Here is a 144179-nt window from a genome sequence, read left to right as displayed (position 1 = left end):
CACTGTCACACCTGGAGCAGCAGGGGAGCTATGTGCAGATGATCTTCGTGGATTACAGTTCTGCGTTCAACACCATCCTGCCACACAAACTGGTGGTAAAACTGGGCGACCTGGGGCTTCCACATTCCACCTGCATGTGGATACATAGCTTCCTCTCGGGCCGCAGACAGAGGGTCAGAGTGGGCCGTCATACATCCACAGCCCTGAGCCTCAGTACTGGCTCCCCCCAGGGCTGTGTACCGAGCCCCCTGCTCTACTCCCTCTACACACATGACTGTGGCCCCGTCCACCATAGCAACACCATTGTGAAGTTTGCTGATGACACCACAGTGGTGGGGCTCATTTCTGGGGGGGGATGAGTCTTCCTACAGGGACGAGGTGGAGCGGCTGACAGCATGGTGCAGGGGCAACAACCTGCTCCTTAACACCGTAAAGACCAAGGAGCTCATAATAGACTACAGGAGAAAGAAAACGGCTTGTCCATGGACTTGTTCTCTAGCGAATCGATTATTGTAATGCCTTGCTGGTAGATGTTTCAAATAAGGTTCTTGGTAGATTACATTTTTCAGAATGTGGGAGTTGGTCTACTCGCCCAAACCCCATTGTGACCATATGTCTCTGGTTCTCATCATTACACTGGTTTGCTGTCCTAAAGAGAGCTTTATTTCAAGAGCCGTGTACTAGTTTTTAAGGCATTGCAATGGCTGGTACCACATTCATGAGGTTGATCCATCCCTACACCCCTTGCCAAGGTGGTTAAGATCTGCAATCCCCCACCCTTCTGAGTACATCGATTGCAGCTGCCTTCCTGGGGTGAGGGCATTTGCTGTGCCACGGCTGGAATGCCCTACCTTTGTAAATTCGTTTATCCTATAATTTGGATACTTTTAAGTCTCGTCTTTTAAAATATTATTTCTGAAGTCTGTTTATTCTCTCTAGCTTGGCCTTTCCTTAGCCTTTATTTAACAGATGTAAATTATGAATTACAGGCGACCCCCCCCCCCCCCCCCCCCCCCCCGCAACTACGACCTAATTTGTTCCCGGTCCACGTCGAAAGGTCGAGCTGTTATAAGTCGAACTCTTAATTTCCCATTGGCAAAACGTTAGACATTGGGGTTCCGTTCCTAGAAAATCCACTACATTTGTTTTAAATACCAAAATTTAGTGAAAATAACCCTTACAAACATTTGTTTTAACTTGACAACCTTTACCAAAATGTGAGAAACCAAACTTACATTTGGAAATCATTAAATTTTCCGAATGTGCATCACGTTCCCCTCGGACGTAGCAAAAGGAAAGTGCTGCAGTGTTCACTTTGCGTAGCTGCACTGTTGGGCTACATGTACATACGTCAGAAGAGCAAAACGCGAGATGGACGAGCTTCATCTTGGTATATAATGTACACGTGTATTGGGTGAAGGAGTCTCGTGATGCCTTCGTCTGCCACTGTTATGGAGGATCTGAGCGCTGTGATGGACATCTTTGTGCGCGAGTTCTGCGCCAACTGTGAAAGAGGCGCTGGGAGCATCTCCATGAGGAAACACGTGCTGCAGAATCTGCTCTTGAAGCACATGCGGCCCTACCTGGCGGTGGGTTTCCTGTGGGCTCTGCGCGGCAGCAGCACCGCAAACATTTCTCGAGCAATGTGGTGCCATGGCGTGAATCCTTGTGCACTGGGAGCCGCTGTGGCTCGAGGCAGTGCCATGTGCCGTGGCACTGGGTTTTGCAAGAACGACTGAGCTCGCATCGTCACTGTTAGAGGTTGATTGAGACTGGGCTCGTAATGGCCACTATAGCATGTTGATTCCTATTTATGTTGATGCAACACTGAGCAGAGTAATTGGTGCATTGACTGTAGCAGAAAGTGTTCCTGTATCACGAATGCAGTGTGCGTGTGACCCGGATGAAGTGCGCAAGATCATGGGGGATCTTCACAAGAACCAAGGTGCCAGTGTGGACTTCCAAGCGTTCATGGTCACGTGGACGCGGATCCTCGTGGCCGGCCATGCCCCGTTCCAGGAGCGCGTGTTTCTCACCAAGGGGCCCTGTGGCCCAACCATTTCTGCTGAAAAGCCAAAATAAATCTCTTTACAATATAGAAAATGCGATGACTAATACAATTGCTGGTCCTGGGCTTGGTGATTCGTGTGGTTTTCTAGTTAAAATTAGCAAGCAGTGGATGATGCTGTTCCCTTCTAGTGATGCAGATTTGTTTTTGGGCAATGGCGGTGGTTTTGCTGGAAGAGCCCCTCCTTAGGTTGGCTTTGCCCAAAAGGAGCCACGAGCGCACCACTGACCTCACAGATGTAAGGAGGATCGGGCTTTGTACTGTTTAAAAACAGGTCTGATGGGTGGCACTTCACCCAGTTATAAGCCCCCTAAAAATGGGTAACATCCCTGGAATATAATTCGGGAGAAACGGGGGTAACGATCCCTTAAACCTCCAATGTATCGGCAGATCTTGGAAAGAAAATCGTTATGTTCCAGCGGCAACCCTCGCACTTGATCAGTAGGATTGAATATTTCTACCAGCGTGGCCGTTGAGACTAGAAATTGAGTTCCTGGAGTGATGCATAACTAGAAACTAACCCTGTCTCAAGCCCTTACGAACTATGAGAAGGCATTTGACTCTGGAAAATTGAGCTTAAACTTCTGAGATGCTAAGGGACTACACCGAGAATATGCAGATGAAGACTCAATTGATATTTGGGGGGGCGGGAATTGCACCTAAATCAACGTTTCTCAAAGTTCTTATTGGTGAAGTGTAAAGATGTGGACAAACTTGGAACCTTGTCTTTATTACACAGCTAGGCCCCGCTTGCTTGACTCTTGAAGTGCCTCTTTCACACAACATGTTTTGTGCTCTCGTCTTGGCTCTTTGGAGCCCCTTCTCTCACGTCGATTGTCTCAACGGTACGCAACTTTCACCTCAAAGCTCAACCTTTGCTTTCTGCCTTTGCAGTTTTAATCCCTTCAAACCTTGCCTCCTGGTCGATCACCTAATGGAGGCCTCTGCACCAATAGGAGGCCTTGCGGTACTTCTTGATTGTGTATTAGGCTGCACGTTTGCTTGTGATGTGGTCTAGAATTAAGGTAATTACAGCGAAGTTGTAGGCAGATTGTGGTGACCATCTAATTTGCTGGGGACCTGGTCCAACGTCCGATGCGAATTAATGTGATAATTCAAGAAATTTATCAGCATTGAGAAACATGCCCCTTCGAGTATTTGGCTGATGTAAATTTCCGCATGCCACGAAGCTATCATTTGTGGCCAGGTCCCTTCTGAAGAATATCCGTATAGCTCTGGTTTTAACCTGGTAAAAGAAACAATAGTTTAGAGGCGGTTAACTCAACGTGGAGTGACTTTTGGAAAACCGAACTTGGTAACAAAGCCATGTGGCAGTGTAAATGAGTCCTGCAGGCAAATTGTGCGAAGTGTCTAATGTACACAGGCTTGTCTAATGTTGGTGATGAGGCCTAAGATGTGGGTTGGTCAATGCACATCTGGTGCGTGAATTGGCATGGGGTTCCCAGTCTGACCTCGGGAAGGCTTAAAAAATGTTCCTGAATGTGGAACATGGAGAGGCGGTGATGTTCCCCACAGTTTTGCCAGCACCCCTGCTCAAAGTGCAGCTACACAGCGTCAATCCCAGTGTGGTGTCTGAGGGGCAAGAGTGCAAGATCTGTATTCCTATTGCAGGAACATGACGCGACAACTGAAACGGCCTGGCTTTTTTTTCCTCATCCCAATATTTAATGAGTTGTGTTGGCAAAGTTGACTCGTGTATTATGAATTTAAAGTGAAAGAATTCAAAATTAAGTTACCTAGATGCAAGAATGAGGCAGCTATTGCACTAATCTGTAAAACAAGTAAGGATATTAGTCAATTGCAGAGAATGTACAGCGATATAGACAGGACAGGAACCGTGGATATTTGTGAAGCAATGTAATGCCAGGCGTTTGGGGTATTCATAGATGAGTGAGAACCAAGCAAGCCATGCGAAACTGGCCAAACATCCTGCCGCAGGAACGAAGAACCACCGACTCTTGCAATAATTTTTCCCAAAATATTTTATTAACAAAACGATTCTGATACAAGCAGATATGTGAAAGGGGGTTAGCACCAGCCCAAAAACATTACAGATTACAGTACAATGGAAACCTGTCTAAACTGCATTTTTTTTAAACATCTGATTGGGAACATGTAGATTACATGACTACCTCGTCAGCCGCCTCAATGTCAGCTAAATGCAAAGATAACCTGATTGCCAAGTTCAACCGTCTGTCCAAGAAGAAGCCAGATCCACACGTTAAAAAGTTAGATGGTGACAAGATTGTTATCGATCAGAGTGACAGCCCAATTTCTGACAGCCGAAAAATCGGTTCAAGCTAAAGGGTTGAATTTCGCAGTCACCCCTAAACACATCCCAGTTGATGATATCATTGCCCAGGTCGACGTAGCTCTAAATGGTTTGGGACACATTCCTGCAAACGTGGCAAGATCGGAAATGCTGCAATCCTCAAAAACGCTAGGATACCTATTAGCAACATCTGTAAGGATGAGCGATTTGAGCTGTCTCAACTAAAAAAGGGAGATGACAGAGTCATCCTCTTAACCAACAAGGGCAATGCTGCTGTCATCATGGACAAACCACATACAACAACAAAATTAACGACCTACTTAATGATGGTAGCTATACCAAAATCAATAGAGATCCCACCAACTGCCTGGTTACGAAAACCAACAATATCATCACTGATTCGACATCTTTAATCGAACCAACCAAGCAGCTATCCTTAAAATCGTTTGCTGCGAGACCACCCAGATTTTATGGTTTACCAAAAATCCACAAAGAAGGGACACCACTTCGGCCTATCGTCTCCACCATTGACTGACCCATCTACAAAGTGGCCCGATTTATGTCTGAGACCTTACAACCATTCACTGGTAAGACAACATCAGCTGTACTTAACTCAGCTCACTTGGTATCGTTAATTAAGGAAATCTCACTATCTCAAGGTGATTTTCTCGTCAGTTTCAAGGTAAAATTTTGACTTAACTTTCGTGACTGCAGGAATTCATATTCTATAGTTCTTTCGGTAAAGTCACGTAGATAGAAAAAATAATAACATTAAATAATAAAAATAAAAATGAAAATAAGGTGTATAAAAAAGTAATAAAAATATCACAACGTTTCGATCACAACACAAGCAATCGTCATCAGGAGAAAAAAGAGGGGGAAAGCTGCCGAGGCAGGCTGTTTATAAAGGTTTAGAGATGGGCGGGGCAGCTAATGTTAATGTAGGAGAGGTCTCCGACACCGGGAGTAGGTCTACACCAATCAATGCATTGCACCTAGTTCCACACACCCACACTGCTGACGGTTGAGGTGGACAAGAAAACACAAATCAAGTCATGACCCAAAGTGGTTGATGACATTTTTCAAATGACTGCTGAGTTTAAAACCCTCGTCTCGGTTGAAATTGTGTCTGTGTTTGTAGAAATCGATGGCTTCGTGAACGAATCTTTGTTGATAGCAAGTCGGCTTGCAAAGTACCATCGTCTAAGAAAAATACATTTAATGTGAGCCAGCCGCATTAATGATCAACCACGGCAGAAGTATTGGTCCTGCCGTGTTTCAGATATGCCTTATGTTCATGAACACGGTGCGAGACATGTCGTTTGGTTTCCCAAATGTAACTGCTGCCGCAGATACAGCTTCGTTTGTAGACGCTGGGATATTGCATGTCAGGAATCTTGTCCTTCACAGATGGGATCAGGTCACGAATTGTATGCACTGCATTAAATCTGACCTGGATCTTGTGTTTGTTCAAGATTTTGGAAATCTTTTTGGTTATCCCTGCTATGTAAGGTAAGGTGATGGTTTTGGTTGAATCTTTAGATGGCTCCTTCCTCGCAGTTGGGGTGATGGCTTTGCGGATTGTGTAGTCAGAATATCTATTCGCCTTGAGAGCCTGGTGTATGTGTTAGAGTTCACTGGTCAGGTGTTCATGGTCGGAGATACATTGAGCTCTGTGGTGTAGCGTTTTGATGAGGGAATTCTTCTGGTGGTGGAAATCAGGTTTTAGGTAGGCATCCATATGGGTGGCTTTCCTGTAGACAGAGCGTCCCATTGAGCCATCTGGTCTCTTTTCGATTAACACATCCAAGAATGGTAATTTGCCATCCTTTCCCACCTCCATGGTGAATTTGATGGCTGGATGTATGGAATTGATGTGGTTGAAGAATTGGTCCAGAGCTGGTAGGCTATGTGGCCAGATGACGAACGTTGTCATCTACGTACCTCTTCCATAAGGTTGGGCGCAGAGTGGCAGTCTGGATGGCGTCAGTCTCAAATTTCTCCATGAAAAGGTTGGCGATAACTGGAGATAAGGGAGAACCCATTGGGGTACCTTCAACTTGTTTGTAGAATGTTCCATTCCAGGTGAAGTGAGTGTTGGTGAGGCAGTGTCTAACCAGGGCCGGTACATCAGCATTCAGTCCTTGTTGGACCAAATCTTCAATGATTGCAATGGTGTCGGGAAAGGAACCTTGGTAAACAAAGACACTACATTGAAGCTCATATTCTATGGTTCTTTCGGTAACGTCACGTAGATAGAAACAATAATGACAATAAAATAATTTAAATTTAAATTAAAATAAAGTGAATACAAAATTTAACGAAAATATCACGACACAGCAATCATTGGAAGGACGTTATTAACCAGGTTAAGTCATAACTGGCTGTGATGTTTAGTAGTTATTTTCGACTCTCTGGTGTTACATTAACACGTTAAATATCTAACTAACACAGTCACTGTTGCTCGTTTACCTTGATGTGGCGGTGGCTCTGCAATCGTATATTGACATGCTAATCTCTCCCAATGCAATGGCCATATCCGCAACTTCGTCGTCGTGGAGGTAGCTCGGCTCTCCAATCTTAAATTTACATGCAAATTTCTTCACTAGCCCCGCCCACTTCGCTTGTGACCCTTGGGCTACACCCATCTCAAACCTTTATAACATCCTACCTCAGGAGCTCTCTCGCAATTTTTTCACCTGATGACGATTGCTGGTGTTGCGATCGAAACGTGATATTTTTTATTATTTTTCTATCTGCATGGCTTTAGCGAAAGACCCAAAGAAGATCTAATTTGTCTTGGCCAGTAGTAACTATTTTTGCACAGAACTTCAACATTATCAAAATCAATTGAGTGTCCTTGTTGACACGTGTGTTCTGGCACTGCCGACAGTTTTATTTGGGAGTATTTAATATTCCTTTGGTGTTATTTTAGTCTTGTGCTGATCATTCGTACTGTGTGCCCATCATAGCATTTTCCACAAGTGCAATTCATCCAGTACACGCCTTCTGTTGATAGCTTCGGTAATACATCTTTGTACCAGATATAAATTTCTGTATTTTATGTAGATACCAAATCTGACTCGGATGTTTTGTTCATCCAAACATCTGGCTAGTTTATCAGTTATTCCCGCAATATAATCTTGGTTCTTTCGGTAAAGTAACGTAGAAGGGAAACAATAAAATAATAAAAAAAATTAAACAATACAATTCTCACGACGTTTTGACTGCAACACAAGCAATCATCATCAGGTGTGAAAACCACAGCAAATTTTCTTTCTGTCAACATAAGTCATGTTGATAACCGTTTTGTTTTTAAATGTTCATTTTTAGTTGAGAGTTGTTTGTTAGTCAGTCGAGCATATTTGTCACATGTGAGTAGTGTTAGTTTTGATTTAAAGCTTTCGTGACTGCAGTGATTCATATTCTTGGTTCTATCGGTAAAGTCACGTTGAAGGGAAACAATAAAATAATAAAATATATTAAACAATAAAATTCTCACGACGTTTCGACTGCAACACAAGCAGTCATCATCAGGTGTGAAAACCAACGGCAAGAACATTTGAATGAAGTGGCAGTTTGTATCTATTTATTTATTTTTAAACGTTAGCGCCACGGATAGCGATTTGACAGTTTGTTAAGATGGACGAGTCCATATATGTTCAGAAAAGAGGAGGGGGGAGACCAAAAATTAATCTATGCTGTCTGAAAGCCACCGTAAGCGAGAACAATCAATTAAGACCCGAAATGTTTATCAAATCCTTCCAATGATTGCCAAGCCAGAATCCATCTTCTCGGTTGAATTGTCTCTGTGTTTGTATATGTGGATAGCCTCATGAACGAATCTCTCATGGTAGCCAGATGGCTTGCAAAAAACCTCTGTCTTGGAGAAGTCAATGTCATGTGAGCCTACTGAATTATAACAGTGATTTGCCACGGCCGAGGTGTTGGTCCTACCGTGTTTAAGGTCTGCTTTGTGTTCACGAATGCGGTCCGAGACGTCGTTTGGTTTCTCCAATGTAACTACTACCACAGAGGCAACTTAGTTTGTAGTCACCAGGGTACTGTATGTCCGGAATCACATCTTTTACAGACGGAACCAGATCACGGATTTTATGTAATGTGTTGAAACGGACCTGGATCTTGTGTTTATTCAAGATTTTGGAGATCTTTTTTGTGATCCCCCCAATGTAGGGTAAAGTGATGGTTTTGAAAAGCTCCTCAAGAGGGTCCTTGTTCATGGTTTGAGTGATAGCTTTGCGGATTGTATAGTCGGAGTAACCGTTAGCCTTAAGAGCTTGGTGTACGTGCTGGAGTTCACTGCCTATGTGTTCCTGGTAGGATATGCATTGGGCTCTATGGTGCAGAGTCTTGATGAGAGAATTCTGTGATGGATGGTGGTGGGAATCCGGTTTCAGATAAGCATCCGTATGGGTAGCTTTCCTGTAGACAGAGTGGCTCATTCAACCATCAGATCACTTTTTTATTAGGACATCCAAAAAAGGCAGCTTGCCATCTTTTTCGACTTTCATGGTAAATCTGATGGCTGGGTGTATGGAATTGATGTGGTCGAAGAATTGGTCTAGAGCAGCCCGGCCATGTGGCCAGATGACAAAAGTGTCATCCACGTACCTCTTCCATAAGGTTGGGCGCAGAGTGGCAGTCTGGATGGCGTCAGTCTCAAATTTCTCCATGAAAAGGTTGGCTATAACCGGAGATAGGGGGGAGCCCATTGGGGTGCCCTCAGTTTGTTTGTCGAAAGTTCCATTCCAAGTGAAGTATGTATTGGTTAAGCAGTGTCTCACCAGAGGGGGTACCTCAGTGTTTAGTCCTTGATGAACCAAGTCTTCAATGATTGCGATGGTGTCAGGTACAGGAACTTTGGTGAATAAGGAAACTACATAAAAACTGATTCTGGCTTAGCAATCATTGGAAGGATTTGATAAACCATTTCGGGTCTTAATTGATTTTTCACGCTTACGGTGGCTTTTAGACAGCATACATTAATTTTTCGTCTCCCCCCTCCTCTTTTCCGAACATATATGGACTCGTCCATCTAGACAAATTGTCAAATCGCTATCCGTGGCGGTAACGTTTAAAAATAAATAAATATATACAAACCGCCACTTCTTTCAAATGTTCTTGCCGTTGGTTTTCACACCTGATGATGACTGCTTGTGTTGCAGTCGAAACGTCGTGAGAATTTTATTGTATTATATATTTTATTATTTTATTGTTTCCCTTCTACGTGACTTTACCGAAAGAACCAAGAATATAGTGTTAATTTTGTTAAATACATTACACTACGTAACACAATTTTTGTTCCTGGGTAGTAAGTGTTATTTTCTCATTGCTAGTGCCTATAAATAATAGAAAATGGCTATCATTCCCAAAAAACTTTGCTTTTGTGACCAGAAATATGATATTTTGAAATTTACCTATTTTCAATCAGAAAATGGCTAAATATATCTTACCGTTCACATAAAGTCAGAAAAACACAGCATATGAATCAAAATGTGCATGCATTTATTCTAAAGTAATGCAAAAATGGCTACAAAAGACATTAGTGAGTAGTTTTTGGATATTTACGATTATAATGTAAATCACTTTCACGAATCATTATGCTGGAGTTCTTCAACAGTCTCAACCAGCTCCACATAGTTTTCAACCTTGTGATAGCCCAGGAAGCCACATACCACTGCGACAAAGCTGTTCAAAGCGGCCTTCTCCTTAATAGTGAGCTTCTTGGGGAATTCTTTGCACTCCAGGATCTTCTTAATCTGTGGTCCGACAAAGAAACCGACTTTGACCTTTGCCTCAGACAGCTTAGGTAAGACGTCTTGAAGGTACTTGAAGGCTGCCCACTCCTTATCTACAGCTCTGTGAAATTGTTTCATAAGGCCCAATTTGATGTGCAGTGGTGGCATCAACAACTTCCGGGGGTCCACCAGTGGCTCCCACTTGACGTTGTTCCTCCCCACACTTGGTGAAACCGCCTTGGAGACCCATCAGGAATGCCACCATTTTGAAGTCTCCGACGACCTCCCAGCCGTACTCATCATACTTCAAGGCGTCCAGCAAGGTCTTGATGCTGTTGTAATCCTCTTTGAGGTGCACCGAGTGAGCCAGGCGAACAGACGGGTACGTGTTACCATTATGGAGCAGCACGGCTTTGAAGCTCCTGGATGTGCTGTCAATGAAGAGGCCCTACTAATTCTGGTTACAGGCGATTCCGATTGCCTCGAACAGACTGGTCACATTGTGGCAGAAGCAGAGCTAATCTTGACGGGTGAAAAAGCTGCAAAAAGATTGGTGACGCTTCCTCTGATCTGCGATTTGCAGACTTTCATCCAACAAGTTCCATTGCTTGAGCCTAGATGTCAAAAGCTCGGCATTGGACTTGGTGAGACCAAGATCTCTGATCAAGTCGTTGAGGTCTTTTTGGTTGGGGTAGTATGAGTTTCTCTCCTCAGCTCCACCTCTGAAATTGTCATCTGGATCGACAACGTCTTCCTCGCTCTATGACTTGCTGCTCTCTTCTAAAGACGGCTGATCTCTCTCCGGAGGAGTGGGTACGGGGAGCTCATGGCAGAGCTGAACCAGAGCGATGGATGAAGGAAGGTCCGGATACGTGATAGCAGGTGCATTCTTGCCAGTCCGACGTTTGGAAGGGCCCACCAGTTGCTTGAGTGGTCAGTGGGTTCCCGCCAAATTCTTTGGAGAGCGAACTTCATGCTCTTTTTACCCCTCTGTACCATAATTACAAAAATACATTTATTTCACCCATTACTAATGTGTAAGAGATTCTCCCAAAAATGTTCATACTTGATATCTTTTTTTAAAAATATTGAAAATTTGAAACATAATTTTTTTTTTAACTTTTACAATTCATAAAATTGGAACAAATTTTATAACGTATAATTCCGATCAACAATTGTCCATCTTACTTTGTAGAGGTTTCTTGCATTGCTCGTAGGTGAAATGAGGTGCCCAGGGTTTGTCTTGATCCCCTGCACGCATGCAAAATATGCCTTGTAGGCCTCACACATCTTAGCAGATCATCACCCAGGAATGTCCATAACGCTCGTGACGTCACTCCACATCGAACAGCCCCCCTCATTAATGATCATGAGCAGGTGACGTCCTCCAAATGGACACCCCCCCCCCCCCCCCCCCCATAATTATTAGCTACTATGAGCTAATAATGCCTGTGCGCATCACTCGTGACGTCACTCCACGTCGACCCCCTTATTAACAATCATGAACAGGTTACGTTCTCCACATTGACCCCCCCCCCCTCATTAATAATCATGAGCAGGTTACGTCCTCCACATTGACCCTCCCCTCATTATTAATCATGAGCAGGTGATGTCACTCAACATCGAACAGCCCCCCCCCCTCCATTAATAATAATTAGCGGGTGACGTCACTCCACATGGGGGCCCGAGGCGCCTCCTTCCCCCTCCTCGGCGTCAACTTACAACCCTCACTACAAAGGCAGAACCCTCACGTCACGCAATCTCCATAACGCTATTGCGACATCGAAATAAAAAGGACGTCATGATGAACAAGGGATTATAACCTTAAAATGAAATAGGTCTGTGTCAACTCACCCTTACAAATTGCACGCGAATGGATGCAATGAATATTACGTCGCTGTCTGATTTTCACTTGCAAGTTTCAGGTTTACTGCAATACACCCATCCTTGGATGGGCAAATGCTAGTCTTCGCAGATGCATCCACAGAGTAATTTTTCGCTCTTTCTTGATAAATTGGCCGCAGACATACAGTATCAAAATGCTTCTGCCGAGTGCTTGCAGCCTCTTGATGCCATCTTAGAAAAATGCAGATATGTATCCACTTTGGCAGCTGACTGGTCATCTTAAGGCCCCTGTATTTATACTACTATTTATATTACTGGAAAGTTCTCGAATGTTCTAGAAGTTACTCCAAGTTTACTCATTACTGAATCTATCTGGAATGTTCTGGAAAATAGGTAAATTTCAAAAATCACTGTTCTGGTCACAAAAACAAAGTTTGTGGGTAATAATAGCCATTTTCTGTACTTTTCAAGCATAAGCAATTAGGAAATAACACGTACTACCCAGGAACAGCAACTAAAACATTTTTGTTACGCAGTGTTATCAGCCGATTGCTGTGTAATTGTGTCGAGTATGTTCCAGTAATTGGTAGAGATACTGATACTCATTTTTACGTGTAAAAACATTAGTGATTTTAAAATATGACTTAGTTAACTTCTATTATTCTCTCTTTTAGCATTAATTAATTAGCTTTATGTAGTATTTGGTTAGCTTTAAGTGACTTAATGTGATTAGTTAGTTTCACTGCGTGTGGTCTTACCTTTAAATCTCTGCATCTTTTGAGAAACAGCAGTGAAGATAACAGTTTCATAATCTTAATTCGGAGTTTCTCCAATTTTTTTTATTTGAAGAAAAGTATCCTCCCAATAGAGGTTAGTCAGTAACGAATTGGCATATTCTGTTCGTGACAAACCTTACTAATTGGCTGGGTTAGGTGGTCGCGGGTTTAACGACAGATTTATATATTTACGCGATCTAACAAAAAAAAACCTGTATTATTGGTCGTGAAAGCCTACATGTTCAGCTTTCGTATTCATTTTATCATCAGCATTTAGCAGTGATATGGGCCTGTAGCTCTTGCTCTCGGCCGGATCTGCACCCGCCTTGTGGAGTAAAGTAATCCTAGCTTCCCTCCTCGAAGGAGGAAGGACACCATCCTTGCTTGTGTCCACGAGTGGTTGGGGGAGATGTTGCGATATTTCTGCTCCGAGGGCTTTGTAAAATTTCACATTGGGGGCCGTCCAGTCCCGGGGCTTTCCCCAAGGGCGAGCTGGATACTGCTGCTCTGAGTTCCCCCTCTGAGACCAGTTCCCATAGTTTCTGCCAATGATGTTCATTAACTTTATACAGGTTGATCGTTCTAAACAAGTAATCTTTCAGGGCCGAGAAGTAGTTTAGAAATTGTGTGTTGATTTCCTGTGCATTCATAAATTATTTACCATTTGAGGATTTAATGGTGGGGGGGGGGGGGTATGTGATTTCTTTGGGCTCATCCTTTGCGGAGTCACGCCACCTCAGAAAACTTGAGGGTCGATTTATGGAGGAGATTAGTTATTTAATCATTGAGTAATTTATCTACTGTTAGCCCGAGTTCATTGATTTATCCTATTACTTCAAAGTAGGAGGTCAATAGTTTCTTATATGCCTGTGCTATTCAAGCATCGATCACCAGTATAGAGGCATTCTTACTCTTTGCTTTATAAGCACCTATTGTAATACATCTGCATCTGATGACTGACTTCAAGGCGTCCCATAAAATACTTGGGGTCAGCTCTGTTTTGGTTGGGGAGTTCTGATCCCAATCGTCCCTAATGTCGTCTGAAATCGGTCACTACCACAGGTGGGACTGGCCACAGCGGACCGAGTTCTCTGTGGGGAGGAACAACGTCAAGTGGGAGCCACTGGTGGACCCCCGGAAGTTGTTGATGCCACCACTGCACATCAAATTGGGCCTTATGAAACAATTTCTCAGAGCTATAGATAAGGATTCGGCAGCCTTCAAGTACCTTCAAGACTTCTTACCTAAGCTGTCTGAGGCAAAGGTCAAAGTCGGTGTCTTTGTCGGACCACAGATAAAGAAGATCCTGGAGTGCAATGAATTCCCCAAGAAGCTCACTAGTAAGGAGAAAGCGGCTTGGAACAGCTTTGTCACAGTGGTTTGTGGCTTCCTGGGCTGTAGCATTTCCCTCAAAGTCCATATCCATGATGCTCATCTTGATAAATTCAAGGAGAACATGGAAGCGTCCTCGGAAGAGCAAGGCGAGCGCTGCCAAGGACAGTATAATGAGAACATGATGGGAGACTACATTTGGGGGCTGATTCGTGAAAGTGATTTACACTATAATCGTACATTTCCTAAAACGACTCACTAATGTGTCTTTTGTCGTCATTTTTTTATTACTTTAGTATAAATACATGTAAATTTAGATTAATATGTTTTGTTTTTCTGACTTTATGTGAACGAAAAGACATATTTGCCCGTTTGCTCATTGAAAATGGGTAAATTTAAAAATATAAGTGTCCTGGTCACAAAAGCAAAGTTTGCGGTGAATAATAGCCATTTGCTATAATTTTTAGGCATAAGCAATGAGGAAATAACACTACCCAGGAAGAAAAATTGTATTACATAGTGTAATGTATTTTAACAATACTAACACTACCCACATGTGACAAATATGCTCGACTGACTAACAAGCAACTCATAACTAAAAATGAACATTTTAAAAACCAAACGGTTATCAACATGACTTATGTTGAATTATTCCAGCGAAATTGTTTCAGTCCTGTATAAAGGTCTTAACTTTGCTGTTGCCCACATACAATCCCTGTCGATGAGATAATGGCTGAAGTGGAATCAGCAGTTAGACATTTCCTACATAATCAAGCTGAGATTATACTCTTTGGTTCTATTGGGTAAAGTCACGTAGGTGAAAATAAAATAACAAAAAATCACGACGTTTTGGCCACAACACAAGCGGCCTTCATCAGGTGAAGGGACGAGACTGTCTGGAGGACAGCGCTGGAGTGGAAGCAGCCACGCTTAGATCACGACCTTTAAGCTGTGTGAGAAGAAAAACACCAAGCGTCTTGACAAAGGAATTAGCATATAATTTAGCATTGAAATGGCTCATTGAAATAGCTAAGTTAAAGTATACACATCCGCAGAGGTACCCCTTGAGAAAGGAATTAGCATAGAATTTAGCATTGAAATAGCTGAGTGATTAGCTTGTAACTGGTCACAGAAATAGCTATGTTAAAGTTAGAGCATATGCATTCACCGAGGCACCTAGTACTTATCAATCAGGAGAATTTAGCGAAACACAACCACGCTCAGACAGCGGACCTTTAAAAAAAGGGGTACCTCTGCGGATGTGTATACTTTAACTTAGCTATTTCAATGAGCCATTTCAATGCTAAATTATATGCTAATTCCTTTGTCAAGGCGCTTGGTGTTTTTCTTCTCACACAGCTTAAAGGTCGTGATCTAAGCGTGGCTTCTTCCACTCCAGCGCTGTCCTCCAGACAGTCTCGTCCCTTCACCTGATGAAGGCCGCTTGTGTTGTGGCCGAAACGTCGTGATTTTTTTGTTATTTTATTTTCACCTATGTGACTTTACCCAATAGAACCAAAGAGTATGGATCCTAGCAGTCACGAAAGCTTTAAATCTAGAAGGTGAGATTACTAGGCATGAGGTTGCCAAATTTATTGAGAACAGTAAATTTTCCAAAAATAAATGTTAGTTTCAGTGAGGCAAAGGCCTTAAGAGATTTGAGAGCAAATAAAGATACCCAAATCCTTGCTGCTTATAAGGGCCGATAAACTGTTGTGATGCCCTGTGAGCATTACGATAATAAAATGAAAGATTTACTCGATGGAGTTACCTACCTTAAAATTAAACGAGACCCAACCAACACCTTGGAATGTGAAACAACGGCAATCATTGCCAAGTCATCAATTCCCAAGAAAAAACAATACCTGACCAAACCAAGGGCATCAAAACCACCAAGACTATGGTCTACCAAAGATTCACAAACCTGATGTCCCATTAAAACCCATAGTTAGTACAATAGGCTGCGCTACATACAAGTTAGCACAATACGTAATGAAAAAAAAAACCCGCCATACATCGGTAGGACCACTTTGCTCATTAAAACCTCTGAACATCTTCTAAATATAATTAACGATATTAAGCTTAACCCTAATGGTGTTCTCGAAAGATTTGATGTGAATTCTATGTTCACGAGGGTTCCGGTCAATGAACCAATACAATTGCTCAATACTCTGATAACGAACACAGGTTTAGCCAAATATATCCCACGACTAGCTAAACACTGTCTAAAGAACACATTTCCTGTGGAATGGTGACTTATATAAACAAAAGGAAGGAACAGCAAAGGGCTCTCCTTTGTCTCCTGTGAAAGCGAATATGTACATGAAAGATTTTGAAACATAAGTAATAGCTTCAAGCACATTAAAACCTTCTGCTTGGTTCAGATATGTGGATGACACATTGGTGGTTTGGCCACACGGTAAATACACACTTAACGAATTTCTAAATCATCTCAACTCGGAAAACTCGTCCATCTAGTTCACTATGTAAATGGCAGCTGACAGAACTCTCCTATTTATGGATATTCTGGTCGGGCACGGTCTAAATGTTAAAATAACAAACAGCGTTTACCGAAAGAAAACGCACACCGACACCTATCCGAATGAAAAGTCACACGACCACATGCAGAAATCCTCTCTAATCAAGACGCGCATACATCAGGCTAAGAAAGTGTCAGATGGTGATAGTCTGAGGAGTGAAATTGTACATATTGAAGAAGCACTTCAATTGAGTGGTTACAATGATGCACAAATCAACAGGGCAATGAATGCCAAAACCAAATCAAATAACACGAGCGTTGAAACTGACCTAGTATATACAAAAAACTATTAAATTACCGTAACATTGCGGGAGTAACTGATAAACTAGCCAGATGTTTGGTAAAATAAAACATCCGAGTCAGATTTGGTACCTACATAAAATACAGAAATTAATATCTGGTACAAAGATCTATTACCGAAGCTATCAACAGAAGGTGTGTACTGGATGAATTACACTTGTGGCAAATGCAATGAGGGGTCGACAGTACGAATGATCAGCACAAGACTAAATAACACCAAACGAATATTAAAAACTCACAAATATAACTATCGGCAGTGGCAGAACACGCGTGCCAACAAGGACAATAAATTGATTCTGATAATGTTGAAGTTCTGTGCAAAAATAGTTACTACTGACAAAGACTATTTAGATCTTCTTTGGGTCCTTCGGTAAAGCAACGTAGATCGAAAAAAAACAGATAAATATCACGACGTTTCACTTGCAACACCAGCAATCTTCATCAGGTGAAAAAATAGCAAGAGATGCTGAGGCAGGATGTTATAAAGGTTTGAGATGGGTGTAGCCCAAGGGTCACAAGTGAAGTGGTCGGGGCTAGTGATGAAATTTGCACGTAAATGTCAGATCGCAGATCTGAGCTACCTCCACGATTACGAAGCTATGGAGGTGGCCATTGCGTTGTGAGAGATAGCATGTCAATGTAAGATTGCAGAGCCACCGCCACATCAAGATAAACGAGCAACTGTGGCTGTGTTAATGTAAAGACATTTAACCTGTTAATGTAACACCAGAGAGTCGAAAATAACTACTAAACATCACAGCCAGTTATGACTTAACGTGGTTAATAACGTCCTTCCAATGATTGCTCAGTCGTGATATTTTAATTATTTTTATTCACTTTATTTGTATTATTTAATTGTCATATTTTTTTCTATCTACGTGACTTTACCGAAAGACCCATAGAATATTAATTCCTGCAGTCACGAAAGTTAAGTAAAAATTTTACATTGAAACTGACAAGCAAATCACCTGGAGATAGTGAGATGTCCTTAAGTAACGATACCAAGTGAGCTGAGTTAAGTACAGCTGAGGTGGTCTTACCAGTGAATGGTTGTAAGGTCTCGGACATAAATCGGGCCACTTTGTAGGTGGGTAAGTCAATGGTGGAGACGATAGGCCGGAGTGGTGTATCTTATTTTTGAATTTTTAGTAAACCATACAATCTGGGTGGTCTAGCAGCAGATGGTTTTAAGGAAAGCCACTTGGTTGGTTCGATTGAAGATGTCGAATCAGTGATGATATTGTTGGTTTTCTTGACCAGGCGGTTGGTGGGATCTCTTGATTTTGGTATAGCCAAGTAGGTCCTGAATTTTGTTGTATGTGGTTTTGTCCATTATGACAGTAGCATTGCCCTTGTTGGCTGAGAGGATGACTGTCATCTCTCTTTTTTAGTTGAAACAGCTCAAAGCGCTCATCCTTACTGATGTTGCTAATAGGTGTCTTAGCGTTTTTGAGGATTGAGCGATTTCCGATCTTGCCACGTCTGCAGGAATGTGTCCCAAACCATTAAGGGCTATGTCGACCTTGGCAATGATATCATCAACTGGGATGTTTAGACGACTGCGAAATTCAACTCTTGAGCTTGAACCGATTTTTCGGCTGTCAGAAATTGGGCTGTCACTCTGATCGATAACAATCTTGTCACCGTCTAACTTTTAAACATGTAGATCTGGCTTCTTCTTGGACAGGAGGTTGAACTTTGCAATCAGATTATCTTTGCATTTAGCTGACATTGAGGCGGCTGACGAAGCAGTCAAGTTATCTACATGTTCCCAATCAGATGTTAAAAAACATTACGTGCAGTTTAGACAGGTTTCCATTGTACTATAATCTGTAGTGTTTTTGGGCTGGTGCCAACCTCCTTTCACATCTCTGCTTGTACCCGAATCGTTTTGTTAATAAAATATTTTTGGAAAATGTCTTGCAAGAGTCGGTGGTTCTTCATTTTTGGCTGACTGTGCCGAGTAACTGCGTGCCGAGAGGTCGGGTGGGCTCCACTGCTTCGAGTGGTTTTGGAGAGAAGTGCTGATTGACCCCCATCCAAACCTGCAACAACTACGACGAGAAGGGTAGCTGAGATTGTTTTTCTCTGATGTGGACTATTGTCTTTAAGGTGCAACTCTCCGATATTTTGTCAGGGAACTGGATCACAATTCCAATGCCAGTTTCTTTACTCAACGTAAATTCGCATCAACTCTCGCCTCTCACTACATGCATCTCTCACGTTAACGACTCCGATCACCACAGTGCCAATCACCCTGCAGTGTCACCCAGTTTCACGGCTCTTCCAGGAGGGTGCTGCGGCAGGATGTTTGGCAAGTTTCGTACGGCTTGCGTGGTTCCCACTCATCTATGAATACCCCAAACGCCTGGCATTACATCGCTTCACAAATATCCACGGTTCCTCTCCCATCTATATCGCTGTACATTCTCTACAATCACTTCAACTGCAATTAACTAATATCCTCACTTGCTTTACAGAATGCAATAGCCACCTAATTTTTGCATCTATGTAACTTAATTTAAAAATCTTTAACGTAAAATTCATTATATACGAGTCAACTTCGTCAACACAGCTCATGATAAAATATTTATCGTGCAAATATTTTGGATTTCGTAAGTTGCTTTTGGGTCAGATTGCTAGTTGATTAAATTCTGCACTGTCATTTTGGTGACCCAAGTCACTTCCACATTAGACCATCCTGGCCTGACTTTGCATCTCACCTGGTCAAAACAAAACAAGCTTTGCTTTTTGAATGTTTTTGTGCAGTGTTGATTGACCATACTTAACTACTGGTAAGTCAGTGGTGGTGAAAGGGATGATAAACTAAAAAAAGCAAAACCGTTTCAGTTCCTGCAGTAGGAATACAGCTCTTGCATTCTCTCGCCACTCAGACACCACACTGGGACGCTGTGTAGCTGAACTTTGAGCAGGGGTGCTGGCAGAACTTTGGGGAACATCACCGCCTCTCCATGTTCCACCTTCAGGAACATTTTTGAAGCCTTCGAGATCAGACTGGGAACCCCATGCTAATTCACGCACCAGATGTGCATTGACCAACCCACATGTTAGACCTCATCACCAACATTAGTGCAATGAGAAGCCCGTGTACATTAGACACTTGGCACAATTTTCCTGTAGGACTCATTTACACTGCCACAAGGTTTTGTTACCAAGTTTCGTTTTCCAAAAGTCACTCCACGTTGAGCTCACCGCTTCTAAACTATTGTTTATTTTACCAGGTATAAACCAGAGCTCTACAGATATTTTTCAGAAGGGACCTGGCCACAAATGATAGTTCCGTGGCATGCAGAAATTTACATCGGCCAAATGCTTGAATTTTCACATTAATTCGCATCAGACGTTGGACTAGGTCCCCAGCAAATTAGATGGTCGCCACTTTTTGCCCACAACTTTGCTGTAATGACCTTAATTCTAGACCACAAAAGCAAACGCGAGTCAAATAGACAACCAGGCAGTACTGCAAGGCCTCCTATTGGTGCAGAGGCCTCCATAGGTGATTGATCAGGAGGCAAAGTTTGAAGGGATTCAAATTGAAAAGACAGGAAGCAAAGGTTGAGCTTTGAGGTAAAAGTTGCACACCGTTGAAACGATCGCCGTGAGAGAAGGGGCTCCAAAGAGCTAAGACGAGCAAAAAAAAAACACGGCGGAGGAAGAGGCACTTCAAGAGTCAGGCAAGTGGGGCCTGTGTAATAAAGACAAGGCTCCAAGTTTGTTCACATCTTTACACTTCCACGAATACCAACTTTGAGAAACGTGGATTTAGGTGCAATTCCCCCCCTCCCACCCCCCAAATATCAATGGAGTTATCTGCATATTCTCGGTGTAGTCCCTTAGCATCTCAGAAGTTTAAGCTCAAATTTCCATCGTCAAATGCCTTCTCATAGTTCGCAAGGACTTGGGACAAGCTTAGTTTGTAGTTATGCGTCACTCCAGGAACTCAATTTCTAGTCAACGGCCACGCTGGTGGAAATATTCAATCCCACTGATGAAGTGGGAGGGTGGCCGCTGGAACATAACGATTTTCTTTCCAAGATCTGCCGATACACGAGGGTGAAGGGAGCGTCACCCCTGTTTCTACAGAAAACATTTAGGGATGTTACCCATTCTTTAGGAGGCCAATAACTGGGTGTCAAGTGCCACCATCAGATCTGTTTTCAAACAGTACAAAGCCCGATCCTCCTGACATCCGAGGTCAGCGGGGCGCTCGTGGCTCCTTTTGGGCAAAGCCAACCTAAGGAGGGGCTCCTCCATCAAGACTAAAGCTATTGCACGAAACCAAGTGTGCATCACGAGAAGGGAACAGCATCAACCACTGCTTGCCGGTTGAACTAGAAAAAACACGATTCACTAAGCCCAGGACCAGTTTGCCAGTAACTTTATTAGTCATCTCATTTTATATATATTTTAAAGAGATTTATTTTGGCTTATCAGCAGAAATGGGCGGGCCAAAGGGCCCCCTGGTGAGGAACACGCGCTCCTGGAACGGGGCATGGCCAGCCACGAGGATCCTCGTCCACGTGACCATGAACGCTTGGAAGTCCACGCTGGCGCCTTGGTTCTTGTGAAGATCCGCCATGATCTTGCGCACTTCATCCGGGTCACACGCACCCTGCATTCGTGATATAGGAACACTTCCTGCTAAAAGCCAATGCACCAATCACTCTGCTCAGTGTTGCATCAACAAAAATAGGAATCAACATGCTATGGTGGCCATTATGAGCGCAATCTCAATCAACCTCTAACAGTGACGATACGCGCTCAGTCGTTCTTGCAAAACCCAGTGCCACGGCACATGGCATTACCTCGAGCCACAACGGCTCCCAGTGGACAAGGATTCACGCCATGGCACCACATTGCTCAATGTTTGCGGTGCTGCTGCCGCGCAGAGCCCACGGGAAACCCACCGTCAGGTAGGGCCGCATGTGCTTCACGAGCAGATTCTGCAGCGCATGCTTCCTCATGCAGACGCTCCCCACGCCTCCTTCACAGTTGGCGCAGAACTCGCGCACGAAGATGTCCATCACAGCGCTCAGATCCTCAACGGCAGCGGCAGACGAAGGCATCACGAAATTCCTTCACACAACACGTGTACATTACATAAAGATAAAGCTCGCCCATATAGCCTTTTTGGGTGCCCAGACTTAAGGTTATGTCATGTTAAGATAAATGTTTGTAAGGGTTATTTTCACTAAATTTTGGTATTTAAAACAAATGTAATGGATTTTCTAGGAACGGAACCCCAATGTCTAACATTTTGCCAATGGGAAATTAAGAATTCGACTTACAACAGCTTGACCTTTTACGTGGACCGGGAACAAATTAGGTCGTAATTGGGGGGGGGGCGGTCGCATCTAATACATAATTTACATCTGTAAGGCGCCCTAGACCCGTATCAAGGCACCTTTTAAGAAATAAAGGCCTAGTTAAAGAGAATAAGCGGAATTCAGAAATAATATCTGAAAAGACGAGACTTAAAAGTATCCAACATAGGATAAACGAATTTACGAAGGTAGGGCATTCCAGCCATGGCACAGCAAATGCCCTCTCACCCCAGGCAGGCAGCTGGAATCGAAGTACTCACAGGAGGGTGGGGGATTGCAGATATTAACAACCTTGGCAAGGTGTGTAGGGATGAATGAACCTCATGAATGTGGTCCTAGCCATTGCAAGGCCTGAAAAACTAGTATACGGCTCTTGAAAAGAGGCCGATTCAGGACAGCAAAGCAGTGTAATGAGAACCAGAGAAATATGGTCACAATGGGGTTAGGGTGAGCAGACCAACTGCCACATTATGAACAATGTAATCTGCCAAGAACCTTATTTGAAAGATAAACCAGCAAGGCATAGCAATGGACGAGCCTCACAATCAGCAAGTATAATTATGTCGTACAGTCTTGCACTAATGGGAGGTGAAAGGTTCTCACAACCTTAACATGAGCATTGAATGGAAAGGGACGGATCAAATATCACCAAGATGACAAATTATGCTTCGGGCAGATGTTCTGGTCATCAACAACTAGGCTTAAGAACGTCCCAGTTTAGTTGTTGGGGAGAGCCGACCAAGATAATTAAAACTTATTTTAATTTAGCTCTGAAAACATTTTTCCTGCAACCATGATTTTATAGTTGAAAAAAAAAAGATTTCCCATGTAGAATATGGTGTTAGCTGGAGGCAAACATGGGCGTCATCTCTGTAGCAATGGTAGCGCAGCCCTAAGACACATTGCACTAAAGTGTCATGTTAAATGCTTAACAGAGCGGGACCAAGCACCGATCCTTGGAAGTACCCCAGACTGCACCAAAACTGACAGGACTTAAAGCCACCCAGTGAAATACGGATTGGGGTTTTTTAGACAAGAGCAGAACCACCCTATTAAGGCCACCAAGCCCAGATGGCTTTTAATCCTAAGCAGTGATGTTTATTCACCACGTCCTCATTTTCGAAGTCGATGTAGGGAAGGCCCAGGACTGGTTACGATTATCCTCAGAAGGCGTTGACCGATCGGGAATCCAACTCTGGTCGCCGAGATCAAATCGCAGCACGCAAACCGCTACAATACCCTCCAGATCTCAAACACATAGGCGTGTAAAAGCCACGCGGCCGAACTGCACTCACCCTACACAACACTAGTATTGCGGTCAGAGGAAGACAAACCAGGAGACAATTTAAAGTAGATGCCTCAATGTCGCCCCAATGCTCGAGAACAAGCAGCGCAGAGAAGATTCACAGCGAGGAAACCACGGACGTCGCCACCGCACTCGAGACGCCGAGAGGAGACGAAACTCACCGGGATGTAGTTCGGAAAAAAGATCGACGCGCAGCAACCACTGAATCCCCCTCCCGCAGGGTTTAAATCCTCACCTATGTTGGTGACATCACCAATTCCCGCCTTTACGTGCTGATGACGTCACGCATAATTGTTTGCACCTGTACTCTTGATAATCATTATATCGACACGTTTTATTGACGTCACATGACCCATCGAGTCTCCGCGTGTGAATCGGACCAATTCCGTGCGTCAGCTCATTCAGACGAATTCCCTGCCCGTGCGGGGTAATGGAAGCAGTGACGATGATAATTGATGACGATGACGGGAAGGTGGCTGAGTTTGTCTGTCTCTGTGATATTCACTATTGTCGTAAACGCGTCACTCGCTGTTCTGTTGCCCGGAAACTTGACCACAAATCCAATGCGATTTTTGTTTTTCAGCGTCGAATCGCCTGAACTCTCACCTCGCCACGTGATATCTGTCCTGGTCACAAAAGCAACTTTTGTGTGGAATAATAGCCATTTTCTCAACTTTTGAGACATAAGCAATTAGGAAATGACACTACCCAGAAACATTTTTTTTTGTTACAGTGTTACCTTCGAATGCCTGAAACGCCTAAAATTCCATCGCTTTGCAAATGTCCTTGGTTCCCCTCCCATCTACATCGCAACTTGATGCTGAGTTGTCGATTCTCAACGGTAACTTCACATGCAATTGCACTTGGCTCGAATATCTTCACCTGTTTTCAGATTAATGTAATAGCCATCTTTTATATGTTTAATGTGATCAGTCTAAAAATTATCTACCCGAGCCGACTTCTGCTACATGGAATTTTTAATAAAACAAAATTATAATTGTGAAATAGTTTAGATGTTTCGTGATGCAGTTGTTCTTGCTCTGATTGCCCTTTGCTTAATAGCTGTTCCTTTAGTGGCTGAATCTTTCGTTACCTAAATTATGTTTTCTAATCAGGCCCTCCATGGTCTCTTGAGTTGTCACCTGGTTACACAAATTACACTCGACTCGAATTGCTATTTCAACGAATCTCTGGATGTGCCGTGTTGATTGACCATCCTTCATCAATGTGGTAAGTCGGTGGTGAATGGCATGTGCGAGGGATGGAGGCAGGACATTTTCAATTGTTGCTTCATACCCCTTCAATACCAGCACACTTTCTAGCACCTCTCATGGACACCACACGGGGTTTATCGTTGCCTGCAGCTGCACGTTGAGTGAAAACGGAGTGGCACCGAGTAGTGGTGTAACCGGCGCTGCAGGGAACATCACAACCCGAGTGAGGCCTCTCTACACTCCACCTTCAGCAGCAAAACTTCTGAAGGCGTCCCTGAGGTCAAACACCGGGGAACCCCACGGTAATTCACGTGCCAGATCCACATCACTACTCCACGTTTATCCCACTGCCTCTATTTAAACCATAAAACTGTTTATTTTAACAGGTAAGGCCCACTGAGCTATAGTGTTCTTTTTCAGAAGCGATCTGGCCACAAATGGTAGCTCAATGAAGTGACTTATCAAGCAAAAATATCGCCACCAAATACTTAAGCGCATGTATCAACTTGTGCAGAAGAGAAACGAAAACCCGGAAAAAAATCGACGCAACCATGGGGAAGACAGAAACGCAAACTCCCCATATACAGCAGGCGTCAGGGTTACACCTTAAACCTCGTTTGGGACTTCAAAACAGTCTGCAATATTTCCCAGCAGGTTGCTCGCGACCTTTGTTCGGCTCATTTAAGAGCCCAACTTTTCGGCTTGTTGATCATCTCTTGCAGTTTCACATCAATTTGTATCCCACGTTGGAGTTTCATCAGAAAATCAGAGGCAATACCCTCTCCATTTGCCCGTGCCTTTGTTTCCACCAATAACATCGTTGGTAAACAAATGCTAATGCCCAGTGAATAACGTTTGTTAAAGTGAGATACCCCCTCGAATAGCAATTCTTCATCTGCACATCCTCGGCATCACCCCGTTCCCACCGAAGTTGAAGCTCCTCCATTTAGACCAGGGGTCTCAAACTCAACTTACCTGGGGGCCGCTGGAGGTAGAGTCTGGGTGAGGCTGGGCCGCATCAAGTATTCAAAAAAAAAGTACAACTGATCCAATCTTCTCAATCTTTATTAATAACAGTTCAGAACATGAACGGTTCTTCAGAACATAGGCTTCTCTTACCCACTCCTTGCTGCCAGAGACCTGGCAGCACTTCCTCTTTTTACACAGCTGATCCACATTTGGCTTGAGGGAGGAAGCAATTTAGACCCTCAGTATGGCTTGAAGATGCTCATCAGTAAGTTTAGACCTGTACTTTGACTTATTAAAGTTCATGGTGCAGAAGAGCTTTTCACACAGATATGTGCTCCCAAAAAGGCACATGGTCCGCTTGAACATCCTGGAAAGCTCAGGGAAGGTGGGGGGCAATTCTCTCAAAAATTGTCCAAGCTAGTCTGCTTTTGCACTCACCTCCCTGAACTTGGCTTTGAGTTCAGAATTGCACTGCAGGTCAATTAGCTCCATTTGAAGCACAGGAGGGGCATCTTGCACATCGAAGGAGAAGGGGTCAGCAAAAATTTGAAAAGTGGCTCTGTGTGTCTTGAAGTCTGCAAACCTGTGAGCAAATTCCTCCTGTAGCTTTACAATGGCATCAGCATACTTCTCAACACTGAATGGTGTGCCCGCGTCCATGAGTGCCTTGAATGCTGTGAAATGGCAGAGGTTTGTCTGAGAGAGCTGGGCTTTCCATGACACAAGTTTTGTGGAGAATGCTCTGACTGTGCCATAGGCAGCACTGACAAGCTGCCCCTGGTCTTGTAACTTCTTGTTCAGTACATTCAGCTCCTGTGTGATGTCAACAAGAAAAGCTAAGTCCATGAGCCATTTGGGATCACTTAGCACAGGAACAGCCATCCCATCCTTCTCCATGAAGGCTTTCACTTCTGCTCTTAACTCAAAAAACCTATTCAAGACGTTTCCCCTGCTGAGCCAACGTACCTCGGTAGAGCACATCCTCATATGCTGACTATTTCTTCTAAAAAGGCGCGGAACTGCCGGTGCTTTAAGCCCCTGGATCTTATATGGTTGATGCATTTTACAACGACAGACATCACATTGTCAAACTTCAGGCATTTGCTGCAAAGGGCCTGCTGATGGATGATGCAGTGCAGAGCAATGGCCTCCTCCACACCCTCCTCTTCCAGTTTTCTTTGAACAAGTGCCACCAGCCCATTTCTCCTCCCTGTCATTGATGGCGCTCCGTCGGTTGTTATTCCAGCAAACCTCTTCCATGGTAAACCGACATCCACAATGGCATCACACAGCTGGCGGAATATCTCCTGAGCGGTGGTCTGGCTATGCATTCGATTCACTGTGAGCAACTCTTCCGTCACTTCAAAATTGTCAACACCACGGACATACATTGCGAGCTGCGCAGTGTCAGTGATGTCTGTGCTCTCATCAAGAGCGACCGAGTATGCACGGAAATGTTTGGCTTTCTCACGCAGTTGATCGTATATGTTACCTGACAGGTCAGAAATGCGCTCTGCCACTGTGTTGGCTGAAAGGCTGATGTTGCTAAACTGACCCTTCTTTTCCGGACAGACTATACTTGCAGCCTGTAACATGCACTTTTTGATGAACTCGCTGTCTTTGAATGGCTTTGCCGCCTAAGCAATCATCTCATTCACCACGTAGCTAGCTTCGACTGCTGCATCACTCTTTGCTTGCATTCTTGAAAAAATCTTGTTGCCTCAGTAGACACGTTTTAAGATTGGCGACCCGGTCCTCTCTCTCATCTCCCTGGTATTTTGCATACTCCTCAGTACGTCTAGTTAAGTAATGCCGTCTGATGTTGTATTCCTTGTGCACCGCAACTTTCTCTGTGCATATAAGAAACGTCGGAGTGCCCCTGTACTCAACAAAAAAATATTCCGTCTCCCACTTTTCCTGAAATTGTTTGTGCTCGTCGCCAACCTTTCTCTTCAAGGCAGGTTTTGAGAAAGACATGACTGGGGCTGGGTGACAAAAAAAACACATTTAATAATAGAAAACAGTTAATGAAAAAAACTACGTAATTTCCGGACTATTAGCCACTATTTTTTTACACGCTTTGAACACCGCGGCTTAAACAATGCGGCTAATTTATGTTTTTTTACACAAACTTCATGCCGCCAAAACATTTACCGTCAACAAACACCAGAAGCTGTCTCGAGCCTGAGTTATGGTAAAAAAAAAAAAATTGATGTCAAGTAGGGGGCCACAAAATATCGTTCCGCGGTCCGCAATTGGCCCGCAAGTTTGAAACCCCCGATTTAGACATTCAATGGCCTTCTCGTAGTATATAGCTTTGGACAAGATTAGTTTATAGTTATGCATCGCTCGAGAAACCTTGTATAGTGTGAACGGGCACGCTGGTAGCACACTTTCCAAATCCGAAAGCTCAGGCGTGAGCTTGGCCGATTTAAAAATCAGATTCTTTCCGTGATATGCCTATACATCGTTAATGAAAAAAAGGGGGGCACTAATCATTGGGTGTCGTGTCACCTATGACGGAGCTGTTCTTAAACAATATTAATCCCGTACATCGCAACACCAATGAGGTCACACGCATGAATCACGAAGACCAGGACCAGTTTGCCAGCGATTTTATTATTCACCTCGTTTCATTTTAAGAGATTTAAGGTTTATCTACAGAAATTGGCGGGCCACATGGCCCCTTGGTGAGGAACACGCGCTCCTGGAACGGGGCATGGCCGGCCACGAGGATCCTCGTCCGCGTGACCATGAACGCTTGGAAGTCCACGCTGGCGCCTTGGTTCTCGTGAAGATCCCCCATGATCTTGCGCACTTCATCCGGGTCACACGCACCCTACAGGCGTGACAACGGGAACAATTTCTACAAAAGGCAGTGTACCAATCACTCTGCTCAGTGCTGCATCGAGAGTAAACATGTTATGGTGGCCATAAGACCAGTCGTAATCAACCCTTTAGCAATGGCTACTCCCGCTCAGTCGTTCCTGCAAAACCCAGCGCCACGGATCCTGGCGCCACCTCGAGGTGTCGCAGCTCCAGGCCACGAGGATGCCACAATGTGCATTCTTAGAGCCGAGTGGGGAGGCTGCGCGAGGAGGTGCGGTCACAGCGACACGCACGGCTCGAGAAATGCTTGCGGTGCTGTCGCCGTGGAGGGTACAGGAAACCCACCGCCAGGTAGGTCCTCATGTGCTTCACGAGCAGATTCTGCAGCACGTGCTTCGTCATGGAGACGCTCCCCACGCCTCCTTCACAGTTGGCGCAGAACTCGTGCACGAAGATGTCCATCACAGTGCTCAGATCCTCCATGGCGGCAGCAGATGAAGGCATCTCGAGATTATCACTGAACATAGTGTACATTAATTGTACTCCAGATAAAGCTCGATTACCGATATAACCTTGCGACTGTTAGCAACCAGTACAGCACACGAGGGGGTAGATCGCCAGCACCACGCCCCGCGACTGTTGCTTCCCACGTGGAGAGGTGTACACACCAAGTGCTCATTTGCGGCCACATCGACCTAGAGAAGGTCCAGGACTCGTTAAGAAAAAGCCTCATCTGGTGTGGGCCCCGATTGGGAATCAAACTCGGGTCGCAGAGTTCAAAATCGCAGCATGCAAACCGCTCAGGATCCACACCACAAGCGTGTACAATCCACACGGGTTGGCGCAGTGACCATACCCAAAAACACGTATTGCGTTCATGAGAGAGGACTCGAGAACCGCGAGATGACCTGGCTTAACAAACCAGTAGCCAGCCATGAGAGCAGATGCCTCAACATCGCCCCAAAGCTCAAGTACAAGCAGCGCAGAGTCGATTCACAGCGAGGAATCGACGGATGTCGTCTCCACGAGGCCCCTCCGCACTCGCCAAGAGGAACGCTAACTCACCGCGATGCAAACAAACAACAGAGATAAGGAATAACCACGGTGGTCTCTTTGCGCGGGGTTTGAATTCTCACCTGTGCTGGTGACGTCGCCAAATCACCGTTTTCACCTGTGATGGTGACGTCAGTCATCATTGTATCAACCTCTTTTATTGATGTCACATGACTCATCGAGTCTTCGCGTGCGATTCTGACCAATCCCGTGCGTCCGCTCATTCAGACGAATCTTTGTGTGTACGGGGAAATGGTGATGACAGGAGCAGTGTTTCAGTTTTAGTTTTTCAGTTTCATTTATTTGGTATAGCCCTGTGAGCCATTCAACAAACACAAAACACATGAACAAGAAAACATCTTAAAGTGACTATGCTTGCTTAACACTGAGTTAACCAAGGGAAGGCAAAGGACCGGTTCTGCTAACACATGCCACTGATGCTAGCCATGGCAGGGAACTCAGGTCGCTGAGTTCGTAGCACAGTGAACTGACCACTGTGTCACCACGACCTATCGCACACCCACACACCTATCTTGGCCAGAAAGGCACCCAAAATGGCCAACACTTGATTTAGCAGAAGTTGTCTACCTGCTGCAAATGTTTATGAATCAAGTGAGGCCAATATGTGTCTTGAGGAGGACAAGTTCAGATGCCACATTTCACTGACGCTGTTAAACGGCCAGAAATCAAATGCACGTCACTGCAATCGTAGTAGTGACCGAACCTATTGCACCAACGCTCAAACCACATTTGTTCACGAGCGCATGCTCAGTTTGCAGACCAGATTCAGAGTTATCGAGACAGTATTACGGTCAGAGACAGGCCTCCAGTCGGAGTCAGCATTAGTCAGGATTTAGTGCTAGTTTCATTGCTCAGGATTGCATTCATTGAGGTGTTTGGGATAGGGTTACGAGTCATCGTTTGCACACTGCGAGGTCACAGCATCACCACGTCATCAGTGACGATGATGATTGATGGATGATGATTCTTGTGACCCTTGCGAGCCCCCCTCCCCCCTCATTCTGCCCCTCCCTCGGTTTGGCGTTGTATGTTGGAGGAGCTGTTTCGTGGGCAGAACGGGAAGATGCACAGGAGGGGAGGAGCCCGGATGGAGAGTGACAGGGGCGAGTAGGAGCCTGGAGGAGAGGCGGGAAGGAAATATCGGGCGCATCGAGGAGGATGGGGTTGTGGTCCGTTAAAAGCCGACTGCGATAGAATCACTGATCTTGCTGATATAGCCAATCAAATGAAGGGGGTGTGTCACATCATTACTCCATGCATGGATAAAATGGCAATTTATTGGTACAGCGATTAACCCGGTATTTTTGACATTTGTTTATTATATTTTTACGTCCGATCTTTCATATTCATGATGAACATTGGATTATGATTTCCGATGTATCTTAAACTTGATTCAATGAGTGCATACTAAACAGTGATGTCATTATGTCCGATTGTATATTAATATTATGTGAGTATACAAAGCTATTTGCAGGGTAAGGGATTTACTCCCTCGATCTCCAGAATTTATAAATAGTTGTTTAAATGCATTTTTAACACAGGCTTCTTGTCAATCTACTCCCAGATGAAGGCCGCACCTAGTCAACCCCCCCTCCTCTAATTCGTCATCACTATCATCACCCAGGGTCTCTCTACGGCTGGATGAATTCCTCATTCCCAAGCATACCCCCCCACCCCCTCTAATTCAACATCATCAAGTCTATCCACAACTGGATGAAGGCCTCCCCAAGCCTTCACTGATATACACAGGCCCTCAAAAACATTCATGATCATTGCTTAAAGTCACACAAGCCCTTTTGGATCAATGCGCTTAACCTTAATGCGAATTCAACCCCGATGGATTCTGGAGAGCTCAATGGAGTTCAAACTCACGAACACCTCGTTGTGAAGGACCAAACGCAGAAGATTCCTGGGTTTGATCTTCCACGAAGCTCACGATCCACCCTAAATCGCATCCACAGCACAAACCATGGTAGATGTGGACACAAAATATGAAAAATTAGAAACTCTCCAGTGTGCGAAGGTGGTCATCCAAAATAGGACTGTGCAACATATGACAAAGCAATGCCCTATCCAGAAATGAGACATCACTTTCGTTATGTTTATTGAAATGTCTTTGTTGGATGAGTTGGCAGCCGGGACGGCTGGGTGCTACGAGTCGGTGGGGTGATGTAGTGGCATTGTTGGGCGCGATGCGCGATCACCACAACTCTTAGCCGGTAGTAGTACAGGCCCTGTGTCAACAGGGGGCGGAAGAGAGGCTGAGCCGGATAGATTAGATGAAGTCAGGCCATTGGTCCAAGGTAACGCCCAGGGAGCATTGTGACCGGAGGTGCAGACCCCAGACCCCCAAGATGGGGCTTGCGGATGACGCCACACTCCAGGTCCCTCTGGAAGGTTCCAGAAGGAAGGCATGGCTAGGGGCAGAGTGAGCTGGGACCGTGTATAAAAGCCGGACCCCTGAACGGGTCCAGCAGTTGTCGTCCACTCGAAGACTCGAAGAAGCCACCCTGAAGACCTGGAGCCGGGACTGGACCCGAGGACCTTGGCTGGGTCTGGACCGAGCAGCCCCGTGGGTAGGACCTGAGGTCCTTTGCTGGATCGGGTCAGAATATTCTCCCTAGGTCCCGCTAGCGAGAGGACCCATAGTGAGCTACTCCCCCAGTGTGTAGGGCACGCCAGTCTGGAGGACATACCTCCTTAGGGTATCGGGTGGAAGGTGCCGTAACCCCTTCGTGTTAGGGCTATTACTGTTATTGTATAATAAACGTGTTGCCTCCAGAGAAGTATCTCTCTCTCCATTCATACCCACTACACTAGCAATGAATTGACATGTTCTATTTACGTGACAAACCTGATTAATTGACTATGTCGGGTGGTGGTGGGTTTACCGACACATTTATTTATTTGTAGTGTCTTAGGTCTCTTCTTCTTCTCCCTTCTCGAGGTGTGTGTGTGCGGGTGCCGTGCGGTGCACACACTCAGTCAGAGACGAGGTCATCGCAGGACGCACTATCTCTCTTTTATTAAGTTCACACCATCATCTCCGGCCTCCTCTCTCACGACCACGCTGCCGTACGGCCTGGCCCAGCCCACATTGCAGCAATGGCATCGACCGAGACGGCCAACTACTGCCCGGCCGCCCAATGATTGCGCGAAGGCGGCAGCGACGAAGGCGGCAACGACGACACCGACAACGTGACACGTCCACTCCCAGAACCAGCAGCCTGGAGTTCTCTCTCTCTCCTCCTTATATTCGCCTAGGCACGGCTTGGTTCCACCCTAGCCACGCCTCCCTTCTCGAACTCACCAAAGGTTTCAAGGGTCTCCATATAAGGTCTACTGTGACCCTTGCCCCAGTTCCTCCGCCCTGCCGGCACACCCGTGTATATGCTCAACGGCGCGTGCGCGAAGTGTCCACCGCAATCTGTAAAGCAGTCCGTGCTCTGTCAATACATATGTGTAGTGGGTTCCATGGAGACACACACTTTAATCTGGAGGCACCACGTTTATGATACGGCCCCAAAAGGGCTATTAATATAACATTACAAAGGGTTAACTAGACCCCAACCAGGTCACTACGTAACTGGGTCTGGATGGTTACTTCTTCCTGACCCATGGAGCCTGAAAGTACAATCTAAGACCAACGACCGAAGACCAAAGAGACATAGCACAGTGAGTTCACTCCTAGAGACAGCCGTGATCGCTCCTCCCCATCCCTCTTATCCTGTTGAGCATGGCCTCGCTCCGCCTCCAGCCAAGCCCCCTTCTCGATCTACCCCGAAGGAACTGGGGCCAGCGTCATGTGTCCCTCAAGCCCCCTTTTCGGGCCCCCTTACTACCCTGTGCCATTCACGTGCCCTTTCTCTCCCTTCAACGGGACCATGCCCTCTAGGGCCCGCTTCCCTGCCATACCTCCGCCGGTGGCAGAGAGAAGTACAAGACATATGCAGTTACCTGTTCGTGAATCTAGATGGCGTAGACGCCATAGAGACTTTAATTACACCTCTACATATGTATGCAATCTAACCCAAAAAAACCTGTATTATATACGAAAGCGTTGGCCACTCGTCTCGAAGCTGTTCTTCCAGAAATAATTCACCCCTCCCAGACTAGCTTCATAAAAGGGAGGGACATTACCCACAGTACCAGAACAATAATTAATATATAAAATTGCATGGTTACAAAACAACAAGCCTACGCAATTACGTTGGATCGAGAAAAGGCATTTGACAGAGTCAAGTGGGATATCCTCTTCCAAACAATTCAACATATGAACTTCCTGGAAAAAACCCCTAGCATTCTGCAGACTACCATACCCTCTCCTTATGTCCTCTATCAGAAAGAATGGGTGGATCTCAAGGGGATTCCTTCTAAGTAGAGGCACAAGAATAGAGATACCCTCTATCTCCACTCATTTTTTGCAATAGCCATAAAACCACTGGCAATAGCCCTTAGGACATCAAATAAAATAAAGGGCATACAAGGCCCTGGAGAGAAAGTATGGAAAATACTTTTTTTATGCTGACAACATTCTTCTAACAATAACCAACCCCTCTGAATCTATTCCAAACATGCTTGATACTATTGTAATGAGCGACTTCTGCGACACGTCGTGGAGAGCAGCGGTCCCCAACCTTTTTGGCACAAGAGGCTCGTTTCATGGAAGACAATTTTTTCACGGCCCGGAGGAGGTGGGAGGGGAGGGTTCGTCATTGGGTCTTTCCCTCTTTTCAAAGAAGCTCTCCAGCGACGTTTGTTTTTTACTCATTTGGGCTAGGGTTAGCTTGTGGGCTTACCCAAACTGTGACTGAGACAAGTGCGCAGTGCGGGAAAGAGGCGCGGAGAGAAGTAATAAAATAATGGGCGGGCCATGCGCGGACTCACCGTTCACCTCCTGCTGTGCAGCCTGGTTCCTAACAGGCCATGGACCAGTACCGGTCTGTGGCCCGGGGGTTGGGGACCCCTGGTGTAGAGGGTACTCTTCTTTATTTCACATCCGGTCACAACACAGGCCAACTCTATCTTCTTCCTTTTCCGAGTACAACACTTAGATGTTAGTGTCCCTACAGGCTACACACACGGTCGATCATCCAGCGTGGTTCCACCCATCCACTCCCGGCCTCGCCACTGGCTGACGGCGTGCCGGTAAGGGTGGTGGAACTCGGCAGGAGATCTGCCACGTGGCCGGACGACGGAGAGAGATGACGGCGAAAAAGTCCCCAAGGCGAGATGCTCGCCTTGGAGACTTTTTCTGGCCGATCGTTTCCAGCTCCACCCTGCATGCGTCGCACGGATGCTCAGGACGGCTGGTCTCTTCCGAAGAACTCTGATTCAATCCACCCTTCCGGCCCCCTTATGTCCCCAAAACCCTTTCACCCCTGGGTCATGTTACGTCATCTTGCACATCCAATCGAATCCTCTTTGCAGCCGTTTTGAGCGCTCTGGCCATTGGGGGGGGAAGGGGGAGGGGTCGCGTCATCCCCCCCCTTCCCATATCTCTGTACCTGCGTTCCTCGCCGTTGACTCATCCATAATCCCCTCGCTCCTTCCAACTTAAATCAACTCTTTTCTGCCTAGGTGCTTTTCCCTCCCACCCCATTGTTTACCCTGCCGCTGGGTGCTGGCTGAAAATCCCATCCCCCCGTGTTGTGTATGCTTCATCGCGGCCGGCCTGTAAAGCTCTATGCCCCCTTTTTGGGGGGGGCGCCATGTAATCCGGTCTGGGGGGCTCAGCCAATTTCCTGGTCCGGGGAAACCGTGGAACGTCCCTGCTAGTGGCGTCCTCGGGTGAAAACCCATCGTACCAGGTGATCCCTCCTCGAGACCCTACGGGGGTGCATGCGAGTGTTTAGTGGGGCGTGCGTGCGTTCGTGGGTGGTGGGGGGTGCGAGGAGAGGGTAGCGCCGGCCGAGTTGCTCCGCTGCGGTGGCACCACACACTCACTTGAATGTTTGGAATATACGCTGCTTCTCTCAATCAGAATACTCAACTCGGCCACTTCCAAAATCTTTACTCAGCACCCATCAGAGAACCCCAATTTTTTTCCCATGGCTATTAACTAACCAAAGAAAATCCGAATTTGACGAATCAAACTCCCCCATGCTCTCTCGATGCCCCCCGGACACCACTCAAACATAGGCATGCCTTTTGGGAATGTCCAGACATTAACAATTTTTTTCAAATTATCACTTGCTACTTTAACCACGTTCACAAAACAAGCATCTCACCCTCACCGGAAAAGTCTCTATTGGGGTTAAAACCTCACGGCCTTTCCATAGAGGCAAATACATTATTCCAAATGTTCAGTGTCATGGCAAAACGCACCATTATAGCCAACTGGAGAGAGCATGCTCCCCCCACACTGCAAGAATGGGCCAATACATTATAAAAAAAATGCCGCTTTAGAGCATCGAAGTGTACAACTAAGTGGCAGGGAGGAACCCCTTCACTACTCCCCTCTAGTGGGAACATTCATGAGAGCATTTTGCCACTCCTCCCCACCACCCCCCCCCTCCCTTTTACTCCTACAGGGGTATCAGAGCTTAGGAAGACACCAGGGTTGCAGATTTTATTGAAACAGTTTATTAAAACGTGCAGTTTAGAGCGGTTGCCAGGTTTTCTGCTTGTACCTGAATCGTTTTGCTAATATACTTTTGGGAAAAAGTCTTGCAAGAGTCGGTGGTTCTTCGTTTCTGGCTGACTATGCCGAGTAACTGCGTGCTGAGAGGTCGGGTGGGCTCAACTGCTTCGAGTGTTTTTGGCGAGAAGTGCTGACAGACCCCGATCCAAACCTGCCACAACTATGACGAGAAGGGTAGCTAAGATTGTTTTTCTGTGGACTATTGTCTTTAAGTTGCCACTCTCCGCTATTTTGCCAGGGAACTGGATCACCAATCCAATGCCAGCTTCATTACTCAACGTAAATTCGCATCAACTCTCGCCTCACTACCACGCACAGATGCAGCTCTCACGTTAACGACTCCGATCACCACAGTGCCAATCACCCTGCAGTGTCACCCAGTTTCACGGCTCTCCCAGGAGGATTCTGCGGCAGGATGTTTGGCCAGTTTCGCATGGCTTGCGTGGTTCCCACTCATCTATGAATACCCCAGCATTACATCACTTCACAAATATCCACGGTTCCTCTCTCATCTATATCGCTGTACATTCTCTAAAATCACTTCACCTGCAATTAATATCCTCACTTGCTTTACAGATTAGTGCAATAGCCATCTCATTTTTGCATTCATGTTACTTAGTTTAAAAATCTTTCACGTTAAATTCATATTACAAGAGTCAACGCAACTAATTAAATATTTATTTTCGCGCAATATTTTGGATTACGTAGGTTGCTTTTGGGTCAGATTGCTAGTCGACTCAATTCTGTACTTTGTCATTTTGGCGACCCAAGTCACTTGCACATTAGACCATCCTGGCCTCTTTAGCTTTCATTGCATTAGGTTAAACAAACTACTTTTTGAATGGTTTCTTTGTGCGTTGTTGATTGACCATTCTTCACTACTGGCAAGTCAGTGGTAGGGAATGGGATGAGGCACAGAAAACGGCAAGAGTTTCAGTTGTCGCGTCATGTTCCTGCAATAGGAATACAGATTTGCATTCTCTCGTCACTCAGACAACACGGGGATTGGCGCAGTGTAGCTGCACTTTGAGCAGGGGAGCTGGCAGAGCTGTGGGGAACATCACCGCCTCTACCACGTTTCAGCAACATTTTTGAAGCCTTCCTGAGGTCAGACTGGCAACCGCATGCTAATTCACGCACAAGATGTCCATTGACCAACTCATATGTTAGACCTCATCACCAACATTAGTGCAATGAGAAGCCCGTGTACAATAGACACTTGGCACAATTTTCCTGCACGACTCATTTACACTGCCACAATGCTTTGTTACCAAGTTTGGTTTTCCAAAAGTCACTCCACGTTGAGCTCACCACCTAACTATCGTTTCTTTTACCAAGTAAAACCCAGAGCTAAAACGATATTTTTCTAGAAGGGACCTAGAATTTCGCAACGGCCAAATACTCGGAGGGGCATGTTTATAAATGATATTTTTTGGCATATTCAGATCAATTCGCATCGCACGTTGGACGAGACCAGCAAATTAGATGGTCACCACTATCGGTCCACACCGTTGCTGTAATGACCTTAATTCTAGACCACATCCAACGCAAACGTGCAGTCAAATAGACAACCAGGAAGTACTGCAAGGCCTCCTATTGGCGCAGAGGCCTCCATAGGTGATCGATCAGGAGGCAAGGTCTGAAAGGATTCAAACTGAAAAGGCAGGACACAAAGGTTGACCTTTGAGGCGACGGTTGCACACCGTTGAAACGATCGCCGTGAGAGAAGGGGCTACAAAGAGCTAAGACGAGCAAAAAAACATGTCGGGGGAAGAGGCACTTAAAGGTCAAGTGGGGCCGAGTGTTGCTGTATAATACAGACAAGGCTCCAAATGTCCACATCTTTCCACTTACACCAATAGAGAAACGTTGATTTTGGTGCAATTTGAGGGTGAAGGGATCGTCACCCCCGTTTCTACCAAACTATAATCCAGGGATATTACCATTTTTTTAGGGGGCTAATAACTGGGCGAAACGTCACCCAAACCTGTTCTGAAGAGTACAAAGCCCGATCCTCCTTACATCTGTGAGGTCAGTGGGGCACTCCTGGCTCATTGTGGGCAAAGCCAACCAGAGCGGCTCTTCAGGCAAAACCACCGCCCGAAACCAAATCTGCATCACGAGCAGGGAACAGCATCATCAACTGCTGGCCGGTTCAACTTGAAAACACACGATTCACCAAGCCCAGGACCAGTTTGCCAGCAATTTTATTAGTCACCTCATTTTATATATATTTTAAAGAGATTCATTTTGGCTTATCAGCAGAAATGGGCGGGCCACAGGGCCCCCTGGTCAGGAACACGCACTCCTGGAACGGGGCATGACCGGCCACGAGGATCCTCGTCCACGTGACCATGAAAGCTTGGAAGTCCACGCTGGCGCCTTGGTTCTTGTGAAGATCCCCCATGATCTTGCGCACTTCATCCGGGTCACACGCACCCTGCATTCGTGATATAGGAACACTTCCTGCTAAAAGCCAATGCACCAATCATGCTGCTCAGTGTTGCATCAACAAAAATAGGAATCAACATGCTATGGTGGCCATTGCGAGCCAAGTCTTAAAGAACCTCTAAAAGTGCAAAACCCAGTGCCACAGCACATGGTACTGCCTCGAACTGCAGCGGCTCCCAGTGCACAAGGATTCACGTCATGGCACCACATGGCTCGAGAAATGTTTGCGGTGCTGCTGCCGTGCAGGGCCCACGGGAAACCCACCGCCAGATAGGGCCGCATGTGCTTCACGAGCAGATTCTGCAGCGCGTGCTTCTTCATGGAGACGCTCCCCACGCCTCCTTCACAGTTGGCGCAGAACTCGCGCACAAAGATGTCCATCACAGCGCTCAGATCATCCATGGCAGCAGCAGACGAAGGCATCACGAGATTCCTTCACCCAACACATGTGTACATTACATACCAAGATAAAGCTCGCCCATAGAGCCTTTTTGGGTGCCCAGACTTATAGGACAGCTCGACTTGCAACACCGCCCCCCCCCCCTCCCGCATAAGACTTCTTATAATAACCCTCGATAACAACCAAACTACCGACGGAGACATCGAGTCCGAGCAAGTCGGGTGCAGACGCAGCACCATTAGGCGACGCGTGCATGCTATGCAGACGTCACCAGATGACGGCGTCTTGCCCTTATGACGTATCTACAATTCAGCCCAAATGTGCAGCTGTGCAGAGAGCACTGCAGCACTTTCTCAACGCTCTTCACCTTGGTAAATTTGCCTTTTACTACGCCCAAGAGGAAACGTGATGCAAATGCAGAAAATTGAATGATTTCCAAATGGAAGTTTGGTTTCACATTTTGGTAAAGGTTATGTCATGTTAAGATAAATGTTTGTAAGGGTCATTTTCACTAAATTTTGGTATTTTTAAAAAATGCAATGGGTTTTCTAGGAACGGAACCCCAATGTCTAACATTTTGCCAATGGGAAATTAAGAATTCGACTTACAACAGCTTGACCTTTTACGTGGACCGGGAACAAATTAGGTCGTAATTGGGGGGGGGGCGGTCGCATCTAATACATAATTTACATCTGTAAGGCGCCCTAGACCCGTATCAAGGCACCTTTTAAGAAATAAAGGCCTAGTTAAAGAGAATAAGCGGAATTCAGAAATAATATCTGAAAAGACGAGACTTAAAAGTATCCAACATAGGATAAACGAATTTACGAAGGTAGGGCATTCCAGCCATGGCACAGCAAATGCCCTCTCACCCCAGGCAGGCAGCTGGAATCGAAGTACTCACAGGAGGGTGGGGGATTGCAGATATTAACAACCTTGGCAAGGTGTGTAGGGATGAATGAACCTCATGAATGTGGTCCTAGCCATTGCAAGGCCTGAAAAACTAGTATACGGCTCTTGAAAAGAGGCCGATTCAGGACAGCAAAGCAGTGTAATGATGAGAACCAGAGAAATATGGTCACAATGGGGTTAGGGTGAGCAGACCAACTGCCACATTCTGAACAATGTAATCTACCAATAACCTTATTTGAAACACCTACCAGCAAGGCATAGCAATGGACGAGCATCACAATCAGCAAGTATAATTATATTGTGCAGTCAAGTACTGTTGGGAGGTGAAAGGATTTCACAACCTTAACATGAGCATTGAATGGAAAGGGACGGATAAACTAGAAACTATGATGACAAGTGATGGTTCGGGCAGACGTTCTGAACATCAATAACTAGGCTTAAAAGTCCCAGTTTAATTGGGGAGAGCCGACCAAGATAATTAAATCTTATTTTAATTTAGCTTTGAAAACATTTTTCCTGCAACCATGATTTTACAATTGAAAAAGATTTCTCATGTAGAATATGGTGTTAGCTGTAGGCAAACGTGGGCGTCATCTGTGTAGCAATGGTAGCGCAGCCCTAGAAATCAGTGCTGTAAAGTGTCATGTTAAACGCTAAACAGAACGGGACCAAGAACAGATCCTTGTATCTCACACTGCACCAAAACTGACAGGACTTAAAGCCACCCAGTGAAATACGGATTGGGGTTTTGCAGACAAGAGCAGAAACACCACACGCCCCCATATTTTCTAGCCGTTAAATTAAAACATCATTGTTAGCAAGGACCTACTACGCCCAGATGCCTTTTTATCCCAAGCAGTGATGTTTATTCACCACGTCCTCGTTTTCGAAGTCGATGTAGGGAAGGCCCAGGACTGGTTAGGACTATCCTCAGCAGGGGTTGACCGATCGGGAATTCAACTCTTGTCGCCAGGTTCACAAATCGCAGCACGCAAACCGCGACAATACCCATCAGATCTCAAAAAGGCATTAGGCGTGTACAATCCACGCGGCCGAACTGCACTCACCCTACACAACACTAGTATTGCGTTCAGAGGAAGATAAACCAGGAGACAATGTAAAGTTGATGCCTCAATTTTGCCCCAATGCTCGAGAACAAGCAGCGCAGAGAAGATTGACAGCGAGGAAGCCACGGACGTCGCCACCGCACTCGAGACGCCGAGAGGAGACGGAACTCACCGGGATCGTAGACGAAACAAACGACGAGCAGCACCCACTGAATCCGCCTTCCGCAGCGTTTAAATCGTCACCTATGTTGGTGACGTCATCAATTACCGCCTTTTACGTGTGCTTATGACGTCACGCATAATTGTTTGCACCTGTGCTGTTGACAATCATTACTTCGACATGTTCTATTGACGTCACATGACCCATCGAGTCTCCGCGTGTAAATCTGACCAATTCCTTGCGTCAGCTCATTCAGACGAATTCCCTGCCCGTGCGGGGTAATAGAAGCAGTGACGATGATAATTGATGATGATGATGTCGAGAAGGAGGGTGTGCTGAGTTTTTCTGTCTCTGTGATGTTCACTATTTTCGTGAAGGCGTCACTCGCCGTTCTGTTGCCAGGAAACTTGATCACAAATCCAATGCGAATTTTGTTATTCAGCGTCGAATCGCCTGAACTCTCACCTCGCCACGTGATATGCCAGCAGCTCGCTTCTCTCACTGCCGCGCACAGACGCAGTTCTCGCGTTAACGACTCCAATCACCACAGCGACACTCATCCTGCAGTATCACCGAGTCTCACGAATCTCTCCTAGTATCCAGTTTCACATGGCACACATGGTTCCCACTCATCTGCGAATGCCCCAAACGCCTGGAATTCGAACGCTTCACAAATGTCCGTGATTTCCCCTCCCGTCTGTATCGTAATTCGATGCTGAGCTGTCAATTCTCTACGATAACTTCACCTGTAATTGCTCTTGACTCGAACATCCTCGCGTGTTTACAGATGAGTGTAATAGCCACCTTATATCTGTTTAATGTTCATGTTACTTATAATTATTCCACGTTCAGTCTAAAATAATCTAATCGACTCAGGCTACGGGGAATTTATGAACGATTATGATTGTGCAATATTTGCGATTTTTTTCATGGGACGTAGTTGTTTTTCCTTCAATCACTTTTTTGCTTCATTGCTGTTTATTATTTATGTTGCTTAAATCACTTTAAAAACCCATAGCTCAACTGCGTCATCGTGTCATCACCAACGTCATCATCATAATTACAGCGCGATTAGAAGGACGTGCATTAGACGCTGCTTGCACGATTTTGCGTTTCCATTTACAATGCCGCGTTGCTTTATATCACAAAGGTTTTCCAAAAGCCACTCCACGTTGATCTCCATTGTAAGCTCGCTCGGTCTTTTAAAACGACAAATTTTGCAGTTCACACCAGTGTTCCTCCAGCAGAGATGTCCAGGTTTATAGCGACCTTGTGCATGACCTTTGCTCAGCTCGTGTGCATTAATAGCCCAAATTGAGCTTTTACTGTAAAGTTTATCTCGCATTGTCGGATGGCCACTTTTCATTGCACGTTGTAATGGATCATTATCCAATCAGATTTAGTTCTTTATCCATGTGTCTGTGGCTTTGTTTCTGAACAAAAGTTGCGGTGGACAAAGAGTAAAAACGCAATTCCCTTTTAATGTCTGCGATGATTTTCTCGACAGTGTAGCCTCTCGCCTTCTCAGGATGAAATAACTCAAGTTTCACGGAGTTGAAGCTCTTTCCATCGGCTGCAACGGCTAGAGAAAATGCTACCTGGTACTCGTTTGCCTCTCAGACCGTCTCAAAGTCGGCACTTCTCGACGGCAGAGGAAGCTACTTAACCGTACATGGCTCAGGCGTGTGGTTGACCTCTAAATGTTCTACACATCTCTGAAAGGATCTCCATGAACATTGTAAATAATGGAGTCAGCAAATGGGTCTAAATTAGGTCAGTTGCATGAACTCTAGTTGACAAGGAGCGATGAGTGCCAGGGTTGAACCCGTTCTCGGGGCTATTAAATCGGGCATCACGAGAAGCCGCTCATAACGGCCCTGGTGCTAAAAAGCAGAGCCCGATGTCGTAACGCCGTGGGATCAGTGCCGCTCTCGTCAGCTCCTTTAACCTACGAGAATGGGAATGAGTGAAGGCCACAACGATTGTCCAATAACCAACCCGGTATTGCAGGGATGGAACCAACAACATCTGTATTCACTGCTCGCCTGTTCCAACCACTTCATCACCAAGATTAGGAAGAGTGCGCGAGTTACTTTATTCATATTTTTTTATCACAGGATTTATTTCAGTTTATCAGCAAAAATGGGCGGGCCACAAGGCCCCTTGGTAAGGAACACATGCTCCTGGAACAGGGCATGGCCGGCAAAGAAGATTTGCATTAACGTGGCCATGAACCCCTGGAAGTCCTCGCTGCCGCCTGGATTCATGTGAAGATCCCTCATGATCTCGCGCACTTCATCCAGGTCGTTTGCGCCCTGCAGTCGGAATGGGGAGGGGGCTGGGGTGTTACAAAGAGATTTCCGTCCTCAGCCCACGGACACAGAACTGCAGCTGTCGGCCGTGCGGATTGGTGCCCGAATACAAAGAGTGGCGCTACACGGGCGTCAGTAACATCGGTTGCACTGTAGTGTTATGTTCACACTTCTGCCTTCAATCTCTCATTAACAAGCTAAAGGGGGGGGGGGGGGTAAAAGAATTGCGACTTGCATTCCTAATAAAAAATCTCGCTAATCCATGGATTGACCAAGGTCTTTACAGACATACAAATACTGCCATATCCTCCATAAGAGGTTTTTTTGGGTTAATTCGCGTAAATATATAAATGTGTCGTTAAAACCCACCACCACCCGACACAGCCAACTAGTAAGGGTTGTCACGGAAACAGAACATGCCAATTCGTCACTAGTACAGCACACCGGTGTGTTGGAGAGCCAAGCCACAACATTTATAAACTATAATTACTGGTGACGTTTCACCAGTAATTACAACTAGCTTCATCAGGTGAGAGCCAGATTTGTGGAGAAGTATTACTGTTTCGTTCCTGATGTAGTGGAGTAGGAAGGTGCGTGGCACAAACAGCGTAGGAGCTGGTTTTGCATAAAACTTCAACATTATCCAAATCAATTGAGTGTCCTTGTTGGCACGCATGTTCTGCTACTGCTGACAGTTGCATTTTGGAGAATTTTATATTTCTCTGATGTTCCTTTCGTCTCGTCCTGATCATTCCGCCTGTTTGCCCAACATAACATTTACCACGTGCAATTAATCCTCTACACACCTTCTGTTGACAGCTTTGGTCATACATCTTTTGTACCAGAGATTACATTCTGTATTTTATGTACCGTGCCAAATCTGACTCAGATGTTTTGTTTTTCCAAAAATCTGGCTAGTTTATCAGTTACTCCTGCAATGTACGGTATTTTTTATCGTTTTAATTACTTGGCCAGTTTTAATGCTCTTATTTGATTTGGTTTTGGTATTCAATGCCCTGTTGATTTGTGCATCAATTTAACGTTCATTTGCAGTGCTTCTTTAACATGTTGAATTTCACTTCTCAGACTATCACCATCTGACACTTTCTTAGCTCGATGAATGAGCGTCTTGATAAGAGCAGATTTCTGTGCGGGGTGATGGTGTGACTGCATTCAGATAGGCGTCAGTATGCGTTTTCTTTCAGTAAACAGTGTTATTTTACCATTTATACCCCGTCAGAATAGAATATCTTTAATAGTTGGCTGTCGGGTGGTGGCGGGTTTTAACGACACATTTATATATTTATGTGATCTAACCCAAAAAACCTCTATTATGGATTATATTGGTCACAAAAGCCTACGTGTTAAACTGCCATATCCGTTTCTATTCTAGGCCATGCACCCAATCACCTCTGCTCATTGCTGCTTCAACAAGGAGCAACACGCTATGAATCGACATATTACGATGTCCATGAACATAGTAGTGATCAACCCCAAGCAATGGCTATGTTGCTCCTGCAAAACCCAGCGCCACGGTCCCTGGCGCCATCTTGGCTCCATACCGCGGGGCTCCCGCATTGCACGGTCTCCCGGAGCCATCTGCAAGCAGAAGCCGCTTGTGAAGCATCTGCTTCACAAGCAGCTTCTGCAGTGCGCGCTTCTTCATAGAGACGCTGCCAATGCCGTCATCGCAGTTGGCGCAGAACTCGCGCACGAAGATGTGCATCACAGTGCTCAGATCCTCAATTTTGGTGGGACACAAAGTCATCAATACTTTTTCACCCGGGGCAGAACAAAAGGGTGACAACCCGTTTAGCCTTAGACTATTGGGACAAGTGCTATTAATGAGTGACTATGCAGGCCAGCATAGTATACAAGTACCAACACCATGCCCGACTGCCTTAGTCTCCCGAGTGGTGATGTTTACACCATGCACCGGGTACTCATGAGGCCGAGCTGACCTAGCGGATGCCCAAGACCGGTTCAAATAATCATCACTTGTGTTCAGGGCCGGATTAAGGCACGGGGCTTTAGAGGCTGCAGCCCAGCGGCCTCCGCCAGCTGGAGGGCCTCCACAGATTAAATGAAGTTATTTCATTTGTGAATGCTGAATTTTATTTGTTGTTAGCCTTGTAAAAAATAAATATATTTTTCTTTAACTTTGTTTTCCTTTTGAAATCATTGGGGGCGTCACAGTACCTGTAGCCCAGGGACCTACAAAATCTTAATCCAGCCCTGCTTGTGTTGGCCAAGAGGCACCCTCCGCAATCGAGAGGAGCCGGAACCACGATGTAGAGCAGCAAAGACGCACAGCAACCACAGAGTGGGGTTTAAATCGCCCCCCGTGCCCCAAACCTGTGCTGGTGACGTAACCAACCACCGGTTCCCCTTGCGCTGTTGACGTCACTCATGATTGTGTAATGGGCTCAGATAGGCGCACACAACTTCTTGAGAGGCAACATTATTTATTAACACCAACACGTTACACTTGACATAGGGTGGTAACCACCGACCTATTCTAACTGACACACACCATCACTCACTAACACAGACTCTCGGATACACTAGCGCAGTGGTTCTTAACCTTGTTGGAGGTACCGAACCCCACCAGTTTCATATGCGCATTCACCGAACCCCTCTTTAGTGAAAAATAAAATGTGATTTTTTTCAAATTCAAGACATAGATATGTGTTTTACTGGTACACAAAATGAGCCGTGCATGAACATTACCTTGTTCAAAGAATAAAACCAACACAATGCATAAACTCACAACAAATTACATACCTGGAAATCAATGTGACTTCTGCTGTTGCCTTTGAGAGATCAGTTCAGATATGCGTGGCTTCACCTTGGCAAGTGCCACTCTCATGTCATTTTCACAGCAAAGTCTGTTCCTTTTCTTCGTTTTTATGTCCAGCATCCTCGAAAAGGATTGCTCACAAAGATATGTTGTAACAAATGGTATAAAAAAATCCAGGGCTTTCTTAGCAATAACTGGATACTTGTTCATTTGTCGACACCAAAACGTTGAGAGCGTTGTTGTTCTGAAGAGTTGCTGTTGAACCTGGCTCTGCTGAATTTCAATGATTTCGTCGAGGAATTCATCATTGACATCTGCTGTTTCAACAGCAAACGTGAACGGCTGCCTCACCCATGCTGGATATGACTCTCTTGTAGGGAAATATCCGTCGAGAGACTTTGCAAGCTCATCTAAGTGCGTGGCAATTGTTTGCTTCAGTTCCGTGGATACAGAAATATCTCCGATTCCAGACACATCTTCGATCTTACTTGCACAGTCGCCCAGAAGCGGGAAGTTTGCGAAGTTATTGTTCTCTGTTCGTCGTTTCCATAACGGTAGCTTTTTTTGAAAAGCCTTCAGGTGTTCTTCCGCTTCCATGATATTGACTCCACCACCCTGCATCTGCTGATTGAGATGATTGAGAGCTGCGAATATATCAGCCATGTACGCTAAAATGAGAATGAACTCAGGATTTTTGAAGCAATCTGCATGGCAGTGTTGGTGCTCTTGCAAAAACAGGGCTAATTCCACACGCATGGCAAAAACACGATTCAGCACCTGTCCCCGGGATAACCACCGAATATTAGAATGGAGCAGAAGTACCTCAAATTCAGAGCCCATTTCTTTACACAGCTCACTGAAGATGCGGTGCCTCAGAGCACTTTTTCGCACATAGTTCACACATTCCACCACAGTTTTTAATACTTCTGCCATTTTTGGAGGTAAGGTTTTTGTTGCCAACGCATGCCTGTGCAGAATACAATGCGTCACAATGATGTGTGGTGCATCGGCCTTTACTAGCGCACCAAAACCAGACTTTCTTCCCAGCATGACTGGAGCTCCGTCCGTACAAACTGCAGAAACCATATCCCATGAAAGATTGTTGTCTCTGAAGAAGTCATCCACAAGCTTCTTCACATCGGCTGCCTTCGTTGTTGTTGTAAGAGGCTTACAAAATAAAAACTCTTCTTTTATCATGTCGTCTTTCACATAGCGTACAAAAACAGCAAGCTGGCTTAGATCAGAAACGTCTGTGGTTTCGTCGAGTTGAAGGATGAATTTTGCCGGGCTTGAAATCAGATCCGCGACTACTTGAGCCAAGATGTCTTTACTCATGTCTTCTATTCTGTCACTGACGGTGTCATTTGAAAGGGGAATTTGGGATAATTTACCTTCTGCCGCTGTTCCGAGTATCAGATTCGCCATCTTTAATGCAGCTGGTTTCACAAGTGTTTCACCAATGGTGTGTGGCTTGCCCTGCTTTGCGATCAGGTAAGCAACTTCGTACGATGCTGTCAGGATCGGTTTGTTAACAGGTACAAATCCAAGAGCAGGCAGAGTGGCCCTTTCATCGAATCTGGCTCTCTTCACCCTGAATTCAGCAAGTGTTGTGTTCTTGTATTCCCCGTCTCCATGCAGCTTCAAGAAGTGTTCCTTTAGTTTTGCCGGTGCAAGACTAGAGTTGCTCAACTTGGCGTTGCAAATCATGCAGATAGGACGCTCACTCCCATCACGTTCCGTGATACATGACAATCCATGTTGTACATATTCGTCCGACCACTTTCTTCTTTTGCCCGACATAGTTAGTATGGATAAAATATTAAAGAAATCACACGACGTACGACAACAACAGTCACACGTTGACTACTGAGTACGCACTAAATTCCCCGCAGCGCTGATTGGCCAAGCAGTGAATCATGATCATCTGCAGCCAGTGATGGCCAAGCGGGCCGTGTGTGTCATCACAAATTTACACAATAATTCAAGTGTGTCCGGACCTCCGTGGCGGGGGCTCTGCCGAACCCCTGAGATCGACTCACCGAACCCCTGGGGTTCGATCGAACCCAGGTTAAGAACCACTGCACTAGCGTGACCCAGCCAGGTAGGCTGCTGGCGGGTCCCGTGACTGGAGGCTTGACTCTTCTTAGGAGGAGTCTTCACGATGCATCTTCTTTCTTGACACGAGCCGCGCCGAACCCGGTGAGGAGGCTGCTTATATGGGCCTCGGCTTGTCCGGGCCCCACCCCGGTCATGCCCTCCTTCGAGAACCCTCTCTAAGCTGCTTGGCTGTCCACGTGGCCCCCGGAGGTGCCCCCCGGGCCCCCGGCCCCCACCTTGATCCAGTCACGTGTCCAGCCGGGTTCACTCAGAGTGCCACGGCCTCACACAACCCCCGTGGACTCACCCACGGCCTCCAGATCCCTGAACTGGCCCTGACGTCATTCCCGCCTCCAGACGAGATGACGTCATGTGTGTGTGTGTAGACCCGCGTGGTAGTGACGCTCCCCCACATAGTGACGTCACACGTGTACCTGTGTGTGTGTGTACACAGTAGTGACACTGCAAGTCACTACAATTGTATGAGCATTTTGCTGGGGGACGTCACTGTATCACTTATATTATACGCAACTGTGTTAGTGACGTCACATTGCTCATCACGTCTCTGCTCACGCGTGCGAATCTGACCAATCACGTGCATCTGCTCATTAAGACAAAACATTTGCGCGTGCGCGATAACGTAATGAAACCAATGATGGTTGATGATAATTACGGGGAGGGTGGCTGCTTTCGCATGTGAAGGCACCATTCGTCGCCTCTACCGGCAGTGATTCTTAACATTTACTGCTGCCTTGCACCCCTTTGGTTCTCAATCGTAAAACAATGTACAGTAAAACCTTGTATTGTGAGTAACTTGGTCTGCGAGTATTTTGCAAGACGATCAAATTTTTAAAATACATATTAATTTATATTCTTGGTTCTTTCGGTATCCCTACATTGTGGGGATCACAAAAAAGATCTCCAAAATCTTGAATAAACACAAGATCCAGGTCCGATTCAACACATTACATAAAATCCGTGATCTGGTTCCGTCTGTAAAAGGTGTGATTCCGGACATACAGTACCCTGGCGTCTACAAACTAAGTTGCCTCTGTGGTAGTAGTTACATTGGAGAAACCAAACGACATGTCTCGGACCGCATTCGTGAACACAAAGCAGACCTGAAACACGGTAGGACCAACACCTCGGCCGTGGCAGATCATTGTTATAATTCAGTAGGCTTACATGACATTGACTTCTCCAAGACAGAGGTTTTTTGCAAGCCATCTGGCTACCATGAGAGATTCATTCATGAGGCTATTCACATATACAAACAGAGACAACTTCAACCGTGAAGATGGATTCTGGCTTAGCAATCATTGGAAGGATTTGATAAACCATTTCTGGTCTTAATCGATTGTTTACGCTTACGGTGGCTTTCAGACCGCATCCATTATTTTCGTCTCCCCCCTCCTCTTTTCCGAACATAGATGGACTCGTCCATTTGAATAACTGCCAAATCGCTCTCCGTGGTGCTAACGTTAAAAAAACCCGCCATTTTTTTCAAATTTTCTTGCTGTGGTCTTCACACCTGATGATGATTGCTTGTGTTGCAGTCGAAACGTCGTGATAATTTTATTGTTTTATATTTTTAATATTTTATTGTTTCCCTCCTACGTGACTTTACCGAAAGAACCAAGAATATGAATCCCTGCAGTCACGAAAGCTTTAAATAAAAAATATTAATTTGCTAAACAAGCGACGTCTTGCAATACGAGTACTACGTATACGCTTTCTCTTCCGAGCGTCACGTGATCACAACTGATATAAGATTTCTTTGATATACGAGTGCTTTGGATTACAAACACGTTTCCGGAACGAATTATGCTCGCAATCTAAGGTTTTACTGGATAATATTAATAAATACCTAGGTTTGATTACGTGCCCGTTTTCGATGATTTACCTCGTAAAAAAAATCTGGCATATCTCGCACCCCCAGGGGGTTCGTGCACCCCAGGTTAAGAACCACTACAGTCTACCGGGTCACTGCCTATCGAGTCCAATGAGAATGTATTTTATCACTCAAGTGCCTCATGACACCGCATTTAAACGTATCCCTAGGCAGCAGTTGGCATATCGTCGGTCGCTTTCACCTCAGGGGCCCACTCAGGGGCGCAACGACCTATTTTAACCGGGGAGGGGGGCTATACAAGATCCTATTATGGGCACCCCTCCCTTCTCCCGACTCACTTTAACTGAAATAGCTACGGATGTTTTTTTAACCTGTATACAATAAAATGCAGACTCTGTTTCTATATAGATTATTTTAGTTGCATCGTGTATTGGGTTTAGAGGAAGACAGTCTCACAGTGACTGTATTAAACATCTTCTTTGGTTCTTTCGGTAAAGTCACGTAGAATGAGAATAAAATAATAAATTGATAAAATAAAATAACACAATAATATTCTCACGACGTTTCGGCCACAACACAAGCGGCCTTCATCAGGGTAAGGGGACGAGACTGTCTTGAGGACAGCGCTGGAGTGAGAAAGCCACGCTGAGATCACGACCTTTAAGCTGTGTGAGAAGAAACAAAGCGCCTTGACAAAGGAATTAGCATAAAATTTAGCATTGAAATGGCTGAGTGATTAGCTTGTGACTGGTCACAGAAAAGGCTATGTTAAAGTTAAAGCATACACATCCGCAAAGGCACCCCTTGACAAAGGAATTAGCATAGAATTTAGCATTGAAATAGCTAAGTTAAAGTATACACATCCGCAGAGGCACTCCTTGACAAAGGAATTAGCATAGAATTTAGCATTGAAATAGCTGAGTGATTAGCTTGTAACTGGTCACAGAAATAGCTATGTTAAAGTCAGCGCATATACATTCACCGAGGCACCTAGTACAAATCAAACAGGAGAATTTAGCATTGAAATAACTAGGCGAATTTAGCATTGAAATAACTTAAATATGTATTAAACATATTTAAATATGTATTAAACATATTTAAAGGTACAATACTCACAATTAAGTTATCATGCTTTCATGCTGGCCCATCGGTTTAGGATTTCCTCAAAGTGGGTGGATCGAGAAACGTTATGCTACTCTATTGATCTGACAGCCAGATGCATTATCCGGGCTTGGTCTATGGTAGATCGCAGGTAAAACATTTTTATGAATATTTATTTTTATACATTTTCTTAAATGTTTTTTTAAAACGTTGATTCGAGGTCCCCTTGTGACCGACTGGGCCCTAATGCATCGCATAACGCCATCTCATATCCCAAAAGGTCCCTCCTTCCAGAAGGGGGTGCAGGCTGCGGTGTGGATACCGTGCAGGAATAATTTATCATATGAACCGGTAACTTGATCGCCACCTTGTGGTGACGAACGCAGGAACACGTGCACAACGTGAAATGAATATACAATGGCGTGATAAATATATAGTTATACCTTAGTAGACGACCGCTTTGAAATACGTCGAATTTGGTACACGTTGTGTTTTAACGATTAAAAAAATGTCTTGGGATACGACGTCTTGCTTGTGATACGACACGCTTGCTCGAACTTGTATAGGGAGGGATGAGTCGCCGCGTACCCACTTAGACCCCGTTCACGACTGAGACAAAGCGCCGCTCCTCAGTCTGCCTGTAGATCTCGTTCAGTGCACAACCCTTGCTGTAACTTTGTGAATTTTCACGGGTTTTTTTATCATTTTAACTCCTCTCAGCAAGGTAAAGTGACGTAAAATTTTATTTTTATTTCAATTTATTTTCATTTATTTATGCATTTATCTTAATTTATGTATGCATTTCAGTGATAAGTAGTGTCTAAATTATTTTATACAACTCCATTAATGTATAATATGCCATATAAATATCATTTCTTATACTCTGGAACGAATGATTTCCTTTCCCTTTATGGGAAAAATTCGTTTGGTATTCGTCATTTTCGGTAAGTCCTACCTTCTGGAACGAATTAATGACGTCTACCGAGGTACCACTGTAATATCATAATAATAAATGTATAATATGCAAACGTTTCGGGAAAAGGCCCTTCTTTATAGCACACAAAAAACAAATTACACATCAATTACACACGTAAACAACACAAATTATGACGACGAACTCGGGGTTCTCCTCGCCCTTGATTGGCTCGTGTGTTATATCGCCCGGCAAATTATTGGTCCAGACAATCTATTAGCGTAACTTTCATTAATCCTCGCTCGTTGATTGGTCCACTGCGGCTATTGCTGCTCACGCTCCTCTGATTGGTAAGCCAGCCATACGACTCGTCATCCGTTTCCCGTCGTGATTGGTCGCCGGCACACCGGCGGACCGGAATAGGAAGCGAGCGCTCGTGCTGTTGACCTCGGCTCACGATTTGCTGACGGCGCCTCTGGTAGGCGTGGTTTATACCGCATAACCTGCGAATCTCGTTAATGATTGGTCCGCACCGTGTTGTGGGGGCGGGGCTCGCAGAGGAGGGGAGGGCGGGGCGTTAAGGGGCGCACGGGACCCGGATGTGGAGGCTGTGAGCGCGGGGCTGAGCGGCCGCGATGATGGTGAGAGACACGGGCCCCATCATTCACTCAGCCGCTCACCCAGCCACTCACCCAGCCGCTCACCCAGCCACTCACCCAGCCACTCGTCCTGCTACTCAACCGTCAATCTGACACCCAAAACTCACTCGTTCTGCCACTCACCTACCCCTCACTCGTTAACCCACTCATCCACCACTCACCCTGCCACTCACCCCTTGGTCTGACACCCAATCCTCACTCATTCTGCCACTCACCCGCCGATCTTCACTCGTTATGCCACTCACCTCCTCCTCCTCACCCGTTCTGCCACTCACCCCTCGTCATTCACCTACCACTCACTTATTCTGATACTCGTTCCTCGCTTATTCACACACTGATTCATCTGCTCATTCAACTCTGTTACTCATTTATACACTCCTCACTCTGTCACTCATTTATACACTCCTCACGCATTATACCACTCATGTATACACTCCTCACTCATTATACCACTCATTTATACACTCCTCACTCATTATACCACTCATTTATACACTCACTCATACCACTCATTTATACACTCCTGACTCGTACCACTCATTTATACACTCCTGACTCATTATACCACTCATTTATACAGTCATTATACCACTCATACACTCACTCATTATACCACTCATTTATACACTCCTCACTCATACCACTCATTTATACACTCATACCACTCATTTATACACTCATACCACTCATTTATACACTCCTCACTCATTACACCACTCATTTATACACTCCTTACTCATACCACTCATTTATACACTCATACCACTCATGTATACACTCCTCACTCTGTCACTCATTTATACACTCCTCAATCATTATGCCACTCATTTATACACTCATTATACCACTCATTTATACACTCACTCATTATACCACTCATGTATACACTCCTCACTCATTATACCACTCATTTATACACTCACTCATTATATCACTAATTTTTACACTTCTCACTCATTATACCACTCATTTATACACTCATACCACTCATTTATACACTCACTCATACCACTCATTTATACACTCACTCATACCACTCATTTATACACTCCTCACTCATACCACTCATTTATACACGCACACATTATACCACTCATTTATACACTCCTCACTCATTATACCACTCATTTATACACTCACTCATACCACTCATTTATACACTCCTGACTCATACCACTCATTTATACACTCCTGACTCATTATACCACTCATTTATACACTCATTATACCACTCATACACTCACTCATTATACCACTCATTTATACACTCCTCACTCATACCACTCATTTATACACTCATACCACTCATTTATACACTCCTCACTCATTATACCATTCATGTATACACTCCTCACTCATTATACCACTCATTTATACACTCCTCAATCATTATACCACTCATTTATACACTCATACCACTCATTTATACACTCACTCATTATACCACTCATGTATACACTCCTCACTCATTATACCACTCATTTATACACTCACTCATTATATCACTCATTTTTACACTCCTCACTCATTATACCACTCATTTATACACTCACTCATACCACTCATTTATACACTCACTCATACCACTCATTTATACACTCCTCACTCATACCACTCATTTATACACTCACACCACTCATTTATACACTCACACATTATACCACTCATTTATATACTCCTCACTCATTATACCACTCATTTATACACTCCTCACTCATTATACCACTCATTTATGCACTCATTATACCACTCATTTATACACTCCTCACTAATTATACCACTCATTTATACACTCACTCATTATACCACTCATTTATACACTCCTCACTCATTATACCACTCATTTATACACTCACTCATACCACTCATTTATACACTCCTCACTCATTATACCACTCATTTATACACTCCTCATTATACCAATCATTTATACACTCCTCACTCATTATACCACTCATGTATACACTCCTCACTCATTATACCACTCATTTATACACTCCTCACTCATTATACCACTCATACACTCACTCATTATACCACTCATTTATACACTCCTCACTCATACCACTCATTTATACACTCATACCACTCATTTATACACTCATACCACTCATTTATACACTCCTCACTCATTACACCACTCATTTATACACTCCTTACTCATACCACTCATTTATACACTCATACCACTCATGTATACACTCCTCACTCTGTCACTCATTTATACACTCCTCAATCATTATGCCACTCATTTATACACTCATTATACCACTCATTTATACACTCACTCATTATACCACTCATGTATACACTCCTCACTCATTATACCACTCATTTATACACTCACTCATTATATCACTAATTTTGACACTTCTCACTCATTATACCACTCATTTATACACTCATACCACTCATTTATACACTCACTCATACCACTCATTTATACACTCACTCATACCACTCATTTATACACTCACTCTGTCACTCATTTATACACTCCTCACTCATACCACTCATTTATACACGCACACATTATACCACTCATTTATACACTCCTCACTCATTATACCACTCATTTATACACTCACTCATACCACTCATTTATACACTCCTGACTCATACCACTCATTTATACACTCCTGACTCATACCACTCATTTATACACTCATTATACCACTCATACACTCACTCATTATACCACTCATTTATACACTCCTCACTCATACCACTCATTTATACACTCATACCACTCATTTATACACTCCTTACTCATACCACTCATTTATACACTCATACCACTCATTTATACACTCCTCACTCATTATACCATTCATGTATACACTCCTCACTCATTATACCACTCATTTATACACTCCTCAATCATTATACCACTCATTTATACACTCATACCACTCATTTATACACTCACTCATTATACCACTCATGTATACACTCCTCACTCATTATACCACTCATTTATACACTCACTCATTATATCACTCATTTTTACACTCCTCACTCATTATACCACTCATTTATACACTCACTCATACCACTCATTTATACACTCACTCATACCACTCATTTATACACTCCTCACTCATACCACTCATTTATACACTCACACCACTCATTTATACACTCACACATTATACCACTCATTTATATACTCCTCACTCATTATACCACTCATTTATACACTCCTCACTCATTATACCACTCATTTATACACTCATTATACCACTCATTTATACACTCCTCACTAATTATACCACTCATTTATACACTCACTCATTATACCACTCATTTATACACTCCTCACTCATTATACCACTCATTTATACACTCACTCATACCACTCATTTATACACTCACTCTGTCACTCATTTATACACTCCTCACTCATTATACCACTCATTTATACACTCACTCATACCACTCATTTATACACTCCTCACTCATTATACCACTCATTTATACATTCCTCATTATACCAATCATTTATACACTCCTCACTCATTATACCACTCATGTATACACTCCTCACTCATTATACCACTCATTTATACACTCCTCACTCATTATAACACTCATTTATACACTCACTCATACCACTCATTTATACACTCCTCATTATACCACTCATTTATACACTCATTATACCACTCATTTATACACTCCTCACTCATTATACCACTCATTTATACACTCATACCACTCATTTATACACTCCTCACTCATTATACCACTCATTTATACACTCACTCATACCACTCATTTATACACTCCTGACTCATACCACTCATTTATACACTCCTGACTCATTATACCACTCATTTATACACTCATTATACCACTCATACAGTCACTCATTATACCACTCATTTATACACTCCTCTCTCATACCACTCATTTATACACTCATACCACTCATTTATACACTCCTCACTTATTACACCACTCATTTATACACTCCTTACTCATACCACTCATTTATACACTCATACCACTCATTTATACACTCCTCACTCATTATACCACTCATTTATACACTCATTATACCACTCATTTATACACTCCTCATTATACCAATCATTTATACACTCCTCACTCATACCACTCATTTATACACTCCTCACTCATTATACCACTCATTTATACACTCATTATACCACTCATTTATACACTCCTCACTCATTATACCAATCATTTATACACTCACTCATACCACTCATTTATACACTCCTGACTCATACCACTCATTTATACACACTCATTATACCACTCATTTATACACTCACTCTGTCACTCATTTATACACTCCTCATTATACCAATCATTTATACACTCACTCTGTCACTCATTATACCAATCATTTATACACTCCTCACTCATTATACCACTCATTTATACACTCCTCATTATACCAATCATTTATACACTCCTCACTCATTATACCACTTATTTATACACTCCTCACTCATTATACCACTCATTTATACACTCCTCACTCATTATACCACTCATTTATACACTCACTCATACCACTCATTTATACACTCCTCATTATACCACTCATTTATACACTCATTATACCACTCATTTATACACTCCTCACTCATACCACTCATTTATACACTCATACCACTCATTTATACACTCCTCACTCATTATACCACTCATTTATACACTCACGCATACCACTCATTTATACACTCCTGACTCATACCACTCATTTATACACTCACTCTGTCACTCATTTATACACTCCTCACTCTTGTCACTCATTTATACACTCCTCACTCATTATACCACTCATTTATACACTCACTCATACCACTCATTTATACACTCCTGACTCATACCACTCATTTATACACTCCTGACTCATTATACCACTCATTTATACACTCATTATACCACTCATACAGTCACTCATTATACCACTCATTTATACACTCCTCACTCATACCACTCATTTATACACTCATACCACTCATTTATACACTCCTCACTCTGTCACTCATTTATACACTCCTCAATCATTATACCACTCATTTATACACTCATTATACCACTCATTTATACACTCCTCATTATACCAATCATTTATACACTCCTCACTCATACCACTCATTTATACACTCCTGACACATACCACTCATTTATACACTCACTCATTATACCACTCATTTATACACTCACTCATACCACTCATTTATACACTCCTGACACATACCACTCATTTATACACTCACTCATTATACCACTCATTTATACACTCACTCTGTCACTCATTTATACACTCCTCATTATACCAATCATTTATACACTCACTCTGTCACTCATTATACCAATCATTTATACACTCCTCACTCATTATACCACTCATTTATACACTCCTCATTATACCAATCATTTATACACTCCTCACTCATTATACCACTTATTTATACACTCCTCACTCATTATACCACTCATTTATACACTCCTCACTCATTATACCACTCATTTATACACTCCTCACTCATTATACCACTAATTTATACACTCCTGACTCATTATACCACTCATTTATACACTCCTCACTCATTATACCACTCATTTATACACTCCTCACTCATTATACCACTCATTTATGCACTCCTCATTATACCACTCATTTATACACTCCTCACTCATTATACCACTCATTTATACACTCCTGACTCATTATACCACTCATTTATACACTCACTCATTATACCACTAATTTATACACTCACTCATTATACCACTCATTTATACACTCCTCATTATACCACTTATTTATACACTCCTCACTCATACCACTCATTTATACACTCACTCATTATACCACTCATTTATACACTCCTCACTCATTATACCACTCATTTATACACTCCTGACTCATTATACCACTCATTTATACACTCCTCACTCATTATACCACTCATTTATACACTCCTGACTCATTATACCACTCATTTATACACTCCTCACTCATTATACCACTTATTTATACATTCACTCATTATACCACTCACGTATACACTCCTCACTCATTATACCCACTCATACACTCCTCACTCATACCACTCATTTATACACTCACTCATTATACCACTCATTTATACACTCCTCACTCTGTCACTCATTTATATACTCCTCACTCATTATACCACTCATTTATACACTCCTCACTCATTATACCACTCATTTATACACTCCTCACTCATTATACCACTCATTTATACACTCCCCACTCATTATACCACTCATTTATACACTCACTCATTATACCACTCATTTATACACTCCTCACTCTGTCACTCATTTATACACTCCTCACTCATTATACCACTCATTTATGCACTCCTCACTCATTATACCACTCATTTATACACTCCTCACTCAAACCACTCATTTATACACTCTTCTGTCACTCATTTATACACTCCTCACTCATTATACCACTCATTTATACACTTCTTCGCTCATTTTGTCACTTGGCCACCTGCTCATTCACTCACTCATTCAACTACACATTCAGCCACTCCTCACTCATTCAAGCATTCATTTCTTATACCGCACTTACGTTAAACTCATTCTGTCACTCATTCCCCACATTAAATCACTCATTTATCAACTCATATCTCGCCCATTCATCCATTTATTCATTCATCCAGTCATTCCTCACTTGTTACTCACTGCTTCGTCACTCCTTCCTCACTCAATCTTTACTCATTCCGCACTCAGTCACTCATTCCTCCATCTCATCACTTAATCGACTAATTCATATAATTTCACTCATTCACGTCGTTGTACAAAGCTTTTTCACTCATCTAATTTCTCATGAACACCATTCACTTCGCTCATCTGATTGATTCGCTCGTTCATTTTATTAACTCATTCAGTCACTCATTTGCCCCAGTTACCTCACTGATTCACTCATTTATTCCTTTGTCCTGCCATTCCTTAATCCATTGATTAATTTAAATGTCTCAAGTTATTCAGTCATTCACCCACTCATTCACCCACCCATTCACCCACCCATTCTAGTACTCATTCCTTCATCCACGTATTCACTGAGAAATTAACTCGCTCAATTACAAATTTAAATTCATCTGGTTATGTCATCCACACTCTTAATTCACTTAATTACTCTCGTTAATCCCCTCGCCGTGCATTCTCTGATTCATCCCATTCATTCGCTAATTCATCTCATGCAACGATGCATCTAATTATTTGACTCATTCACGCACTGGGTTTACGATCGTTGATCTCAACCATCACTGTTTACCAACCATGGATTTCGCGCCTGGGTGTCACAAATCACGCACCTCAAAACAGGTTCATGAAAGGAATCATGAATTTCACATCAGTACACAAACAGTGAGAGCGCCTCCGTTGAGTCGGGTTATTATTACTTGCAGCATTCTGAGCAAGAATATAAATTTTGTTTGATCCAAGTGGATATTATCGTCTTGATTTTCACTTTTTTTCCTCGCTAGTTTGGTATATTGCAGTAGGCATGGTTTAGAAAGTTTAATTCGCATTACATGGATAACAATGTAACTCCTTAAGACCTGGTGAGATAAATACTGTACATAGATGCATTTTTCAAACACTCTTCCTTTCGATATTTGAAAGCCAATCGAGTTATGCACTTTTATATCATCTAGAGTGAAAACTAATTTCTTTAGAACTGCTTTTTGTGTTTAGTTTGTTGCCCCCGCCCGCCCGCACCTCCGATTAGCACGGTTGGCTGCGTACGGTGCGAAAGAAGTTCAACATGTACAACTTAAAGGGCTTCATCTTCTTGGTTCTTTCGGTAAAGTCACCAAGTAGAATGAGAATAAAACAATAAAACAAAATAAGACGATAAAATTCTCATGACGTTTCGGCCACAACACAAGTAGCCTTCGTCAGGTGAAGGAACAGAACTGTCGGGACGCTGTCGTCCCGACAGCTGTCGTCCCGACAGTTCTGTTCCTTCAACCTGAAGAAGGCTACTTGTGTTGTGGCCGAAACGTCGTGAGAATTTTATTGTCTTATTTTGTTTTGTTTTATTCTCATTCTACGTGACTTTACCGAAAGAACCAAGAAGATTAATTCTTGCAGTCACGAAAGCTTTAAATCGAAATTTAAAGGGCTTTGTCAATAAATTGCTTGGTCAGGGGCTCCATACGCCGCTTTGGTCGTGGGAGGTAGTAGTTTGGACATACTTCACCACGCTGGTCAGTGCTGGTTGCTGCTGAAGGGGTGGGTGGCAGGCTTTGTTAAGTGGTGGCCGGGAATGGAATTCGTGAGGCCCTGGGTTCATAGGCCCAGTGTGCTAACCGCTGCACCGTCGCTCCCACCACTGTTTGTTCTACAGTATTATGCAAATATTCTTGTGATGTTGCTGCGTTGGCAGTGAAACATGAGCACACATAACAAACAAAACGCAAAAGATAAAAATGAAAATAAATAGGCAACATTATGGGCTATGCACCTTTATAGCAAATGCAGTCAAAGTTATGCTGTGCTGTATTTCTGATGAATGCAATTAGGGTGCAGTAAATGAGTCAAGGCTATGACCAAATCACCTGAAATGTTCCAGATCTCGTCACAAGGCAAAGATAAGCAGGATTTTTAAGCCTGCATAGTGCTTACCATGGGTGACCACCACCAGGGCCGGATTAAGTTTCTTGTAGGCCTGAGACACTTCTGTTTCGCAGGTCCTTCAGTGATGACTTTCTACAGATGGTGCTGCTGGCCCATGTCACTACCGACGCTGTCACTCGCTTGTTTCACGCGTAGGACAACACCCGCCTTGTCTTGCCTTGCACTATTCTCTATTGAGATAGTTAGAAAAACACCATTTTGAGGATGTTATTGCTAATTTTGCAATGAAAAAAAATCTTCACAGGTTAATCTCGGGTGTTGATTTCTCATATTATGGGAAAAAAAACGATTGACTTGACTCTGCCGCTGTGTATTACTGTGCTTAACCTTGCTATGTAAACATTTATTCAAGAAGATATCTTGGGTAAATGTTTTATCCTACAAACAAAAATACACGGTCACGTTTCTTTCGTCGGCCCTTTAGCATTTGTTGGCCCTAGGCACGGTGCCTACTGTGGCCTATTGGATAATGCGGCCCTGACCACCACCGTCCAAATGCCGATTTACCACAGGCGGCTGTGGAGGGGGCTGAGCTACATTGATGGCAGTAGAAGGCTGGTAGAGCGAAATCAATTGTTGCACTACACAATGCTTCTTCCCATGTCTTATGCTGTCCGCCTTCGCCAGGCCAAGCTGCACTAAACCACCGCGAAAGAGTGGTTAAATAAGCACCGTGACCCACTTGGGGGTGGAGAGGCCCTCATCCAGCAGTGGATCAGGCAAAAGGGATGAACGTGTGTAACGTGGAATGCATATACTGTACACATTGTACATAATGATTACTGTATTTTTAAAAGAGTGGAGTGCTTTGTTCCGCTGGTAATGATTGTAAACTGAGTGTTGAGCCCTGTGGGGTCATGTCCGCATGCAGGGGTGAATCTTCACGTCAGTGAGTGATCGTTGGCACCTGCTGGTCCCTGGGCTGTGTGGTGTCGCTCTGGGCCGTGCTGTGGCTCTGATGAATCATCATCAGATTGAACCGTGCTGTGCTGTGCTCTGCTTTGAGTGTTTTTTTAGTACACGTGTCGTTCTCAGCTTAGGATACTCTTGGGTTCTTTCGGTAAAGTCAAGTAGGTAGAAATATATATTTTTTTTAAATCACGACGTTTCGATCGCAACACAAGTAATCTTCATCAGGTGGAACAACCACAGCAAGAAAATGCTGAAGTAGGCCTACTTATGTACAATATATGTGTACAGTATATTTATTTCACGTTATACACGTTCATCCCTTTTGCCTGATCCACTGCTGGATGAGGGCCTCTCCACCCCCAAGTGGGTCACGGTGCTTATTTAACCACTCTTTCGCGGTGGTTTAGTGCAGCTTGGCCTGGCGAAGGCGGACAGCATAAGACATGGGAAGAAGCATTGTGTAGTGCAACAATTGATTTCGCTCTACCAGCCTTCTACTGCCATCAATGTAGCGCAGCATTTTCTTGCTTTGGTTGTTCCACCTGATGAAGATTGCTTGTGTTGCGATTGAAACGTGATTTGTTTTATTTTATTTTATTTCTACCTACGTGACTTTACCGAAAGAACCAAAGAGTGTGGATTCCTGCAGTCACGAAAGCTTCAAATCAAGATTCTGCCGTAGGATGTTATATGTTGTGTTCCCGTGATGTTGCACGGTTTTTAATATGTGCTCTTGTGATGTGTGTGTTGATATCTTTGTTTTGCCTTTTTAGTGGGGAGCGATAGTGTAGCGGTAAGCGCGCTGCGCTATGAACCCAACGACCCGGGTTCGTTTGCCGCTCACGGCCAACACCAGTGACGATTATCTGAACCGGCCCTGTGCCTCCCCTAAGTCGACTCAGCCTCAAATGAGTACCTGGTGCGGTGTGTAAACATTGCCACTAGGGAAACAAAGGCGGTCGGGCGTTGTGCTGGCCACCCCCTCGTGTACCGTTCCGGCCTTCATAGTTGCTCAATAACAGCACTTGCCCCTACAGTCTGTTAAGGCTATATGGGGGTTCTTTGTCTTTTGCCTTTTTGAAGTGGGGAGCGATAGTGTAGTGGTTAGCGCACTACACTACAAACCTGGCGACTCGAGTTCGATTCCCACTCATGGCCAACATTAGGGACGATTATCTGAACTGATCTTGGGTCTCCCGAGGTCAACTCAACCTCCTATAAGTACCTGGTGCAATGTTTAAACATGTGTCTCTGTGTGAGTGTATGGCTCTCTGCGTGATGAGTCTGGGTCTCTGTTTGGTGATTTTGTGGGTCTCTGTGTGATGAGTCTATGGGTCTCTGTGTAGCGTGTCTATGAGTCTCAGTGTGGTGAGTCTGTGGGTATCCGTGTGGTGAGTTTATGGTGCTCTTTGAGTCTATGGGTCTCTGTCTGGTGAGTTTTGGTCTCCGTTTGGTGAGTCTATGGGTCTCTGTGTTGTGAGTCTCTGTGTCATGAGTCTGTGTCTTTGTGTGATGAGTCTATGAGTCCCTATATGGTGAGTCTATCGGTGGTGCTGGCCACCAACCACCTCGTGTGCCGTGATTCATAGGAGCTTGCTAACGGCGCTTTCCCTAACAGTCCGTTAATACCGGGGATCTTTGTCGTTTTGCTTTGTTGAAGGATGCAGTGTTGTGCCGCGTGGTTCTTTGTGAGCTGTACAGCATTTGCGTTTTGCGAATGTCCATATAACCAATACACTGTTTTGCTACAAGTTTTTTTTTCTATGTACTTGGATCCCAGAACTTCTGTTTGAGGCATGGTGATGATAATTGTGATCGTTATTCATCGCTGGTGAAGCACTGTGCGCCCACACAGCCGTACACACAATAATACCGACGCTAAAAATGTCACCGTTAAAATGAATGTTCCAGTCGGTGTTGAACCTCCCTCCCCTTCCCCAACCCCCATGCCAGCGTGTGATGATGACAAAGCAGAAGATCTGGTGTGTGCAAGGGGGGGGGGATATTTATTTTCTCTTTATATATTCGCCGTGCTTCTGAAGGCTCAGCCGGCGAGTGGTCACAAGTGCCTTGTTTTGCCGTGATTTTACGCTTCTGCCTTGCACATAACGACAGTCGCCCTGTTTGTGGGCTGAAAAGGAAAGAAATAAAAAATATAGTATATAATAGGCGACGTTTCTGGAAATGGCCATTATTCATGGCACTGCATCTTAATCAGAAATACTGTATACATTGCTATGGAATTTAGTGTGCGAGTGGTGGTGCAGTGGTTTCGCGCACTGCGCAATCATCTACTAGATCTCTCTTCTGGCCTCTCTTTATGTGGTATGAAGAAGGGCCATTGTCCACGATGTCGCCTGCTGTATATATATTTTTTTCTTTTTGAGGCCACACAGTGTTGTTGACGAACGTGTTAATGTTTTTGTAACTTGTGCAACACTGCCAATGCAGCAGCATCACCATATAATTTTCATATCAATGATCAGCACTGTGCAATCAGCTAACTACAGCTTAAATTATGGCCTCCGCCCCCCCCTGTTTGTAGGACGGAATGGATGACAGTCCTGACTACTTCACAGAAGAGGAGAACAAGGCAAGTTCATGTACTAATAATACAAAGACAAACAACTACCCCCAGTAGGATGAACAGACTGTTGGGGCAAATGCCGTGAACGAACACTCATGAAGACCGCCACTGCACACAAGGGTTGGGTGGCCAGCACCACGCCTGGCCGCCTTTGTCTCCCAAGTACCTGATACACTACCACACTGTACAAGGTACTCATTTAACGCTTGAGTCGGCCTCAGGGAGGCCCAGATATTCGACACCCCATGTTAGCTGTGAGCAGCGCTGGGTTTCGTGCACATCGCTCTAGCCAATATACTACTACAACTCCCCATAACAATAATGATACACAGTTATATTTCAATATCATCAGCCATGTTCAATCAACTGCTAGATGAAGGTGTAAGAATCCACCTAGCGCACGTGCACACAAATTGATTTAATTGCATAATCTGCTTCTGGGTGAACGTTCGTTGTAACAGGTTTCATCCCTTAACCGACACATCTAAGCATTCGTATGTATGTAGAGGAGTACCGTGAGGACCCAACGAGGGGCGAGCGCGGGAAGAGGGACGCAAAGGGAGGAGCCCCGGGAAAGGGATAGGGAAGGGGGCGGTTTTGTCGAGTGTGTGTGTGCTATTAAACTACACGCAAACTGAGTTAAAGATAACATGGATTGTAGCATTAATACTTTGATGTGTAAATGTGTTTGGTGTTCTTTATTGTAGGGAGCGATATTGTAGCGCGGATTAGCGTGCTGCGCGATGAACCCGGTAAACCAAGTTCAATTCCCGTTCATGCCCAACACCAGTGATGATTATTTTAACCAGTCCTAGGCTTTCCATGGTCGACTCAGCCTCAAATGAGTACCGGATGCGGTATGTAAAGATCGCCATTCGGGAGACAAAGGTAGTCGGGCGTGGTGCTGGTCATCAACTGCCTCGTGTGCCGTGCCTGTCTTCATAGGTGTTCACAAACAGCACTTGCCCCAACAGCTTGTAAAGACTATACGGGGGATCTTTGTCTTTGGTTTCTCTTATTGGATCATGACCACAAACGCCTGCTCCATATACGCATCCTTGTTTAAATTCAATTGTCTAAACATTGGGTTTTATAACCAGAGTGTGGGATTTTCATATTTTCTTTGTTCTCAGCCTCGGGACTTTAAGTACACAAGCATATCTCTCGTTGGGTGAATTTCTGTCAGTGTTTTTACTTGAAGTTTTATTCAGTATTTTTTTTGTTGCTGCTGTAGCTCTGCCTTTGTGCCTCCTATTTACCGGCTCGGTGCCTATCAGCAGTAACTGTCACCATAGAAATGGGTTGTACATTACAGGTACACACTCTTATGTCACACCAGTAAATGCTGTCCAGCTTCATTCTTCTATCCCATGGCATTTGGAAAAAGCATCGGGCTACAATTGTATTTTTATTTTGTAAGCCATTGCATGGCATCCAGGGTAGCCGAGTGGAGTCTGCTGGTTCCACCAGAGTCCACGTATCGTGTTGGGCAGTCATCAGTGATGTTTGCCAGATGGTTTGCACCTCACCGCCTTTCGCAGTTTGGTCGAGTCCTCGATCTTCAATTTATGAAGGAAATGATCACACATTTATTCCTCCACGCGGCGGCTGTTGGTATGCGGTTGAGAACGGTTCCCGCTGATGTCGAGGCAGAGAAACACCACAGCTGCTCCTCCATCGGGTCTTTATTGACTGTTGTGCATTGTGGGTAATACGCTACATATGAACCCTCTCCCATTCGGAGACGACTGCAAGTTGCAGGGTGGGCGTTCCGTTCACCGCTGAATCTCGGAATGCGCAAATGGCTCAGCATTAATTTTATTTAAAGAGGCGTAGTGCCATCGTATTTAAAGACATCTTACTCACCGCAGAGAACTGTAGTAATACAATCGCACCCTTACGATAGCTGGCGCCAAACTATACCACACTCCCGTATGGCCTTGTACAAGCCTTGGTATTGATAAAGTTATTTTGTTTCAGTTTTTCTTCCAAAACTCCCTTACCTGAGGTCCAGGAAAAAGGCACAAAGATGATCACTGCATCGCGCACTTTAAAATGCACCTCTACGGCCGTCTGGAATGCTCTTCCGTTATTAGGCAGCCACTGGAGCTATGCACTGTTAAATCATCTAGATTGAAATCTGATTTCTTTAGAACTGCTTTTTGTGTTTAGATTGGTGTCCTGCACCCGCACCTCCAATGAGCATGGTTGGCTACATACTGTGCAAAATAAATTTAATATACATACATTCTCCTGTCCCTAAACCGTTATATTTTGAAAAGGATTACATGATGGAAAAATGTTAAATTAAACGAGAGAGCACATCCACCAGGGAGATGGGTCGATTAAATCAGTTCTCTTGCAGATGCTGGGTGGATCGTTGCACCGCTGGATTTTGAGAGGTGGTAGTTTGGGGAGACCTTCATACAGCAGTGGCTTGACCATGGCTGCTGATGATTCTGAATGGAATCGTGTGCTGTTTACTGGTATTGCACACAGTCTTAATGGCCCTGCATCTGTTTAAGAAGATGGCCTTTAAGGATTATGCTTGCGTTATGGTTCCAGTCACAGTGGGCATCCTATCATCGACACAAGTGTAATGACAGGGTGACGCCTGCTGGCCTGGAAGGGGAATCACGGGTATCTGGGGCAAAGGTAACAGGTGGGGTTAGCCGAGATACTCCCGGAACCTGCTCGAAGGTTCCACGAGAGGGCGTGGCCGGAGGCGGGACTTAGCCACGCCTGGGGGGATATCAGGGGGAGCGGACCCGGGGCTCGGGGTTTTGTGTATGGATTCTTGGGTCTTGGCTGCGTCGCTGCTCGCCAACATCTCTCTCCGTCGTCCGGCCACGTGGAAGATCTCCTGCGTGGTTTCCATTGTCGTCATCGTCACACCACTAGCCAGCGGCGTAGCCGAGTGAGGGCGATGGGATCATGCCGAGTGATCGGCTGTGTGTAGCCAGTAGAGACGTTAATACCTAGTGTTGTACTCAGTGTGGGAAAGGATAAGTGTTGGCCTGTGTTGTGCCCAGTGTGAGTAATAAAGAAGAAGTACCCTTTACACGACGTGTCGCGGAAGTCGCTCATTACACAAGTATACATTTCTATATCACTAGCCTTTTGCCCATCCAAGGACGGGTGTATTGCAGTAAATATGAAACTTCCAAGCGAAAAGCAGACCCGCGACATGATATTCATTGCATCCATTCGTGTGCAATTTGTAAGGGCACGGTGACACAGACTTATTTCATTTAAAGGTTATAATCCCTTGTTCATCATAACGTCCTTTTTACTTCTGTCTCAATAGCGTTATGGATATCGCGTGACGCGAGGGTTCTGCTTTTGTAGTGAGGGTTGTAAGTTGACGCTGAGAAGGGGGGAGGAGGCGCCTCGCCCCCCCCCCCCATGTGGAGTAACGTTACCCGCTCATCATTATTCATGAGGGGGGGGGGGTTCATTTGAAGGACGTCACCTGGTCATGATTTTTAATGAGGGAGGCTGTTCGATGTGGAGTACCGTCACCTGCGCATGATTATTAATGAGGGAGGGGCGGTGATCCATGTGGAGTGACGTCACCTGCTAATGATTATTAATGAGGGGGGGTGCCTCATGCCATACAGTCATGATTATTAACGAGGGGGGTGGTTGCCCCATGTGGAGTGACGTCACCCGCTAATGGTTAGTGGAGAGGGGTGCGGCATGTGGAGTGATGTCACCCCCCTCATGGTTATTGGGGAGAGGTGCGGCATGTGGAGTGACGTCACACACTCATGATTATTAATGGAGGGGGGTGGGTGTCCATTTGGAGGACGTCACCTATTCTTTTGGGTCTTTCGGTAAAGTCATGTCCTGATGACGAATGCTTCTGTTGCGATCGAAACGTGGTAGTTTTTTGTTATTTTTTGTTATTTTCTTTGAACCTGTCTACGTGACTTTTTTGTTATTTTTTGTTATTTTCTCTGAACCTATCTATGTTACTTTACCGAAAGACCCAAAGAATATGAATTCCTGCAGTCACGAAAGCTTTAAGTCAAGATTTAGGACGTAACCTGTTCATGATTATTAATGAGGGGGGCTGGTCGACGTGGAGTGACGTCACAGGTGTTACCAACTGACATTCTTGGGTAACTATAGTAGTAAATAAGGTGTGAGGCCATTGTCGTAAATTAGTGATCAGCTGTACAAATATGTAAACTGATCTGACCACACAGCACACTGGACTATTCGACCTCATGATTGATACAGTGAAGTGCACCATCATTATCACCTTCGAGTATTATCTGGATAAAGGTATCCTGATGGTCCTGCAGTGCCATAATTTATCTAATTTCCCTGCATCCATACTGAACACATCACTCCATCCTCTGCACCGGCCGTCCTTTCAAATAAAAAGACAAAGATCCCCCACATAGAAATAACAGACTGGTGGGGCAAGTGCTGTTAGTGAGCACCTATGAAGACCGGAACGGCACACGAGGGGGTGGGTGGCCAACACCACGCTTGGCCGCCTTCGTCTCTCCAGTGGCAATGTTTACACACCTCACCAGGTACTCATTTGAGGCTGAGTCGACCTAGGGGAGGCCCAGGACCGGTTCAGATAATTGTCACTGGTGTTGGCCGTGAGCGGGAATTTAACTCAGTTCGGCGGGTTCGTAGCGCAGCGCACTAACTGATACACTTCCATTCCCCGCCTTCACTTTGGCTGCCATTCGGTGACCAGTCTCCTCCCTTGGCCATCATCTCCTCTAGCCGTGACATGTCCCGCCCAAGCTCACTCTTCTTAACAGTCAAATAGACACCAATTATAAGGCATCATGCCCACATTAACCACGCATACGTGTGGCAAGTAACACAATAAAATATGCTTTGATAATGTACAGTAATCCCTTGATATTCGCAAGGCATATGTTTCAGAGGTGCTCGTGAATAGCAAATTTCGCGGATAATGATGTATCGTACGTGCAACGTCTCCAAATGCTTCTAAAACTCGGAGAAGGTCTCTCTATCTCTCTTATCTCTTCATCTCATCACTTTCTCTCCAGTGAACCGTTGTACAACAAAACTGTTTAAAATTTCATGACAACTTGATTTGATTGGCTCTGTCCGGTGGCAGAGGGATTGAGTTCATGAACTTAAATTAGCCCTACACGGTCTAATCCAACAAAAAACGAATTATGAATCAGTATCGTGGATAATAACAACCTTATCACACATCTTCTCTTATAATACTTCCGCACCTCCAATTAGCACGGTTGGCTACATACAGTGTGATGGATGTTCAACATACATACATAATATATTTCCATTTATCAACCCACTGCTGAAGACATCGGCAAGCTGTATCAGTCGTGGGGTTCGTTTTGACTGTACTTCCCCACACCACCCAGTGGGATGGTGAGAACGGGGAGCCCAAGGACCGATTCATACAGTGAGGGAAAAAAAGTATTTGATCCCCTGCTGATTTTGTACGTTTGCCCACTGACAAAGAAATGATCAGTCTATAATTTTAATGGTAGGTTTATTTGAACAGTGAGAGACAGAATAACAACAACAAAATCCAGAAAAACGCATGTCAAAAATGTTATAAATTGATTTGCATTTTAATGAGGGAAATAAGTATTTGACCTCCTCTCAATCAGAAAGATTTCTGGCTCCCAGGTATCTTTTATACAGGTAACGAGCTGAGATTAGGAGCACACTCTTAAAGGAGTGCTCCTAATCTCAGCTTGTTACCTGTATAAAAGGCACCTGTCCACAGAAGCAATCAATCAGATTCCAAACTCTCCACCATGGCCAAGACCAAAGAGTTCTCCAAGGATGTCAGGGACAAGATTGTAGACCTACACAAGGCTGGAATGGGCTACAAGACCATTGCCAAGCAGCTTGGTGAGAAGGTGACAACAGTTGGTGCGATTATTCGCAAATGGAAGAAACACAAAAGAACTGTCAATCTCTCTCGGCCTGGGGCTCCATGCAAGATCTCACCTCGTGGAGTTGCAATGATCATGAGAACGGTGAGGAATCAGCCCAGAACTACACGGGAGGATCTTGTCAATGATCTCAAGGCAGCTGGGACCATAGTCACCAAGAAAACAATTGGTAACACACTACGCCATAAAGGACTGAAATCCTGCAGCGCCCGCAAGGTCCCCCTGCTCAAGAAAGCACGTGTACATGCCCGTCTGAAGTTTGCTAATGAACATCTGAATTATTCAGAGGACAACTGGGTGAAAGTGTTGTGGTCAGATGAGACCAAAATGGAGCTCTTTGGCATTAACTCAACTCGCCGTGTTTGGCATTAACTCAACTCGCCGTGTTTGGAGGAGGAGGAGGAGGAATACTGCCTATGACCCCTAGAACACCATCCCCACTGTCAAACATGGAGGTGGAAACATTATGCTTTGGGGATGTTTTTCTGCTAAGGGGATAGGACAACTTCACCGCATCAAAGGGATGATGGACAGGGCCATGTACCGTCAAATCTTGGGTAAGAACCTGCTTCCCTCAGCCAGGGCATTGAAAATGGGTCGTGGATGGGTATTCCGGCATGACAATGACCCAAAACACACGGCCAAGGCAACAAAGGAGTGGCTCAATAAGAAGCACATTAAGGTCCTGGAGTGGCCTAGCCAGTCTCCAGACCTTGATCCCATAGAAAATCTGTGGAGGGAGCTGAAGGTTCGAGTTGCCAAACATCAGCCTTTAAACCTTAATGACTTGGAGAAGATCTGCAAAGAGGAGTGGGACAAAATCCCTCCTGAGATGTGTGCAAACCTGGTGGCCAACTACAAGAAACGTCTGACCTCTGTGATTGCCAACAAGGGTTTTGCCACCAAGTACTAAGTCATGTTTTGCAGAGGGGTCAAATACTTATTTCCCTCATTAAAATGCCAATCAATTCATAACATTTTTGACATGCGTTTTTCTGGATTTTTTGTTGTTATTCTGTCTCTCACTGATCAAATAAACCAGCCATTAAAATTATAGACTGATCATTTTGTTTGTCAGTGGTCAAACGTACAAAATCAGCAGGGGATCAAATACTTTTTTTCCTCACTGTATATCGTTTGCAGTGCTGATCAGGAATCAAACTCAGATCGCTAAGCCCACAGTCACAGTGCGAAGACTACTGTGCCAGAATTTCCCCAAGGGAACTTCTTTAATCCTGTTAAAAACAGATATCGCGAAATTCCGTTTTCGGTTTGTGTCTATAGTTGTAGCATATTTAATGTAAAAAAAAGCTTGTAATGATTCATTATTTGATTAAAATTGAGTAAAATAAGTTACTACGCTCACGATAGTTTGTGTTGTATTCTGCTACTTAAGATTGTATTATTTTGAAGTAGTAAATGTTGCACGTGATTGATGCACGTAAGCCTTGCAGCCACTGGAGACTCCACTTACACCCACCATGACAAAACAATCCAGTCTTGAATCACAACTCTAGCATTGTTATGGCTCATCCAATTTCATTGACTGATTCCTCCACCCATGTCGAGAACTCAGTCTACCAGACTGACTGTTACCTCTTGTCCATACTGTGTTCAACCACACTCCACATCATAACAACACAAAAAACAAAGACAAAGATCCCTTGTATAGCCTTAACAAACTGTTACGGCAAGTGTTGTTAGCGAGCACCTATGAAGGCTGGCACGGCACACGAGGGGGCGGGTGGCCACCACCATGCCAGGCCGCCTTTGTCTCCCTCGTGGTGATGTTTACACACTGCACCAGGTACTCATTTGAGGCTGAGTCGACCTAGGGAAGGGCCAAGACCGGTTCAGATAATTGTCACTGCTGTTGGCCGTCAGCGGGAATCGGGTTCATAGTGCAGGGCACTAATCGCTACACTGCCACTCCCCATAAACAACCGGAACCACTCACTCACCGACCATAATGCATTGGTCAAAACACTTATGCTTATTTTCTCGCACTCTTCGACTTTGGAATTCCTTCCCATCGTCCCTTTTGCACAATCTCTCATTTCGTGACATTCCTCAATCCCAAGGCACGTCTTAACTCTTTATCTGTTACAACTTTAATGGTTTTGTTGCTAGTTGCTTGATGTGTTGGGCCTTTGGACCTGTGCTCAGCAACGGTGTTTCAAAGAAACTCTGCGAGCGGGGTGTGCTAATCGTTACGAGCGTGCATGTGTGCATGCGTGTTGTGTAACAGGACTAACGTGGGCGATGGAACACGACACATTTCACATTGCCCATCAGAAAAACTCTGAATTAGGTCACCTTTACCGACAGTGGCTGTCAGAGTGCCATCCCCGGTACCACCACCAGTGGTGGTTCACGACGGTCCTCCAGGTGGTTGATCCGCGGGGCTGTGATGCAAATACAAGCTGATCTGGACTTATAATGACAATGTTTATACCTTTTTTGTTTCAGGCGTGAATTCATATTTGACTTTTCATTAATAACAAAAATATATAATTAGGTAAACTACCCTGATTAAACTAGCCAAGCCACCTAACCTATAAAAGTCATTTTTTGTCTGTCTGTCCGTCTGTCTGCGCACGCGCGCTTGCGAGGGATTTGGCTCTCATACGGTGGGGTTTACGTAAAAAAACAAATAGCCAGGTACCACGCCGTAAGCCCCGTGGTGGGCAAGCACTATTTCCTTTTCCCATCCGTCACCTTTAAATTTGTTAAAATAGCGTTTGTGTGCGATTTCTCTTTATTTATTTCCCCGCCCCGCTCAAGTTGCCCCTGGCAACGCACGCGCATAATCGGTGGAGGGTGGGGGGGATTTCTCATTCACGTTAAAAATGCCAAAAAAATACACGCAACGCTGAGGTAAATTCATCGAAGTGTCATGTCCTCTTCTCTCCCCCCCACTCCAATGTGTGCACTTACTACTATAGGGTCGGTAGATACTAATATTATAGTGCTTAGATAGTATTATTGTAGCGGGTGGCAGGGGGATGGTGGGCGCGGGTAGTGGCCCAGCCCCCAGCCTCGGCCGGCTGGGCAATCTAGGTGAGGCCGGGGGTTCTGGACGGGACTAGGCCTCACCACGGCACTCTGTCAGGTTAGTAGTTTGTGCTATAGAGTCGATATATACTGCTATAGAGTCAGCATGTACTACTGTAGTAATAGCAGGTACCACCACAATCAGTATGTACTGCTGTAATCATACAGGTACCACCACAGTCGGTATGCACTGCTGTAATGAAACCAGGTACCACCACAGTATGCACTGCTGTAATCATAGCAGGTCCCACCACACTCAGTAGGCACTGCTCTAATCATAGCAGGTGCCACCACAGTCAGTATCCACTGCCGTAGTGAAAGCAGGTGCCACTAAAGTCGGTATGCACTGCTATAGTGAAAGCAAGTTCCACCACAGTCGGTATGCACTGCTGTAGTGATAGCAGGTACCACCACAGTCGGTATTCACTGCTCTGGTGAAAGCAGGTACCACCAGTCGGTATGCACTGCTGTAGTGAAAGCGGGTACCACCACAGTCGGTATGCACTGCTGTGGTGATAGCAGGAACCACCACAGTCGGTATGCACTGCTGTAGTGATAGCAGGTACCACTGCAGTCGGTAGGCACTGCTGTAGTCAAAGCAGGTACCACCACAGTCGCTATGCACTGCTGTTGTCATAGCAGGTACCACCACAGTTGGTATGCGCTGCTGTAGTGATAGCATGTACCACCACAGTCGGTGTGCACTGCTGTAGTGATAACAGGATCTTCCACAGTCAGTATGCAATACTGTAGTTAAAGCAGGTACCACCACAGTCAGTATGCACTGCTATAATCATAGCAGGTACCACAAGCGGTTTACACTGCTGTAGTGATAGCAGGGACCATCATAGTCGGTATGCAAAGCTGTAGTTAAAGCAAGTACCACCAATGTTGGTATGCACTGTTGTGGTCATAGCAGTGACCAACACAGTCGGTATGCACTGCTGTTGTGAAAGCAGGTAACACCACAGTCAGTATGCACTGCTGTAGTCATAGTAGGGTACCACCACAGTCAGTATGCACTACTGTCATAAAATCAGGTACCACCACAGTGGGTGTGCACTGCTGTAGATAAAGCGAGTACCACCATAGTCAGTATGCATTGCTGTAGTGAAAGCAGGTGCCACCACAGTCAGTATGCACTGCTGTAGTGATAGCAGGTGCCACCACAGTCAGTAGGCACTGCTGTGATAGCAGGAATCATCACAGTCGGTATGCACTTCTGTAGTTAAAGCAGGTCCCACCACAGTCAGTGGACACTGCTGTAGTCATTGCAGGATATCACCGCAGTCAATATGCACTACTGTAGTGAAAGCAGTGACCACCACAGTCAGTATGCACTGCTATAGTGAAAGCAGGTACGACCAACGTCGGTATGCACTGCTGTAGTGAAAGCAGTTCTACCATTGTCGGTATGCACTGCTGTCGTTAAAGCAAGTACCACCACAATCAGTATGCTCTGCTGTAGTGAAAGCAGGTACTACCAGAGTCGGTATGCACTGCTGTATTGATAGCAGATACCACCACAGTCGGTATGCACTGCTGTAGTGATAGTAGATACTGCTATCGAGTTGGTAGATACTGCTATATAGAGTTAGTAGATTTTAAAACAGTATATACCCCTACAGTCAGTAAATACTGCTACAGTCAGTAGATACTACTATACAGTCATTAGATACTTCTACAGTCAGTAGCTACTAGAGTTAGTAGATACTACTATAGAGTAAGTAGATACTGCTATAGAGTTAATAGTTACTACTATAGTCAGTGAATACTACTATAGAGTCAGCAGATACTACTATACAGTTAGTCGTTACTATAGAGACGGTAGATCCTACTGTAGGGCCAGTAAATACTGCTACGTTCAGTAGTTATTACAGTCAGTAAATACTACTAAACAGTCAATAGCTACTACTGGCTCAGTAGATACTACTGTACAGTCAGTAGATACAACTACAGAGTCAATAGATACTACTTATTCTGTTGTATGTAGGATGTGTAGGTATATATACCTATGCGGGGGTAAAGATATTTTTTGAGGAGGGGGGGTTGATAATTTTCGGAAACCTTTTAGATCAACTATTTACTCCCCACTTTTTTTTATAACTTTTTGCACTTGTGCAAGCCTCTTATAATTTTGTTGGTGGAGAAATGGACAAACGGCCCACCGGGCTTTCACAATATCTGTGTATGTATATGTAAGGTTTTTAAGATAAGTTTTGAAATACATTTTTCGCCCGGGCAACGCCGGGTACTTCCCGCTAGTGAAATATAAATGCCCCCCCTAAATAAAAACCTCATAACTACGTAAACAAAAATGTGTTCTGGCAATACGAATTTTTTGTATTTCTGGTATTTAGAGAGAGAAGTGAATGCGTTCTATCACCAGGAGTGGGGGCTGGGTGATCCGTGGAAATGTTTGCTTCTGCTGAGTGGTAGGCGGGCCAAAATCGTTTGAGAAATGCTGCCCTAACACCTACCAAACACACAGTTACATATTTGTGTAAGCGATTTAAGCTTTAACACGTAGGCTTTCGTGACCAATATCATCCATAATAGAGGTTTTTGGTTTAGATCGCGTAAATATATAAATGTATCGTTAAAACCAGCCACCACCCAACACAGCCAACTAGTAAGGGTTGTCACGTAAACAGAACGTGCCAATTTGTCACTAGTACAGCACACCAGTGTGTTGGAGAGCCAAGCCACAACGTTTACTAACTGAGTACGACGTTTCACCAGTAATTACAACTAGCTTCAGGCAACAGCCATATTTGTGGAGAAGTCTTAAGACTTCAGTTTGTAAATGTTGTGGCTTGGCTTTCAAACACACCGGTGTGCTGTTTTAGTGACAAATTTGCATGTTCTGTTTATGTGACAACCCTTACTAGTTGGCTGTGTCGGGTGGTGTCGGGTTTTAACGACACATTTACGCGATCTAACCCAAAAACCTCTATTATGGATTTAAGCTTTGCACACATTGTAGCACATCACCTTCCTGAGGTGTGCACACATGTTCAAATCCAGATGCTTGTGTAGTGTCTTCAAAAATGACTCACACCGACACGTTGTAACAAGTCACCTGCTTACACTTTATTCACCTATTCTTGCACCAGTTGTAGGCACACCTATAGTTATCTATATGGTCACTTATGTTTAACTTCTCCCCACTCTTATCTACCTTCCACCTCACTTATCCTGCACTCAGCAGCTTTGCTCTCAGCGACTCCGCACACAGCATCTTCGCACACAGCGTCTCCGCACACAGCAACTCTACATCTCTACCGCTGCCCTCACCTACGCTCCCTCAGACCCGCTCACCCGTCTGTCCCGGGCGGGGGGATCAGCCAACACCCGCCCGGCGACATCGTAAGGGTTGAGGTCCTGTTGACGACTGGAGCGGTAGCGGGGAGATGTCTTCACTCTTCGGCCTTGGCAACCACCCCCTCTCCGCTCACACACACACCCTTATATCCCTCTGCTAATTATCCGAGACCTCTCGTGCGTCTCTTTAAGCTCTCGCCAGGCCGGGGCGCCTGTTGGCCCATCAATCAACCCTTATCTCCCGTCTCCTTGGCAACACCTCCGGTCTCAACGTGCACAACCTGTCGACCCCATTTGCACCTGCTTCGCCCCTTAACAACTAGTGGTTTGTCCGTGCAAACCTCATGTTGCACACACGCACCTGTTTGCCCTCGGTTGCCCTCGGTTGCCCTCGGTTAACTGTGCGCACCGTGTATTTCACTCCTTTCCACTTGTAAACCCAACTGATAGGTTGGCAAAGTTAATTATTATCTCGATAATAATGATTTCAACTGGAAATGCGCCGGTCCATTCTGAGAGCCGGTGGGCCGGCCTGTGTGGGGAAATTGCAAATGTGATCAGAGTATAAAACATGATAAAAAAATATTAAAATATTGTATTACCTCTAATGTAACGGTTCTTAACCTGGGATGCACGCACCCCCTGGGGGTGCGAGATATTCCAGATTTTTTTAGAAGGTAAATCTTCGAAAGACAAATTGAGCACGGGCACGTAAGTACAACTACTGTGTTTCATCAAACGTATGTATTTATAAAGATTATAGATGGTTTAACGACTGAACACCAACGGGGTGCAAGGATGCAGTAAAGGTAAAGAACCACTGGTATAATGTGTACGCTTCATTGCTTATTTATGATCTAAGTTGCCATTAAGTTCCCACCATATTCGGCAGCACCCAAAGAGTCTTCCTCACCGACCTCCCCGATTTGTGTTTTTTTGGAGCCAGCCTCAAATTGGGCAAATGAGGTTCACACTGCAAAACATCACGCTAACACAACTGTACGTCGCATCGAAACATCTCACTCACTCCCATAGCCCGAATTTGGGGCCGGTGTGGTTTCCAAATGCCTGGGCCCGATTTTTAGCCGCAGTCCGTCACTGGGGCCCAGCATTGTAACTGCCCCGACGCTCGTGCTGCTTGTCTCCTGTGCGCGTTTTTGGAGCAGTTGCGGTCGGTGTCTGTGGACCTGCACTCGGATGCCACGCTGCAGGTGGACATCTCGGATGCTCTGAGCGAGAGGGACAAAGTGAAATTCACCGTTCACACTAAGGTACGTAACGTGTGTGTGTATGTACATGTGTTGGACTTCTTTTGCACCGTATTGTAGCCAACCGTGGTAATCGTAGGTATCCGACATTTAAACCTATGCGGTTATACCGGGGGGTCTGCAAGCAAAATAACAAGGAGAGGCATTTTTTAGAATTCGGTAAAAACATTTAATATTTCAAGAGCCGCAATGCATCTGAATACGAGACGGTGGTCCTAAATATATAACGTCACGAAACAGCCCTTAAAGAGCCGTATGTGGCTCCGGAGCCACAGGTTACCGACCCCTGGCCTATACTCAAGTTGCCAGCGGGTCGAATATGCGCTGTCGATCTGTATTGTGATGATGATCATAATTAGGGTTTTTTGCATCGCACAATTGTTGCAAAACTGTATTCCCGTTGGGTGTTGAGGAGGGCCATACCCTGGTTTGCCAGGAAAACGCAGTGCAGCAAAGTGCAGATGAATATAATCTGTAGTGGGATAGAGTGTTGCCCCCTTGCATGCATGCGATTTCTCTTGGCGCTCCAGTTTCCTCCCACACTCATAAACACATATATACATATATAGGTGAGATTGCAAAGCTTGGCCAATTGTTGGCACTGGCTCACTGCCTTTCCCGATTGTCTGTGCTTCCTTGTGTCTCCGAGTTGAAATTATTATTTTTATTCCTGGGCAAATAAGTAATTATCATCATAAAATGAAGGCGTAAACATCTAATGACGGAGTAATCTCAGATTTTTGCCTCCAGTTTTTTTTCTAATGGAAGAAAATGGACAAGGCGCGTTTGCCTAAGGATGATTGATGATTTTAAGTTCCCCCTCAACGTTTGTGACGCAACTGCGGTGTGCGTGCTTCAGACCACCCTGCCCTATTTCAAGCAAGGGGAGTTCTCAGTCGTGCGCCAGCACGAGGAGTTCATCTGGCTTCACGACGCCTACGAGGAGAACGAGGAATACGCCGGCATAATCGTACGTCAGCACCGCTGCTGCCTTGGATCAGGCCACTTATTTTTCTCATTAAGATTTACTTTGTTCACATTTCTGACGCACGGTACATTCCAGCAATAAGCGTACAATCTAGCATTATAGGTCACGCGCATCCTTATTTGCAGCGCTCTTTGTGCGGGATTTTACAGGAGTTGGACGGACTTTTCGGTGGCAAGATGTTAACTGCCTCGTCTCCTATACAGGAGGTCGTGGGTTCGATCCTGACCCTGACGCCTTAATATTTGGAGTTTGCATGTTCTCCCCGTGGTCGTGTGGATTTTTTCTCTTGGTCTTCTGGGTTTTTCCTCCGCATTTAGACTCAATTTGACTCATTTAGAGTATTTGGCTGCTATAAAATTCCACACGACAAGCCAATTCTTTGAGCTATCATTGGCGATAGCTAGGTCCCTTCTGAAAATAAAGCTGTATAGCTCAGTGGGGCCTTAACTGGTAAAATTAAAAATAAATGGTTGATTAAAATGAACACGCGTGTGGAGGCGGTGGGGGGGAGTGATTAACACATGAGAGGGCTAAGAGCTGCGCGCAGTGTCTGTGGGGGGATGCATATCACACGGTTAACGAGGCCTTCTACAACACTTTATTACCTCCTGCAACATTCAGTACGATTTGGTGTTTAATACAGGAGCGACCGAGCACATGGATCTTTTTATTCAGTCCTTTGCTCTGTCTACCCCACGTGGGCCCAAAAGATTCCGCCGGCTCCTCCGAGGCCAGACTTCGACGCCTCCCGGGAGAAGCTGCAGAAGCTGGGGGAGGGCGAGGGCACGATGACCAAGGAGGAATTCACCAAGATGAAGCAGGAGCTGGAGGCGTAAGTCACGGCAACCCTTCTGCGTTGAAGTGATAACAACAACGATGATGACGATGATCGCCGCCTTGTGATTCTGACAGCAGCAGCGCACAGCCGAAAGGCCACTGTAATGCACAGCAAAAGCTCCATCATCCAGCACTTTACCATCCGGAAGGCTCAATGACAGACCGGCGTCTTGTCATAGACGTCAACACAATTATTTTTGTCGTGTATCCTGAAAAATTCTGGCAGCCGTCCGGCGTATTGCCGTACACTTCTCGTAGATCCGTTGTTGTTTATGGGAGCTTTAGGATGCTGCCAAGTGATGGCGCTAGCAGCAGTCTATACATACAATACTGTACTACTGTCTTCTGTACCCTAAACGGCCCCACTGCTTCTCTACAATCAACTAAGAATGTTCTATACTCTTTGGTTCTTTCGGTAAAGTCACGTAGATGGAAAATTAATAGATCACGACGTTTCGATCGCAACACAAGCAACCGTCAGTAGGTGAAACAAACACAGCAGGAGAACTGCTGACCTAGGAGAAAGAGCTGCGGCAACAAGTCAGCAGTTCTTCTGCTGTGTTGTTTACCGAAAGAACCAAAGAGTATATGCAGTCACGAAAGCTTCAAATCAAGAATGTTCTACAACTGACTGGCGAGTACCTCTGTGAAAGAGTATATTATTTATTATATCACAGTTAAAGTGTACGCTTAGTTTATTTTTTAAAGTTTTATGTGCTTGAAAATGTTTTGAACCGTAAGTTTTAACTCTCAGATTAACCGGCACTCTCTCCATTCCCCATGGAATGTCGGATAACAGAGCTCTTGCTGTAATTCTAAAACACTCTGCACTGCTCTCTCAGAGGGAATCACTGTAATGCGGTGCTTCAATATGTGAGTCTTACGGGGTGGGAGTGTGGGCTGCGGAATGCATACCGTGCAGGAGAAATTTACAATTTGCGCAAATGCCCTACTAACACAAAACACATTCATACACAGTGTGAAACTAAATTCCTTAAGAACACAACACTAATTCACAATCTGAAGTAGTGTTGTGTTCTTAAGGAATTTAAGGACACAAGTATATTGCTCGCACAAAACCCTCTGGTTCACAACAAGAAACACACCTTCCTAACACAAAGCACATGTACGTAACGTGCAACAAATGCCTTACTAACACCGCGTTGACTAACGGAGTGGACTTGTGATCCATGTATTGTGGCCTTAGTAAGGGTGGGTGGGGAGTTGGTTGGTGTGCAATGGGCTCTCTCCACACCAAAGACAGTTAAGAGAATCACCGGTGTGATGTAAACGTTAAAACATTGCAACGCTGGTATTCTCCGTAGGGAGTATCTGGCGATCTTCAAGAAGACGGTGGCAATGCACGAGGTGTTCCTGTGCCGCCTGGCCGCGCACCCTCTGCTGCGCAAGGACCATAATTTCCACGTCTTCCTGGAGTACGATCAGGACGTGAGTTCTCACCCCCATGGCATCCTGCAGAGGGAGTCCTGCTCTACTACGTCCTGGCTCAGCAGAGAGGGTTTGACGGCCGCCACAGTGGCGAGATGTTAACTATCTCGCCCTGCAATGCAAGAGGTCGTAGGTTCAATCCCAACCCTCTCGCATAACGTCCGTGATGATGCAGTCATTTTTAGTCTGTTGATGGTCGGCAGTGCGGCAATCGACTCATTTCGACGAGCTGTACATGATGCACTATTCAAAGTTGAATTTTTCGATAACAGATTTTTTTATGTATATTCTTGGTTTTTTCGGTAAAGTCACGTAGAAGGGAAACAATAAAATAATAAAAATATATTTTATTGTCTTATATTTTTATTATTTTATTCTTTCCCTTCTACGTGACTTTACCGAAAGAACCATGAATATGAATCCCTGCAGTCACGAAAGCTTTAAATAAAAAAATATTTTTTCACGGTAATGTTTGGCGTTATGACATCGCAGAGTAGCACTGATTTCGGATTGGTACCCCAGTCGCGGAGTTAAGGACACCCCTGAAAAAAAAGTGTCCCAGAAATCAAATATTTAATTGCCTCGGCCATTTTGTATTCTTTGATACCCCCCGGGGTACCGCCATAAGGATCACCTGTTGTATATTTGGAGTCTGCATGTCTCTCGCCTTGTGGTCACATGGACTTTTCTCAAGATCCTCCGGTTTTTCCCTCGACAATTAGAAACATGTGTTTATAGTGTGAGGCTGCTATACATTTACACGTGATAAGCCACTTCATTGAGCTGTCATTTGTGGTCACTTATGAAAAATACCTACATAGCTCAGTAGGCCTTACCTGGTAAAATAAAAAGGTTAGTTTTTGTGGAGTCGGCTAAGAGGGCAGTGGGGTTTCTCTTCTTGGAAATTATTTGACTAATGCTTCCACACTTTTATGTACTGAGTGGTATATCATGGGACCTCCTTTGCCAGTGCCAAAATATGAGAATAGGTTTTCCCCTTTTTTCTGGTAAAAGGGTAAAAACCTATTACTATATCTTGTTACTGGCAAAGGAGGTCTCATAATGTAAGTGCTTACCCCGAGCTCTCAATACTCTGGTGGTGCGCTGTTTTTGAGTTGTACGCCTTTTGGCGTCTTCTGGTCCAACACCAGTGGAGACTGGGCTCTAAGAAAAGCCGTCTCGGGTGTGGACCAATCAAATTCAAGGACAGTGCTTATTATCAGAGTTGTCTTTTTTGTTTGCATTTTGACTACTTGTGTTGTGGTTATTGCAAACATGATCCTTTGTATAAAGGTGCCAGTTTTTTAGCCAGATAAAAGGGTAAAAACCTATTACTATAACAAAACAGATGTTAAGATGTTAAAACACCAAACTGAAACCTATTACGAGGAATCATGTCTGCATTAACCACAATACTTGTGGTCAGAATGCAAACAAAAAAGTACTCTGATAATAAATGCATTGTCTTTTGAAACTGATTGATCCACACCAGAGACAGTGAGCGGTATAGTCAACCATTCACAAGTGCAATGTCTCAAATGGGGTTTTCACTCAGGCCATCATGCTATCATGCTATTTGGGGTTGATAAAATACTGCTTTGTGAAAATCACAACAAGGGACATCCCATTTGAGACCAATGTCCGTCATGGTAATGTGCAATTTCCGTCTCCAGCTCAGAGACGTCAGCATCGCTTGCCGCTTTCCGATCAAAAGGGACCCTTGGAGTGTTATGTGTGGAATTCAAATGGTGCTGGACGAACGAGCTGCTGACACTGGGCGTGGTGACATCGGTTTTGGGGTTTTCACAGTTGAGCGTGCGGGGAAAGAACAAGAAAGAGAAGTTTGGCGGATTTCTCAAGAATATGGTCAAGACAGCAGACGAGGTCCTCATTGCCGGCACAAAGGTACGGAAGGAGACAGGGTTAGGCCAAACACGCTCTGTAAATATCAAAACGCGTAACAGCTACGCGTTGTGAATACGCAAACATGTTTTGCCCTCGATGGGTAACTTTTCCAGTGTCCGCGCTTTAATCAACGCTTGTGAACGCGAGCGTGTGTATTGGAAAGCCGCGCCTAATCCATCTTATGTCGCCTGATTTTTTGCCGAACTTGTTTTTATGCCGGCGTAGCTTAATCGGGGATCGGCCAATTTGCCGTGAGTATTGATGAGCTGTGCAGATGCTCACCCCGTCTTTGTGGACCCATTCTTCGGGGTAGTGGCGAGATGTTAACTACCTCGCCTGGTGTGCAGGAGGTCGCGGATTTTATCCCGACCCTGACGCCTATGTATTTGGAGTTTGCATGTTCTCCCCGTAGTTGCGTGGATTTTCCTCCGGGTCCTCCGGGTTTTCCCTACATATTTACAACAACAAGCATTTAGAGTATTTGGCTGCTAGAAATTTCCATGTGATAAGCAACTTCGTTGAACTATCATTTGTGGCCAGGTCGCTTCTGAAAAAGAGCTACAAAGCTCAGTGTGCCTTACCTGGTAAAATAAAAAATAACGGTAGTTATGAACAGTTTAATTATTTTCTTATTCAGCAAATCGGAGAAGTTCAAATATTTTTTGTTTTACAATTTTGTTGTATGACATTTCGCTGACAACCGCTTGGCCATCTGAGCAACAAATTATTCAAATATTCTATTTTTGGTGTCCCGAGGGAAGGCCCATTGAGCTAGCGACCTGGAGGGCTAGAGAAACAGCACATCGGAGCAGTTTTGTGATTCAACAAAGTGGCATTTTAATAACAAAACATCTTGAAGTGACCTTGAGAAGTAATTTTGGGACATCATCTTCCATGGCCGTTCTGCTGCTTGTGAGAGTTCTAAATGGAAATGTCACAATGCTGACAGCACAATGAATACATTAACATTTTGTAAAAAACAAACCTGAATACATTAGCTGATAATACTGGCCTTTAAAATAAAAAGTATGTAATAGACGACGTTTTGAGTGATGGCCCTTCTTCATGGCACACAGAGAGAGGCTAGAGAGGTAGTGGCCTCTCTTGTGTGCCATGAAGAAGATCCATTTCCCTTAACGTCACCTATTGTATACTTTTTATTTTTAAGGCTGTGATATCAACAAACGCCAAAAGCAGCAGTGCCAGCATCACCGTGTAATTTGTCAAGTTCTGTATTTGCACTGGGTCTCAATGTGCCTGCATCTCAAAACGCCGTACAAGGTAGCGAAACTTGTGTGTACCGTATATTTGAGGGGGGGGGGGGTGGAGATAAAGCGACGTCGTCACACGTTACGATGTTTTCAGGATGTAGATGAATTCTTCGACCACGAAAAGACGTTCATCCTCGAGTACCACGGCAGAATTAAGGACGCCACCATGAAAGCTGACAAGATGACGCGCGCACACAAGAGTGAGTGATCGCTTTCATCCATCACAGTTTGTCCCACGGTTAGCAGTGACATGGGTTAATGGTTTTTCGGTAAATGTTTCACCTCCCATAGGGGACATGAACGTTATATGCACACGGGTGCCAATCTTGGCCAATCCGAGCACTCGTAAGTGGGGCCAATTTATGAGTGTTTAGACCTTGACTGGCTTTAAGTTTACATTAAATGCTTTCTATTTTGCGCAGTGGAAACAGCTCTCTTGCAGACTCGGTGATCTTTACTTAATTTTAAACTGATAAGCGAATTCAATTAACAGTTATTTCGCTTAACGGTAGTTTTTCGCGGAACGGATTAAAATGGTAACTACTGCACTTCCCCGCCGTGGTGGGACGCCGAGTGTCACATGAAGCATCCCGGCGACGAGGGGGTCGAGGCGCCGTGCAGGAGATTAAATCGCGTGATGCCGGCGACGAAGCCGGAAACTGCGGCTCGAAGCACGCTTATGGATATTCATGTAGGCATGATGCGACATGAATATTCAAAGATCCGCCATATAGCCTTAACAGACTGTTGACGCAAGTGCTGTTAGCGAGCGCCTACGAAGGCAGGCACGGCACATGAGGGGGTGGATGGCCATAACCATGCCCGGCCCCCTCTGTCTCCCTTGTGGCGATGTATATACCTCACCAGATACTCATTTGAGGCTGAGTCGACCTAGGGGAGGCCCAGTACCGGTTCACATAATTGTCACTGGTGTTGGGCTGTGAGTGGGAATTGAACTCTGGTCTCCGAGTTCGTACTGCAGAGCGCTAACCACTGCACTACCGCTCTCCACAATACACAGCATATAAGGACAAGGGCTTGGGCGTGGGAGGGCGTCACTTCCTCCATGGATGAAGAGCAATAGGGTCACATGAAGCTTTTGTGTGTGAACTAAAGCACTGTACTGAGAACTCCTTAATGTATGTAAAGTTACCAGACAGAATCAATGTGTTTTTACGTTACCACAAGGCATAACGTTGCAGTAACGTTTTTATTGTTTTTTTCTGAACGCAGATGTGGCCGAGGACTACATACGGATCTCTTCTGGGGTCTACACGCTCGGCACTCAGGAACCCACCAACCTCAGCAGGTGTGTGATGCTTTTCTTGCCCGGTGGGCAGGGCTGGGCATCCCTACTAGGGAGGTGCAGGCCCGGGGCAAATCACTCATCGTGTGGGTTCCACCAAAGCGCAGGGGCCGGGGCAGTCACCCCCGATTCGCCATTACCACCCAAGGTTACGGCTCTGCTCCTGTGGGGTTACAGAAAGATTGTGAGAGAAATGTGGCTGGGAGTGCTCAAGGGCTCGGTGCACAAACTGTGCTGCCATTTGCAGACACTCGAGAACCCAAAATAACGTGGGTTTTTGTCTGTTTAACCCCTGAAGTAAAGCTGCAAAACACAACGAGATAAAGATACCATCCCGACACGTACCCCGTGTAGCCCCGGTTGACGGTTTCTCTTGTTAGCGAGCTCCTATTAAGGATTCCACGGCACACGACACAGGCGGTGAGGCTAGTGCCCCACAGCTCCGATTAGCACGGTTGGCTACGCACGGTGCAAAGGAAGCTCAACAAACATACATACCTACAAGTGTAACATGTTTCCTTGTTTTCCACTTGGAGCACCCGAGTTGTTTTTGAAATAGTGTTCTTCTATATACCTGGCCTCATCCTTGTCACCAGTAAGTGTACAAACAAAAAAACAATCGTCTCAATTTGGTCGGGCTACAAACATGCAGCGGTGGAATCGAGGAGGTTTTGGGACTAGGTGTTTACCGTTGTGTAAACGGGGCGACTTTTTGGGTTGCAGAATTTTCCTCAAGTTCACCGAGCTGCTGGAGAAAACCCGGGTAAGCGGTCGGTTCATTCATTCCCAGTACCCTTATTCCGTGAATCTGCAGTGTCTTTTAATTCTCTTAGTCTCATATCGTTGTAATTTCCTTCACTTTTAATTCGCCAAAACATTTGAACGTATTGGCGGTACACTGGTGGTGCATGATATAATAAAGTAAAACCACAATTATTATTTATTTTCCCGCGATCCGCAACCCCGATCAGAAAATCTTGCGGAATGGTGCGAGTAAAAATCAGTTGTCGGGGTGTCGAAGTGATCAGAAGACGAACGTTTATATGAGCGACTGAACACGAAGCTTCACAGTTTGTTGCCGTATTGCAGCACCATGCCTGATGACGATTGGCTGCTCCGTGTTCCAAAGACAGATTTGACTCCTCGTAACCCTCGACTTGGCCGGACGGTTCCTTGATTCAACGGACCCAAATCAACGGTCAATGTTGACCTTTTTTATAAAGTCTCAGTCGACTGAATAACCCTTCGAAAATCGCATCATCTTTGGCGACAGGGTCCATTAAAGACCGATAAACAGATTTGCTGATTCAAATTTAGATTTTAGACTGTTTTATGAGGAGCGGTGTGTTATGCTGCACCAGTGTCCCACCAATATGTCCATTTGCATTCTTCCAGGCTGCTGCATTAGCAAAATTCCACACAATGCACAATAAGAATATGTTTTACCCTTTCTGGTAATAAAACAGGTGTTAAGATGTTAAAACACCAAACAGATACCTTTTGCAAGTGTTTTGCTACTTGCATTGTCTTTCTACTTTTCGCCTTGTTACGTTCTCTGGTCTAACACTGGTGGTGAGACACGGCCATAATGAAGGCTGCTGTCTCTGGTGTAGGCCAATCAGTTTCAAGGGCTATGCATATATTATTTGAGCATATTTTTTTCCACAAGTATGTGCAGACTTGATGCCTGCAAAAGGTATCTATTTGGTGTTTGAACCATCTTAACACCTGTTTTATTGCCAGAAAGGGTAGCACCTATTCTTATTTTTCATCATTTTTTTTCCAGCTAAAGGGTCCCATAGATATAGAATTCCACACGTTCCACAGCCAGCCGATTTCCTACGCATAGCTTTGCATTCGGCCTCATTACATTTGTTCCTCCCCGTCTGCATCCTTCACCCAGTTGCTTTCCTCCTCTGCCACAGCGGATGAGTGCAGACATTGTGAGTGCTTTCACCTCCATGCTGCGGTGGTCGTCAGCATCTGCAGAGACTCGCAAAATCCAACTCACTCAGGGCCAGTGACCTTTGATCAGTCTTCCACCACTCAGTTTCAAGCAGCGGAACTAAATCGATGGGGCTTCATTTCCTCAAAACCTTCACGTAGCAGATCTCAATGTGTGAGGCGCAGGCTGCGGCATGGATACCGTGCAGGAGAGATTTCGAATGTGCAGAGGGAACGCCACGTTGTGTATTGACAAAATACCAAGAGACAACAGATAAAAAATGCTTTGCTAACAACACGTTGACTCGAGAGGTGTGGACACATGATCTATCTATATGGTGGCCTCACTTTAAAATTCAACACGCTTGTAAATAACACGCACACTGTGCAATGATTCACTCTATCTCGTTTCTGGTCTCTTTATGTGCTATGAAGAAGGGCCATTGCCCGAAACATCACTTATTATATATTTTTTCTTGTTAAGGCCACCACAGTGTTCTTTGACAAATGTGTGGAGATTTTTGGTATTTGTGCACCACTGCAAGACAGCATTACTAAATTGTTCCTTCATTGTTGTTTGGGCTGGGGAGTTGGGGGGGGTGTGGGGACCACTGGTCTTGATTGGGGGCCCGTCATGCCAAAAGAGTTGCCTTGGGGGATAACCGTGTAGGATTTTTGTAACATTTCCGCGACAGTACAGTTGAATGACATCGGATTGACCCCGTAGTGCTCGGTTTTTTACCCAATATCGTTCATGAACCCATTTCATTTTACAGTGGGGAAACGATAGTGGTCGACCAGTTTCTTTGGCGGGTGGTTTGACCGATGGCAAAATTACCGATGCTGATTGCACATTGGGCTGTATGAATCCTGTAAAAAAAGATATATGCGTAAAAATACATACAATTATAAAAATGTATCATAAAAATATAACAAAAATAACAATTTAATTGCTTAATAAGAACTGATACAAATGTATAATAAAACATACTAAAATAAAAATTCATACAAATTTATTTAAAAAAAAAAACCAGGTGGCTCATTGGAGCCACAGGTTGTGCAAGAGGATTCTCGCATCTCCGTTTTAGAAACTCGAGGGTCGAGTTGCGTCCGATGAAGACCTCAAGCTCTCCGACCTGCTGCGGTACTACATGAAGGACTCACAGGCCGCCAAGGTACCCAGTACACGGTCGTCGTAGTGGTAGGAGTGGTAGTGGGCGCAGCATTGGCAGCTTTGGTCACCGTCCTTCAACCCAAGCTATGGACTGTAAAGTAAATCCACTGTGGTCTGCCCACCTCCAACGGAGGAGGAATAGCAAAAACGACACCAACACCCTCCTAAAGCCCTCTCGACGTGGCCAGCAGCAGGCCTCGGACATTGGCACTTAGCGTCTGGACGCATTGCCGTGCGTGAGAATAGAACTTGCCAGATCATCCTGATAGCATGTACAGATACACACTTTTGGAGGCCTTGGTTACTGGACATTTGTGACTTCTCTAAAAAAAGAGAGCTTCATAGCTTATCGTATTTCTGCAGGATAAATGCTAATTTTGATTCTGATGATGAAAAAAAAGTCTCAGATTTTGTCTTTTTGGATTTCTAGTTATAAGCAAAAAAAACAACGCATTTGTTGATTGCACCGTGACCTTAAATGGAAATGTTTATAAATGCCCCTTCTTTTCCTTTTAAGGTCACAGTCTTATTGACAATCATGTTGATGTTTGTTGTTTGTGCTTGCGCATCATTGCCAATGCGGCAGCAGCAGCATCACCAAATAATTAGTTTGGTTATAAGTGTAGATTTCACTATGTTTCTGTCAAACTTCAGTTCTCCAAACCTTCTAGAACATTATTGGAATCCACATCAGCCACTCACTCATTCGTGCACTCACAACCAGCTTACCTCTTTCCTATTGCCCATTCCCCTCTTTCCTCGTCCCTCCACTCCTTTCTGTCCCTCCCCTGAAGCGTCGCAGTGGCGAGATGTTAACTCTCTCACCTGGTATGCAGGAAGTCGTGGGTTCGACCCGACCCTGATGCCTGTATGTTTCTCCCCGTGGTCGTGTGGATTTTCCACTGAGTCCGGGTCCTCTCCTTTTTCCCCACCACATTTAGAAACATGTTTTTTTAGTATTTGGCTGCTATACATTTCCACATGATAAGCCACTTCGTTGAGCTATTATTTGAGGCCAGTTTGCTTCTGAAAGAGAGCTATGTAGCTCAGTGGGCCTAGCCTGGTAAAATAAATAATTTTTAATTCATTATGAGGAGCAGCCAAATTGTGACTGGCTATCACCAAAGTCAGACAATCGCCCACATGCTGAACCCCTGCTCCAAGAGATCCATTCCCGGTGGCATTTAGTTTGGATAAGGTGCAGTGTCTAGGTCTGTTCTGCGTTTGGACAGGGTGCAGGGTACAGGTCTGTAGGATGCGTAGAGGCTGCGTTACGGTGTCTGTGTGAACCCCACGTATGCACGCGCGCGATGTGCTCACTCCCGTGTGTGTGGCACCGGCAGGATCTGCTCTACAGGCGGGCGCGCTCCCTCATCGACTACGAGAATGCCAACAAGGCCCTGGATAAAGCCCGGGCCAAAAACAAGGACGTGCAGCAGGCGGAGGCGCACCAGCAGATCTGCTGCCACAAATTCGAGAAGCTGTCCGAGTCAGCAAAACATGGTATAAATAATAATAATAATGCAGTTGATCATCGATTATCCGGCACGCTATTATCACTGCTTCCAAGATTATCTGGCGGTCCTGGGCCGGTCCGGCAAAACCACTCCAAAGGCTGTACCAGTCAGGCGATCGGCACTGTGTGCGTGACAAACAACTTAGCTATGCTTGATCTTGACTACGCATTGCGCGAAAGAAGCCCAACACACACACACACACACGTACATACCGAGCAAATAAAAACCCCATACTACTACCAAGAAAAATCCAAACTGAATAAACAAATTAGGAAATGGCACCAAAACAAACAGTTATCAAAACAAATAAAAATTGTATTTGGTCTACAAATTCCAGAACACAATCCCAACAAAAGAGCAAACTTATTGTCACATTATCTATTGTGCTTTTCAGTTGTGAAATTTTAACCCAGATTGTGCTATCCGGAGTCATCTCGTGAGAAAACGAAACCACTAGGAACTCGCAAGGAGCATGCAGTTGCTCCTCCGTCACCCACGCCGTGTTAGATGAAAGAACCATGGAAGCAGATGTCGCAGAAGTACATCCTGAGGTCCTTTCAAGTGACCTGGCCCACACAATAGAGGGCAGCACTCTCCCACCTACTCTGTCCTACACACGAGTCGCCCTTGCCACATGACCAACATTTTAATTCTCAGAGTTGGTAATTGGCTAAATTAACCGCATAACCAAATTTTTACGTGGTGGGTTTTTTGTGTGTGTCATTAATGACTGGGCCGAGACCTTACTCTCTATACTTGAGAACACAGATTAATTACAGATAGTAACCTGAATTCGAACCCAGGACCTCAGCGGTGCCAGCTTACCTGGCCACCTGAAATATAAATTTTAAGAGGAATAATTTATTGTTCTATAAATAAACACACAATTGCCTCACCAATAACAATGCGAGCCTCCAAAATCTCACGAGCAACAGGGCCACTTAAAATCCTGGTTGTTGGATAATACAGCGATAGAGATTTTGAGAGACATCCGTGGCAACCTGTGAAGTAGTGTCAGTGTAAATAAGTACGTGGAAAAGCAGGTTTCTGACTGACTGGTCTTTGCAGAGTTTGTGCATTCTTCGTGAGTGGATGGGGTCCACTCTGGTTTCCCATCACGTGCAAAAAATATTAAAACTCACCCGAACTCCACACTGTTGAAACTTGGTGCGCATTCCTGGGCCACTCTGTCGAGCTGTCATTTGTGTCCAGGTCGCTTCTGAAAAATAAGTTAATGTCTCAATGGGCTTTTCCTGGTACTATAAAATCATTTAGATTTATTTGTATATATTTTTAAGTGATTTGTTTACCTTTCCCATACTTTGCACTCCTATCGTGTGTTTTGTATTGTTTGTTGTTGTATAACGTTCTTACCCACCCCTACTGGACATCTGTGAAAAATAGCTTTATAGCTCATCAGATTCCTCTAGTATAGATAAATATTATGATTCTAGTTGTGTTCGTGTTGTATTTCCCCAGAACTGATCGACTTTAAAACCAGGCGAGTGGTCGCCTTCAGAAAAAATTTGGTGGAAATGACAGAAATGGAAATTAAGCACGCCAAGGTGAGTGTGTGCCTGTTGAGTGTTCGCGACGCTTGTAGTTTGTGTCTTGAGTAGATTTAACAGAGGGTGTCACACACTCTGTCGCCCGCGTTTCACGACAACGAAGGTTACGCCTCGTCCAAGACATTTAATCCCAACTCGGTGCAGGTCATCACTATTAGAACCCCACTACGATTTTGGTTGCATAAATCACGGACGTTCGTAAAGTCCGTGAAGTCTTTCAGAATGATGGAGGGCAACAGCTCTGTGGTCACCAAATTTTCCAAGTACGTAAAACTTTGAAAAAATAAACTAAGCCTACATTTTAACCGTGATATAAGAAATAACATACTCTTGCAGAGGTACTCGCCAGTCAATTTTAAGCATTTTAAGTTGATTGTAGAGAAGCAGTGGGGCCGTTTAGGGTACAGTATACAGTAGTACTGTATGTACAGACTGCCGTGAGCGCCACCACTCGGCAGCGTCCTGAAGCTCCTGTAAACAACAACAGATCTACGAGAAGCGGGCTGCAAGAGACCGGATGGCTGTCGGAATTTTTATACATACGTGAAGGAATATTTGTTCTGCCGTCTATGACAGACGCCGGCGGCTAAGAGAGCATTCCGGATGGTAAAGTGCCAGATAACAGAGCTTTTGATGTAGTATATATTTACTGTATGTTTAACTTCTTTCGCACCGTACGTAGCCAACCGTTTCTAATTGCAGGTGCGAACATTGGATATGTAGTAACCTTGGATTCGGTGCTTCCTTGCTGTCCTTTCTCGGTTGATATACATCGTGCACTCAAACCGGTGCCACAGGCCTCCGTGGAAGCCGTGGCAGGGGAAGGAGGAGAAGGAAAAACCAGCCGCCCGACATTTCAGTTCTTTTGAAGCATTCTCTTTAAATCGATTCACAAAAGCAATGGTGACCTACGTTAGCAACTAGACCCTTTCCCGTTCTGAGACGTCTGGAAGTTGCTGAGTGTGTGTCCCGTTCACCGCCGAATCTCGGAACACGCAAGCGGATCAAGGTTAATTTTATTTCGAGAGGCGTAGTAGCGCCGTTGTTTTTAAAGACATTGTTATTCACCCCAGAGAACTGTAGCAATACAACCACACTCTTGATAGCTGATGCCAAACTGTGCCACACGCCCACCCACATGACCTTATGGGAGCCTCGGTACGTCTTTGGACCTGAAGATGTACCGGTAAAGTTATTTTATAACGTTGACGTGCGTGTACATCATCGGAACGGAATCAGAAGGAAAACTGATGATGTACACTCACTTTCTAGATGGGATACTCGTTACATTAGAACTGCTTTTTGTGTTAAGTTTGTCCTTCCCCCGCACCTATGATTACAACGGTTGGCTACGTACGGTGTGATTGGCTACATACGGTGTGAAAGAAGTTCAACATACATACAAGTGTTTACGTGTATTTAGCATTCCTGCCAAACCTACAGCGCAGCGGTGATCATGAGCAAGGGGCCACGGTTATGCCCCTGTAAGCGTCACTGAAAGTTACCATCTTGAGTCGACTACTTGCAGGAGTGGATGAGAGTTGGAGACCAATCACATTGACCCTGGCATCGTCCTGCCTTTTAACTTTGTTTATACATTTTAAAAAGAAAAAAATGTTTTTTTATATGAATATAATTTTTTAAAATAAAAATGTTAAAGGGACTTTAAGATGAGGCACCTTGAGACCCCACCCCATGTTATCATGACCTTTTTGTAAATTGAGTTCCTTCCCACACCTTGGCCGTGAACTTTCCAGACAATCTCCATACCAAACTGGTATCTCACTAAGCATCATTAAAGCGGGGTAGAGTGGAGGACCCACAGTTGATTTTCCCAATCCTCCTTGCATGAGACATCACTCAAACTGGGCAGGCAAGAGGCCAATAAGTTTTAACTTATTACATAAATCCAACCCATCCTCACCTCCAAAGAGGAGGTATTGCGAAAATATGATTAAAATGTAATGTATTTAGACACATGCATTTAAATTAAAACATCAATTAAATCACTTGTATTAAACCACTGTACTGGGAATGATTAGTTTAAGTCGAGGTTACGTTCCTGGAAGTTATATCCATGGAACCTTTTGCCAGTTATCAACAAAACAAAATAAGAATAGACTTGACCATTTTTGGCAATAAAACAGGTGTTTAACACATAGTAGTCGGCTTTCGCGACCAATGTTATCCACAAAGGGTTTTTTTGGATTATATCGCGTAAACATAAATGTGCCGTTAACCCACCACCACCCTACGCAGCCAATGAGCAAGATTTGTCACGAAAACAAAACGTTACAATTAGTCACTACTTCAGCACACTACACGATCTAAACCAATAACAGGTGTTAAACACATCTTTTATGTATGGTTAATGCAGTACTTGATGCCTTGCAATACGTATAACTATTTGGTGTTTGAACATCTTTATTGCCAGAAAGGGTTCAAGCTTATCCTTATTTATTTTCATCATCATGATGCTGGCACGAAAAAAAGCGCCACAGAGACGAAACAGCACGATGTCGTGCGTCGTTTAACATTGTTGTATTTCGCGCGCGCAGGCCAACCTGCAGTTTCTGCGTAACTGCCTCGTGACCCTTAAAGAGGAGCAGCAGCAGCAGCAATGAAGAGCTGCACGCAGCCTCTGCCACGCACTTGGGGGCCGCCGCTCTCTCCGTCCGTGCTGTTGAACGAGCTGTCACTAACCGATTGCTGCTATAGCCACGACAAACAAACAAAAGGTTGACACATTGAAAATATTGTTGTTGTTGTGTTTTTTTTCCGTTCAAATCACTTTTTTTTTTAGTCACGGAGTGGTTAATAATATGGTGACATTCCGAAACGTTTGTGTGATGTGCGCTTGATGTGGTGTGGGTGAGTGCAATCGTCCTCCCATAACAAAAAAAAACATGCAGTGCAGATCTTAATTTTGTCGGGTTGTTTGTATGTTTTTTTGAGCTGTAAACCTGTATGGTAGTTGGTGCCAATCACTGGGCTGGGTCTTAATTGTTAAAATTTGGTTTTGTTGTCCAGTATATATATTTCGTTTACTCTACATGCTACTTATTTTTATAATCACAGCAACACCAACAACAACAAAACACTGATCTGATGCAATGGCGATTCACGGTCCTGAATGCATTCTCAACTAAAAATCACACTTTCAAAATCACGGTGAAATATTAATGATGCGTTTTTTGTTTCTTTTTTGCTGTTGAATAGCGGTACTCGTTATGTTTTGCGTAATAAAAACAAGTGATTAATTCTGTGTTGATACTAACTCGGTCCCTTTGTTTATTTTGTAATTCCTTTTGGAGGCCATTGCGGTTGTTTAAACGCATGTTTGAACAAACGGATGCTGTTATCAGGGGGCAAGATTATAACGATGAAACTACACTTTTTTTTATTCACCAGGTAAGACCCACTGAGCTATATGACTTTTTCGGAAGCTGGCCACAAATGATAGCTCAACGAAGTGGCTTATCATCACGTGAACATTTATGGCGGCCAAATGCTCTCTGGAGATCCACATCTCCCGATCTCTCATGGTCAAACGTGAAAGGGCGCGGTCGCTACAAAGGGCGACGATGGCCCATGGTCACAAACTCGCGCAACGGGAGTGTCAGCTAAGAAATGGAACGCATTTAAGAGGACTTTTACTGAGGAGATTGAGAGATGAAATCGGTGTGTGTGCATGTACTTATATTTCTTCTTTCATTTCGTGAACTTGTGCCCTTGAGACAGTGAATAATAATTAACATTTGTAAGGCATTTCATCTGTAGGTCGCAATGCACCACTGTATGGAAAGCCAGGAAATAACCTGCAGGGTATACGGACAGAACTCGAGTGTAAAGGCCAATTTAAAGAGGTGAGTTTTCCAGACAGACTTGAATCGCTCTCACAACTCTGTCTTCTTATTCAAGGCAAAGTGATCCATACTCTGGGAAGCTGCAATGGCAAAAGCCCAATCACCCCAGGAACAGAGCCTTATCCTCGGAGTACTTAGAAGAAGGTGACCCAAAGATCTCCGGGACATCGTTGGGATTATAAAAATGCGCAGTGCTCTCTTGTTTTCAGTATGGCACGGTAGGCTCCATACAGTGCAAAAGAAGTTCACCATACAGTTAAAAATATATTATTTTATACTCTTTGGTTCTTTCGGTAAAGTCACATAGGTAGAAAAATAACACAAAATAATATATCACGACGTTTCGATCGCAACACAAGCGGTCGCCCTCAGGCGGAAAAAGTAATCCAGCAGAGGAACTGCTGAACCAGTGAGAGAGCTGTTACAACAAGAGGTATATATGTGGCGATGGGCAAGCAAGCGGGGTCTGAGCTGGAAAGGAATTCCATCCACGGATGCAAGCACGTTAGTTATATTCTTGGTTCTTTCGGTAAAGTCACGTAGAAGGGAAACAACATAATAAATATTGTTTTATATTTTTATTATTTTATTGTTTCCCTTCTACGTGACTTTACCGAAAGAACCAAGAATATGAATCCCTGCAGTCACGAAAGCTTTAAATCACGTTAGTTGTGTTAATGGGGGAGATTAGGGAGGGAGATTAGCATGAATGAGCTTCCATCGCCGCATAAGAGTATCATCCCCGCATATGCGCGCAACAGTAGTGTTAATGAGAGATTAGCACCATGAGGGTGCAATCCAAAGGACACGTGAGCATGAGAGTGTAATCCAAAGGACATGTGAGCATGAGAGTGCAATCCAAAGGGCATGTGAGCATGAGAGTGCAATCCAAAGGACATGTGAGAGATCTAAGAGAGAGAGAGAGAGTCGGAAATAACAGCTGACATAGGCAGGTAGGATGGAAACATCACAGTTAAGACTTTACCTGGTTAATAACGTCCTTCCAATGATTGCTCAGTTTATACCCATCTCGGTTGGAGTTGTGTCTGTGTTTATATATCTGGATGGCTTCATGAACAAATCTCTGAAGGTAGCCGGTGGGTTTTAAGAGTACCTTCGTCTTGGAAAAATCAATTTCGTGTGAGCCCACAGCGTTAAAACAATTAACAGCAACGGCAGAGGTATTGGTCCTACCATGTTTCAGATCCGCCTTGTGTTCGCGAACGCGGTCCGAGACATGTTTCCTTTCCCCAATGTAACTGCTGCCAGAACCACAACTCAGTTTGTAGACACCAGGGTATTGCATGTCAGGAATCACATCCTTTACAGATGGGATCAAATCACGGATTTTGGGTACTGTGTTGAAACGAACCTGGATCTTGTGTTTGTTTCAGATTTTGGAAATATTTTTGGTAACCCCTGCTATGTATGGTAAAGTGATGGTTATGGTTGGATCCTCAGAAGGTTGTCTCCATATGGCTGGGGAGACAGCTTTGCGGATTGTACGTTCCGAGTATCTGTTCATCCTGAGGGCTTGGTGTACGTGCTCCAACCCACTGGCTAGGTGGTGCTGGTCGGAGATGCAACGGGCCCTATGGTGTAGTGTTTTTGATGAGGGAATTCTCGGCTGGTTGATGGTGGTGGTCAGGCTTTAGATAGGCATCCGTGTGGGTGGCTTTCCTGTAGACAGTGTCCCAACGAGCCATCAGGTCTCTTCTCGATCAAAACATCCAGGAAGGGTAGCTTGCCATCCTTTTCCACTTCCATGGTGAATTTTATAGACAGGTGTATGGAATTGATGTGGATGTCTGGATGACATTCGCTACCACTGGTGATAAGGGAAAACCCATTGGGGTACCCTAATTTTGTTTGTAGAATGTACCATTCCAGGTGAAGTAAGTGTTGGTAAGGCAGTGGCTTACCAAAGTTGGTACATTTGGATTAAATCCTTGTTGCACCAGGTCTTCAATGATTGCAATGGTGTCAGGTACAGGTACCTTGGTGAACAGGGGGACTACATCAAAACTGACAAGCAAATCATCTGGAGACAGTGAGATGTCCTTGATTAGAGAAACCAAGTGAGCTAAGTACAGCTGAGGTGGTCTTGCCTGTGAAAGGAAGCAGGGTCTCAGGCAGAAATCGTGGTGGTCCCCCTCTTTAAGAAGGGGGACCGCACAGACTGAACAACTACAGGGGCATCTCACTCCTCAGTGTACCGGGAAAGGTCCTGGCAAGGATTATTCAACATCGCCTTGCTAGGCACGCTTAAGAGAGGCTTGTGGAGCCCCAATGCGGTTTCAGGAAAGGGCGGTCCTGCACAGATGCCATATTTTCTGTCCGTTTGCTACAGCAGAGGTGTAGGGAATTCCAAAAATACCTATATCTCTGCTTTATTGACCTGGTCAAGACCTATGATACCATCAGTAGGCCTGGGCTCTGGGTTGTTCTTCGTGCTTTCGGAGTCCCTGACCCTCTGCTCACGCTCATTAAGGACCTTCATGATGGTGAGCGGGCCCGGGTAAAACTACATGGCCGGGAGTCAGAGCCATTCCCTGTACACCTCGGGGTGCGACAGGGATGTCCTCTGGCTCCAACATTATTTAACATCTATTTCGACCACGTAGTTCGTGAATCCTTCAATAGCTGTACCGGAGGAATTTCCATCTGGTACAGATACAATGGGAGGCTGATCGATGGTACAGGAGGATGTGGAGCTGAGTGGACTTGCTGATGACTGGTACCAGCGGTGTCAAGATCAGCCTCTGTGGAGGAGGCTCGTGAAGGATGCTATTGGGCAGTTGGAGGCAGTCTCCCTCCAACAACAACGGAGGACGGAGGAGCGACGCTCACAACAACGAGTGGAGCGCCGAGTGGCTAAAGCACAGCAAGTTGGCACAGTAGGGAGCACAGGTGGTGCATCAGCCAGTCGTCTCAGTCAGTCGACCTGTGGCATCTTCGGTCTGCGCCGTTGATGTGTGTGTGTGTACGTCGATGTGTGTGTGTGGCTCTATGTGCGTGTGTCAGTCGATGTGTGTGTGTGTGTGTATGTCGATGTATGTGTGTGTGAGTCCATGTGTGTGTGTGTTAGTCCAAATGTGTGTAAGTCCGTATGTGTGTGTGTTTCAATGTGTGGTCCGGCAAAACAACCCCCTACCTCCTCGCGGTGCCAGAGGGGCAACTCTGTCGTGGACAGTGCTATGGGGGGAGGGCCAATTCCGATTGGGTCCTCCCCTCATGGCGTCTGTGACCACCACAGGGGCTAAACGGGGGCTTTGGATGGGTGCGAGGGGCTGGTAACCCCTCCACCTTAAAAAAATTACCACTAAACCACGTTTAAAATATCTAACTAATAAGCTTGTGCTGGAGGCCCCGGGGGGACAGGCATCTATGACGTCTCCTGGCCAAACCCCAATTGTTCGGAGCAAGGAGATTGAATCTCTACCCTCGGGGCTCCTCCAGAAACAATGAAAAGCCACTTCGTGTGGCCACGTGGAATGTTCGAATGCTCACTGTGGAGGAGAGGCTGCCACTTCTCTGTCGGGAGCTGGACCAGTACCGCCTGGATCTCTGTGGCATTCAGGAGGTCTGGTGGACCAGTTCTGGCTCCTGCCACCATGAGGGGTGGACAGTCCTCTACTCGGGGCAGCAGACTGCCAAACAACAGGGTGTGGCTCTTCTTTTGAACAAGAGAATGAAGGGGGCATGGGAGCGTGGCGGTGAGGTGTGGGAAGCTGTAAGCCCCAGGCTACTTTGGGCTCGCCTTCCCATCAACCAGAGGCGAGGAGTGGTGGTCGTGGTAACTTATGCCCCCACCGAAGACGAACATCCGTGGAGGGATGCAGGCAAAGCCGATGAGTCAGATGCCTTCTATGACCTCCTGTCACAGGTGCTGGCTAAAGTGGCCCCTCGGGATAGAGTCATTTTGTTGGGTGACTTCAATGCCCGAGTTGGTCATGATGCTGGCACCTGGTCTGGAGTGATTGGAGGGCATGAGCCAGATCAGATCAATAACAATGGTAGGAGGCTGCTAGATTTTTGTGCAGTCCATGGGCTTGTAATTACCAACACGCTGTTCCGGCATTGGCGCATCCACACAACATCATGAATGCATGCCGGGTCCAAGCAAGAACATCTGCTGGACTACATAGTGATGGACCAACGGATGCGAGCCCATGTCCATGACACCAGGACCTACCGTGGAGCTGATCTACCCTCTGAACATCGACTTGTCATCTGTAAGATGCGCCTGCCATTCTTCCGCTCCGGTGGTGGGTGTACACCCAGGACCCCATTCCAACCTAAAGTGGCCTAGTCTCAGTTATCTGATGAAAGTTGCAAGCAAGAATTTCGTCATCGCTTGCGGCTGGGGTTGACATCATCCCCCACTCCTCCTGATGTCGAGGGTAAATGGGCGAGGTTTAGGACTGTCACTCATGCAGCTGCATTGGCTGCTTTGGGTACGCGGTCCAGACCTCGCCAGAGACCCTGTCTGACAGAGGAGGTGTTCAGGATAGTTGAGAAAAAGCGACAGGCCCACTGTCATCGGCTACAGAATCCCACGTCAGAGAATGAGGAGGCTTACCGCAGCCTTCTCTCTGAGGTTCGGAGAGCCGTGAGGCGCTGCCAGGATGGGTGGTGGTCGCGGGTTGCTGAGTAGATGGAGTCTGCCTCAGTGGCCCGCGATCACAAATCTCTATTTAACTTAATCAAAAAAGTAACCTGCAGCGCCACACCTATTACCATCATTAGGGGAAAAAACGGTGATCCAATCTCCGACCCCCAGGAACAGGTTTGCAGATTTGCTGAGCATTTATGTGAGGTCCTGGGGGAGGGAAAATCCCTCAGCCAGGAAAATATCGTGGCACAAAGTGGGGATGACCCTGCTGAGGCTGCAGTGCCTCAAATATTGGAAGAAGTCACCCCCTGTGAGTGGCTGGCTGAGGTGCCATCTGTTGAGGAAGTACTGAAGGCGATCCGGAGTCTGAGACCAGGAATGGCAGCAGGCAGAGATGATCTCCCAAGCGAAATGCTGAGGGAGGGTGGCGTTTGTGCACAGACTGCCCTAGATAACATCATAACAACAGTCTGGACCACTGGCCGGGTTCTGCAGGATTGGAAGCATGCCCTGGTGGTCCCCCTCTTTAAGAAGGGTGACAGCACAGACTATAACAACTACAGGGGCATCTCACTCCTCAGTGTGCCGGGAAAGGTCCTGGCAAGGATTGTTCTACACCACCTTACCAGGCACACTGGCGGAGAGGCTTGTTGAGCCCCAATGCGGTTTCAGGAAAGGGCGGTCCTGCACAGATGCCATATTTTCTGTCCCTCTGCTACAGCAGAGGTGTAGGGAATTCCAGCAAGACCTACATCTCTGCTTTATTGACCTGGTCAAGGCCTATGATACCATCAGTAGGCCTGGGCTCTGGGTTGTTCTTCGTGCTTTTGGAGTCCCTGACCCTCTGCTCACGATCATTAAGGACCTTCATGATGGTGAGCGGGCCCGGGTAAAACTACGTGGCCGGGAGTCAGAGCCATTCCCTGTACACCTTGGGGTGCGACAGGGATGTCCTCTGGCTCCCACATTATTTAACATCTATTTTGACCACGTAGTTCGTGAAGCCTTCAATAGCTGTACCAGGGGAATCTCCATTTGGTATAGATATAATGGGAGGCTGATCGATGCCCGGGTGCAGTCAAAGGATGGCTCCCTATTGCTCAACCACGTTATGTATGCCGATGATTTGGTAATAGCTCCTCATTCAGAGGAGGAGTTGGAGACGCTGCTACTGAGACTGGAGCGTGCCACTAATAGATGGGGCCTTAACATCAGCCCCACCAAAACTAGGCACCTGCCTGGGTATTTGTACCATCGGACACTCCACCCCCACAACTCCCAATCGGTGATGGGGCAGTTGTGGAGAGAGTGGAGAGTTTCCCATACCTGGGCAGTGTGCTTATGACCGGCTCCAGTTTAACAGCAGAGGTCTCACTCCGAATCAGTCGAGCGGCAATATCTTTTCATCGGTTGCGTAATGCTGTGTGGAAGCTACCTGGTCACGGTCATTCCCTCCCTTCTCTACGCTTGCGAAACGTGGACCCCCCTAATGGAACATCTTCGCCAGTTAGAAACATTTAGACTAGCCTGCCTACGATCCATCCTGGGTTTAACCAGCCTGGATTGTGTGAGGAGCTCACAAATCCCTGAAAGATCTGGGCAAAGTCCCATCGGTGAGCTCCTTCGGCAGGCAAGGCTGCGTTGGCTGGGTCATGTAGCCCGCATGCCCAGCCACCGCATGCCGAAACAGCTTTTGTTCGGCCGGATCGAGGGGGCTAAACAGGCGCGGCACGGGCTAGAGAATAGATGGAGTGATGTGGTACAGGAGGACGTGGAGCTGAGTGGACTTGCCGATGACTGGTACCAGCGGTGTCAAGATCGGCCTCTGTGGAGGAGGCTCGTGAAGGACGCTACTGGGCAGTTGAAGGCAGTCGCCCTCCAACAACAACGGAGGGCGGAGGAGCGACGCTCACAACAACGAGCGGAGCGCCAGGTGGCTAAAGCATAGTAGGTTGGCACAGTAGGGGGCACAGGTGGTGCATCAGCCAGTCATCTCAGTCAGTCGACCCGTGGCACCTGGGTCTGCCCCGTGACCTCCTGCCAGCGGGCGTTCGACACTTCACATGGCCTCAAGGTGCACATGGCCTGGCACAAGCGTCGTGGTGACGTCACCGCCACTTAGTGGCGAATGGCGGTTGTTGTTGTGTGTAAGTCCATATGTGTGTGTGTAGGTCGATGTGTGTGTCAGTCTATGTACGTGTATGTGAGTCGATGTGTGTAAGTCTATGTGTGAGTCGAATGTGTCCCGCGCGTGACGTCACTGCAAATGAGCCCCCCCACACGTGATGTCACTCCATGAGGCCCACCCCCCCCCCCCTCATTAAAATTCATGATTGGGTGGATTTTTACACTAAAGCAGAGGAAGGTCGAGCTGAATTAAATAATTTATTCCGCAAAGTCGTTTCAAATGACGTTTCTTTCCAGAAAATGACGGTAAAAAAATAAATATACACAGCACAGTGCTACATCCGTACGTGACGTCACTGCAAAAGAGCCCCCCCCCTCTTCATTAATATTCATGCCCGCGTGGAAATTTACACTAACGCACAAGGTCGCGCACTCCACATGCCACACCCCTCCCCTCATTAATAATCATGAGCGGGTGACGTCACTCCACATGCCGCACCCCTCCCCAATAACCATTAACGGGTGACGTCACTCCACATGGGGCAACCCCCCCCCCACTACACTATCGCTCCCCACTTCAAAAAGGCAAAAGACAAAGATCCCCCGTATAGCCTTTACCAGTCAGTAGGGGCAAGTGTTGTTAGTGAGCACCTATGAAGGCCGGCACGGCACACGAGGGGGTGGGTGGCCAGCACCGCGCCCGGCCGCCTTTGTCTCCCCAGTGGTGATGTTTACACACCACACCAGATAGAGTACTAAGGGACCGTCCATAAATGACGTCACGCGATTTTGGACGATTTTTGACCCCCCCCCCCATCGTCACACGGCGTCACAAAAAGTCAGACCCCCCTTCAAATGTGACGTCACAAAGCTCTGCCCCCCCCCCCCAAAAAAATAAAACATGCTTCAAATCGCTTTAAACTATTGTCATTGTAGTGCGTATTTAATGTGCCGCTGCACTCTGATGTTGTAGGAGAAAACATTTATTAAAAAGTCAATTTAATTAAGTAGAACGTATTGTCTATATTTATTTAAAGTTGCGCAATTTGATGTGACGTCACATTTCTCACCCCCCCCCCCTCGTCACACATCGTCACACATCGTCACAAATATCTGACCGCCCCCCTCCCCCCCAGGTGCGTGACGTAATTTATAGACGGCCCCTAATTTAATTCTGAGTCTACCTAGGGGAGGCCCATGACCGGTTCAGATAATTGTCACTGGTTTTGGTTGTGATCCCCCGAAAGGCCTTAACAGACTGTTGGGGCAAGTGCTGTTAGCGAGTAGCACCTGTGAAGGCCGGCACGGCACACGAGGGGGTGGGTGGCCAAAACCACGCCCGACCGCCTTTGTCTCCCCAGTGGCGATGTTTACACACCGCACCGGGTACTCATTTGAGGCTGAGTCAGCCTAGGGGCGGCCCAAGACCCGGTTCAGATGATCGTCCCTGGTGTTGGCCGTGAGCGGGCACTCACACTCCCACCTGCAAGACTCGCAACCCCCTTCCTGCCCTGACCCCCCTCCCGTCCCCACCTCCTCCCTCTGACCCCTCCCCCGCTCCGCTCTTCAGAGGCGCTGCGGCCGCTGTGTCTGCCCGCTGCTGGTGCTCCCCCCCAGCCACCACTCCCCCTGGCTCGGCTGTCTCGGCTCGCCGACCCCCGGGCCCCCACGAGAGACGACGAGAAGGGGGGAGGAGGAGCAGGAGGCGCAGTCCGGGCCCCGCCGGTCCACCGAGACCCCTCAGGCAGGGCCATGCGACTCTCGCGCTGTTTCGGCGCGGACTCGGCCACGGGGCTGCACGCTCCCGGCCGCCGTGAGGCGGAGACGGGGGCCCGCGGAGCTGCGACAGGGGCCGGAGGAGCTGGGATAGGAGCCCGAGGATCGGAGGCAGTGGCCCGAGGACCAGGGACAGGGGCCCGAGGCGCTGGGCCAGGGGTCCGGGGACTCGGGGAGAGGGGGAGCGGCGCGTTTGGTCGGGCCCCCGAGAGCCCGGGTTCTGGGCTCCCGATGGGGGTCGAGTTTGATGAGAGAGGAGATAGCGGACTCGACACGAGCAGGTGAGCAGAACAGCATTATCATCAGCGCCTCGATCATCAGCACCACCACAATCTTCAGCACCACCATCACTAGGAACTACAATCAGCAGCAGCACAATAATCAGCACCACCATAATCACCACCACCACTATCATTAATCAATCATCATCACTGTCGTCAGCACCACCATCAGCATTTTCATCAGCGCCGTCATCATCATTACCACTTCCAACCATGGTTTAATTCTTCAATTGGATAGAAACAAATACATTGAACACACAAAAACAATGTGTGGCTTCAAAATTAACGACTGTTTCGTAATGTATAATTGGCGACGTTTTGGGCAATGCTCCTTGTTCATAGAACACTGGCCAGAGAGGTAGAGTGGATAAGAGTTGGAGACATAACTTTAAATACCATGGGGCCGAATGAATATTAAATTATAACAAATGTTTCCCGCTGAACTGTTTTTTTTATTGAATCCACTTCGTGATGCGTGCGTCGGTTTCAATCTACACATTATGAGTAAACAAATTGTGGCGATGCTGTTGCTGTTGCATTGGCAGTGGTGGCACAAGGACAATTAACAATCAAAATACTCAGCATATTCTTCAATAACAACACTGCGTGGGGCGACGTTTCGGGCAATGGTCCTTCTTCAAGAGCGCGTCATTTCAGGAAGATTGCATACGTTCACCGGCAATGTAGGGATCGAACCTGGCAAGTTGGACTTGCGGATGTTTTAAATTCCTGACCGCGTGCAAGCAGCGTGGAGGAAGCAATGTCGAATTCAGTGGTTCTTAACCTTCACTGTAGCCTTGCACCCCTTTAGTCCCCAATCATATATTTTTTATAATGTGAATAAATACGTAGGTTTGATGAAACAAAGTAGTACTTACGTGCCCGTGCTTAACTTGAATTTCGATTGTTTACCTTGAAAAAAGAAATCTGGCCATGTCTGGCACCCCCAGAAAGGGCATCTCGCACCCCCAGGGGTTGCGTGCACCAGAGATTAAGAACTACCGCTCGAGATTTATACCCTTGCTCTCCAGATTTTTACCGATAAATCAAACGCGTCGTGTTTAACAGCTGCTGTTGTGTTCCAATGGGAGGTTGCCCCCACGCGTGAGCCTACAAGGTTTTTTTTTACCAGAATGGTTTATCCAGCGCTCAACGACAAAGCTGTTGTTTTCCAATGAAGGCATGGGGAGGCGTTCATTTTTTGTCCCGCCGACTGAACGGCGCTCAGCTGTAACGAGACGTTGATCACAACACACATTGCAGTGTGGTCACGCTCCCCTTCATCAAGAGAAGCACCGAGTGACTTCGCTCCCTCGTCCCGTGTGCCCGCTGAAGCCGATGGGGCAGCGGGCGACTCGGCGATGGCTGCCAGCGAAATAAGTATACAACACGTGTGTAGACTGTAGTGATGGATATAGAGTATACAACACGTGTGTAGACTGTAGTGATGGACATACAGTATACAACACGTGTGTAGACTGTAGTGATGGACATACAGTATACAACACGTGTGTAGACTGTAGTGATGGATATAGAGTATACAACACGTGTGTAGACTGTAGTGATGGACATAGAGTATACAACACGTGTGTAGACTGTAGTGATGGATATACAGTATACAACACGTGTGTAGACTGTAGTGATGGCTATACAGTATACAACACGTGTGTAGACTGTAGTGATGGATATAGAGTATACAACACGTGTGTAGACTGTAGTGATGGACATAGAGTATACAACACGTGTGTAGACTGTAGTGATGGACATACAGTATACAACACGTGTGTAGACTGTAGTGATGGCTATACAGTATACAACACGTGTGTAGACTGTAGTGATGGATATAGAGTATACAACACGTGTGTAGACTGTAGTGATGGCTATAGAGTATACAAAACGTGTGTAGACTGTAGTGATGGACATACAGTATACAACACGTGTGTAGACTGTAGTGATGGACATACAGTATACAACACGTGTGTAGACTGTAGTGATGGACATACAGTATACAACACGTGTGTAGACTGTAGTGATGGCTATAGAGTATACAACACGTGTGTAGACTGTAGTGATGGATATACAGTATACAACACGTGTGTAGACTGTAGTGATGGCTATACAGTATACAACACGTGTGTAGACTGTAGTGATGGATATAGAGTATACAACACGTGTGTAGACTGTAGTGATGGACATAGAGTATACAACACGTGTGTAGACTGTAGTGATGGACATACAGTATACAACACGTGTGTAGACTGTAGTGATGGCTATACAGTATACAACACGTGTGTAGACTGTAGTGATGGATATAGAGTATACAACACGTGTGTAGACTGTAGTGATGGACATACAGTATACAACACGTGTGTAGACTGTAGTGATGGACATACAGTATACAACACGTGTGTAGACTGTAGTGATGGACATACAGTATACAACACGTGTGTAGACTGTAGTGATGGCTATAGAGTATACAACACGTGTGTAGACTGTAATGATGGACATACAGTATACAACACGTGTGTAGACTGTAGTGATGGATATAGAGTATACAACACGTGTGTAGACTGTAGTGATGGACATACAGTATACAACACGTGTGTAGACTGTAGTGATGGCTATAGAGTATACAACACGTGTGTAGACTGTAGTGATGGCTATAGAGTATACAACACGTGTGTAGACTGTAGTGATGGACATACAGTATACAACACGTGTGTAGACTGTAGTGATGGCTATACAGTATACAACACGTGTGTAGACTGTAGTGATGGCTATACAGTATACAACACGTGTGTAGACTGTAGTGATGGCTATACTGCCGGCCGCTGTCAGTGGCGCGCGCAGCTGAAACAACGCGGTCCGAGTCGTGGCGGATTCCTGCGCCTCTCAAAATAACCGCGACCCCCCACCCACAACCACCACCATCCCAGCGCGACCCTCCCCCCTCCACCCACCACCACCATCCCATCCCAGCGCGACTCTCACCACCCACCATCCCATCCCAGCGCGTCTCCCACGCTGGGGAGCGCTGGCGCAGCAGTTAGCACACTGCGCCGTGAATTCGCCCTCCCCCCGCACCATCACCTTGAGTTTGATTCCCAGCCACAGCCACCGTTAGTCAGCGGGGTTGTAATATCTTAAGTCCTTAACGTGCACGTAGCCTGGCACAGGCGCCGTGGTGACGTCACCCCCACTTAGTGGCGAATGTCGGTTGTTGATATCTTACGCTAGTGATATCTTACTCTATCATGGACCTATGTGTATGTATGTTGAACTTCTTTCGCACCGTTCATTAGCCAGCAGCTGTGCGAATCGGAGGTGCTGTGGGTGAAGGACAACAAATTAAACAACGTTAGCAAGCACTTTTGGTGCGGTGTGTTCAACATCAAATGGGGTTTTATTTTTTTAAATGTGTGTGCAGTCATTGGTAGCCGGGGATGGAACCATCTCTAACCCCAACGTACACACAGGACATTGGACCGTCTGGTGTTCCCAGCCTGTAACTAGTCTGTCATGGGCTCGTCTCGCCACGAACAAATGTGTTACCCCCTCCCCCCACTTCCACCCGTGGCACACACCACGGGAAAGGGAGTCGAGTCTACGATGTGAATGATGCACGGGACAATGAAAGGGAACTGAGAAGAAAATGGGAAATAAGAGGACAAGGGTGGAAAAGGACAAGGAGCCAAAGGGTGAGGAGAGATGAGGAGAGAGAGATGAGGCTACATCAGAGCCTCGACGCTGCTACACGGAGGAGGGTAAGCGACGTCTGTTCTCACAGGGGGCGGCGCAGAGGCGAGGGGTTCAGAATGTGGGTGGCCACACACAGGAGTCACGTGGTTTACGAGAAGCTTGAGCCGGTTTAGAGAGATTTACAGATTTGACCATCAACTCGCTACGCTAGAGAGCCCGGTTTAACAACAGCCCAGTCTACGTGCGTCTATGTGTCTATGGGTATCTGTGTAAGTCTATGGATCTCTGTGGAAGTCTGTGGATCTCTGTGTAAGTCTATGGGTGTCTGTGTAAGTCTATGGGTCTCTGTGTAAGTCTATCGATCTCTATGTGAGTCGGGATCTCTGTGTAAGTCTTTGGATCTCTGTGTAAGTCTATGGGTCTCTGTGTAAGTCTATGGATCTCAGTGTGAGTCTGTGGGTCTCTGTGTAAGTCACTGGTGACCTAGTTTAATCACGGGTGACTGCCTGAATTCGTACTCTGGATCGCAGCGGTGCCGGCTCAGTGTTCTGGCCTCTAACCCTCGACCCGGCCTACTAGAAATATTCTTGTAGAGTTACTTTAAACAGTCAGCAGGAGATGAGCGTCAATGCCTTAGTACTTTTTTGGGAACGAAATCATTCGACTTTTCAATGGGTGTTCGCCAACAGCTAAAACTCATTGAACCTATTTTTTATTTTTCCAGGTAAGTCTCACTGAGCTATGTAACTATTTTTTCAGAAGCTACCTGGCCACAAATGATAGGTTAACGAAGTGGCTTATCACGTGGACATTGATAGCAGTAGCCAAACACTCGAACGCATGACCCGGAGAAAAATCCACACGACCACAGGGAAAGAGAGACATGCAAACTCCAAATATACAGCAGGCGTCAGGGTCGGGATCGAACCCACAACATCCTGTATACCAGGCGCGGTCGTTAACATCTCGCTAACGATCTCTGAGTAATCCATGGGTCTCTGTGTAAGCCTATGAGTCTCTGTGTGAGTCTGTGGGTCTCTGTGTGAGTCTATGGGTATCTGTGTTAGTCTATAGACCTCTGTGTGAGTCTATTGGTCTCTGTGTTAGTCTATGGGTCTCTGTGTTAGTCTATAGATCTCTGTGTAAGCCTACGAGTCTCTGTGTGAGTCTATAGCTCTCTGTGTGAGTCTATGGGTCTCTGTGTTAGGCAATAGATCTCTGTGTAAGTCTATGGGTCTCTGTGTAAGTCTATGGGTCTCTGTGTTAGTCTATAGATCTCTGTGTAAGTCTATGGGTCTCTGTGTGAGTCTAGAGATCAGTGTGTAAGTCTATGGGTCTCTGTAAGTAGTCTATGGATCTGTGCGTAAGTGTGTAAACGCTAAAGTGCCGCACTGGGGGAATCTGGACATCTGTGACAAAGACCTTCGCAGCTCATCAGATTCCTCCTGCAGTCTAAATGAAGATTCCTACTCTGAATGCGTGCGAGCTGCGTGCCACGCATGCAGGCCGCTGCGCGAACCGTCGCGCGCTCGGCTGAGCTTTGAGCCGCGTTCGAAGTCGCCGCTGCGAATCAACAAACGAAGCGCGGGCCACGGCGGTGTCAACAAACACGGAGCTGCAGCAGCGGATTGCCCTGCAGGGTCCCCCAGTGTGTGTGGAGATACTTGGCCTCAAATAAGTACCCGGTGCCACTGTGGAGACAAAGGCGGCCGGGCGTGGTGTTGTCCACCCAACCCTCGTGTGCCTTGCCGGCCATCATCGGTGCTCGCTAACAACACTTGCCCAAACTGTCAGTTCAGGCTATGCGGGGGATCTTTGTGTTTGTGTGTGTGTGGAGACACCCGTGCTGCAGGGACCGTGTGTGTGTATGGAGACACCCGTGCTATAGGGACCGTGTGTGTGTGTGGAGACACCCGTGCTATAGGGACTGTGTGTGTGTGTGGAGAGACCCGTGCTATAGGGACCGTGTGTGTGTGTGTGGAGAGACCCGTGCTATAGGGACCGTGTGTGTGTATGTAGACACCCGTGCTGTAGGGACCGTGTGTGTGTGTGGAGACACCCGTGCTGCAGGAACCGTGTGTGTGTGTGGAGACACCCGTGCTGCAGGAACCGTGTGTGTGTATGGAGACACCCGTGCTATAGGGACCGTGTGTGTGTGTGGAGACACCCGTGCTGTAGGGACCGTGTGTGTGTGGAGAGACCCGTGCTATAGGGACCGTGTGTGTGTGTGTGTGGAGAGACCCGTGCTATAGGGACCGTGTGTGTGTATGTAGACACCCGTGCTGTAGGGACGGTGTGTGTGTGGAGACACCCGTGCTGCAGGGACCGTGTGTGTGTGTGGCGACACCCGTGCTGTAGGGACCGTGTGTGTGTGTGGAGACACCCGTGCTATAGGGACCGTGTGTGTGTGTGGAGACACCCGTGCTGTAGGGACCGTGTGTGTGTGTGGAGACACCCGTGCTGTAGGGACCGTGTGTGTGTGTGGAGACACCCGTGCTGTAAGGACCGTGTGTGTGTATGGAGACACCCGTGCTGCAGGGACCGTGTGTGTGTGTGGAGACACCCGTGCTGTAGGGACCGTCTGTGTGTGTGGAGACACCCGTGCTGTAGAGACCGTGTGTGTGTAGAGACACCCGTGCTGTAGGGACCGTGTGTGTGTGGAGACACCCGTGCTGTAGGGACCGTGTGTGTGTGTATGGAGACACCCGTGCTATAGGGACCGTGTGTGTGTAGAGACACCCGTGCTGTAGGGACCGTGTGTGTGTGGAGACACCAGTGCTGTCCAGAGTTGTCACACATTTGGAAATCCAACAGCAGCAGTACATTTTCAACTCGAAGCGGTTTTTGGTTTTAATTAAGAATTTACCCAGTTATTATTGCTTCTCAAGACATCAATCATCCTCGTCATCATGAGTACGAGTTTAGACTACAGGGCGCGTGGTGATGGCGGGTTGGTTCTGCTGCTGCTTCTGCTGATGATGATTGTGGGTTGCTGCTGATGATGATGGAGTTAGCCGATGATCTATCAACTGGGGGCCTCGTTGGCAGTCCCAGAGAAGCGGCACGCTGCTGCACAGTTCATGTATCTAAACTAAACTATGTTTTATTTTACCAGGTAAGGCCCACTGAACCAAGTAGCTCATTTTTCAGAAGCGACCTGGCCGCAAATGATCGCTCAACGAAGTGGCTTATCACGTGGGAATTTATATCAGCCAAATACTCTAAATTCTTGAAGTTGATGATAAATGTGGAAGGGGAAAAAAACCGGAGGAATCAGATAAAAATCCACGCGACCACGGGGAGAGAGACACACACACACTCCAAATATACAGCAGGCATCAGGGTCTGGATCGACCCCAGGGCCTCCTGTGTGGTACCATCTCACACAGACCGTGTGTGGCACCGTGCGTGACACCACGTGTAGCACCGTGTCTGGCACCGCGAAGCATAGGAGATGCCTGGCTGCAGTGACCCTCTGATGACCTCAGTAGCGACTGCCAGTAAACCGGAGTGGCCGTGTTCACACGATCGTCTACAGACCACGCTTGCTGTATCAATCACACTTTTAGCTCAAGTGCAATGAGTAGTAATAATTAGCTCAATGTTATTTTCGTACGAAGGGTTTCACGGCCAACATCACGATTTGTTTATTTTGGGTTAGGTCATCGTGCAAATAAATTGTGTGCCTTCAACCCTACTTGACCCGACACGGCCAATCAAATAAGTGACACGTGTTGAACAAACTCTATTACCGATTCGACAGCACCACCGTTGGTGTTGTCTGTGTTACTTTACAGACCGCTATCAATCCACTCCTGAATGGAGGGCTTGCCATACTGTATCGGTCATGGAGGGGGGGGGGAGGGTGCTGTTTGACCATACTTCACCACCACTGACCAATGCGGCCTGGGTCTGCTGCGCCTTATAGAAAACGTACAAACATTTTTGCACGTTGAACTTCTTTCGCACAGTACGTAGCCAACCGTGCTCATTGGATGTGCGGATGAAGGACGACAAACTAAAGCACAGACAAAAAAACTTTTAAACAAATGAGTTTCCAACAATAAATATCGCTCGCCACCGACGGGTAGCCGTGGTCTGAAATGAATGCGAGGCGGCTCGCTGGGTTCAGTACTTGTACGATAATCATAATAAACACTGCACCCCGCGTGCTGTGAGTGTGTGTGTCGCGCGATTTGCCCTGTACTGTTTGCTTTGGCTGCGATCTTACCAACCTCCCCCTCTTCCTCCTCCTCCTCCCATGTTGTTTATACTATTGCAGCTCGGACTGCAGTCGCACGTCGTCCGTGGAGAGTGGTGAGTGCTCTCCCAATGCACATTCAGCATCTACACACGCACGTTGCGGATCCCATCACTACTGCTAATTATAATCGCGAGTTTATTACAATAATATGTAATGTTCAGTTCAACACGTCGGCTTACACGACCAATATTATCCATCATAAAGGTTTTTAGGGGGTCAGATCGCATAAATATACATGTGTAAATATAACCAATCATGGCTATCGCCTGATGAAGCTGGTTGTAATCACCAGTGAAACGTCATACTCAAAATTGTAAATGTTATGGGTTTAATCTCCAACACACTGGTGTGCTGAACTATTAATGAATTGGCACGTTTTGTTCACGTGACAAACCTTACTAATTGGGTGTGTCGAGTGGTGGCAGGTTTAACGACACCTTTTTATATTTACGCGATCTAACGCAAAAAAACCGTTATTATGCATAACAACACGAGTAATAGTTTCAACTTGTAACTCAACGTCGCCGCACGATATTCGCTCCTCGCTCTTGTAGAGAGAGAGGACAACTCAGAGGTGAGATGGTGAACCATAAATGAGCGGGAGAGGCAGCTTCCACGCGGTGAGGAGCCGGTGCCCACAGTTATCCGAGCTCCGCGATCCTCTATACAGACTGTTCTCCTAGAATACAGTAGTTGCGTTCCTGAAGAACACCACGTTCTAATAAGTAATATATATTAGAGGGTCAATGCGCAGTCCGTGATCATGTGTGAGGTACGTATGCCCTGTGCGATGCTACACCGAGGCAGACGTATTACAACATCTTATTCCTACTCGCGCGACATGGTTCTGTTCACTAAACCGCGTTAAATCAAATTCTCATCCGCGTCATAAAAACTGTATTCCCTAATACATTTAATACGTTTTATCCAATTGGCGTTATGAAAGCTACACACGTTATAGCAGAACTGACTGTTTGTCAAGGTGTTATCGGCCAATTAAGTAAATGTTTATACACGTGGGAAGAAACCGGAGCACCCAGACAAACCCCATACGTGCGAGGGGGAAACACTCAATCCCACACAGATGTAACAGGTGGAGTCCACACTTTGCTGTTACCACCTTCTGTTGGCCGAGCCAGGGTATTGGCATCTCCTCAACGCCCACGGGAAGGGAGTTTCACAACATCTGTGCGTGATCCACCAATCCTCGCTGCTGCCTCCACAGTGCTGGGTTACAGGCCACGTGCTCAGCCAACCCCAGCCCGGCTTAATGCAATGTACAGCCCGTGGTGATTTTCCTTGTAAATTGGAAATGTGCATGTTAGAGATTTGGCAACGTTTGCATACACGGGGTCATCACGTGTTTGCTATGCGTGAGTCGATGGCTGCGCTGGAGAACCTTGCAAAATTAGATGTTTCATGTGCGTATGTACGTTTAACTTCTTTCGCACCATACGTAGCCAACCGTGGCAATCGGAGGTGCGGGGGAAGGCAACAAACCATAATACAGCGCATGATATGGAATTGGCTCCACGTATACAAATGTTCAATCTATCAAGTTCTAAATGTGAGCATTCATTGTCGTATCACCTAAAGGCACCACCACCGGGCATCAGTGCGGATTGATAAAGAGGGTGGGGAGGGGGGCGCTTATCGCACCGGTGCAGATATCACTCCTCGCCACTGATGTTAGCCGTGACCGAGAATTGAACTCATGTTACCAGTTTCGTAGTAACTCTACCCGCCATGAACCCCCCCCCACACACCCGCGCTCCCCCATCACGCCACCTGCTTGCGGTAGACGCGATCCATTATTGAGGAAGTGGGCGTAGGCAGCGTTACACCCCCCCCCGCCGCCCCTACTGCTCGCGGCCGGGGCTCCGGCGAGGTTACGGAGTCCTCGCCCCGCGTGGCGTAGTTAACGAGAGGGGGAGGAGGGGGGCCCCGTCGTGTGCGCCCGTCGAATTAATTAATTGAGGGGGCTCTGGAGGAATCCGATGAGCTGTGAATCTCTTTTTCGCAAGTGTCTAGATTCCACGTGCGGCACTTTGGCGTCCACACACCGCTTGCACGAGTTAACAATCTCGCCGCGGTGGCTAGGAGATGTTAACTACCTCGCCTGGTTTTTTAAGAGGTCGTGGGTTCGATCCCGACCTTGCGCGCCACTGCCAAAGTGGCAGCAGGAGCATCACCAAATAATTAGTTTGGTTATAAGCGTCGATTTCACTCCGGTTGTGCCAAACTTCAGCTCTCTCGACCTTCTAGAACATCATTGGAATTGACATCAGCCACTAACCCATTCGTGCAACCCACCACCAGCTCACCTCTTCTCTATTATCCATTCTCCTCCTTTTCCCTCGCCCATCCACTCTTTCCCGTCGCTCCTCCGTAGCGTCGCAGTGGCGAGTCTTTAAATCCCTCGCCTGGTATGCAGGAGGTCGCGGGTTTGATCTCGACCTTGATGCCTGCTGTATATTTTGAGTTTGGATTTTTCTCCGGGTCCTCCAGTTTTTCCCTCCACATTTAGAATCAACATCATGCGAATAGAGTTATTTGGCTACTGCTATTAATATCCACGTGAACAGCCACTTCGTTGAGCTATCATTTGTGGCCAGGTCGTTTCTGAAAAAGAACTGTACAGCTTTATTCTCACATACCCAGTCTCATCTCACCTGTTCAGGCTGATCTCTTTATACTGGTAAAACATTTTCTTTTTACATACGTTTAGAGGTGACGACGAGGCACCAATACATCATCGCTTAAATAGACCTGGCCAAGTGGTGACCTCGTGGAAACTGGGTTTTGAGACTCAGTGGAGACTCAAAGACTTGACACACTCGTCAATAACACTGCCACTTTGACAAGAAAGAAAAGTAGATAATTTCCGGCGTATTGAGCAATGGCCCTTCTTTAGAGCACATGGTGTCGAGGTGCAGTCTCGAACTCTGATGATCCCCTCTACCTCTCTGGCCTCTCTATGTGCTGTTAATGAGAGTCATTGCTTGACACGTTGCCTACTGTATACTCTTTTCTGTTTTTAAGACCCCAGCGTTATTTGACGAATGTTGAATTATTATTTTTATTGTTGAATGTGCCTATTGCACCCTCTGCCAACGCAGCAACAACAGCATCACCAGATGCTAACTTGTTTACTCGTGGAGACTTGTGTGTCTGTGTGTGTTTGTGGGGAGCGTTAGTGTAGCGGCTAGCGCACTGCGCTATGAACCTGTCGACACAAGTTCGATTCCCGCTCACGACCAACACCAGTAACGATTATCTGAACTGGTCCTGGGCCTCGCCTAGGTCGACTCAGCCTCAAATGAGTACCTGGTGCGGTGCATAAACATCGTCACTAGGGAGACAAACGCGACCGGGCGTGGTGCTGGTCACCCACCCCCTCGTGTGCCGTTCCGGCCTTCATAGATGCTCGCTAACAGCACTTTCCCCATAAGTCTGTTGAGACTATAAGGGGGATATTTGTCTTTGTTGCGTGTCCAAAGTACTCCCATCAACGTAACTCTATTAATGTTGGGCTCTTTTGTTAATCCACTGCTGGACGAAGGCCTGCCTACGCAAAAAAAATAATTGCAGGAAGAAAAAAAAACAACCTTAAAAAAGTGAAGCGACTATGAAAGGCTAACGAGAGCGGAGAGACGCACGCCTGGAATTGCAATGAGAATCATGCGCAGATAAATGACATCATTCCAACTGTTAAGCAAAGAGAGTGTGGGCTGCTTGGACGGTGTCACGGCTGGATGGGTCGATGGGGCGATGGTCAACAATAATAGCGGAGTGGCAGGCAGCCAAGGAATGAAACGTATCCACCACTGCACGGACAAAGACCCCCCCGGATAGCCTTTGGCAGACCGTTGGGGCAAATGCTGTTCGCGATAACGTACGAAGGTTTGCATGGGCACGGCACGCGAGGCGGTGGTGAGCGAGCCCAGATTTTATTCAACGGCGTCTCTCTGTCTCGTTGTGTCTCTCATTGCCTCTTTGTGTCCCTCTATTGCACTCCGTGTCTGTCCGTGTCCCTCCGACTCTTTGTGTCTTTCTATTTCTCTGTGCCTCTCGGTGTCTTTCTGTGTTTCAGTGTCTCTCTGTGTTTCTCCGTCTCTCCATGACAAAGGTTTTGTTTGGGTTAGATCACGGAATTATAAACGTGTCGTTAACCCACCACCCGACACAGCCAATTAGTAAGGATTGTCACGTAAACAAAACATGCCAATTAGTTACTACTTCAGAACACATGTGTGTTGGAAAGTAAACCCACAACATTTATATTTGATACAACGTTTTCTCTGGGGATTGTATGTATATATGTTGAACTTCTTTTGCACCGTACATAGCCAACCGTGATAATCAGAGGCGCATGATTACGACCAGCTTTATCAGGCGATTTTCCAGAATTATGTCTTCCGGTTACGGTCTTAAATAGAGTTAAGATGATGTCTTCAACATCACCATCACAACATCACAGCCCCATAACTACTGCCCCTCCCCCCAAACACACAGGAGAGGGTCCCCTTCAGCAGCAGCAGGAGGAGGAGGATGAGGGGGGGTCTGGGCGTGGGGTCCCCGCGTGGGGCTGGGACCCCTACCGCGTGTGCCTGCACCTCCTGGCCGCGCCACGCGACGTTCCGCGCCTCCAGGCGGCCGTCAACGCAGCCGCGGAGCTCCTGTGCCCGGGGCTGCGGCCCTTCTGCGTGTCCCCTCGGGCCCACCCCACCGTGCCCACTCCTCGGGCCCCCCCCACCTCGCCCCGGCCTCGTCTCCTGGTGGAGCTGACGGCGGTGGAGGAAGCTGATGTGGAGGCCCTGATGGAGCTGTTCTCGCGGCCTCCCTGGAGGCCCGTGGCCCAGCTCGATCTGCGGCATCGGTGCCAGCAGCAGCAGCAGTATCTCCGCCATCAGCAGCAGCAGCAGCATCTGTTGCATCGGCGCAGTCTGTTCAGTGATCAGCAGGAACTCGACAACTATGATTTCAAACAACAGATGCAGAATTATCGTTTCCATCAACAGCAGCACAATTTGCACCAGCAACACGATCAACATCTTGCTGCTGTTGATGATGATGGTGATCAGCAGCAGCTCGCTGGATTGTCTCGCCGCTGCCGCTGCCCCTACCGCTGCCGTTTCTTCTCACTCGGGGATCTCGACTCCCCCGCCTGGGTCATCCGAGTGCCATGCCGGTGCGCGGCAGCCAAGCAAGACCCGAGCCTCCACCGCCACCCGCACCACCACCACCAACAACAACACCACCACCAACAAGACCACCACCACCATCTCGAGCGGCAGCAGCCGACGGCCGTACTGCTCTACGTCCTCCCGTGCGGCCCCGGCGAGCTGGGCCCTCTCGCTCGCTTCTACGGCCTCCTCCTGGGCGGTGGCAGCGCGGCCCTGCAGAACCCCGGCTGCTGCTGGAGCCGCGAGCTGAGCGCCGGCCCTGCGCTGCGAGTGCAGCTATCGCTGCGTGCCGACGAGGCCATGCCGGCCGGGCCGCCAACGCCCGCGCCGTGCGCCCACCTGGAGGTGAGGGTGCCCGCCTTGGCGGCATTGCCCTGCCAGCGCCGCGCGCGTCTCCTGCGGCTGAGTGGCGTGCGCTGGCAGGCGGAGGACCCGAGCGGGCGCACGCTTCTACTGCTGCTGCAGGTGAGACCTCCAGCACCAGCAGCGATCCCGTATCAGCGATCCACTTTGGATAGATCCACTATTGCGGGATTCACTATCGAAGGACGCACTATCGAGGGTTCCAGCATAGGATCGAGTATGTGTGTGTGTGTATGTGTTGTCATTTAGGCTAGCCTGCCTACGATCCATCCTGGGTTTAACCAGGCTGGATTGTGTGAGGCGCTCACAAATCCTTGAAAGATCTGGGCAAGGTCCCATCGGTGAGCTCCTTCGGCAGGCAAGGCTGCGTTGGCTGGGTAATGTAGCCCGCATGTCCAGCCACCGCATGCCGAAACAGCTTTTGTTCGGCCGGATCGAGGGGGCTAAACAGGCGCGGCACGGGCTAGAGAAGAGATGGAGTGATGTGGTACAGGAGGACGTGGAGCTGAGTGGACTTGCCGATGACTGGTACCAGCGGTGTCAAGATCGGCCTCTGTGAAGGAGGCTCGTGAAGGACGCTACTGGGCAGTTGAAGGCAGTCGCCCTCCAACAACAACGGAGGGCGGAGGAGCGACGCTCACAACAACGAGCGGAGCGCCAGGTGGCTAAAGCACAGCAGGTTGGCACAGTAGGGGGCACAGGTGGTGCATCTTCCAGTCATCTCAGTCAGTCGACCCGTGGCACCTGGGTCTGCCCCGTGACCTCCTGCCAGTGGGTGTTCGATACTTCACGTAGCCTCAAGGCGCACATGGCCTGGCACAAGCGTCGTGGTGACGTCACCGCCACTTAGTGGCGAATGGCGGTTGTTGTTGTATGTGTTGAACTTATTTCATACCGTACGTAGCCAACCGTGCTAATTGGAGGTGCGGGCATAGAAGGGTGAGTGCGATCTTTTCGTTGATCCAGAAGAATGAGCGACCTCCCACTGAGCGAAGGATGCGTGAAGCAAATATTGTGTAGAATAGAGTGAGATGAGAGGGGAGAGGAAGAGTGCGTGGAGGGGGAGTAGAGTGGGATGAGAGGAGAGAGGTGGGAGAGTGCATTGAGGGGAGTGGAGTGAGATGGGAGGGTAGCTGGTGGTGGATCGATGGGTCTTGGGGATGATGTTGTCTCGTGTGTGGCTGGCCCCGTGGGTGACAAGGCCGTGAGTTATCTCACTGGGGTCTCGCAGGCAGCGAACACAACAACAACACCCCGTGCCGTGTTCTTGTTGTTGTGACGAAGGGGCAATGGGGCATGGGGGCGGGGGGGGCATGGGGGCGGGGGGGGATTAACGAGGCAAGGGGCGGGGCTAGAGGGGAGGGTGCGGCTGGAGGAGTGAGGGCGATGTCCCCCCCCCATCCTGCAGGAAATGATTTATTATGAAGATCTTTTTGGTAGAATCATTCTCATGTTTTGACTGTTGTTTTTTGCCTGCGTGTGATGTTAAAGAAAGGTAAGGCGTTCCCGATGAGATAATCTGAGTGGAATACTCCCCACGTCATTGCGATAACGTCACCTCCCGTTGTTTTTGTGCCCAGCCCCTGTCCTGGCAATTTACAAGGTTGGATCTTTTGTCTTTGTGATTCAGCGGTGGTTCTCAACCCACGTGGGCCCCTGGGGGTACGCGTGGCAATGTCCCAGGGGGGGGGGGGGGCGTGAGGTGATTTATAAATGGGTGAAAGTATACTCTTTGGTTCTTTCGGTAAAGTCACATAGGTATACAATTAAGTAAATTAAATCACGACGTTTCGGGCGCAGCACAAGCGCCCGAAACGTCGTGATGTATGTGGGAATCATTGGTGAATAAGCACGTATGAAGCTGCCAATATAACATCACTGCGATAATATGCGAATGTGTATGGTAACCTAGAACGATATTAAATACTTTTAATAAACTCGCTGATCGTAAACAATGCGGTTGATAAGAGTAACCAGCGAGTGTGAACAAATTCCGTCACGCATGCAGAGCGTCCGTTGACTCTGTATTTTATTCGGATTTCAGTTACTCGCTAGTTAGGATAACCTCACGCAATGGACAATTGGTTAACATGTCGACGTTCATTATTCATACATTTATTTCTCAGAACCATGTTGGGTCATGCAAGGGGGTTTACTATTCGGTTGAAACTAAATTCAACAATGGGGGTACAGCAGTAGCCAACATCGGTTGAGAACCACCGGTGGGACTGTGTATACATACAGCGCGGTCCAGATGTCTTGTGACCAACAAGTATTTGGACCCTAACATTGTGGGGTTTTTTTCCTCCTTTGCATATCAATCTCTGTTTTAAATAAACCTCACTTTAAAAAATATTACTTTTTTGTTAAGACTTAAATGGGCGGTCACAAGGCCACCATGTCCAGGCGTGCCCCGCGTAACGCTCCTCCAACCCCCCCCTCATCGCACGAGTCCGCAGTTACGCGATGTGCATCTTGTCGGGAACTTCACACTGCCACTGCGCGCTTCACACCGACACCCAAAACAAGTGTGAAGTTTAATTAGGTGCTCGCTAACAAGGACGGCGGCGGGGATGTTAACTACCTCGCCCTGGATACAGGAGGTCGTGGTTTCGATCCCAACCCTGACGTCTGCTGCTGTATATTTGGAGTTTGTGTGTCTCTCTCTCACTGTGGTCGCGTGGATTTTTCCTCCGGCTCCTCCGGGTCCTCCCTCCACATTTGGAAACAACACGCGTTTAGAGTCTTTGGCTGCTCTTAAATTTCCACGTGATAAGCCACTTCGTTGGGCTATCGTTTGTGGGGCAGGACACTTCTGAAAAAGAGCTATATAGCACAGTGGGCCTTACTTTGTAAAATTAAAATTGTTTCTAGTTTGTTAAGGCTATACGGGGGTCTTTGTAGTAATCGGAACAGCAGAGAGACAGGGAGGTGGCAGCTCGATGGTAAGAGGATGACTGTAGTAACGAGCGTCGCAGCAAGCAGAGCAACGATACATCGGCTGAGCCATAACGAATTGAGGATTTATCTTCAGATGAGACAAGAGCTCAGTGCGAGACGTTGCGATGGTTCTTTGCCAGGTGACACGAGGATCCGTACTGCATGAGACGAGGCCTCAGTATTGCAATGCTTCTGTACCCGATGTTTGCAGGCCTCTCCGTGTTGCAAGGTCATGGCAGGGGTTCTGTGTGACATGACACGAGTGCTTCGTATCAGAAAAGAGATTGAATGAGGTGGTGATGACGATGGCTCTCTATCCAATGGGTTGCTACCGTGGAAAGTTTTTTCAAATGTGCATTGACCACAAACCGTTGACCCCATGGCACGTGACCAATACGAGCCGACTCATTTCTGATTAGACACCTTCCACTAACGGCGCAATACTTGATTTACGCTTGTATCGTCTGCTCATCTTGACGAGCCAGACGGCAGCTGCTCCATCACCAGCAGCAGTGACAGCGTGGAGGGAGGGAGGAACGGGGGGACCCTGAGTCCCCCAGTGAGTCCGGCCAGGGACTGTGTGCGATGACGCGGTTCTGTCGCTGTGCACATCCACAGGGCGCGCTGTGGTCACCCTGAGTGCCGGGTGTGGACAGAGGTCCACTGAGACGCACAGAGAGAGAGAGACGCAGGGGGAGATGCAGGGGTACATACAGACACACACAGACAACAGAGAGGCACAGATACACCGTGAGACACAGATATAGACGCAGTGATATGCAGGGAGACACAGAGACAGACACAGAGAAACACACAGAGACACATGAATAGAGACCCAAAGAGACACAATCACAGATAGAGAGATACAGAGACACACAGCGAGCCACAGACACAGAGACCCAGAGAGTCATAGAGAAAGAGAAGGGCACTGAGGTACACAGGCACAGAGAGACACAGAAAGACAGACATACTGAGACACAGATAGACGCAGCGAGGCACAGACACAGAGGCACAGAGACACAGAGACACTCATAGACACACAGGGCCGCAGGCACAGAGAGATACAGAGAGACAGAGAGGCGCAGTGCTCAACAGCGGACCCTGTTGAGCAGGGTCCATGAATCTCCGAAGTTTTTGGTTTGTTAATGAGAAGCGTTTTGTTTGTCTGCCATCATTCCTCCTCAGATGTTATGTCTCGAGAATCGATCAACGGAGACAGTGAGTGGGTCACCTCTCCTATAAATCAAACTGGGCAGTTCACCAGCGTCGCTTGAAGCAGAGCCCGGCTCTGCCAATGAGACCACTGAATGTCCAAATGGGGGCCCGAATTGTGCACTCCCCAGGGGGCGGGTCGTGGCCAATGGGACGTGTGAACAATGACGTTGTGCTTTGATTGTTCTCACGTGGAGGGACAGGCATAGGAAGGAGGCGAATCATCTGCCGAGTGAAAGGAGAGGCTTCTCGTTTGGGGTTAGATCGCGTAAATACGAATGTGTCGTCAAACACATTTGCATTATTTATGTAACAAACTTTACTAATTGGCTGTGTCAGGTGGTGGCGGGTTTCACGAAACATATATTTACGCAATATAACTTAAAAAAACCTCTTATGGATAATATTGGTCACGAAAGTCTTACTACTAATAATATGTGTTAACCTGTGAGTTATGTTTCTTTTTCTAATCGGACAGAGTGGATTCTTGTTGTGGGGGTCCCGTCCCGAACGTTGGGGGTGAATGTCACGGAGAGAAAGGGACAGCGACAGTTGCGAGCGACATAACGAGCCGTGACGAGCCCGTGAATGCGTCCTCGCATTCCAGTGGCCACTCGCAAACCACACTCCCTCCTCGCTCGTTCTCTCTCGCTGTCCTCTCCTTAGTTATATCGCTCTCTCTCGCTCTCCTCTCTTCCGTTGTCTCGCTGCCTCTCTCTCGCTCGTTTCCTCTCTCATGCTCTCCTCTCCTTAGTTCTCTCTCTCTTTCGCTCGCTCTCCTCTCTCTTTAGTTCTCTCGCCGTCTCTCTTTTGCTCGTTTCCTCTCTCGCTCGCTCTCCTCTCTCTTTAGTTCTCTCACCCAAGTCCTCCGCTCCCAAGTCACCATGCATCACCACCAACCACCCTGCTTGCTCCTCTCTCCTCCGCCTCCCCCAGCCATGCCTGCCCCTCTCCACGCCACCTCCAAAGCTGGGCAAACACTCCTCGTCTGTTTCCAAGAGATCTCGCCCTTTAATGCCACCGCATAATCCATGGGAGAAGGGGCGTGCAGTGTGCGCAGTGTGAGTGGCATTTAGTGTGTGTAGTGTACGTCTGTGTTTGTAACGGAATGGCGCACTGCGCAACGAACCTTGCGACCCGAGTTCGATTCCCGCTCGCAGCCAACATCGGTGACGAATATCTTAAACGGTCCTGGACTTCCCCTAGCTCGACTCGGCCTCAAATGAGTAGCCGGTGGGATGTGTAATATGGGCACTCGGGAGACAAAGGCGGCCGGGCGTGATGTTGGCCACCGACCCCCTCTTGTGCCGTGTCAGCTTTCATAGTCACTCGCGAAGAGCGCTTGCCCCAAAAGTCTGTTCAGGCTATACGGGGTATCTTTGTAACGTGTGTAGTGTGTGTGGCGTTTTCTGGTGGAACAATCGGACTCGGCTCAGCTACCACCCCACCCTGTATGCCGTGGAATGGCACACATCATTGAACACATTCTTTGAGTCTTTCGGTAAAGTCACGTAGATAGGTTCAAAGAAAATAACAAAAAACTATGACGTTTTGATCGCAACACAAGCGGTCATCAGGAAACTTTTTCCTGTTATTGTAATTTTCTTTGAACCTATCTATGTGACTTTACCGAAAGAATCAAAGACCATGGATTCCTGCAGTCACGAAAGCTTCAACTCATAATTGTCGTTCACTACTAAGTGGCGGTGACGTCACCACGGCACTTGTCCCAGGCTATGTGCACTCGAAGGCCATGTGAAGTGTTGAATGCTCGCCGCCAAGAGGTCACGGGACAGACCCAGGTACCATGGTTTGACTGACTGAGATGATTGGCAGATACACCAACTGTGATCCCCACTCTACCAACTCTGTGCTTTAGACACTCATTGTTGTGAGCGTCGCTCATCTGCCCTCTGTTTTTGCTGAAGGGCGACTGCCTCCAACTTGCCCAGTAGCATCCTTCAAGAGCCTCCTCCACAGAGGCCGACCTTGACACTGCTGGTAACAGTCATATCCTTCTGCACCACATCAGCTCATCTCTTCTCTAGCCCGTGCACTCACCAGGGTGGCGAAGTATGGTCAAACAACTTCGATAAGACCGACACTGACCAGCGGATTGAGAATGGGCAATCAATGACGTTTCATTATCTCATTGTGAACCTTCGCCACCTCGAGTGGTGTCACTCAGACTTGTCTCATAAATTGTGAGCTTTGTCGGCCTGCAAGCCATCGACACTTCGTTTGGCCTCAAGGTGCACCTAGCCTGGCACACCAGTGCCACAGTGACGTCACCGCCGCTTAAGAGTTGAATAGTCGCTGTTGTTAGAATTGGAACAGCAGGAGATTGTGTGGCTGGTCGATTCATCGTGTGCCAGAGAAGCTGAGATCCTGGGTTGAAATCAGGGTTCTAGGCACCCGTGAATTAAAACGCGTTCTCTCGTGCAGTGAGTTGATGGTCTCAGTGAATTACACAGATCTATAGACTTACACAGAGATCCATCGACTTACATAGCAATCCATAGACTTTCAGAGAGATCCATAGACTTGTAGTGTCTTGAAAAATCACTGTTGGACACGTAACAAGTCACCTGCTTCCACTTTTTTTTACCTATTCTTGCACCAGTTGTAGGCACTCCTAGAACGATCTACACGGTCACTTAGATCTATCGTCTTCCACTCATCTCTACATTACACCTCACCTATCCTGCCCTCGGCAGCTCTGCTCCCAGCAGCTCCGCACACAGCTTAGTCGCACTCAGCGTCTTCACACATAGAGGCTTCGCACACAGCGCCTCGGCACACAGCTTCTCCACACAGAGGCTTCGCACCCAGCGCCTCAGCACACAGCAGCTTCTCACACTCCACCGCTGCCCTCGCTTACGCTCCCTCAGACCCACTCGTCTGTCCCGGGCGGGGAGATCAACCATCGCCCGCCCGGCGACTCGTGAGGGTTGAGGTCCATTGACGGCTTGAGTGGCAGTGGCGAGGTGTCTTCACTCTTGTCCCCAGCAACAACTGAACCACTCTGCTTATGTTCACGCCATTATATCCCCCTGTCAATTATCCGAGAGCTGTCGTATGTCTCTTTAAGGTTAGCCAGGCTGGCGCCTGTCAGCGCATTAATCAACCCTTATCTCCCGTCTCCCTGGCAACACCTCCGGTATCAGCGTGCAAAACCGGCCGACCCGGTTTTCACCCGCTTAGCCCCTTAATTAGGTGGCGGTTTGTTCGTGCAACCCCATGTTGCACACGTGCACCTGTTTGCCCTCGGTTGCATTCGGTTACAGTTCGCACCGTGTATTTTCCTCTACAGACTTATACAGAGATCCATAGACTTACACAGAGATCCATAGGCTTACACAGAGATCCATAGACTTGCACAGCGATCCATAGACTTACACAGAGATCCATAGACTCACACAGCGATCCACAGACTTAGACAGCGATCTATAGACTCACACAGAGATCCGTAGACTTACACAGAGATCCATAGACAGAGATTAATAGACTTGTAGTGAGTCCAACCCAGTTGCAGACGTTATTCTTTAGAGGCAATACATTTATTGTAACACGTACATACAAAAGGGTAACTGCCCCTTTACCAGATACAGCCTGGGGTGGTGACCACCCAGCTAACTACATTATACGTAGGAGTTACAGCTAGGAAGGGTCGGACCCTCTCTCGGGTCCCCGGCCACATGTTGATACCTCGTAGGATGTAGAGCTTCCAGCTTGTAGAACGAAGAGACCCCGGTCCCTCTCAGGGACCCACCTTATATCCTCCCGGGTCGGGGCCGGCTCCGCCCTCGACCCCGCCCGCTTTCTCGAGCGTTCTAGCTCCCTGTCGATCCCTCTTGAAAGCTCTCGCTGGATACGTGATCACCCACTAGCCCCTGCACCTGGGGCCTTCCCTGTGGACACTCCAGATCACGTGTCTACGGGGTCAACCAGAGTGCCATGGTCCGGGGCAACCTTGTCCCTGGGCTGACACTCTCCCGCACTGCACGCTATGCATGGTGCTCGCGCTATTCCAGTGCTCACCAAGCCCCGCTAGGGCTGGTACTACATCCACCTATGGGGTGTACGCAATGACGGTGCATCGCACGCCGTGCTGTGCTAGAGCCGGCCTCACACAGCAACCCACACGGTGCTGTTCGCGACGTAAGTACATGGCTCGCCACGGCCCTCCCGGGCTGGCACCATACAGTGACATCCCCGATGTCACTACAGACTTACACAGCGATCCATAGACTTACACAGCGATCCATAGAATTACACTGAGATCCATAGACTTATACAGAGACCCATAGACTTACCTAGGCTGGGCTGTGATTAAAAGCCTGGTCATCAATTACTTACACAGAGATCCAAGTCTCACACAGAGATCCATGGACTTACACAGAGATCCATAGACTTACACAGATCCATAGACTCAACCCGGTCACCAATGATTGCACCAAATCACTCCCAATGCATTAAATTGTCGTTCAGTTAATTCATTTTTTGTTTAGCTCTAACGATTTAAATGTTTGGTTTCGATTTAGGGTCGCCAAAATCCTCTTGCTTGTGAGGTGTACCACCTAGCGCGTGTGGATAAGAGGCGACTAAAGAAAGGGGGACCTCCAGGAGTAGTTCTGCGGCGTTTTCTTTCACGGGCCATTCTCCGATACCCGGCGACGTTGCGCTGCTTCCTGCGGGCGTTTTTTCCGTGGGGACATTTAATGGATTCGTGTAAAACTAGACACTCTCGACACCAGAAGCACAAAAAAACAGCAATCGGTGGGTAATTACCTCATGCAAAATAACACTATGTAACACATTTTTTGTTCCTAGGTAGTAAGTGTTATTTTCTAATTGCTTATGCCTAAAACGTATATAAAATGGCTATTATTCCCCACAAACTTTTATTTTGTGACCAGGACAGTGATATTTTGAAATTTACCTATTTTCAATTAGAAAACAGGCGAATTGGTATCTTTTCGTTCACATAAAGTCATAAAAAAACTACATATGAATCAATATTAACATGTATTTATACTAAAGTAATACAAAAATTACTACAAAACATTTAGGAGTGTGTAGTTTTTCGAGATTTACGATACTGTAAATCACTTTCACGAATCAGCCCCCAAATGTAGTCTCCCATCATGTTATCATTATACAGTAAAACCTTGGATTGCGAGCATAATTCGTTCCGGAAACGTGTTTGTAACCCAAAGCGCTCGTATATCAAAGCACTCGTATATCAGTTGTGATCACGTGACGCTCAGCAGACAAAGCGTATATGTACTACAGTGGTCCCTCGTTTATCGCGGGGGATACGTTCTAAAAATAACCCGCAATAGACGAAATCCGCAAAGTAATCAGCTTTATTTTTAACAATTATTATACAGTATTCCATAATGGCGCCCTACAGCCGCGTAACTTCTACCTTCCTTTAGCATGTCCAGAAGTCCAACTTTTTCTGCGATGGTTAGCATCTTCCTCTGCCTTTTGGGTGCGACCGCAGGTGCCTTTTTCCTTGCAGTTCGTTTCATCGACATTATGGGTTTTTTCGGGTAGAAAACTTGCAAACATACAGCACTTCAGAGTCACACTGCTAGCGATTGAACATTTATGTAAATCTGGCTAGCCGAACGCATTCTGTACTCCCTTAGCTAATCAGGACGCAGAACACATGTGCGGTTCTCCCTTAGCCAATCAGGATGCCGAACACAATGCGCATTCATACTGTACGCAGGAAAAAAAGCATGCAAAATTACACTAAAAAAATCCGCGAAATAGCAAGGCCGCGAAAGGTGAACCGCGTTATAGTGAGGGACAACTGTACTCGTATTGCAAGACCTCGCTCGTTTATCAAATTCATATTTATTTAAAAATTTTGCTCGTCTTGCAAAACACTCGCAGACCAAGTTACTCGCAATCCAAGGTTTTACTGTACTGTCCTTGGTAGCAGCGTTCAAAGTCCAGTATATGCTGGTGGAAGCACTCGCCTTGCTCCGAGTACGCTCCCATGTTCTTGAATTTATCAAGATGAGCATCAAGGATATGGATTTTGGGGGATATCCTACAGTCCATTGTGCTGTAGTTCTGCACCAGAGTCTCAACCAGCTCCACATAGTTTTCGACCTTGTGATTACCCAGGAAGCCATGAACCACTGTGACAAAACTGTCCCAAGCCACTTTTTCCATACTAGTGAGCTTCTTGAATAATTCATTGAACTCCAGCATCTTCTTTATCTGTGGTGGGACGAAGACACCGGCTTTGACCTTTGCCTCAGCTTAGGGAAGAAGTCTTGAAGGTACTTGAAGGCTGCCGACTCCTTAACTACAGCTTTGAGAAATTGTTTCATAAGGCCCAATTTGATGTGCAGTGGTGGCATCAACAACTTCCGGGGGTCCACCAGTGGCTCCCAATTGACGTTGTTCCTCCCCACAGAGAACTCAGTCCGCTGTGGCCAGTCCTGCTTGTCGTAGTGCGCCTTGGTGTCCCTGTTGTCCCAAAAGCAAATATAGAAGGGAAACTTGGTAAAACCGCCTTAGAGACCCATCAGGAATGTCACCATTTTAAAGTCTCCGATGACTTCCCAGCTGTACTCATCATACTTCAAGGCGTCTAGCAAGGGACTTGATGCTGTTGTAATCCTCTTTGAGGTGCACCGAGTGAGCCAGGGGAAGAGACGGGTACTTGTTACCATTATGGAGCAACACGGCTTTGCGGCTCCTGGATGAGCTGTTAATGAAGGGGCGCCACTTATTCTGGTTACAGGCGATTCCAATTGCCTCAAACAGACTAGTCACATTGTGGCAGAAGCAGAACTAATCTTGACGGGTGTAGAAGCTGCAAAAAGGTTGGTGACGCTTCCTCAAATCTGCGACTTGCACACTTTCATCCAACAAGTTCCACTGCTTGGTTGTGGTAGTATGGGTTTCTCTCCCCAGCTCCACTGAAATTGTCATCTGGATCTACAACATCTTCCTCGCTCTCTGGCTTGCTGCTGTCTTCTAAAGACGGCTGCTCTCTCTCCGGAGGAGTGGGTACAGGGAGCTCATGGCAGTGTGGCACCGGGGCGATGGATGAAGGAAGGTCCGGATATACGTGATAGCAGGTGCATTCTTGCCAGTTCAACGTTTGGAATGGTCCACCATGCAGAAGTAGCAGTTGCTTGAGTGGTCAGTGGGTTCCCACCAAATTCTTGGGATAGCAAACTTCATGGCTCTCTTTTCGCCTCTGTACCATCCTACAAAAATACATGTATTTCACCCATGACTAATGTGTAAGAGATTCTCGCAATATTTTTGATACATGATATATTTTTTCAATAACATTGAAAATTGTAAAACATTTTAAAATTTACATTTTTACAATTTTATAAATTTTAACAAATTTTATAGCATTAAATTCCGAGCAACAATTGTCCATCTTACCTTCCAGAGTTTTTTTGCATTGCTCGCAGGTGAAATGAGGTGCCCAGGGTTTGTCTTGATCCCTGACAGGCATGCCGAAATATGCCTTGTAGGCCTCACACATCTTAGCAGATGCTTCCACAGAGTACTTTGTCACTCTTGTCTTGATAAATTGGCCGCAGACATAGCAAAATGCGAATGCCGGATGCTTGCAGCCTCTTGATGCCATCTCAGAAAAATGCAGATTTGTATCCACTTAGGCAGCTGGAACTAAACTGAACTGGTGGGCTTAAGGCCCCTGTATTTATAGGACTATTTATATTACTGGAAAGTTATAGAATGTTCTAGAAGTTACTCCAAGTTTACTCAGCACTGAATCTATTTGGAATGTTCTGGAAAATAGGTAAATTTCAAAATATCACTGTCCTGGTCACAAAAGCTAAGTTTGTGCAGAATAATTGTTATTTTCTGTACTTTTGAGGCATAAGCAATTAGGAAATAACACTTACTTCCCAGGAACAAAAAAAAATGTTACACAGTGTAATCGTTCGACGTCGTTGTCACGAACATAAGTAACAACAAATAAGGAGGCCATAACGCCTCTTTACCACGTGTTCTTTTTTTTCACGCAAAAAACAAAAGTGTATATTTACACAACGCCGCGGCAAATACGGAAAGGCGATGTTTTTCGTCTGCTTGTTTATTTAGATTGTGTTACTCGTATTCCCCACAGCGGACGACGCTCAGTGGTTATATTTGTTAAGCTGTTATTGAGGCGCCCCTCATAATTAATCTTGTAGGGACATACTTCACATTTACGCTACAGTTACGGGCACGAGAAAAAAAACATTTGTAAAGTTACATTTTTCTGAAAAAAAAAAATATTATTTTCGATGACAACAATTCAAAGTACAAAAAAAATTGTAATGATGTCACTGCGTCCTGGCAGCACTCCAGAGTCCCAGGTTGGGCTCAGCCGTCGTACATCTGAGTAGAAGCAGCAACCCACGGAAGCGTAAAGGAAGCCCTGAAGTTACTCCTTATTAAGTAATCTTTCTAAGTAGTATTTGTATTATAATTGGTTATTGAAGGAAATTATATAAAATTTTCTTCGGTAACGCACCCCCCTTATAACATGTACATCGAAAGAGGATTCACACAGCGCGATTCAACTTTTGAGCTGTTTTTCAGGAATGCATGTCGCGTGTTATGCGAGGGATGCCTGTTTTGTATTGGGACAAGCACCCATTTTAAACTGCAAGGGTCCCTTGCTTTGAAATATCAGGCAGTTCACCAGCATTGGTATGAGCAAACTTGACTGCTGATGATGAGAGTCACAACCTCCTCCTCTCTACACCAACGAGCAGGACCATGGTCACTGCCAGGCACCGTTTCTCCGTGGCAGCCCCCGCCGTCTGGAACACGGACATCATCACTGTCCCATCATCAATGTCCCATCATCATCGTCCCATATTCACTGTCCCATCATCACCACCCCATCATCACCATCCCATATTCACCGTCCCATCATTGTCTCTTCACCACTGTCCCTTCATTATCGTCCATTCATCGTCTCATCATCACCATCCCATCATCACCGTCCGGCCGCTGCTGCTAACTGCTGCACATTCACAGCAGCTGCAGCAGCTGTGTGCTATCCCCACCGACTTATAAAAGACACCGGGACGCTCTTGCTCTTTCTTAAAGGGCCCCACCCCTTTCTTATAGGTCCCACCTTTTTCTTAAAAGCTGTCTCTTTCTTTAAGGCCCCACCTCTTGCTTAACGGCCCATTTCTTTATTAAAGGCCCCAAATATGTATTAATGGCCACATCTCCTTCTTAAAGGCCCTATCTCTGTTTTAAAGGCCCATGTCTTTCTTAAAGGCACTTTCTTAAACCCTCCACTGCTCTTGCCTGGTTTCAAGTAATATTGAGCTTGGCTCGCCACCTAAAAGTCATGGTCATTTGTGTCTGTGAAATATAAAGCGCCTGTTACAAAGTGCATTGTTATTATTAATGTTCGAACCGCTCCAGAGTTTGCCTACATTGAACCAATGCTGCTGAACAAATGCACTCCAGGACGTCCGTGTGGCTGTGGGATGTGTATTTAGATTTTTTGTTTTGGCTTTTTTTTATGTACAGAGACAGATACAAGAACTGTCTCTACTTGTGTATTGTGATGATAGTGAGTATCTGAGACTCATCAACAATAGTGTGCACATTTTGGTCGTGCAATATTTAACAAATCATTATCTTTTATTTTAGTACCTGCCCTGGATATGAACTAGAGTCGCCATTGTGTGCCGGGTGCGGACACCAATATTTTTGGGGTCACGACCCTCACGTCCGTGTCCGCGTGTGTCCAGAACGCGTTCGTCACGCCGCCTCTCCAGACACGCCGCTCGCTCCCTCGCGGGGTCTCCCGCGATGACATCACCTCCGCGAGGGGGACTCCATCCCCGGCGCAAAGCTCCACCTCCAGCCCCAGTCCCAGCCCGACACCGCGCCGCCTCGACGGCGACCACGCCGGCGGTCCTCGCCGCCGTTACCACGGCGACAGAGGGGGACACAACGAGGGGCTCCCGATTGGAATGGGGAGCGCCATGGCGATGCCGGGCGGCGCCAACCTCGGCGCCAAACTCGGCGCCACCACCCTGCTGCGCTTCCGGCCCGCTGAGGCCCACGATGGTCGGGGCGGAGTGGCGGAGCGGGGCCTGGCCGGGCGGCCGCATGGACGCCACATGCCTGCATCGAACCCGCGCCACCCCTGCCACCCGTTACACCTATCCCACCCGCACCACCTGTCTCACCCATCCTACCCGCACCACCCGTCCCACCCATCCCATCCATCCCACCCATCCCACCCGCACCACCCATCCCACCCTTGTCACCCGCGCGTCGCGAGCCGTGCCGAGTTGCTGTCCACCACCGCCGAGCCCCTCAACGAGAGCGAAGCGGGCGAGCAGGAGTTCTTTATCTGAATGGAGATGAAGGGGCACCGCGGGAGGGAACTCTCGCAGTTATTAAGACCGTGGGGGGCTGCGGTCAAAGCCTCCCCCCGCCACAGTCGTCCTTCACTCGGTGGGAGGTCGCTTTTTCTCTGCTGCTGCTGCTGGCAGAGTTCATGCTGGATGCTCATTGAGCCAGACTGGTGCATCTTTAGGGTTCTTAAGGTTCAGTGTGATTATCTTGAGCTCATAGAGTCAGGCATATTTAGGGCAAACGGCTGGATGTTAATACATGAGGCTCAGAGAGCCTCACTAAAGTTGCCTTTTATAATTCGTACGATTCTAGTGGTAATGCGTGAATCTCAGACGAAGGCACCACGATCGGAAGGTAGTTGATTCCTCCATGCACAGAGCTTTAATGTGTGCGTCTTCAGCATAAGAATCAACTCGCACTGACAAATGTTGCATATAAAATGTATAATCGCTCTTTAATCGACTGAAAACACCTAAATATATAGAGGACTGCAGAGCTTGGACAATTGTTGATATTGCTGGCTTATGGCCTGGCTACTGCCTTCGTTAAAGATGATATTCACTTTTGCCTGATGGGAAACGGGAGTGCCCGGAGAAAACACACACTTACAATGGGGAAGTCTTAATAAACCCGTAGCTGGCCAGAAACCTGCTTACTTTACTCACCGACGCCATCTCGATGTCTTACTAAACTTTTTATTTTACCAGGTAAAGCCAACTGAGCTATGTAGCTCTTTCTCAGAAGCGACCTGGTCACAAATGATAGCTCAACGAAGTGGCATATCATCACGTTGAAAATTTATAGCAGCCAAATACTCGAAACGCATGTTTCTAAATGTGGAGGACCACTGGGAGAGAGACATGCAAACTCCAAATATATAGCAGGCGTCAGGGTTGGGATCGAATTCATGTCCTCCTGCATGCCAGGCAAGGTATTTAACATCTCTCCACCACGGCGCACGATGGCTCCCTCCTCTGCACGATTCACCAACCCCGGCATTTGCAGCATAAGCCCATGCAGCAGTAGTGAGCGCGGGCGCTGGCATCACAGGGGCAGCGCCAGCGACGGGCTGTGACGCCGCTAGTGGAAGCGAAGCCTATAGGAGGCAGAAAAGCAAGTAGGTTCGACGTGCTACCTGTGCAGCAGAGGTGTGGTTCTCCTCTCCTAGGTGTGGATTTTATTTTACTCTGAATTGTGGTTATTTTCGTACATTGAATAAAAAAGAACTATAAAGTAAAGTAAAACGTAAAAAAGATTTAAATAAAAGTGAAACATGAATAATAGGGATTGTCATTACGGTGCTGTTTGTGTGTGCTTATGGTGAGTGTGGGTGGAGCAGATTGTGCGCATGTGGTACAGGCTCTGCGTGTAGTACAGACTGTGTGTGTAGACCTTGACACTTGGTGGTACAGTGGTGCAGGCTCTGTGTGTGTGTGTGGGCCATGGTGGTGCACTTGCCCCGACAGTCTGTTACAGGCTATAAGGGGGATCTTTGTTTTTTGTAGTGTGAGTGTGAATGGGGGGTGGGTATGTAGTTAGGTCAGCATGTGCGAGGGGCTGCTAACCCCTCCATCTGGCACTTTTCCGGCCAAGCACCACGGTGGAAACACCGAAATAAGCTCGTGCTGGAGGCTCCAGGGGACAGGCGTTTATGATGCCTTCTGGTCAAACCCCATTTGGCGGAGCCAGACTGAACCCCACCTCTGGGGGTTCCTCCAGGAACAGGATACTCCTACGATTGTCCAAGTAGAATGTTCTAACTCTCTCATTCCTCTGTCGTTAAATGGACTGGTACCGCCTGGACTTTTGTGGAATACAGGAGGTCTGGTAGACCGGTTCTGGGTCCAATCATCACGAGGGGTGGACAGTTCTCCACTTGGACCTGGAAACTGCCAAACAACAGGAAGTGGTACTTCTTTGCACAAAAGAATGAAGAGATTTGAAGCTTTCGTGACTGCAAGGATTCATATTCTTTGTTTTTTTCGGTAAAGTCAGGGAGGTAAAACAAATCTATAAAATAAAATAAATGAAAACTAAATTCAATCACGGCGTTTCGGAGGCAACACAAGCTTCCGTCTTTAGGTGTAAACCGTCACAGCAAAATTGCTGTATCAAGCGAAGAGAGCTCTAAGAGACCCGAGATTAAATACAGGTTAAGGGGGGGGTGAGCCAGGAAGGGCCGTGGGGGGGGGGGGCTAAGTTAAGCCGCCTTTTGTTATGCTGCAGGGGGTTAGGGGGACGGAGAGATCGCCGTGTGCAGGCGATGGCAAGTGGTTAAAGAAAGTTAGACACATGAACAGGAGGCAGTATTTAAGCTGACAAACTGGTTGCCTTGCAGTATACTGCAGTAAACTATAAGGCTGCTAAAGTTTAACTTAGGTTTCACTTGGTTAAAAAAGGGGCTAATTAAGCTGGGGATAGAAACCAACTGGAAGAAATGGAAATGGCTGTACAGTTATAAGGCAGCTAAAGTTTGACTTGGTTGATGACATCTTTCCAATGATTGCTTAATTTAAAACCTCTCGGTTGAAGTTGTGTCTATGTTTGTATATCTGCATGGCTTCATGGACAAATCTTTGGTAATACCGGGAGGTTTGCAGAGTACTTTGGTATCGGAGAAAACAATATCATGAGAACCCGCTGTGTTGAGACAATGATCAGCTACGGCCGAAGAATTCGTTCTGCCATGTTTCAAATCTGATTTGTGCTCGCGAATTCAACAAAACCCTTGCAGCTGGAGTTGGCATCATCCCCTCCCCTCCTGATGCCGAGGGGAAATGGGTGAGGTTCAAGACTGCGGCTCATGCAACTGCAATAGCAGCATTGGGTATGCAGTTTAGATCTCCCCAGATACCTTGGCTGAAGGAGGAGGTAATCCGGCTGGTTGAGAGAAAACGTTAGACCCACTCTCATCGTCTACAACATCAAACATCAGAGAATGAGGAGGCTTACCGCAACCTTCACTCAGAGGTTTGGAGAGCCGTGCGGCGATGCAAGGATGAGTGGTGGTCACGGGTTGCTGAGGAGATGGAATCTGCCTCAGTAACCCGCGATCACAAATTGCTCTTTAATTACATTAAAAAAAGTTAGTGTCTCACCTATCACCATCTTTAAGGGAAAGAATGGTGATCTGATCTCCGACCCACAGGAATTGGTCTGCCAGTTTGCAGAGCATTTTTATGAGGTAATTGGGAAGAATAATTCCTTCAGCCCAGCTGGGGCTGCAGTGCCTCAAACATTGGCAGAAGTAGCCACCCCTTGTGAGTGGTTGTCTGAGGTGCCATCTGTGGAGGAAGTACAAGGGGAGATTCTGCAGGCTGAAACCAGGAAAAGCGCTGGGCAGAGATGATCTTCCAAGCAAAATGCTAAGGGGAGGTGGTGTCTGGATGCAGACTGTCCTACATGACATTCACAACTGTCTGGACCACAGGACGGGTTCAGCAGGATTGGAATGATGCCCTGGTAGTCCCCCTCTTTAAGTATGTGGACTCGCAGACTGTAACAACTGCAGGGTATCTCCCTCCTAAGTGTGCTGGGAAAGGTGTTGGCAAGGATTAATCAACATAGCCTTGTAACGAGAGGCTTGAGGAGCCCCAATGTGGTTTCGGACCAGGGTCGTCTTGCACGGATGCCATACTCTGTCTGTCTGCTACAGTAGAGGTATAGCGAATTGCGACAAGACCTTCATCTCTGCTTTATTGACGCTGTCAAGGCCTATGATACCATCAACAGGCCAGGGCTCTGGGCTTTTCCTCATGCTTTTGGAGTCCCCGACTCTCGACTCACAGTCATTAAGGACCTTCATGACCGTGGGCAGGCCCAGGTAAAGCTACGTGGCCGGGAATCAGAGCCATTCCCTGTTCACCTTGGGGTGCGGCAGGGTTGTCCTCTGGCTCCCAGATTCTTTAACATCATCTTTGTCCACGTAGTTCGAGACGATTTCTATGGCTGTACCAGAGGAATTTCCATCTGGTATACATACCATATCCACAACGAAATCAGGAAAGGCTCCAGGCATTGACACCATCCATGCTGAGATGCTCAAAGCCGATTGAGAGACCGTGGCAAATGCACTTACATACCTGTTCCAAAGCATCTAGGAGAGTAAGAGCATTCCCAAGGACTAGAAAAAAGGCTTAACATGTGAGACTCCCAAAAAAGAGAGCTTGGAAACTGCACAACTGGTGAGGATTTACACTCCTCTTGCTTCCTAGCAAGGTCTTCTAAAAAATAATGTTCAACAGAATTAACAGTGCCCTTGACTAGACCCTGCGCAAAGAGCAAGCTGGTTTTAGAAAAGGGAGAGGCTGCAATTGACCATATATTCACTCGTCGCAATATCATAGAACAGTGCCTGGAATGGAAAGCCCCACTATACCGCAATTTTATCTATATTAAGAAAGCTTTTGATAGCATACACAGATACAGTCTTTGGAAGATCCTACCAACATATGGATCCCACTAAAACTCATTGAGCTGATCAAGAGTTTCTATGATGAATTTGAATGTGCCATCTTGGTCTTGTCACATCAGGGGTACGCCAAGGATGCATCATTTCACCAATTCTCTTCCTGGTTGCCATTGACAGGGTTATGAGATGCACCACAAGAGACTTCCCAAGGGGAATCCAGTGGACCCCCTTCTCAGTGCTGGAAGATTTTGATTCTGTTCTCTTCTAAACAAACCCATTGCAGGATAAAATAACTCGGTTGAGCCAGTTTGTTGGCCAATAAGGTCTGCAGATAAATTTCGAACAGACGCAAGAGATGAACATCATCACAGCAACAACAACAAATACAACAAGGGACAACCACAGGAAGAGGTTAAAAGTTGAACATACCTTGGTGCTGTAATGAGCAAAGAAAACTTCACCTCAAAACGACATCAAGTCCAGGCTAAACAAGGCAAGGCACACCTTCTTCCAACTGAGAAACATCTGGAAGCCTGGCCAATACAGTTTAAAGACAAAGGTACGAATATATAACAGCAATGTAAAATCAGTGTTACTGTACAATAGTGAAAGCTGGAGAACCACCAAGATAGACATGACTTCCCTATCAACCTTTCACAACAACTACCTGAAAAAAATCTGTCGCATCTTCTGGACAAACAAGATTTCAAACTGGGACATGTATATCAAGACCAATTCAAGATGCATAATACGGGACAAAACAGAGAGAAGACTCAGGTGGCTAGGACACGTGCTGAGAATGGAACCCGAGTCCATAGCGAAAGCTGCCCTATGGTGGACACCACAAGGGAAAAGACCACGGGGCAGGCCGAAGACCACCTGGCGATTCACCATTCAAGACCTACTAAAGACCATGGGCCTGTCTTGGGGTGAAGCAGAGGAAGTAGCTAAAGACCGTACGGCATGGTGTTGCGGCTTTATGCACCGCAGGGAGCGAAGAGAAAGAAAGTATACATCTAATGGGAGGTTGATCGATGCCCGAGTGTGGTCAAGGGGTGGCTCCCTATCGATTATAATTAATAGGGAGCCACCCCTTGACATGTTATGTATGCTGATAATCTGCTAATTGGTGTTCACCCAGAGGAGGCGTTAGAGGCGCTGGTGATGAACCTGGAGCATACCACTAAGAGGTGGGGTTTTATCATCAGCCATACCAAAACTAAGCAGCTGCCTGGGTATTTTGTGCTAGCAAACACACCATCTCAACTCCCCATCACTGATGCAGCAGTTATAAATAGAGTGCAGAGTTTTCCATACCTGGGCAGTGTGCTTATGACCAGCTCCGTCTTGACATTAGAGGTCTCACTTCGAATCAGTCGGGCAGCATTATCTTTTCATCGGCTTCGGGTCTTCTCAGCATGTCCTCCCTTCCCCATGCCCTTCTTTATCTATGCTTGTGAAACGTGGACCCCTCTAATGGAACATCTGCGCCGGTTAGAAACATTCAGTCTGGCCTTCCTACGATAAACCCTGGGTGTAACCAGGCTGGATTGTGTGAGCTCACAAATCCTTTAAAGATCTGGACACATTGCCATCAGTGAGGTCCTCCGATGAGCAAAGCTATGTTGGCTGGGTCATGTAGCCCACATGCCCAAGCAGCTTCTGTTTGGCCGGATGGAGGGGGCTAAACGGGCACGACACGTGTTGGAAAAGAGATGGACCTATGCGGTACAGGAGGACTTGTCGGAGACTGGTACTAGCGGTGTCAAGATCGGCCTCTATGGAGGAGGCTCGTGAAAGATGCTTCTGGACAGTGGGAGGCAGTCATCCTCCAACAACTACAGAGGGCAGAGAGGAGCGACGCTCACAACAATGAGCAGAGCACGTGCGGCTAATAGGCAGTAAGTTGGCATGGTAGGGGGCACAGCTGATGCATATGCCAGTCATCTCAGTCAATCAACCCATGGCACTTGAGTCTGTCCCGTGACCTCCTGCCAGCAAGCCTTCGACACTTCACGTGGCCTCAAAGTACACCTGGCCTGCCACAGGTGCTATGGTGACGTCAACGCCACTTAGTCGCAAATTATGGAGGCTGTTGTTGTGGTGATCCACCATGATACATTTTTTCCTCATCCATTACAGAACCCTTGTCTCATTTGATACAGAAACATCGTCTAATCTTATACAGGACCCTCATCTCATCCGATACAGAACCCTCGTCTCATCCAATACAGAATTCTTGTCTCATCTGATAAACAACCCTCGTCTTAGCCAATAAAGAACCCTCCTCTTATCCAATACAGAATCCGTGTCTAATCTGATACACCACCCTCGTCTCATTCGATAAAGAACCCTGGTCTCATCCGATAGAGAACCCTCGGTCTATCCAACACAGAACCTTCGTCTCATTCGATACAGAACCCTCGTCTCATCCAACACAGAACCAGCAGCACCCACACGGAGGCTCGATACACAATGCCACCATTCACATTACGGGCAGAACGCTGAAAATCACTACCAATCGATTGGACCACCAGCTTTACCCCACATATACCCGACCCACAATTCAACGAGATGCACACCCACACCATAGCGACCCCGAATCCACCGATCTCAGAGGATCTTCAGAACCCCCCATAAAGTATATTCTAAAGTCCCACCCGGGTATTTGGGACTTGGCGCAAACTCCCAGAGTGGTCTCATTCAATTCATAAGACTCAGTCAGCAGAGAGGAAACTGGGACAATGCCAGCATCCCCAATCGGTACTTCCTCACTCGCCGACTCTCCAGGAGATCTTCCTCGTTTCACTTCCCCCTCTACATACAAGGTTCTGTGTTGAGCTGCATCGAAACATCGCACAGCAGACGAGGATGTCTCCTCCTACACCCACGGAAAATTAGAATATCCCACGGCGTGACTGCAGTCACCAATCTCAAACCATGGACCACAGAGTAACCCCATTGCCTGCTTTAATCATTTAAGTACATGGTTCTCTGTATGAGTCTATGGATCTCTATGTGAGTCTACAGTTCTCTATGTGGGTCTATGAAGCCGTGCTGTGGCTCACTGAAGAAACGTCGACATGAGCACGCGCACAACCACAGACCAGCAATCGGGTCTAACAACACATATCTCAACGCGTTCGTCAATAGCACTGCCCCGAATAGGGGAAAATTTATTAAATATATAACAGCATATAAATAAGTAATCATTGATGTGCTATGAAGAAGGCCCATGGCTCAAAAGGTCACTTATTACATATGTAGTGTTTGACTTTACGCGGACAACTTCTGTCTTTCTTCAAACACCGCTTTATTTACATCATTCAACATGTCCTCCACACTCCACAGTATCCTGGTCACCACGGCCCGCTCACCGTGCTCCGCCCGTCTCGCTCACCACCTTTGTCTCCCCACTATCACTTCACTTCTCCGCACACCGCGTCTTCGCACACAGCGAGTCCCCGTTCAGCAGCTCCGCACACAGCGTCTTCAGCTCCGCTATCGCTACGCTCTCTCCACTGTTAACTACTTCGTATTGCTTCAGCTCTGCTAACGCTATTCCAACTCCGTTTCTCACTCTGTCTCCAACTCTGTTCCGAACTCTGTTTCTACTCTGTTTCCAAACTCTGTTTCTAGACTCTGCTTCTACTCCGTTCCTAACTCTGCATCTTCATCGTCCAGCTCCCAACTCCAACCAACCTCTGTCTCTCTGTGTCTCCCCCAATTTATCCCCATTCTCATTATCGCTAATTAATTGGTCCGCGTGCCTCCGCAGGCTTCGCGTCCTCAAACGCCTGTCCTTCTCCAGACATCCCGACGCCTTCTCGCCCTTGACAACAGCCACAGCCAATCACCGCCGTTGCTGATCCTCTGTCTTAATTGGCCCAACCGTTACCTCATCATTTCAGCCTTTGCACCTGGCTGTCCTAAGACGACCCACACTGTTTACGCCTACTCCATAGTCTGACCCCAGATAAACCCACACTGTCCGTGCAATCGCGCAGTTTCCACACACCTTCATACTCCACTACGCATATATATTTTTCCTTTTAGTGTTATTGACGAGCGAGTTGAGTCAAACCAATTTTTTAGTAAATATTTTTTTATCCATATGAGGTTTTTGGGTTAGATCGCGTAAATATAAATGCGACTAAATTTAGATTTAATGTTTTCTTGACTGCAGGGATTCATATTCTTGGTTCTTTCGGTAAAGTCACGTAGAAGGGAAACAATAAATAATAAAAATATAAAACAATAAAATTCTCACGAAGGATAATTTTCTTGCTAAGGTTTTCACACCTGATGTTGATTGCTTGTGTTGCAGTCGAAACGTCGTGAGAATTTAATTGTTTTATATTTTTATTATATTATTGTTTCCCTTCTACGTGACTTTACCGAAAGAACCAAGAATATAAATGCGACGTTAAACCCGCCATCACCCAACACAGCCAATTAGTAAAGTTTGTTACGTAAACAAAACATGCCAATTCATTACTAGTGTATTGTAGCAGCGTGGACTGCCGACCAGGGGTAGCAATTACGGGTGTATCCACCCAAAAGGGAAGATCTGGGGCAAGGGTCACGGAAGGGAAAATAACTGAGCCAAGGGTCGCGGAAGGGAAAACAACTGAGCCAAGGGTCGTGGAAGGGATCCATCTTGTGACTCCCCGAACCAGCTAGATTGTTACAGAAAGGGGGCGTGGCCAGGGAGTGTCCGGGCCCCGCTCGAAGGATAAAAGGGGGCGAGAGAGGGAGCTCGGGGCTGTCCGTGGGAATCGGGGTCGTCTCGTCATTGCTGCTGTCTCCGTCGTCGCTGCTGTCGTCTTTGTCATCGTTCGACGTCGCCACTGCTAGTTAGCCAGCTATCTAGTCAGTCAGCGCCGTCGTTGCTCGGCAGTCAGCGTTGTGTTATGTGCTTTCAAGTGTAACAGTGTTATGTGAAATAAATAATGTGCCTCTACAGTTACTGTCTCCGGAGTCGTACACTACACCAGTATGGCACACCAGTTTGTAGGGAGAGTAAACCCACAACATTTACAATTCGAGTAGCGTGACATTTTGCCAGTAATTACAATAACCAGCATCATCAGGTGACAGCCAGAGTTGTGGATAAATCCTCCTGTTTTGGTCTTAAATAGAGGGACGGATGTGATGTCGTCACTTGTGAGCCAATCAGGTGTGAAGGCCAGAGGAGGGGGTTAATGTATCTTCAGTATATATTAGTCGTTTCTTGCGTGCGTGTGTCACACTGTACTCGCCTCCAAAATGTAACGCTGTTTCTTTCCAGCCCGTGGAGAGAGAAACTATTATCAACCACAGGGGGGATTTGATCCCATAATTTCACAATTTTACAAATAAAAACTTAACCTTATTAAAATTGTACGATAATATTTGCTATGTTTTTTATAATGCTGTGTTGTGGTTTTTTTTATGTGTTACAGCATAAGTCCATGTGAAACTGTTGGTATTGTTCCCCCCGTGAGTGAGTGGTACATTCCGAACAGCCCAAAAGCTACGGTGATCAAAGCAAATGGCGGTAACGCAATTTATTATTACAGACGTTAATTTTGCGTCATTGGACTTACGTACATCAGAATCTATATTTATAAAGGAGGAATCCGATGAGCTATGAAGATCTTTTTCACAGATGTCCAGTAGGGGCACAGTGTAAGAACGTTACAACAACAATCAGTAGAAAAAGATAATAGTAGTGCAAGTGCAAGGAAGAAAAACAAATCACCCAAACACATCCTAATATATAAACACCCAGCTTTGTGATTATGTGATTCTGTCATTGTGACTAACGCGGTACGGATTGGTTGAAGTACGTCACGTGACCGGGACCAAGCAGCCAACCAACGCTTGGCGGGGCTATAGAGGGGGCGGGTGAAAGTCCGCATCGAATGAAACCCCCAGCAAGGCCATCTACTTAACGACGAGAGGAAATTCACCACGAAATGTCGTCTTCTATTAAGTGTTCCAGATGTAAAATGATATAAGCTTTTAATGAAGAAATAAAATTATCGAATTCAAAGCAATACAATTAAAAATATGTTTCATTTTTAAAACTTCAAAACGGAGCATCGGGCGCTTGCGTGAATGTGTCGTTCGTGTGCACTTTTTTTTCGTGACATTCCTGGCCGAAGGCCGTAAATGTTTGTCAGGGGGCGCCATAGGCGAAGTTAGTAGCTTCGTACGTGCGTTCGTAATCGGGGATTGCCAGAAAGTGCCTGCTTTATACACCATTCACGGCATTAACGAAGAGCCGATGAAGAGTCTGCCAGGAGAAATGCAGCAGTACCTCTCAATTGATACGGTGGAGGACAG

The 144179-nt window shown here is 46.3% G+C and overlaps 5 protein-coding genes across 7 annotated transcripts; 2 read left to right on the top strand and 3 right to left on the bottom strand.

Moving 5' to 3' along the window:
- Positions 1-25465: 25465 nt before the first annotated feature.
- On the bottom strand, positions 25466-27365 carry LOC142931029 (general transcription factor II-I repeat domain-containing protein 2-like). The gene is made up of 2 exons (XM_076074271.1): positions 26742-27365; positions 25466-26709 (listed from the first exon to the last, which is right to left on the bottom strand). Exons 1-2 carry the CDS (start codon positions 27339-27341, stop codon positions 26164-26166), a joined length of 1146 nt encoding a protein of 381 aa, XP_075930386.1. The 5' UTR covers positions 27342-27365; the 3' UTR covers positions 25466-26163.
- A 981-nt stretch (positions 27366-28346) lies between these two features.
- LOC116952630 (protein S100-P-like) lies at positions 28347-29783 on the bottom strand. Of its 2 annotated transcripts, none has more exons than XM_032972203.2 (3): positions 29712-29783; positions 28921-29052; positions 28347-28585 (listed from the first exon to the last, which is right to left on the bottom strand). In XM_032972203.2, the coding sequence occupies exons 1-3, from the start codon at positions 29769-29771 to the stop codon at positions 28394-28396; spliced, it is 384 nt and encodes a 127-aa protein (XP_032828094.2). In that variant the 5' UTR covers positions 29772-29783; the 3' UTR covers positions 28347-28393. The 2 variants fall into 2 exon arrangements, with proteins under 2 accessions (XP_032828094.2, XP_075930405.1); XM_076074290.1 differs by lacking the exon at positions 29712-29783 and adding an exon at positions 29641-29684.
- Positions 29784-38482: 8699 nt separating this feature from the next.
- Positions 38483-41435, bottom strand: LOC142931038 (protein S100-P-like). The gene is made up of 3 exons (XM_076074289.1): positions 41295-41435; positions 39008-39176; positions 38483-38732 (listed from the first exon to the last, which is right to left on the bottom strand). Exons 2-3 carry the CDS (start codon positions 39164-39166, stop codon positions 38538-38540), a joined length of 354 nt encoding a protein of 117 aa, XP_075930404.1. The 5' UTR covers positions 39167-39176; positions 41295-41435; the 3' UTR covers positions 38483-38537.
- An 11468-nt stretch (positions 41436-52903) lies between these two features.
- LOC116952461 (sorting nexin-6-like) lies at positions 52904-95997 on the top strand. Its single transcript, XM_032971829.2, has 14 exons — positions 52904-52998; positions 65144-65191; positions 78660-78764; positions 79621-79731; positions 80460-80581; positions 81912-82035; positions 83845-83940; positions 85306-85411; positions 86445-86520; positions 87241-87280; positions 89550-89636; positions 90979-91138; positions 92632-92717; positions 95279-95997. The coding sequence occupies exons 1-14, from the start codon at positions 52993-52995 to the stop codon at positions 95342-95344; spliced, it is 1233 nt and encodes a 410-aa protein (XP_032827720.1). The 5' UTR covers positions 52904-52992; the 3' UTR covers positions 95345-95997.
- Positions 95998-104493: 8496 nt separating this feature from the next.
- LOC116952525 (uncharacterized) lies at positions 104494-134721 on the top strand. 2 transcript variants are annotated; one of them, XM_032971937.2, is made up of 4 exons: positions 104494-105385; positions 113367-113401; positions 117864-118999; positions 132823-134721. In XM_032971937.2, exons 1-4 carry the CDS (start codon positions 105081-105083, stop codon positions 133435-133437), a joined length of 2091 nt encoding a protein of 696 aa, XP_032827828.2. In that variant the 5' UTR covers positions 104494-105080; the 3' UTR covers positions 133438-134721. The 2 variants fall into 2 exon arrangements, with proteins under 2 accessions (XP_032827828.2, XP_032827829.2); XM_032971938.2 differs by lacking the exons at positions 104494-105385; positions 113367-113401 and adding an exon at positions 113662-117281.
- Positions 134722-144179: the final 9458 nt, after the last annotated feature.

This window comes from Petromyzon marinus, chromosome 47, assembly GCF_048934315.1.
Source record: "Petromyzon marinus isolate PM22_M1 ecotype Great Lakes invasive population chromosome 47, UKy_Petmar_22M1.pri1.0, whole genome shotgun sequence".
In the NCBI taxonomy this organism is placed as follows: domain Eukaryota; kingdom Metazoa; phylum Chordata; class Hyperoartia; order Petromyzontiformes; family Petromyzontidae; genus Petromyzon; species Petromyzon marinus.
This window is presented reverse-complemented; position numbering and strand designations above follow the sequence as displayed.

Excerpts from the sequence above, each read along its gene's own strand:
- LOC142931029 (XM_076074271.1), bottom strand. The coding sequence starts at position 27,341 with ATGTTACAGGCTGCAAGTATAGTCTGTCCGGAAAAGAAGGGTCAGTTT. Across the intron at positions 26,710-26,741 it reads GCGCCTTTTTAGAAGAAATA|CGTTGGCTCAGCAGGGGAAA; the intron begins GTCAGCATATGA and ends TCTACCGAGGTA.
- LOC116952630 (XM_032972203.2), bottom strand. The coding sequence starts at position 29,771 with ATGATGACTGACGTCACCATCACAGGTGAAAACGGTGATTTGGCGACG. Across the intron at positions 29,053-29,711 it reads TGGCGACGTCACCAGCACAG|GATCTGAGCACTGTGATGGA; the intron begins GTGAGAATTCAA and ends GCCGCCATGGAG. Across the intron at positions 28,586-28,920 it reads ACATGAGGACCTACCTGGCG|GGTGCGTGTGACCCGGATGA; the intron begins GTGGGTTTCCTG and ends TCACGCCTGTAG.
- LOC142931038 (XM_076074289.1), bottom strand. The coding sequence starts at position 39,166 with ATGCCTTCGTCTGCTGCTGCCATGGATGATCTGAGCGCTGTGATGGAC. Across the intron at positions 38,733-39,007 it reads ACATGCGGCCCTATCTGGCG|GGTGCGTGTGACCCGGATGA; the intron begins GTGGGTTTCCCG and ends TCACGAATGCAG.
- LOC116952461 (XM_032971829.2), top strand. Across the intron at positions 78,765-79,620 it reads AATTCACCGTTCACACTAAG|ACCACCCTGCCCTATTTCAA; the intron begins GTACGTAACGTG and ends TGCGTGCTTCAG. Across the intron at positions 83,941-85,305 it reads TCCTCATTGCCGGCACAAAG|GATGTAGATGAATTCTTCGA; the intron begins GTACGGAAGGAG and ends CGATGTTTTCAG.
- LOC116952525 (XM_032971937.2), top strand. The coding sequence starts at position 105,081 with ATGCGACTCTCGCGCTGTTTCGGCGCGGACTCGGCCACGGGGCTGCAC. Across the intron at positions 105,386-113,366 it reads AGCGGACTCGACACGAGCAG|CTCGGACTGCAGTCGCACGT; the intron begins GTGAGCAGAACA and ends ATACTATTGCAG. Across the intron at positions 119,000-132,822 it reads CGCTTCTACTGCTGCTGCAG|AACGCGTTCGTCACGCCGCC; the intron begins GTGAGACCTCCA and ends GCGTGTGTCCAG.